The following is a 144,179-nucleotide window of genomic DNA, read 5'->3' as shown; positions in this document are numbered from 1 at the left end:
AGTTTCCATATAATGAGAAATAGATGATAGATATCAGCAGAGTACCACGACATCTTGATTCAGATTAATCCATTTTTAAGGTGCCACAAATGGTATCAGAGCATGATCCTCTGACCTGTCGGCTACCGAAATTTAGAGGAGGGAAAGAGCAGAAAGAAAGGGGAGAAGACGAAGGATGAGTAATGGACAAAGGAGAGTTTGATTTTTATCCTGGAACTGATCTGGGAGCAAACTTTTCAGAAATTATGGGTGTTCTTGCCGTACGAGGATTGAAAGCTTCTGGTGGCTTTGAATTGGAATGGGTTCAAACTGTATAATCACGAAAATACAGAGAAAACAATGTCGGTGCGATTAAGGGTGCAGCGTCAAAACTGAATTTTGATTGAAGCTAATCAAACCTGAGAAGGCTGAGCTGTTTTCCATGCGTTTTCTTTTGTTGCTTTTGACTGTGGCCTTTGATTCGTGTATGTGAGGTACGAAAATTCATATTTGTGTTTTCCTCTATAAGTGTATGTATGTACCATCTCAAATTAACCAAATTGATTTGGTTTCTGGGTTTTGCCCGAGTTCGAATGATGAGTGATGCTAGCGTTTTTGGGTTTGGTACTGACGATATTCGATCAGTTACAGGTAACTTCTGTTTTGATAGAGCCTTTTTGCATGCTACTAGCTATTTGCCTGTGGAGGTATTAATCGTATTAGAAATAAACCTTTGTTCATGATACTCCTGCGTTTGGACATACGGTTCTATGCTTATGTATAGAGATAGGAATGTACAACATCCATACAAAAAAATTCAGTCAATTTGTGATGGTGAAAATTGGTTTATGATTCCTTCACTGTGGGGAGCAAGTTTTCTGGAAATTGTATGCCGTTAACTTCTTAGTGGAGGTCCAGCCCTTGGACTTATTGATGCAGCACAGTAGCTGCTTAGGAACCTAGATCACAAGTTCTAAGAACTGTAGAGTTAACACACTGATTTTAGGATTCACTCACAGGCTTCACACCCTAGTCTAGGCTTCACATCCAAAACACTATAACTTGGGAATCTCTCACAGGTTTCTCACCTTAATCCTATCACAGAAAAATTCAATAAACACCGATATTCTTATTCAACATAGCATATCTCAGCCCATTGGTTTTTAAAGTTATTTATACTAGGTTCTATAACTGACACTAACTAGCTTTTAAGACTTTTTAGGACTCTTGAAATTTAGAAACTGAAACATAAAAGACCTAATAAATAAAAACTTAATACTCCTAAACTGAACAGAAACTAAAAGACACAAGTAAACTCTTGAAATAAAACTAAGCCTAAAAACTCTTTGGATCAGACTTCTTCTCAGCTGCTAATTAAAATCCTGAGATCAATTAATCAACCATAAAGAAAGGTAATGATCAGTTGCTCTATTTTTTCATCTCTTCCATTCATAAACCTTGAAAGGGTTGGCATGATGTCCTCATCATACTCCCCGTCTGAAAAGAGCTCGCCTCCGGCGAGATAAAGTTGCAATATCTCTTGAAGATATTGACCTCTTCCTTACCTACCCAGATATTGTTAGAGTCTGGTTTGTCCCTCCACTTCATTAGATATTTTGGGTAACAACCTTCTTTCATTGAATCCACAATGTTTTCAGCTATATCTTTTGTACTGTTGATGTTTAAGGATTTGGACTGATGCCCCCCATTACTGAGTGATTCAAGTACCGGTTTGGGCTCGATTGGGGTCAGCTTGATGTGCTTCCCTTCATAATAAAAAAAACATGTGTTGGCACGGCCTGAGGTGGTTACAGCAAGATCATACAACCATGGTTTGCCTAAAAGAATATGTCCCACATCCATTGGCACCACATCACACCAAACATTGTCCTTGTAGGATTAAAATTGAATAGGTACATGACACCGCTGCTTTACAGGAATGGAAGACTTATCAATCCATGCTACATGGCAGGGGTCAAACCCAATTTAGAGATGGTCTGAGGGGAAACCACATTGATGGAGCTCACATTGTCAATGATGACCTTATAACTTTTGTTTCTCCTTTTAACATAAGTGTGAAAAAGGGATGTTCTCCACCAATCTTCAGCCCCCTTAGGTTAGTCAAGGTGCATCTTATCACAGCCGTGTTCGGTTGAACATCTTCCTCTAAATCATCTTCAGCTGGGATTTCAGGGTCATAAACTTCTTCCTCCAATTCTTTCTGAACATTAGCCTCATCTTCTTTAGTGGCTGCAAACAGACTTCGAGCTCGCTCTTTGGTTGGGCATTGTCCAACATAGTGACCATAGCCTTGACACCTATAGCACCTTGTAGATATCCCTCCTTGATTACCGGATTGTACTCCCTTTTCTTTATCTGTTTTCACTAAAGAATTGGCAGTACTAGAGTTGGAAAATGGAGATAGTGTTGTTCTAGATGAGCTGGGAGACAAGTTAGGACTTGGTTGGTCCAATTGCCTATGCACAATGGTTGTGGGGGTCTTCAAGTAACGCTCCAACTCCAGAACAATTTGATAGGCTCGCTCCAACGAATTCACCTCATGAGGAATCAACTCCCTTTGAAGTTCTGGACGAAGGCCGGTATTGAAACGGGTAAGGGTTACATATGGATCTTCAGTTATGTTACATCTCACCATAAATTCTTCGAACTTATCGATATACTCCACAGTTGACATGCTCCCTTGACGAAGAGATTTCCACAGGTCCAGTGAGCGTTGTTGATAAACCAAAAGAACATATTTCTCCTTCAGCCTTTTTTTCATCTCATCCCATTCTGTAACAGGTTCTTCCCCTGCCTTTGCAAGCCTTCTTTCCATACCAGCCCACCATTCTCTCGCTCTGCCTACCAACTTCATCTTTGCAAAGCGCACCTTTCAAGCTTCTGACAATTCATACCAGTCAAAATAATGATCCATGTCTGAAATACAATCCAAACACATCTTTGCATTCAGTTGGCCATCAAAGTTTGGAGCTTCAACTTTAATAGACCTCAAAACTTTTTATTCAGGATCATGTCCATCTTGCCTATTAATATTCCGGAGGGGCTGCTGCCTGCGAGCAGTCCTTCTAGGCTGCATCCTCTGTCCTCCACCTACACTCTCTTCTTCATTGAGAATGGAGGCTTCAAGTTCTGCCAAACGTCGGTCAGAGGCTGCTGCATGGTCTTGCATTCTATTTTCAATCTGTCTAAGTTGAGCAAGTACGGCTTCCAAGGTTTTAGCCACAGTTTCAGCATCCATGGCTGAATGGGATTCTATGGGCTGGAGCTAGCAACACTAGAGCTTGTCCAGCTCTGATACCAAAGCTGATGCAGCACAGTAGCTGCTTAGGAACCTAGATCACAAGCTCTAAGAACTCTAGAGTTAACACACTGATTTTAGGATTCACTCCCAGGCTTCACACCCAAAACACTATAACTTGGGAATCTCTCCCAGGTTTCTCACCTTAATCCTATCACATGAGATAAACACTGATATTCTTATTCAACATAGCATATCTCAGCCCATTGGCTTTTAAGTTATTTATACTAGGTTCTATAACTGACATTAACTAGCTCTTAAGACTCTGTAGGACTCTTGAAATTCAGAAACTGAAACATAAAAGACCTAATAAATAAAAACTTAATACTCCTAAACTGAACAGAAACAAAAAAAAACACAAGTCAACTCTTGAAATAAAACTAAGACTAAAAACTATTTGGATCAGACTTCTTCTCAGCTGCTAATTAAAATCATGAGATCAATTAATCAACCATAAAGAAAGGTAATGATCAGTTGCTATATTTTTTCATCTCTTCCATTCATAAACCTTGAAAGGGTTGGCATGATGCCTCATCACCTTGTATCTTGATGATTTTGTAATTTTGAGTATTAGTGGAAATCTGGTGCAAACTTCTTATTTGGTTAGGTAGTGTACTACATTGGCGTGGAATGGATAATCTGTTCTTAATCTACTTTATTTTTTTATGCACTCGTTATATGTATAGTTGTTCTTAATTTGATCGCTTCTATGAAATGGTTACTATCTCTACCCTATTTGGGAACTATACTGATATACTGGGGTTCTCTATGAGAATACCCTTATCTAAAGAAGCACCGTTGTTTTAAATCTTGGGAGCATCAAGATTGTTTGATATAAAGTTTACAACCACTTTCAGTGATACATCTAAGATAATATGTGGTATAGTAAGACATATTTCTACCATAGCAGACCTTGGTGAAGTTGACATGCATATTGTACAAGAGAGGTTTTACTACTTATTTGTACTATTATGCACCTGATTTGAAAGTAGTGAAGAAGGGAAACTATATCAGAAATTCATCGTACATTTCAACCTGTGGCATCTCTTTACAACTTACAATATCATAATAGTAACTATTCAACTAGATTATGTGTGTTGTTGCTGTCTCTGTTCATGCAGATTATGGTGTGAAGAACCTAGTTTCTTTTTATAAGTCAAATTGCAGCATTTCCGTTATACATTGCTAATCATATTTTTTTGCTAATCCATACCAGGGATCGTACTTCACCACTTCCTGAAATTCGACTATATTAAGCCATCTTAAGTATTGAAATGAGTAACATGGATACCTAAGCTTCTTGTTCTAGAATTCAACCAAGTAGTGTAACTAAGTTGGTTTCTTTGCGTATACTGTGTGTGGTGTAGCATATAAAACATCAGGATTCTTATTTGCTAGTTACTGTAGTGGTGCGAAACTTTCCAAGTTGTAAAATAGATTAATAGTTCAGACCAACGAGAAGGGACTAAAGGTTAAGTACCATATAAGGCACTGATTGATATGAGCTCAAAAGTGAATATAGATATCATGCTTGGTTTATCTTACATGTAGTTGTTGAATGTAGACCACTGATCCTTGGTTTGAGTTGTTTGCAGACCCTCTTGCAGGTTCAAAGAACAATGGATGATAAACTGAAACTATATAATCTTGTATGCTATAATGTTCTTTTGTGGATCAGCTGTAAAGGAACTACTCATTCAAAAGGGTGAATTGGTTTCAATATTCCTAAAGGGGAGATCTAGTTTAATTGATCTCTGGAAAGTTTATTATTCATATTTCCAAATTTAGATATGTAATGACAGTGTATGTATCTATAATTTGTCAGCTTGTCTTTAATTATTTTGGACATGTAATTATATGTATATGCCTCCGGTCAACAAAGTGAGGGAATGATCCATTAGCCTCTGCTATGAAGTGACCACCAGGTGATACTTCCTTTACCTCCCTGATATATTGAAGTTTGGTTTCCTTGAATTGTTACTATTGAGATTACATTAATTTTACGCATGTCATATATTCTCTAATTTGTTGTAGAGATTGAATCTTTCATGCTATGATCTTGTTGGAAAGGTAGACATATATGGTCTATGGTTATCATGTTGTGATTTGTATTAATTTCTGTTAGTATTTAAAGGATCTTTATGACCTCAGATTTGTTACTTTGGATTATTACTGCTTATTGCGGGGACTTTGATTACGGCCAGAGTGCCGGGTATTACCGCTTATCGCAGGGAGTTTGATTACGGCCAGAGTGCCGGGTTATTACTGCTTTATGCCGGGGATTGCGGCTAGAGTGCTGGGTTATTACCGCTTTATGCGGGGGATTTTAATTACGGCCAGAGTGCCGGGTTATTACCGCTTTATGTGGGGGATTTTAATTACCGCCAAGTGTTGGGTACTACCACGCTTGTGCGGGTTCTCGGAAACTATTCGAGAGTGGTTTTGGATCTAACAAGTGATATAAAGGAAAGGAATGGTTTTTAATAAACAAATAACCAGATATGGTCTCTGGTTTGCATGAAAAGATTAAAATTTGATAATGCAAAAGTTTGTATTATTGTAAGTTGAATCATATACTCAATTGATGGCAAAATAATTTTTTGTCATGTTTCATTAACCCGTACAAATGTCGGACTGACCATTAACTTATCTTAAAGTTTGAGGACAAAATTTTTAAAGGAGGTGAGTTTGTAATATCTCGTATATTTAAAGGGTAAAGTGAAATATATTGTTTGTATTTGAATAAAATGTTATTAATCAGACGACTCGTCAATAAAATGAGTATAAAGCTAAATAAAGTTTGTTTAGAAATATATTTGGTAATAAATAGGTTCACAAGTTAGAAATGATTTTCTGAAGTTTTGGATTATAAAGAAATAACTTGGGAAAAAATCTGAATTTGGTCTTCGAGTAATATAGATCGTTTCACCATTTATTCACATCTCTTGGATTCAAGAGGTGGAAAGGATATATACGAAGAGGATCAGATTGAAAAGAGGATGCCAAATTGGGGGGGGGTCCTCTAAGGGAACACCAACGTCCTCACCCTCAACTTTAATTCTTGATCACCAACTCCTCCAACGAGGGGTTTCTCTTCGAACAGAGAAAAGGGGAGGAGTGGCGGGAGTAGGAGAGTTTCATAGAATGAGAAATAGATGATAGATATCAACAGAGTACCGGGACATCTTGATTCCGATTAATCCCTTCTTAATCCGGGTCAGGGTGTCACAGAGTTGCAGGGAGTTGGAGAGGAATTTCTTTAGGAGAGAAAAGAGGAAAGCGGTACAAGGAATGGAAGAAGAAGAGATAGGGTTAGATTTTTTATTTTTTTTAGAAGGATCAAAATCATTATAATAGTATAGATATTTGACATATGGACACTGGAGGAAAATTTGAAGGAAAATGTTAAATGCCATGTCAAGGGTCAAAATTCAAATTTGATAAAAACATTTACAACCCTTACAGGAGTTGTTTTAATGAAGAATGATGATTTTAGAGAACCCATTATTTTATGACTCTTTCTCTTTCCCACCCCACCAACACCATGAATTTTGCCGACTCTAAAAATACAAAAATCCAATTTAGTAATGACAAATTTTAGACCAATAATCAAAACATTGAATTAGGGCTCAATTCACCTCTCAAAGAAATCTTAATTTTTACAATATAAATTCAATTTAGACTGCATCCACACTGGTATTTCTGTTCAGGATCCAAACTCGATGGGGCAGAAGATGAGAATGATATTGGTGGTGAAATTGGGGAATGCAGATAAAGGAGAAGCGGCCGATGGAGATAATCGATAACACGGTTCGGTCTAGAGGGGAGAAATGATGTGGCACCAAACTGTATAAGGATCCTTTAGATTTCTATCTCTTCTACTTCTCTTCTTCCTCCTCACTGCGCCAAATTGTGTTTTTGTATTTTTTTTAATCACGAATTGGTGACCCGGTCATCTCTTTGAATATATTTATGACCGTTATATATAATACCGATCCAATGGTCAAATAAAAAAACCTCAATATATAATCCCATAATAGTGTAGAATTTTCCTGACATAGTTTGCATTTGTTGCGGTTAGCTTAGTGAGCTGTGTTGTTCCAAGAGATGGGTCAAGCGAGGATATTTTCACATCCTGCCAAACTTAGCCATTTTTACGTTGAACATTTTTGAAGCAAGCATGGTTCAAAGAAGGTTATGGAAAACACTTCAGCATTCTAGGCGGATACGAAAAATGGCGGAACTCTTTAGAACTCTTTGGAAGTTCATAGAAGGTTCTAGAAGACGTTGGAAGTCTCCGGAAGAATGGGGAAGCCTTGTGACATCTCAGGATTTCTCTAGAACCATGGTGAGGTTAAGGGACCAAGACCACTGCGGAAGTCTCTAGAATACTCAAGGTAACTCTTAGACTTGTATAGACTTGTGTAGCAATTTCTAGAACCAACTACACTTGTACATAGTCCTAGAATTTGATCGGTTCGATTACTCGACATTAATATTAACCATGTAACCATCGTAAGTAGTATAAAGCAAGAGGGTATCGTTCACAAACCGGGGATTCATCCAGGGCAAAGAATCACAAACATTTAATAACGAATTCATAGGAGATAAAAGGATTTGATAGTTATGGATTCTAAGTATAGAAACAGAAAATAAAACTAAACTAATATATACATGTGATCAACCAAATCACACAAACATCACCAAACAAAACGTCACAATTATATTCGAAATCATAATCTCATCCTATGCAAACACCGAGCCTTAGCGGATAAGTATTGAGTGAACAAACAACAACCTAATACCGAACTAGGTTACTTAGCGCATCCCTAACTCGAAACATGGCCTCGTAATCGTATCTTAGCGCTTAGAAATTACAAGGTAACATGTCATTCTCAATCTTACCACTTCATTGATTCATCTCTTATCTAATTACTTAGCGCATCTTAGATAACAAACGGATCATGGTTAATTCCTAGTGATTACTAACAAGTCAAGCATGTCACTTACTTTAACAAGTTAACAAAAACACTTAAGAATCCTATATGCAAAACTAACTTAGCGCCTTGAATCACATATAGTTAACGCACAAGAAAGATAATCATTAAATCATTGAATTATAAACTCACGACATCTACATAGAAATCATAGAAAACAAAATCAGAACCACTTTATAACATCTTGCAAAATCGTAAACTACATAAGAGTATTCCACAAATTCGGAACTAGCCAAAAACATAAACACAACATCACACAAAGAATCCAAACCAAAAACATAATTGAAAAAGTAACGAGTTACACTTTGTAAATCTCCTTAGTGGTATAAAATCAAGACAGCACGGCTTCAACTTGAGTAGTGTTTAACGCAGAGCTTTGGCTAGTCTTGTGAGAAAGATTGATCCTTATTTTCTGTGGAAATGAGGTGCTATATATAGGGGAGAAAGCCAAGAGAAGCTGGCCACGAAGTCCACAAAGTTGAAATAAAATTGGTTTAGGTTTCCTAGATTTTCTCAATTCGGCAGAGCTGACCTTTGTGCCTTGTTGTCGCCATAACTTTCGCTAGATACTAGCTATTAAGGTGATTTCAATTGCATTTGAAAATAGACTTCCGCAGATTTTCATCCATATATTGTACATTGTCTGAGTCATTATGAGCTATCCAGGGGAGCCCGTCAAAGTTAGATGACATGCGATGGCACAATTCTGATTCTGATAAGGATTGGAAATTAATTGCATATCTTCTTCCTCCTTTATTGCTGATTTTTTTTTGCACGAATTTCCTCCATTGAATTAGGGAGGCAGCAAAAATCTTAATTGTTGCAGCCTTATTTGATTTTTCTTACCTCTTCTCATTTATTTGATGCATGACTTCTTTGACTTCCTTACATCTTCTCATTTATTTCTACATGACTTCTTTGACATTCTTTGGTGCAAGAATTTATAGTGATTCTGATATAGATTCGTGTTTCTATATATATAGGAGAAACAAGGTACCAACTTTCCGTCACAGCCCTTGGATCAAAAGCAAATCAATGACTGAGATAATTCTGCTGAGCCCACTGGACATCCGAGTAATGATTTGGTCATATCTCCATGTAGGAATAAGATATTGATTCGATTCCAGCTCCTACAGAAACTAGACTCACACAGCTTTCTATCCATATATGGTACGTCTTCTAATTCGATCTAAGTTGTCCAGGGAAGCCCGTCAAAGTTGGACTACGATTCTTGACAGCTTTCTGATTCTTGCATGGATTGGGCTTCAAAGTGCATATTTTCTTCTCTTTAATGATTTTGATTTATATGCACGAAAATATCTTATATACACCTTGGAAATCCATCTCCAACTTGGTTTTAGAATCCAACTCCCAATAGGAAACCATCAATGCCGCACAGCCTTTCTTTATTCCTTGCGCAACTAGGATTGTTTTCCTTCTCCAACATGGATTTGTCTTTCCTAATAAGAATGAGTATGTTAGAAACAAAGAAATAGGAAAGGATGAATCCAACTTGAACAAAAAATCATATCTCAACAAGGATTCTTAACGCTTAGCACGATTTCATCATCAATTCACTCGTATTCAAGTTAAGCTCTACCTAGACACTTATTCTAACAAAATGACTCTAAAACATACTAAATGAGAAGTAACAAAGAGTAAGAATATGGCATAATCACATTAAGAACGTCACACTTTGTGCTCCTATCAGAATTCTCTAGAACTATTGATGTAGGAGGAGGAGGCCTATAAATAGGAAGACATCCCTCACATTTGAGGAATCAAGTAAGTTGTCTTCAAGCATACTCGTAAACACTCTTGTAAGCTTTCTTTGTTCAATACAAGTTCTCTTTAGAGATATTCTCTTTGCCTTTCAATTGTTCTAGCCAGGTGTTGTAGGAGTAAGGCTGACTTAGCATAAGGGAGTTGCTAAGGCCACACGAGTAGCATAGCAAAAGAGTAAGCTGGTGACATGTGGTATCAAAGCCGAAGTTTGATCAAGAGGCTGACTCGACACAATGGAAAAGAACGGCAATCATGCTGGTAATGTTTCCGACGACACGCAAGAGAAGGGTTGCGAAGAACTTGTCAATCCGACAGTTCCAAAGAAGGAACCGCTCAAGGACATGTTAGCTAGAATCAACTCACGACTAACTCAAGTAGAAGAGAGCGTGAGTGGCATGGGGGCCCAGTGGAAGACTTGGAGGCGGAGGACGCCGCAATCCACATTGCGATCAAGGGCATGATGCTCAAGCTAGAGGAGTCCTTGCGAGGCGAGATAGACAAGGTTCGCGAGGAGTTCGTGGGAGAACTCGCCCGGATGCGTGAAGTACAAGAAATGCAGCATAATTGCATGCTTGCAGGCATGAAGGAGATGCAGGTAGATTCTGCACACATTGAGGCAATGCATGCAAAGCTTGCCCTATGCAAGCGCGCACTAGCCGCGGGGGCTAGCACTAGCAACACCATTGAGACCAAGCGAATCGAGGTGTCAAAGCCAAAGAGCTTCGGAGGGATGCACAACGCTCGAGAAGTTGACATCTTCTTATTGGGGCTAGATCAATACTTCGGGGCCATAGGCATCATGGAGGAGGATGCCAAGATAAAGACCGCGGTTCTATATCTCACCGACACCGCCATGCTATGGTGGAAGAGAAGGCGAGGAGATAACGAAAGAGGTACGTGCACCATCTCTACCTTCGATGACTTTGTTAAAGAGCTTAAAAAGCAATTTTATCCCGAGAATGCCGAGGCAAGAGCTCACTTGCGAAGGCTCAAATACATGGTGCCTATTCTTGATTATATTAGAGATTTCACTAACTTGGTGCTTGAGATCCCCGACTTATCCGACAATGATGCTCTCTTTAACTTCATAGATGGTCTCCAATCATGGGCCAAGAAAGACCTAAGGCGACGAGGAGTGCAAGACCTTGCCACCGCCATAGTCGTTGCCGAGAGCTTAGTCGATTTCTCAAGTTCAAGGGAGTTCACCAAGCCAAAGGAGAAGAAGAGCAGCTATACCAAAGGTGGGGGAGACAAAATCCAACGCAAGGAGGAGCCCCGTCGAGAGAGCTGCTCGCTAAGATTCAAGGATAAAGGCAAGCAAATGGACATGCGGAGCTCGGACAAGCCTAATGACTACAAGTGCCTCCTTTGCGATGGTCCGCATTGGGCCAGGAATTGCCCACAAAGGAGAGCTCTAAGCGCACTTTTGGGAAGTCATCAAGGAGGGAGTGAAGCTGAGGGTGGCGATGAAAGTGCACACTTGGGGTCTATACAGGTGCTCAATGCAATCCGCTCTACACCCAAGGTCCAAGCCAAAAGTTTACTCTCTACGGACATCACCATAGGTGGGAAGCCAACAACGGCAATGCTCGATACAGGGGCAACCCATAACTTCATTTCCAATGAGGAGGTCCGCAGGCTAGGACTCAAGGCAACTAATGGAGGAGGCTCCATCAAGGCGGTTAACTCACATGCCCGCCCTATACAAGGAATAGCTTGAGGAGTCAAGACAAGCGTGGGAGCCTCGACTTCTCGATAGTACCAATGGATGACTACAAGGTAGTCTTGGGGTTCGAATTTCATGACCAAGCCAAGGCATTTACGGTGCCGTTTGCCAGCAGCTTATGCATCATGGATGGTGATAGATCGTGCATGGTGCCAACAACTCGAGGAGCAACGCAAAACATCAAGGTGTTGTCAGCATTGCAATTCAAGAAAGGCATCAAGAGGGAAAAAGGAGTGCTACTTGGCCATCCTTAGTGAGTTTGATGATGAGGAGCCAAGGCCGCAAGATGCCATGCCCAAGGAGGTAGTAGCAATTCTTGAGGAGTTCAAGGATGTTTCACCTGTAGAGCCACCAAAGAGACCACCCCCAAGGAGAGAGATCGACCATGAGATCGAGTTGGAACCAAAGACAAAACCACCCGACATGGGTGCATACCACATGGTGCCTCCGGAGTTAGCGGAGCTAAGGAATCAATTGAAGGAGCTTTTGGACCCGGGGTTCATTAGACCTTCAAAAGCCCCATACGGTGCCCCGGTCTTATTCCAAAAGAATAAGGACGGATCTCTACGCATGTGCATCGACTATAGGGCGCTCAACAAGATTACGGTAAAGAACAAATATCATATTCCTCTTATTGCCGATTTATTTGATCAATTGGGCCATGCACGCTACTTCTCACAGTTAGACCTTCGATCGGGATACTACCAAGTGCGCATAGCGGAGAGAGATGAGCCGAAGACCGCATGCATCACAAGGTATGGATCTTATGAATTTTTGGTCATGCCATTTGGTCTAACTAGTGCACCAGTAACCTTTTGCACCTTGATAAACAAGTTATTCCACCCCTACCTTGATCAGTTTGTGGTCGTCTACTTGGACGACATAGTGGTGTTTAGCAAGACCTTCCAGGAGCATGTAGAGCATTTGCGGGAAATGCTTAAGGTATTGAGGGAAAACTAGTTATACATCAAGATGGAGAAATGTTCTTTTGCCAAGCCGAAGGTGTCGTTCTTGGGGCACAAAATGTTCTACGCTAGCAAAAGCGATATACAGATCTTCAGTTTCAGATCGATCGCACCACTACATGACGAGCGCAGAATTCTCAGGAGATTATTCTGCATATACTTAACTATAGTAGGAACTTGCTTTCTATAGAAGCAGGAGGTGGAAAAGATCAACATAAAGCGTAAGTCGGATAAGTAAGCCTATGTGAAGATTGAACATCACAAGTCTCAGTTCAACCATGTTGAATATTGAGCTAGGCTACTTATTGAAATTCGAAAACGACAATTAAGGAAGAGTACTGGAACTTCAATTTCAAGTCCGTTACAAACTTTGAATCGTAAATTCGATTTCAACCTTCGAATCTGATCTCGATTTGCTTGAAGGTCTTAGTTGTGCTATTTTTACTAGTAGGAGCTTATAACTCCGAAAAGTATGTACTTTTCAAATCCTCCTTGATGTTTTGACATAAATCTCGTTCAGATTCAATCTGTAAACTATTGTTTACAACTTCCATGTTTTTGCATCAATCATGCGAATTGCTTGAATGACTGAACCTTTTCTGTTTTCAATTATCATTGATGTCTTTATTTCAGTGATAATGTACATATTTATCTGTTGACCCATCTACATTCATTTTTAATTCTTAATCGGGTCATGATTTGCAATTTTCTGCGAATGCATTGGTTCTCTAATTACTCAAAGAACTTATTGGTGAATCTAGTAACCAATAAAATTTTAGAAATTTTCATTTGACTTATTATCAGCTCAACGTACTTTGATTCCTTCTTTCTGAGTTTTGATGTTGAGATTTCATTTATATTTTTGTTATCAATTCTCTCATTGGTTCAAGTTACTTGTTTTAATTGCTTCAAGGATCACGACTTTATTTTACAATAAAGTTCGTTCAATTCAATCAGCCGAAGTAAAAGGAGAAAAGTACAAATATAATCTCGAATAAATTCGAGAAATGGTACCACAGGAACCTCATAGATTAAAGAGTTTATCGTGCATGGATGCTGACGACAGTACACATGACTTTGTATCCTCTGACGCGACTTTTGCAGTAACATTTGAGCTTGACAAGTGTGCCTCTCAACAAACCTGTTTGCTGACAAGACAGAAGAACCACAGGAGTTCGTGAACCAAGCTACATTCTACGATTTTTCCATCATCAGCAATGCAAGGGGATGAAATTTCAACTTCTTAAACCGCAATAAAAGTAGAAAAAACTGTGATCGTGAATCGGAAAAGAAGTGGAAAGTACGACGAGAAATTTGAGCTATGACTTTATTAGCTTTAAATTCTGAGATAGTTAGTTGAAGCACGGAAGCCAAAGTCGACACATCGACAAAAAAACGTAGCAAAAGTAGCCAGTCATGAAAAAATAAAGTGATTCCACTTACAGTTTCTGGACTTCCCGGTTGTGTAAAGCTTGAAGGCACGACCACCAGTGAACCATCTAAGGAAGACTATGGAGATACAACCGCAGGCAGTTACTCATTTCTAGTAGCGCCAGTGTATCATTTGCGTCAATCAGACAAGCATGAAACATTTTATGCTCAGGAATGTGCAGCGTGCACTCGAGTTTGACCTGACCATAATTTGTTGACCAATTGACCTCATGCCTAACCCTTGGAATTTCGTGGGCGAAACTCTTTTTAAGGGGAGTAGAATGTAAAACCCGAGATTTCTAATCTCGATTACCGACAAATTAGGATTAATTAATCGACATTTAGCTTCAATGTCAAGTTTGTAGTTCAATACGTCGTTATTAGACTACATGTCGCCACGAGTTCGGAAATGTCTTCAGAGTATTTTTTCGATGCTCGGTTTTATTTTTAAGAATTTTCAAAGTTTGTATTGGGTTTTAAAATCTTTCGACCTTTTATTTTTTAGCCCATTTTCTTTTTGACCCGAGCCCAACTTCTTCTTTCTCTTCTCCTCCTTGCGTCTTCTTCTCCCTCATTTCTCTTCTTTCTCGTCTCTGTGGCTCCACCGAGACCACATCGCCACCGTCTCTCTCTCTCTCTCTCTGTTGCCGCCTTGGCAGCCCACCCACATGCATCACCACCATCTTACTCGCCTCTCCTTTCTCTTCATTTCTATGTCTTTAGATCGCCTCTCCTCTTTGTTTCTTCCCCAAATCAGAATTGAAACAGTGAGATGAGATAGAGGAATCCGACAGTTCCGGAGAGCTTCTCCAGCCATGATCGGTAAGGGTAGCTTCTGTTTCTTCTCCTCAATTCGATTTCATCTTCAATTTCATTAATTGAAGCTTACCAGATTTCTCCTTTTCTGGGTTTCTTCACTGCCACCACACCTCCACCTTAAATTCTCGACTTTCCGGCGACTTCCTTTGGCTTTTGGGATAACTTGAGGTGAGCTTGGCTAGGCCTAGGGTGATTTCTGGGCAGCAGCGAAACGAGGTGATCAGAGGAGCAATCTATCACCACTTCTGCATTTCTGGAAAAATCGATGAGGTAGAAAGCCTTCTTTCTTTTCAATTTCTAGATTGCAATTTTGTGTGTTTCGGTACTTGTTGAGTATTTGTGAAGTTGTGAAATTGTTGTTGTTGTTGTGGAATTGATCGAAGAAGGAGATTGCTGTCGGAAGTATGATCGGAGTGATAAGGGTGAAAAATGGGTTTTTACTGTTACAGTTTAACCTTTTCACTGTTTTACCATAATGTGAAATGACTAAAATACCCCTTGTAGTTTTACTGTTACTATTTACTATTTGCCTTTGACTTTTACAGTTTTATCTTAAGTTACCTCTTTACTATTTACTGAATGATTTTAACGGTTTTACTTTTTTCTACGGTAACTTAGTAAAAACCCGATTTTAACTAAAAAGGCAATGAGTAAACGTAATTTTTAGTTGCGACTAATATTAGTTTCGATTCTCGCCTGGTTCGAGAATCGAGAACTATTTAACTTAGAAATGTGTCGGTAAAATAAACATGTCGTCGATATGATTCTGAGTAACTTTGATATCCATAAAGTATGCTTAGTATCAATCGACTATTGAAATTGGATTATTTTCGGATTTTCCGAGAATTGGTCAACATAGTCAATTCCTGGTCAAACTAGGAATACTTGGTCAACGAAAAGACAAAGCTTGATTTTACTGGTTAAACTAGGAAAAGGATTGAGTCAACTTATCTTCGATATTCGAATTGAAATTGACTCTTTATATGATTGATAAATTCAGAGTTGATGCTACGAGATCGAGTAGTGGAGCAGCAGGAGTAGCTACTTCTATTGATTTAGATAACAGCTGGGATTCTACACCTCATTCCAGGTAGGGGAGCTAACCCTCCTTTGTTGATTTTGGGGCAAATATAATTGCATAGTCTAGTTATCGGTTGAATGATTTCTGATGCATTAAATGTTGTGAAAACGCGAAACTAGGCACGATTTCGAAATTGGGTAAGTAGTGAATCCTCGCGTGTGTTGACCTGAGAGTGACGGGAGCTCAGCATACTAGGTAATCATACGTGGTCGATGACCGTGAACCTCCAGAGGGGCAATGTCCTATTTATTATTGGATCCTGATAGATCATTTTATTAGAACGTCTATAAAATACCCTAAAAACATCATCGTTAGTATAGAATAAGCATGGATCGTTCAGTCCGGGGTATCAAAAGGGCCTCAAAACTTATTATGTTATTGGGGTATTTGATTTGGATTCTAAAACTATTACTTAAAATAAAATCCTAAATTACTTATATACAATTGATCTACCACTCATCACATAACCAATACACGAATTCTACTCAAGAAACATGTATGACATGCATAGAACAACATATAGGCAGCAAGTATTTTCGATTATTTCTAAGTCCATTTCAATTCCAATTCTAATGAGAGTCCGAAGCGGTTCATCTAATCGTTGAGACTTCTTAAATATTTAGATTCAACGAAGCGTTTAATCCTAAACATATGCTAAAAAGAGTTCAACATAACGAAACGTAGTAGTTAAACACAAAGTAGCACATAAGCACATTAAGTCGAATTGGAAACATGTAAGCAAGCATGGCGTCACTCATCTTGATTAAGCATGCAAATTGCTAGAAATATCACAACCCTAAACAAGTATCAATAATTGAAACACGAAACGCATATTCAATCAATGAACACTTTGGTGAATTAAATCGCAACCCTAGGAGAACCATGGCCTTGGCTTCCTCAAGCATTGATTTAGATGTACGAATTCAAGGAATAAATTAAAATAAAACCTAAATAAATTTCGAAAACCTACTGCCCTTAGCTATTATACACGGCATAAACATATATCCAAGAGTTCATACGATCAAAACATAAAACCAAAGAAGTCTGAATTTATATTCTTCATATATAAAACCGAAAATAACATCCAAGTAATCATACAATGAATTCGAAAATTTCAGAAAATAAAAAGAAATATTACAAGCCATGGATGAATCACACATTAGAAACCTTTTAGGATGAAGTAAGGATGAATTCGAATTGGTAGAGGAGGAAGATGAGCACGGTTTGGTGATGATGGATGAAGGTTTTTGGCTTGAATTTTCTGGATATTTTTGGGCAGAATTTCGGCTTTGTTTGTGAGAGAATGGAGATGCCAAATATGAAGGGAGGCCGTGCCTTTTATAGAGGAAGAAGGAGAGGAGGGGCTGCTAGGGTTTTGATGGGCTGATCCATGTATGCACGGCCAGGATCTTTTGTCTTTAATTGAATCGAATGGCTGTCCTTCTTTTCCTTGTAGAACAAGCTCTTATCTCCTTGTTTCTCTAGGGTTACACGGTTGGACTCCTTTTTCTTCTTGGATATGAGCTGAAAACGTGAGTAGCTTCACCTTCAAGCTCCTTGCCGTCCTCTATTCTTTTCCTCATTGGATATGGACTTCAGCCGTGCTATCTCTTCTTATCCCATACGGCAAAGAACTCCTTCAATTTCTCAATTTACTGATGTGTATTATCCTTTGATTTATCTCTTCAATCCTGAAAATAAAAACCGAAATTAATAAGAAGAGATAATGATTTCGAAACTTATGTCTTAATCTAGACATTTGTTGTCTTAAAAAGACACATGTAATAGATGAGCTCAACTAGATTAGGAAAGTTTCTAATTTGCAAAAAGGAAACTTACTAGAATAAGTAAGTTACTAGAACAGGAAAGTTCATTTAGGAAAGTTTCGTAGAGTTTGAGTTCAAGTAGGACTTTCCAAAATGGTACGTTTCCTAGTCTAACAAAGATTCCTAATGCAAACAAGACTCAACATATCACCAATGCGACCAAAACGTAGAAAGATGAAGACTCCTAATCCAACTAGGTTTCCTAGTCCTATAAGGATTCATACTCAAACTAGGACTCTGGACCAATTCTTCGTTTTTAGCTCGTTTAAGCACAAATACACATCCATTACCGTCCTAGACTCTTATTGTGACTCAATGACTCGATCTTACAACAATAAGGGCTAAGCAAAGTACAAATGGAGGTAAAAACATATTAAGAACGTAGCACAAAGTGCTCCTATCAGATCCATTCTATTCTATACTATTGAGGGTATTTCGTTTAAATGGACAGTCTCGCTACTTTGTGCTACAATAGACATATAGTTGTCCTCGACTATTTAGTCGCTAAGATCGGTCGAGCATTGCTTGAAGTTGAATTTGCCTTACCCTACCTTTTGAGCTCCACAAACTATTTTAGCATGATTGTATCTTAAACTTGCATTTGTTTTTAATTAAATGGTTTTATCTGCGCTAAACTCCCCTCAACGTTTTATAAAACTTATCCTTACCAGATTTTGGTTTTCAAACCTCATGGGCAGGCTAGTCCCTACTGGGCAAGCGAGGACGACGCTCACTCCTGCAATAGTTGTCTTGCTGGTCCAATTGTTATTTCCGGAGCTAGGAGCGTCATTTGAGAGTTAGTGTTTCATGTTCACCCTTATGCATCTCATTCTCATGTCTTGTACCAATGTATTCGAGTAAAGTTTCCCGGGGTTGATTCCTTGTGTTGTAGCCACCTTCATTTTGTATTAAAAATTGGGTTGTCTACTTGTTTAATTTGGGCCGGTGGCATTAACACTACCTTCTGTATTCTTGTTATATAAATTTACTTATATTCGCGGAAATGTAAAGTAGTATCATTTATTTATTTGTGAACGTGTTTGTCTTGTCGAAAACCTTTTATTCACTTGTTCACGTTAGTGAGTATCTGAGCGAAACCTAATCGCTTTGTTTGCTTGCTAATCTCCTTTTAAATCCTAAAATACTGTTCAAGTTCCAATCCGGGATGTGACAGAGGCGTGCCAAGTTATAAAGAATACCTCATCAAGTCGAGAGGTCTGCCCGATACGGATGTAAGCTAGGAGTCTGAAGATACGCTCTGGCAGTTCAAGGACAAAATCCAGCAATATAACGAAATACGATGAGGGCATCGCGGGCTTTGGTGGGGGAGAATGTCACATCCCGCCAAACTTAGCCATTTTTACCTTGAGCATTTTTGAAACAAGCAGGGCTCAAGGAAGGTTACGGAAGACACTTGAGCATTCTAGGCGGATCCGGAAAATGGCGGAACTCTTTAGAACTCTTTAAAAGTTCATAGAATTTTTCTAAAAGGCGTTGGAAGTCTCCGGAAGAATTGGGAAGCCTTGGGACATATCCAGATTTCTCAAGAACCTGGTGAGGCTAAGGGACCAAGACCACTCCGGAAGTCAATAGAATTAAGGATGGCATTTGTGTCTTTTGGGTAAAACCCACAGGTAATTACCCACACAAAATTAATCGTGGGTAATATCCATTGGGTAATACCCACATGATAATTTGATGGGTATGGGTAAATACTCACCCATTCCTAAATGTGTAATTATACTACCCACCAATTTACTCATTTTCTATGTGGGTACCTTATTATTATTATTATTATTATTATTATTATTATTGTTATTATTATTTTCAATTTCAATGGGTAGCTTATATTTTTTTTCATTTATAACTGGTACCTTTTTTTTCACATGATAATTCGATATGTATGGATACTCACTAATTTCTAAATAGGTAATTATACTACTAACTCATTTACCCATTTTCTATATGGGTACCTTATTATTATAATAATAATAATTATTATTATTATTTCAATAGGTAGCTTATATTTGTTTTCATTTTAATTGGTACCTTTTTTATAACAAAATATTGTGTTTCGAACACTTTTTTTTTAGAGTCAAACAATGATTCATCTTCCATGATAGTACTGCAAGCCAAAGAAAGAAAATTTTATGACTACATACTTGAACAAATTACTAAGACAATATTCAGTAAAATTGAAATTACTCTTAATAAATGACTTTTTAATATAACATCAAATAAGATTACAATTCGAGAGTTAAATTGACTACGTACTACTAGAATAAAGGGGAAGAGTGTGCTCTACTAATATCAGCCGATTGCCTCTGAAGTGGGCTAGAATCAGTATCACTACCTTTAATCATTCGCACTTCAAAGTTATCCCATATTGCTGCTTTCCTCTTTCTTGTGCTTTGGACAGTTTGTTCCACATCCTCATTATCTGTACAGCTATACTCTTCCTCCATACTGCAAGATTAAAATAATTTCATACTTCATTATCATGACACATTCAAATTTACAGGGATACAAAGAAGAGAGAAAAGGAAATTATAAGGGAAAAACTAGTTTCAATTCATTCATTGATAGCAACAATGAGTTCAGTACATATAATTATCCCATTATAGACAATAGATACACTTAATAGTTGCTACCAAAAAAACTGAATCAGAGATTACTACCATTTAAAATCATGTCTCTCAAATAACCCAAATATAATGAATCAAAGAAGATATTATTGATTAGAACGATATGTGGAACTGAAACACACTAACAAGGAATGTGATCATAATGACCCTGTAGGATATGACATGAACAAGTTAGGTGCCAACTTTCAAGCTATATGGTTGTTAATGACTCAATGTCAATGAGTAGGATTTCAGCTTAATGATATTCAATAACAGATATTCAAGGATATGTATAAGTATAACTGAGAAAGGCCTTGATGGTACCTCTGTCTTATCTCAGTTTAAGCTATGAACTTAGAAACTAAGAAGCATTGGTGTAATGTCATGATTATGAAGTTCAATATATACTCGTATTTTCAATTATGCAGATCAAATTCATCAAATCCATATCACATTTCACAAAAATACATATAATTCTCTTGTATAAATCCCAACAATGGATGTGTTGCGGCGGAATTCCACATTTCATTAGCTCTATCTCTTATACATCACATTAGCTATAACCAAAACATCATATAACTAACCAAGTGTCTATATGTTACCATAGACAGAACACAACACGCTAGAAAAGGCCACTAACTGTAACACTGATAAATCTCCACGCATCATAATCACAAACTAGTAAACCAATTAACTAAAAGCTTGATTTGGACCGAAAGAAACTCAATCAGCCCACATAATCAAAAACAAAAAAACAAAGCTTCTTATCTTAATCTAACAACTCGTTTATTTGAAACCAAAAAACTGAGCCAAATTTCATGAACTATCCCCTACCCAGAAGTCCAGAACCCTTTACACGTTGGTTTTAAAAATTTTAATATTTAGTTCGCAAAATCAAATTGAATATGAAGAAGCACAATTGGAATCAGATGTAAACATGAACGTAATCAGGAAAAGAAGTTGGGGGTAAAGTGGGTACCTCTAATAGTGAAAGAGGTCTGCGAAGAGAGCCGAGATGGGAAATCCAAGTTGCCGCACGAGTTCAAAGCTTGATAACCGACATGAGAAATCCAAGTTGATGCCAAAAATGGATAGTTGTCGAGGAAGACTGTACATATTTGAGGCGTCGGAGAATCGAAGATGAATTTGGGTGAAGTAGAAGATGGGAGCTAAGTCGAGTTAGTCAGTCAATTGCGTTTTTGGGTAATATGAGTGAGATTTTTTTACCCGTGGTATAACGCATACCCATCATTTTCACCCGTGTGTATTTTAAAAATACTCATTACCCACCTATGGGTATTTTGACTATTTTCAAATTACCCATTACCCAAAACTAATACCTAATACATATTTTACCCATGGGTATGGGTACCCATAGGAATAGATGTCAACTTGATCTAGAATACTTAAGGTAACTCTTAGACTTGTATAGACTTATGTAGATATCTCTAGAACCAACTACACTTGTATATAGTCCTAGAATTCTCTAGAACTATTGATGTAGGAATATGAGGTCTATAAATATGAAGGCACCCCTCACATTTGAGGCATCAAGTAAGTTGCCTTCAAGCAAACTTGTAAATACTCTTGTAAGCTTTCTTTGTTCAATACTAGTTCTCTTTAGAGATACTCTTTGTCTTTCAATTGTTCTAGCCAGGTGTTGTAGGAGTAAGACTGACTTAGCATAAGAGAGTTACTAAGGCCGCACGAGTAGCATAGTAAAAGAATAAGCTCGTAACAATATGCTACCCTCAAGGTTTGTGTAGAGTGTCATCAAAGCGGTCACCGAGCTTGGGAATGTTCCTATAGCACCGGGATTTCGGGGCTAGCTCGTGGAGGAGGCCCGTCCTCTGAACCGTACTGTGCAAGGTTGGTCGGTTTGAAAAGGACGAAGTGTTGGAGCAACTCTGCAAGGACCTCATGGAAGAGAATGATGACGATGTGTCGAAGGACGACATGCACAGTGATGTTATGCAGAAAGTCAAGGAAGAGGAAGGAGGGGATAGGCTGAATATATCATAAGTAAGTCTTGACAAGGCTGCTTGGAAGAGTCGGTAGAGTTGGTGAAGAACCTCAGAAGTTAATCTATAAGTTCGCATTTAAAATCAATGCTTCAAATGAGAAAAAGGCATGCAGTTGAATGACTTTCTGAATTGATGAAGGTTGATATATTGAACTATATTGGCATCACCAAAGACCGAAGCCCTTTTTTTTTTCGATTACAAATAAGGAGGAAGTTGATATATACAACACAAATTCAATTGATTAATATGATTAATGATCTGGGGTTCAATTCAAGTACAAACCAATGCGAAGTAAAGGATTATGATTCATATGAAGTGTACGTTGTTTATGGCTACTACAATTGTTTTCTGAAACCGAATATTGAGAAGCACTTGCTGAGCTAGGACGTGCTACAAAATTGATGTGCTCTCTTCATAATCAAGTAATCAACATTTTGTTTTGCAAGTGGTAGTTGTTTGTCAGTGCAAATGTACTTCTAAGTTCTAATTAGTGAAGAGTAAATAAGAGCATATTAATCCAACAAATATACTATATCTTAGATTAGACAATATATTGTGACTTTATTGCCTAATCTTGGCCTGATAGAGAGTGGCAAACACTAAAGTGGACGTACAAGTGGTAACTGAAAACAACAGCGCCGCCATAATTGATTCATAAAAGTAGAATATAATTGATGGCAGAAAAACAAGCAATTCTATGTTTTATTTCTAATAAGAATCTCCGACATAAGGAAGGGAAGGAATCTGGATATGTGATCAAGGGCATTTGGGTTTTCCTTCTTGGGTCTTCCAGTTGTTGTAGCAAGAGCATTCTTGCTTGTTGCGGTAAACGCCTCGAGGAACGCAAAGACATTTAGCACAGCACTTTTGGCAGAAGAACATGCATGGCTTCTTGTGCGATGTCGCGGAGCACCGATACGTACATTTCTTTTTGCAATCTTGAGGACGAAGCTTGGTGTAAGCCTGCGTATGAATGATCAAGTACAAAATTAAACACAAAAAGGATTACTAAAGAGATCATCATGCACGCACGTACTAGCTAGCTCACTCATATACAAGTAATGCAACATGTGAGAAAAGATGCAAGCGTAGTCGCAAGAAAGACTGTCTAGATGTGAGTCGAGATCTGATCATATCTGTCTGTCTTGAATCTTAACCAACATCACGACTTGATCTTGTTTACACAGTACTAGTTCAAAACCCAGTATTAATTAGTTTACATTTTTGTACGTTCGTTCCTATAGATCGAGAAATAGGATAGGAAAAGAGTAAATGTTACCTCAGCTAATGGAGAAAGTGTGACTAGAAGAAGCAGAGAAACGAGCAGCACGACGATGTACGGACGTCCTGCCATTGTTGCTACTTGAGAAGGACTGGAAGTACACGTACAGAGAGGACTAGTGAGAGTACTGGTTGAGTAGTTGTGATTTCGATATAATGATGAGTAGGTTATTTATAGGGAATTAAGATGAATGAAGGATGATGATTGAGGCCAGCCCCAATTGTGTTAATTAAAGGAATGAATGAATGAATATAAGAGTTTGCCCGGGCGGGGTTTAAGGCGTGGAATGAGGTCGAGTAGATCGAGTTTCATGAGCGTAGAAGGCGCCGTGTCTCTTGTTCGAATTCGTTTCATTTTGTTGTTGATGTGCCTTCTTTGTCAACTTTCACCGCAACTTTCACATGCATGTTGAATTTGTTGCTCTCCTCGATCCCGATCCTTACCATTTTCTTCCCAACAGATCCAATCTTCTGTCTTGTCCTCCATTTCATATCTTTTTTGTTCTTTATAGGGCACACCGTTCTGCTTCAGTGCTTCGCAAGTTGGGGGTTCTCAAGTTGGTCTCAAGTTGCAGTGCATTCACATAGTGGCGTTTAGTTTCACTTTGGTTTATAAAATGAGTTCTATATACAATACACTGTAGAGATTTTCCAATAAAGATTATCTTATTGAAGATTTTCTAATTAATTGTTTATTAGATATACTTTTTTCAACCTATTAAATTTTATGTCTATATAAGAGAATTACTACTACAATTTTCAGTCAATTTAGTAATCGGAAAGATGTCAAACTACTGGGTCGGGGTTGAGACCAAAGGTCTTGAGCGACCGATTCCCTTTAAAAAAAGTCAAACTAGATCAAATTTATGAACTAACTAAAACTATTTAACATGAATCGTTAAGTGTTTATAATAATTAAGTAAATTACATTTATTCATGCTCTAACGATTTTTTAATTTGGATGAAAATTTATAGAGATAATCTATTCATATACTCTAAAAGCTAAACAATCGAGAATTCAAGATATGTATATAAGATCCAAAAGTTGGTGAATCAAAAAGGTGCTCAATTCATTCTTAACAAAATAATCCTCATTAAAAAGGCTCCCAACAACACTATAACTATTACGTATTACGTATTACTGATGATTGAGTCGAGTAGGGGTGGAATTCGATTCAAACGGTTCGGTTTTGGACTCAAACCGAAAACCGAACTGAAATTGAACTTCGGTTCGGTTCGGTTCGGTTCAGTTTGCGGTTCTCCGATAAGCCAAACTGAAAACTGAACCGTTCGGTTCTGTTCGGTTTTTTTTTCAAAAAAAAAATTTTAACCGGACTGAATCTAAGACTCGTCAACGGGCCTTGCGGGCTTGTATAAGAAAAAAAATATAATCCTCTAATGTAAGGGTTTTAAACAATAAAAAAATTATTATAAAACATTCTTAAAAAGTCACAAATAAATTCTAGTTTCAAAATATTGTCGATCGACAACAAATAGATGTGATAGATATATATATTTAGGGACCATGTAAAAATTTCATCCATTTTGAACATAGTTTGACCGTCCGTACCAACGGTCAACCAAAAAAGAGATGTTTTCACATAATAAAATCTCATTGACCGGGGCTTTGCCAAATAAGTTTTCTTGTTGCGACCACGCACGATCGATGACAAAAATTATGTGATTTCAAATATGTAAACAACTTTCCTCATTCGCATCTTGGTAATGGATCCCCCCTTAGGGCATATTAGTGTTGTTTTTGGTTTACCAGAAATTCTGACGGTAAAACGAGGTCCGAATTGGATGAAATTTTAAAATGATCACTAACTATATATATACTGATTACATCGGATGGTATCGATCAATTCCGAGAAGTTTCCTTCATATAGTCGCTTCATAATGTGATGGTTTTATTATAAACCTAATATAAAAGGTTATGATACATTAGTGGACACTTCGGCGATCGACAACTCCAGTTCGAAATATGGTCGATCGACACCAATAGATGTGACCAATATATATATTTAGGGACCATGTAAAAATTTCATCGATTTTGAACGTGGTTTGACCTTCCGTACCAACGGTCAACCAAAAAAGAGGCGTTTCACATAATAAAACCTCATTGACCGAGGTTTTGCCAAATGAGTTTCCTTGTTGCGACCACGCACGATCGATGACAAAAATTATGTGATTTCAAATATGTAAACAACTTTCCTCATTCGCATCTTGGTAATGGATCCCCACTTAGGGCATATTAGTGTTGTTTTTGGTTTACCGTAAATTCTGACGGTCAAATGAGGTCCGAATTTGATGAAATTTTAAAATGATCACTAAATATATATATTGATCACATCGGATGGTATCGATCAATTCCGAGAAGTTTTCTTCATGTAGTCGTTTCATAATGTGATAGTTTTATTATTAACCTAAAATAAAGGTTATGACACATTAGTGGACACTTCGGCGATCGACAACTCCAGTTCGAAATATGGCCGATCGACATCAATAAATGTGATCGATATATATATTTAGGGACTATGTAAAAATTTAATCGATTTTGAACGTGGTTTGACCGTCCATACCAACGGTCAACCAAAAAAGAGGCGTTTTCACATAATAAAACCTCGGTCAATGAGGTTTTGCCAAATGAGTTTCCTTGTTGCGACCACGCACGATCGATGAAAAACAATTATGTGATTTTCAAATATGTAAACAACTTTCCTCATTCGCATATTGGTAATGGATTCCCCCTTAGGGCATATTAGTGTTGTTTTTGGTTTACCGGAAATTCTGACAGTCAAGCGAGGTCCGAATTGGATGAAATTTTAAAATGATCACTAAATATATATACTGATCACATCGGATGGTGTCGATCAATTCCAAGAACTTTCCTTCATAAAGTCGCTTCATAATGTGATAGTTTATAAACCTAATATAAAGGTTATGATACATTAGTGGACACTTCGGCGATCGACAACGCCAATTCGAAATATGGTCGATTGACAAAAATAGATGTGATCGATATATATATTTAGGGACCATGTAAAAATTGCATCCATTTTGAACGTGGTTTGACCGTCCGTACCAACGGTCACCAAAAAAGATGTGTTTTCACATAATAAAACCTCATTGACCGGGGCTTTGCCAAATGAGTTTCCTTGTTGCGACCACGCACAATCGATGACAAAAATTAGGTGGTTTCAGATATGCAAATGGCTTTCGGCGTTCGCATATTTGTAATAGGTCCTTCCTTAGAGCATATTAGTGGTATTTTTGATTTACTGAAAATTCCGACGGCAAACCAGATCCGAATTGGATGAAATTTTTATAGGGTCACTAAATATAAAAATCAATCATATCGACTGGTGTCAATGAGTTTCCTTGTTGCGACCACGCACAATCGATGACAAAAATTAGGTGGTTTCAGATATGCAAATGGCTTTCGGCGTTCGCATATTTGTAATAGGTCATTCCTTAGAGCATATTAGTGGTATTTTTGATTTACTGAAAATTCCGACGGCAAACCAGATCCGAATTGGATGAAATTTTTATAGGGTCACTAAATATAAAAATCAATCATATCGACTGGTGTCGATCGATTCCGAGAAGTTTCCTTCATATAGTTGCTTCATATTGAGGCGGATTTAGTAATTACACATCCGCATATATATATGTGTTTGTTTTAGCAAACTTATTTGAAACATACATATATGGGCATACATATATATACATAGATGATTATATATACATATATAACACTACAAAAAAGAAACATATAATTATATATGATATAAACCTAAAATCACATTAATCAAATCAAATATTCGGTAAGATGAACATAAAACGACATTATTTTATGAATAGTTCAGTTTTTCAGTTCGGTTCGGTTTCTTATATGCCCAAACCGGAAATTAAACCGATTAATTCGGTTCTGTTCGGTTTTTCAAATTTCAGTTCGGTTTTTTTTCAATTTCGGTCCGATTTTCGGTTTTTCGGTCTTAAGTGCCACTCCTAGATGCGAGCCTATGAGCGTGAGAAGCAAAGCTTCTTATCAGATCGATTGCCCATACTGTTTGATCTAAAGCAGTTACGAGGGGAAGATCACATGCGATAGAACATGGCCTTTTGTACTTGTACTAATTTTTCGCACAAGTCACCGACTAATATAATTATTAGATTTAGACATAACTTAAAATTATATTTACCCGAATCCGTAAGCATCATTAATTATTATATTAGGGAATTAATTTGAAAGAACTTTCACGATTCTTTCACGTTACTAGATTACGTCACCCACTAGGAAGTTCCCTACTGGATCCCGACACTTACAATGGTTGTCCCTTTCACCTCCTAATAATTCAATTTTAGGGCCTTCCCCTCACTCACCACTTTGCTACTGTAGTGTAAACCAACTCCTTTTCATGTCACCAAGTTATCCTCGAGGTCGACCACAATTACGAAGTTGGTTTTCCTAGGTGTCCATAGAGGCATGGAAACACAAAGATAGAAGACCTTCATCTCAGGTTGCTTAGCACTTAGGTGGTATTTGTTTCAAGGAATCGAAGGGAAATGAAACTGATTCTTTAGATTTTCCATGAACACGGGAAATTGCAATTCCCATCATGTTTCATTTCCTCTGTTTGGTGAAAGTTTGGAATTGGACTAGAGATACATGTAGATTTGACACAAAAATCTACAAGGTTGTGGATAAATATGGCAATTAATGATTTCCAATAGGGATAATAAAGTCCTAAATTTTAGGAATATATGTGGAGTTTGCTTGGAAAGTGAATCCTTTGGGTGGGTGAAGGGAAGCATTTCCGGCCATAATTTCATTCTAATTGGGAATTACTTTCTTTTCCCACTTTTTTACTTGGGATTCCACACACAGGAAAGTAATGAGTTTTATTTCCTATGGGTCCTATTATGTGAAACAAACACCGCCTCAGTTTATTTTCAAGAAAAAGAAAAGAAAAAAAACACCACCTTAGCTCCATCCAGGCTAAAGCTCGGTAATGGGCCCGGACCGGTCCAATACCAATGGCTCGAGCCAGATCTCGCCAAATTTTTCAAATTTTAGGGGTGGACTAGGTTTTCCAATAAAATCAAGACCCACGAGTTACCCATAGACTCCGTCCTTATGGGCTTTTCCGGGCCACGCCAGGCCGAGCTTTTTAGATGGGTCGGGCTGAGCCTTTTATATTTGTGTATTGTATATTTATTAAGAAAAAAATGTGGATGTGGTAATTATTGAACTAAATATATAATAAAATATATAAAAATATATTTAATTGATTTATATATTTAAAAAATAGTTACATTTAAAACTATTAGCTTTAAAAATAAATAGGCTTTGGCCGTACTTTTTTGGGCCAGACTTAGGCTTTAAACTTTCGGCCTCTACACAGCCTTATGCCCATAAGGTCGGGCTTGACTGGACTTTTGACCGGGCTGGGCCGGGACTTGGCCTATCGGGTTAAATGATGACCCTTAAATTCCAGTCCATCATGCATATACCTAATAAAGGACTTTGTGCTCAAGAGGCCAAGAGTAAACTAATGATTTATTTTATTCGGCACACTGATGACGTGTAAATACAACAATGTGGATGTTAAGATCCATAGCTTTAGATACATGAAACATTAGCTTTTATACATATGCACTATACGTGGACCCAACAAATGAACAACTAAGATTACATCCCTTGCTATATATATATATATATATATTTTTTTTTTCTCAGATGCGGACGTCCGTACTAATGTTTTTTATGCAGATTTCTATTTTTGCACTACTTTTCTATCGAATTTTCTCATCTCTGGCTGTGTTTGGTGCAATTGGGCTTATAAAAAAATTGGCTTATGCTGATTTCTGAGAATAAGTGGCTGATAAGTGAAGTAGCTAAGCGTTTGGTAAATTGACTTTTATAAGTAGCTGTTAGTGGCAGAAACAATGACAAAACGTTTGATAAACTTAAACTCGCTTATGCTTTTAAATTGTCAAATGACCAATTTAGACTTGTAAGATAATTTTAGATCAATTTTACTTTAAAACAATACTTGAAAATATATGACATTAAAATTGGATAGTTTTAAATTTATCTTACATAAACATATTCTTTATATTGATAACTTGATTTTGATTAAGTTTATGTAAATACATAAATATTCAAACACGCGCATTTAGTACATTCAAAAAGCTATTTTGGCAATTAAACATGCTTTTCTGGAAAATTAATTATTAAATTTTAATCCAGTAAATAAAATCAATTTGAGTCTTTGAGAAAATAATGACTTTTTATTATAAATAAGAGTAACAATTACATATGGAAAATTCCACCTAGACAAACAACAAGAACATTCACAAAAGTCTAGCTCAAGACATCTAATCTATGTCAAAGTCTTGAGATAATCACAAAGGTTCTGCAAAACCATGTTAGTCTTTCAACTCAATGATTTTCACCACAAATGTATCACCAATTTTCAGCCAAACTACAACACGATTGTAATACAACATTGGAGGCTATGCCATAATCCAAAGCCACCTTTGGAATTGACTCATTTGTTGCACCAGTTTTCTAGACCTGCAATGGTAGAGAATTGTCATCATCAGTTTCACATGAGGAAAAATAATTCAGGTTGTTTAGTATACATGCGTTGATCCTAGATATAGTTCTGGATGATAGACTACCTAAAATAACTTCCTTTGATTTTATCTCAGCAATTTCAAAGAGAACACTGTTTGTTCTATTAATATCTATACAGGGCAACAATTTGTCAAAAGCTGGACAAACTTTTTAGATTCAACTAATCAGTAAGGAAACTTTAACTTGCGTTAGAGTTCTAGAAATGCAGAGCCTATCTTCATATGCACACCGCTATCAATTTTTAAATATTAAATTATTGTATGCTTCCATACCCTTGTATTAATGCATCGAGCTGCACAATTGATAGGAGCACAAAGTGTGACGTTCTTAATGTATATATGCCCTATTCTTATGCTTTGTTACTTCTTATTTAGTTGTTTTAGGATCATAATTGTCATTTGTATGTTCTAAGGAGAGCTATGCCGAATTTAGATGTTTTGATGATGAAATTGTGCTAAGTGTTAGAACTCCTTATTGAGCTAGGATTCCTTACTCGACTAGGATTCTACTTTCCTATTTTCATTCTTTCCTATTTCTTAATCGTCGATTTCTTTTCAGGAAAGACAAATCATATTTGGAAAGGAAGAAGAGTTGCCGAGATGCATTCCTAGTTGAACAAGGAAATCATATCCGAGTTGAAGAAGGAGAAGAGGAGGCCGGCCTAGCTACTCCTAGTTGGACCAAGATTGTTGCCGTGCAGCCTATTTGTGATCTCCCTATTGGATTTGGTTTCCTACATCAAGTTGGATATGGAGTACATAAATCAAATCCATAACAAAGAGGATTTCAGCTTCCCAATTGGATTCTACTTCCTTATGGGACGACAAGAAGGCTTTCTAGACTCCTATATATAGAGGCTCGGCCTCCCCATTTAATCATCATTAGCCCTACACACAAACACAAGCCATAGCTCTGCCGAATTCATTCTTCACCCTTCCAAGAAATCCTAAAACCGATTCCACCATTCCCCACCAATCAATAGCCTTCAAGAACGCTTGTGAAGAAGGTTTCATCCATAGAAGTCTCGGCTACACTTGTGGATTGCTTGATTTATAAAGTGTAACCATGATTCACTCTTGTTTAAATTCGGTTTTGGTTTTGTTCTTGTTCTTGGATGAAGCATGCGATTTGTGTAGAGTAAACTTGTTTCAATTTTGTCTATGAAATAGTTACTTGTTTCAAATTATATAAAGTTGCGATTTTAGGTTTTTAGTTCTATGATTTTGGTTTCTGCCGTGCCTTGTTATTGAATGATTTCGATATCTTTATGTTATGTATACGCTTGTAGCATGATATTTAGGTTGTTGGATTTATGACTTATGCTATGAACATGTTTATCTTTTCTATGTGATTTTCGAAATTGCATGATTGGGGGTTAAGTAGGTGACATGCTTAATGAATTCAATATGCGTGGCTTTGGAATTGCATGGTAGGATAAGTATGTTAGATTTCGATTAAGACCGCTTGGAATGAATCGAATGTGTTAAGTGTCTATGTGTTTAGGTTACTGCTTAGGACCCTAATTGCATGATCCAACCTTAATTGTTTATGAACTAATCTCGGCATGATTCTTAAGATGGACATAAAACTTGTTTTCGTTAGCTTTATATGATTTGTTTTGGTGATTGTTTATGTATTGGTTGGTTGATCACTTGTATATATTAGTTTATGTTTTATTTTCTGTTTTTATCTTTGATACTGATCCTATACATCAAACATTTTATATCTTTATGAATTCGTGTTAATTGATGTGATCCTAAGCCCTGGATGGATCCCCGGTTTGTGAACGATACCCTCTTGCTTTATACTACTTACGATGCTTACATGGTTAAATATTGATGTCGAGTAATCGAGCATTCATCAACAATTATTTTAGGATTATAACCCAATAATAAGATAAAACTATCAGTGGTACATTCTTGTCCAAAGCAAAACCAAACAGATAAAGTTTCCTAGAACATAAACTAACTATAAGCACACGCGCCAACAACATACCTCATAAGCATCTGAAAATATTCATTGAAGATTTGTCTCAACTTAAGGATTGACAACAGAAAGCATATGCATTGTTTAGGCTGAAATAAAAGGCCAGTGAAAAAAAAACAAAACCAGCTAAATAACAGAATTGGTAAAAAGGATTCATTATTAATAACAGTGTCTGCATTATGCAATAGGTTCCGTAGACTACATTTAATTAATCTAGTTCCAGTAATGGAATCTAGTCAAATTATGTCAATGAACAACTAAAATGGAGTTCTCCAATTAGAAATCTTACTTTACAGAGGTACATGCCAGCAGTGAGAAGCATAACAATGCCAATGTTTGTTTCAAACCTCACTCCCTGAAGACTCTTTGAAGCTTCCATGAAAACCAAACATTAAACATTAAGAAATAAATCAGCCACCTACGTTGAAATATAGAATAATGTACAATCATAGTAAGAAGATTGTTGCAAGTAAAGAAGTTCATTTATAGAAACAAAAAGGCAAAACAATCAAATCTGGGCTCCATTCGATTTCCCAAAATCGGCTCCATTCACTTCGCTCCAACATAAAACATTATAAGACTGAATGCAAAATTATGCATTTCTAGATCTCCAAAATAAACTAGTGCCTAGCCTCGGGTTCTCATGTACTTTCAATATTAGCATTTAATGCAATAAAACATAACCCGAGGCTTTTTAGGCTATGGCACTTGAATATACGAAAACCAAAAAGCCATCAAAAAGCCACTCAAGTCTTCATAATATAATTTCATTCAAGTCATTCCCAAATAAACCAAATCCAAAGTAAACGACATGAATCAATTTCTCATTCAGTCATCTTCTCACATACTTCAAGTATTACAACTTGTATTCACGTTTTAGTTTTATACTTTCATAATCATTGTTCAAAACTACAATGATTAAGATCATTCACTAAACCAAGACCAAAATAAGCACAATATATCCAAGTCTCTTAACACACACTGAAAATAAATTCAATTAAATTTGTTTCTTCTTCTCAACCAATACAACATGCTTCTTATTCCAACAATTCAGACACAAGTTCAGTTCAAACGCAAAAATGCCAGAACTGAATGGGGTCCTTTCCAAGTCTTATTTTTTTAAACTCATTGCCAATCTTTTCCTACTTCCATTACCCAAACAGCACCTATACAACAATATTTTATCAATGCTCAACATGATAAAATGATCTCAAATTAGTAGCCTCCTCTTCTCCAAAACGTCCACAGGACTTCACGGCTTTCTCAGATCGTCCAAATCATAGAATTAATCCCTCACATTTAATAAAAAATCAAAGGTTTGTGTTAAGATTCATTCTCATAAGAATCAGATGCTACAAAATGAAGGAGTCAAAGCAAATGAATAATCAAGAACAACCAACTATCAAAGACACCATATCAATACATGATCAACTACGCGAAGCCTAGAATCAAAAACGCACCGGTGGTTGTTTGGATGCAAACGCTGGAAATCGACGAGTGCTCCGGTCCAAGGCTGCGCAATTGCGTAACAGAAACAACAACAATCCGATGAGTGATCGGAGAAGAGAGAGGAGAGAAATCTAGAAATGTGAGAGGGAGGTGTATACCAAGCAGGATCTGATCGGGTTGGCCGGACTGTCAGTTCCTGGTACGGATCTAATCTTGGTGGGATTTTGGATCCTCGATTCCGGCAAATGCGTCGTCAGAGCGGCGGATCACAGAGGAGAGCGAGAGAGAAATATAGAGAGAGATGCTTGGTTAATACTTCGGTCATCACATACGACTCTGGTGGAGGAAGAGAGAGAGTTTTGAGGTTGGGTACATCAAGTAATTCTATCACGTTGTTGAGGGTATCCAATGGGATTTTGAAAATTTCATTTAAGTTTCGCTACAGTGTACCACGTGTAAGTTTGGCTTCTGCTTCTAAAAGGAGGTGGGGAGCAGCTTGTGCTTATATGAAGAAAAAGCCACAGCTTTTGAAAGCTGGAAGGGAGAAGCTGAGTTACCAAACATGATGGGGAGCTTAACTTATAATCACCAGGGGTGATAAGTCCTACCAAACGCAGCCTCTACCGTCTAGTATCTAGATAATATTGTGTAGATCATCTCTGTAAAAATTCAGCCAATTTAGTGATCGTTAAGGCCCTCAAAATAGAAAAACAAATGGACGTACTAAATTTTATCAAACACGAACTGCTCATATTTTTAACAGAAAAAACACAATTTTAAATCCCTCAACGATCACCAAATTGGCTGAATTTTGCATTGATGATGAAATTCGTTCGAAGAGTGGTGCAAAAATGGAAATCCGCACCAAAACCATTTGTGCGGATCTCTACAGCCAAGAGTGAAACTTCACTCTGAAATTACAGAGTGAAGTTTCAATTTTGACACACTTTTTGGGGTCAAATTTTTTCATCACAAATAATTCAATATTTAGGTATGCTATAAAAAATCATCTCTACCAAATTTCATCTAATTTAATAATAGTTTGAGTTTTCAGAATAGAGATTTACACGAACAATTCGCGTTAAATAGTTTTAATTCGATCATGGATTTCATCTAATTTCAATACCTTGGCGATAACCGAATTGGATGAAACTTTGTAAAGATGATAACATACCTAATATTGAATCATTTGTGATGAAAAAAATTTTGACCGAAAAGTGTGACAAAATTGGAACTTTAATATGTAATTTCATAGTGAATGTTCACTTTGGATAGAGACTTATATATATATATATATATCAACAATTGTCTAGCTAATAATAATAAAAGATAATGAAGCAAAATCTGAAGAAACCGGAGCACTTATTCCGTCATTTATTTCTTTCCTTATTTTATATAAGCATTTTACATCTTTGACCCAGAAGGTCAAGCTAACACGAGCATTTTTCCTATCCGATCTATATTTGACTGAAATAGATCGAGATCGCCAATGAACTTACCATAACCCAAATTACACTGACAGAAACTCATCAACATTGACGAGAAACAGAAGCCAATCTAATTAAGATAGCCTATGCAAAGGGAAAGTTACTCACTGAACAACATATTGATACTGAAAATAAGGGACACAACACCTTGTAAAGTAGCAGCCATGTCGGGGTGCTGCTGTTGCTTCTTCTGATTCTAGTTACACTGCGACCAACGAGGAACTCATTTTGTGCCAATACTGTTATGGATCATTCTTTCTTAACCGAGTATATGTTGTCAGTATTGCTGAGTTCCTCCATTTAGAGTTAGGGGGAAGTTGAACATAGCGGCAAATTTCTTGAGGTCTTCAGGTTGAAAGTTTTGGGACATGACAGCAACACCTAAAGCAAGGGAAACAGACACCAAAACCACGCTTTTCATGCATCCATGGCCTTGAGATGACAGTCCTAAAATCAACTTGCAATATTTATCTGCATCCTTTAACAACGAATGGCGCACCAAATCATCTCCCTTTGCTGATGCTTTCTCATTCTACACCAAGAAAGTAATTTTCTTGTAAGTTTCTCTAATAAGGTTTATAGTATTAGAGTCCATAGTTATAAGAGACTACTCTAGAGTCTACACTAATTCAGTTTCATGATTGCAGTTGAAATTTCCAATACCTATAAGACGCAGTTGAAAAACAAACAAAAATATATATACCCAAGGTAATGAAGGTAGCATAAGGTTACCTTCTCCCTGAAACTCATCAAGGTTTCCCTCAAGGGTTCAAGAGAAGCATGCCTAACAGAATGCTCCTTCCACTCGTTAGATAGATTCTTCAGCACAACGACACTTGCAGAGAGATTGTCCAGGTAAAGCATGTCCTGTTTTAATAGTATCATATTGAGAAGATAAGACCTAAATAAAGTGGTATACTAACAATGACATGTGAACACAGACAATGGAAAGAAGATTGAAAAAAAAAAAAAAAAGGAATACAAAACAAAATCAAACGAGTAAATGAAAACGCATACCCATTGCTTGTAACATTCGGGACTTTGTGTCAAACACCAGATAAACACAGAGCTTGCTTCTTTAGATAGCTCAGAAATGCCTGCAAAGTGCTCCATATATCAAGTTCCAATAACAGAACTATTTCACTAGCAAAGAATTTATTCTACAAAATGAAAAAAAAAACAAATTTCTCGTATGTCGGCAATACCTTCATTCATAGCTCTAATTGAATAGTCCAGAGTGCTCTTTGCAACCTGCCTCACTGTTTTGCTACCCGGGGATCCAGCCAGAGCGATATCTTTCAAGATTGGATAGACAGCCTCAAATCTCTCAGTTGCCTTAACAAAAGAAATTGTTTGCACAGAAGATATTAGGTTGGGAAGGAGAGAAGAGGTTTTGTGTTTGATTCGCATACATGAAGGAAAACTTTGCAATTACTCTAGAAAGATGGCGCACCTTAATTCGCGCTGAAGTTGAAGGAAAAGAAACTCTCATCAAGATATCAAGAGCTGATGGCGACACAATGTGCTCCCCTTTCCGGACGGCACCGTTTAATAGAATAGGGCAAGCTTTTGGAGAAGATAAAATTCTGGTAGGGAAAGAAACTCGATTATTGTAGAACGAAAACATAAAATAAAGGAAACATAGGTCTCCATGGTAACGAAACCAAACATACGCATTTAAGATGGAGTAGAAGCTGTTCCAATTTAAATGGATGTTATTCTCCTACCTTTCAACTGACTGCAAAATCAAGTCTCTCGACTGTGGATTACAACCCAACTTGCTACTCAATACAGGCAGCAGAAGATGTACCCACGCGTACAGCCCAACAACCAAATCTCCTTGAGAGGCCTAAATATATCTTAATTGTTAAAATTTCTATAAACAAATGGGGGAATTTAGGAACATTAATTCTGTTCAGAAAAGCATTATACCTGCGTAATCGACCAAATTGTGAGCGAAAGCTTTTCTTGGCCTTGATATTTTGAACTTTCCCTCATCACAGGAAAGAGACTAATCAATACATCAGGTTTTCTTCGCAAAATCATTGCTAAAACCATGAAAATGGCAACCTGCAGTTCCAAATTTCAATCTCAGCTGCTATGACATAGAAGTTGATCAGGTTGAACAGAAAATATAAAGGTATGGACAATATTGCATATGTGACTTAGTATAATTTCCCATTAAATCCTATTGGAAGGTCCTCTCTGTCTACAATTGGTGTTTGAACAAGAACTACAAACTTTAGACCTCATTATTTCCATAGTTAAAGGTGAATTGAAGAAGGAAAATATTAATTAACGGCAGCAAGAGGAGGAGGATGGGTTTGAAGGGAGAAATTTTTCGATCTTCCCGGAGAACCACGTGGCAATGTCCAGTGGTCCTCACTTCTAATTACAATTTGACACGTGGATTTATTATACCAAAATTATAATTTTACATATTTTTATTATTTGTGAAATGACCATCATGGATATTGATGATTTTGAACTAGGATTTCAGATTTAGAGTTTAGGGTAATAAAGGATAGGGTGTAGGATTTTAGAAAGAAACACAAAAGTCTTTCATAAAATAAATTAAATATGATTTTTATTTTTAAAACTTACATGTCAAATTGTAATTCGAATGGAGGACCACTGGACATTGCCACGTGGTTCTCCGGAAGAACTGAAAAATTCCTCGTTTGAAGGGAAGCACGACAAAGTGTAGTCTATACAAGTGAGGAAGGCTAACTTGAAAAAAAAAATAACACCAGAAACTATTAACGACTATGGATCCATGTTATGATCAATCAGTACCCTTGAAACGAATACACTTTGAAATGTGACCCTGGTATTGCATGCCATGAATATTTCAAAAGGGCTTAATAGCCCATTTTCTACCTGAATTTCACCGTAGTGTCAATGTACTCGAGTAATCACTCTCAGCTTAACATCTGTTTTACTTGGCTGATGAGAATGAATCAACTAGGCCTTAATAAATTATTCTGAGATCTCAATGGATAATCAACTCCGATGGCTCAAACAGTTCCTTAATATGTAGTGCTTATCTACCTTTTATAATTTCCCAGAGACTATACATGCATTAGATATTTCATACTGGGCACAGAAATTTGAAGAGCGATCCTGGATGAAAAAGACAACGACAAGTTTGAGTTGATTCATTTCCACCCTAGGATCTGGATTTCAAGGATGACAAATCAAGTCTATTCTGATCAATTACTGACCAGGAACACTACTGGAGACTTCTAGATTAAAATAAACATACAAGTAATACCATCTGAAACCTTGAAATGATATGATACATAATTCTACCAAAAGCTACCTGACATCTTGAAGGTTGCTGGACCACCTTTTTGGATCCCTTAGCTGCTCCCTGATGACTTGCAAGGTCAGCAAGAGTGCAATCTAGCGACCACAACACAAATGACCCAAGGGCTTCAGTAGAGCGCTGGCCGATCCAGTCAACTGATGTCTTATACACATTTTCTGATATATGAGAAAGAGGGATCTGCTTTTTCGAAAAAAAATCGTCGTTAGAAATTAGCAGTACCGCTGTGTAACATAATCACAGAATTACAAGTTGCTGATTATTATACAGTAGTTGATATCGTGCCAGTAGAAAGACTACTGATTTGTTGACATGATCTACCCCCAATGCAGTTTATCATATTCTTATAGATTCACAATAAAGTAAATGATCTAACAAATATGATTAGAGGCTCCTTTAAATTGTTCATTTCTCCGAAATTGTGATCCACTTCTATGTTTTCCTTCTTCTCCTGACGAAAATTCCAGATTGTAATTGCACAAAAATATGGGCAAGGATTAAGGAAAGACACACTCACGTCAACCATCTTAGAGACTGTGGATTCCTTTAGCATCTTCAACCATGGAAACTGAGCCGCACCGACAGACGCAAATGCTCGGCCGAAATAATCAGCCAGACGCATAAGCAGAATGTCTTGCTGTGATTGATACACCTCCTATTGATTCAATCAATCAGAACCACATCAGAAACAGTCATCTTCATTTTCCAGCAAAGCAATTCAGAAACGAAATAACAGCAAAGCATATATCAACTCACGGTTATCTCGGCGAGAAAAGCGGCGAGATGATCTGCGTCGATCTTGGCAGCGGCCACGGCCACAGTCATCTTCGGTTTTTTCGGCTTCTTCACCTTAACCTTCTTCGCCTCGCCGTTTTCCACGGCACCGGCGACCTCGCCGTCGCTACAACCGTCGGAATGCGGCGGGGATCCGACTGCGGCAACAGTGGAATCCGTTTGACGAGCGTCTCGAATTCTCCTCCGGCGGTCCTCGGAAGGCAGCTCGACGGAGCGGAAGACGTCGGCGGAATCCGGCGGAATTGACCGCCGGTTTCTCTTGTGGTATGAAACGGTCTGCCAGGCGTATGCGTCGCCGTTCTGGACAGGCGCGGTCATCTTCTTGACATACTTGTCCGCCACGGCTGCGTCCTCCTCTCTGAGAATCGATTCGATCAGAGCTGAATTCTCATCCATGCTTCCTCTTCTTCTTGTGATGAAGACTACTGAAGAAGGAGAGAGAGAGAGGAGCAGAGGCGGGTTTGGGTTTTGAAGATGAGGGGACTCTGCGTCAAAAGGGACACGTGTTTTATTTGTACTAATTCTGATGACATTTCGGCCTCATTCCATTGGGCGTTGAAACGTAAACGCGCATTTCTGCGTTCAGCGTTTCTAATTTGACACCGAGGGCAAAGTGGTAACTTCATTCACTCTCCCGGATCTCTCTATTTGTGTAAAAAGCAGCAGTCACATCACTCATATAGGTGGGGCCCACCTAAGAATTTGTCTCTGTATAATAGCGGAAGGTGTGGAAGAAGAGGGAGAGCACACGAAGGTTTTGTAATAAAGTGTGTTTGGCTGAAATTGTACCACACTACAACACCTAGAAGGCTAGAATGGTCTCTCTCTCTCTATCACTTTACAAGTTTGGTTGGTTTGTAACGCGAGCTGTAAGAAACTATAATAAGACACTTGTTTTCGACCTTCGTGCATGTGAAACATGTAGCAAAGACTTCTCTGCTCTAGATCAATTTCATTTGCCTACTTCTGTTTTATTTTCTTTATATTAGTTATATATATATATAATTTTTTTTTACCTTAGAAGAGATCGAATTTGACTTGTATTAAATGAAAATATTAACATTACGTATCTAATTCCATCAAATTTTACCAAGCTAAATTTAGATGGTTCTCAAAATATGTTGTTGCGGCAAGCTTTATTATCAAAAAATAAGAGAGATTTAGAAGTTGTAACAACCTTAAATTCTAAATAGTAAATTTCAAAATTTAAGACCATGTTTAAGGAGGAACGAAACGAGAATAATAACAATGTAATAGAACATAATGTCTATTTTTATATGATAATGGGGCATATATATAGGCATTACATAACCTGAGTCTCGTAGGATTCAGAGTCCTAATCTATTACAGAGATGCGAATCTATCTCTAACAGGAAACCTAATAAAACTAAGACACACACGAGGGTAGAATAGTAATTCTCCTGGAACATGTCGCTAATAAATCTAAAATAACTTCAATAAATGAAATTATATTACAGCAGTTGTATAACCATTATGAGTTTAAACTAACTTTGTTACACAAACTGTATTACAATATAATTACATAATGTAAATATGTACAGTTTCCATCTCTCACAAAAAGCTCACCAAAAATAAAAGAGAACAACTGGATCAACAAATCTCAGTTGTCTCGCAGCGCACCCCTCACGGCTCAGCTACTAAGAAGTACATGCAGCACTATCCCCTGCACCATAATTGGTACACTAGGATTGTAAACACAATATGGTCAGCTTCACAGCTAGTATGAGTAAACGAAAAAGAATACTCAACAATCGTGCATTTACAACAACTTCTTAGATAACAACATTAACTCCACATTCTCAAAACAATAAGTACAACATTAACAACAACACACTCCATCATTGTCATCACAACAACATTAACTCCACATTCTCACAACAATAACTACAACATTAACAACAACACACTCCAGCATTGTCATCACAACAATATTATCACACCACTCACGCTCACACCACAACAACACTAACTTCATCATAGATGACACACACAATAATTGAGTCATTCATGAGTCAGTCAGCACTTTGCTCTCATGAATAACATGCACAAACTAGAGCTCTAGATTAATCTTCCCCAAACTCGGCCAATTGTATGGTTCTGAAACTGTCTATCGCCACTTTGCGTAACAATCAAAATAACACATTTTCGCCACTTTGGCAACAATGGTTTGACAACTCACCCACTCCACTCCATAATACCACAACAATAACAATAATAATACCTGAATGTACCTTTTGATCCATTCCGGTCAAAACAACACCATAATCTCAATAATGCCGGATAGGTACATTTTTTCCCCTCCGGCCACAAAACATAGAAACAACATAATAATGTCGGAATGTACATTTTCTTCCCTCTCGACCAAACAACATATATATATATATACACACTTCAACAATGCATTTAATCCATCCACAATCCTCCAATTTACCGAGAGGTACATTTTCTTCCCTCTCGGTCTCATCCTCCACAGTTTATAAACCAACAAAATTATACACAATATCTCAAAGCGAAAAATAAAATATAATAACATATATACAATGAAAATATATGCATGTTTCTATTACCACTTAGAAGTACATATATATATATAAATATATACCAATCTCACATCAAAATAAATAATGACATTATAAAGAAATATGTCTAGTTACCGCCAAGGCTAACTAGCATATACGTGAGGTTTACTCACCTCATCACTTGCTTCAACTTCTAATTCACCAAGTACGAAAACTTGTTTCCACCACAAACACCTAAGTGACAAAACTTCACTTAGTAAAAGAAAGTCCAAAATAAATTATAACAACTCAAGAGGCTTTGACAAGCCAAACTCGCTCACTTAAACCCACCCAAAATAATAATCAAAATAGTGGCTTAACCACTTAAAACTCTCTTAATCACAATCTCACTCTCAACCTTCACCTCACCAAAATCCAACCTATCGGCAACCCTCACCAAACTAACCAAACTTAGCAACTCCCTACCCATAAACTTGGAACAAAACTAACTAACAATCTATGCTCATCACCACCTCCACTTCGGTGGCCTCTACTGCCGGCCACCCTCCTTCCCCACACCACCCTTGAACTCAAAATCTAAACTTCCACGACCCAAACTCAACCTAGCTAACCAAAAAAAGTAATTAACTTCAACTTCCCTAACAACCCAACCTTCTTGACCCCAAGCCTTTAAACTTCCAATAACAAAAAGTTACCAAAGTCAAGTAAACTTCCCACTCGCTTAGCCAAAAAGAATACAACAACAAGTATCAAAATCTCACAACTTGACTCCAACTCCTTCAAAATCAGCAACAAAGTTTGTTGATTAACTACTAACACAACTCACCCCCTAAACCTCAAACAATATAACCTCACTACTCCTCACTAACTAACAAGTTAAGGGGATGATCTCCTTACCCAAAATAACTCGTCAAAAAGGTTGAAGGACTGCTGGGTTTGCAGCTGAAATTCCCCTCTTGAAGCATCAGCTGCAAGTTTGATTTGCAGCCCAAGATCGACCACCCAACTCGTGTAGACACTATCCAAGGACTGCAAGGGCCAAAATAAAGGTGATCCCAAGCCCTAGACTCGCCGGAGACCGGAGATGTGATGGTGGCCAAACTGCAGCAACTTTCCTGGGAGCTGCAACGTTTGTTCGGCATCGGAGAGTGAGGTTCTACTGTCCCTAGCTTAAAACGGTAGGTAGCACGGTTCCAAGGAATCCGAAGGCTGCTGAAACGGTGGCCGGAGGGAATAGATTGGTAGTGGAAGGATTTTTCTGGAGAGAAAGAAGAAAATGGCGGTGGGAAGAATAAGAAAAAGAAACTAAAGAAGAAGAGATGCGTTCGGTGGAGAAGAAGAAGAGAAAGATATATCTAAATGTGTGGATTTTCCATTCTATCCCGCCTCTTTCTAGTTCTCCAAATTCGGAAACCCATCTTCCAATTATGATAACTTCTCCTGACTTCCGAAAAAAAAATGTGAGACACATATCAACGAACTCGTTTTGACGAGCTCAACAACTTTTTTGAATGAAGTTTTTTTAAATGAGTGACGGATTAAAAGTCAACTCTTGAATCGAAAGAATTTAATCAAATAACGACCTATTGGTTCTCGAACTAATTTCTACTTTGAATGAAGGCTATTTAAAAGACGTAGAATTTGGATATAACTAAAATATCATTTCATTAATCTCCAGGAAATTACAAGAAATTGAAATTGAAATTTGGGCTATAACAGAAGTGGGCTGGCCTAATGACATAGGATGCGCAATGACTGAAGAATAAAGTGGCAGCTCGATTAAGAATTGGTTTGACCACCTTGGTCAGATTTGGATATGGATCCAAATTCGGGTGGGCTTTCGGTCTGGGATTCGAGTTGTTGGATAAGCGGGATTCAGTCATTAATTTGGATTTTATTTTATTGTTCTTCTACCTTGCCACTTTGGTAGAAGATTTCTCTTTACTAGTATATAATACTTTCATATGTCAAATAGGCAAGACCATTTATATGACCAAACACTTTGAATGGATGGTGACCCTCTATTTGGTACAAAATTTTGCTCGGAGTTCTCGGTTCTATCTCTCTATTTTCAATTGCTGGAGGATTGAAGGATGGATTGATGACTTTTAACTTGGGCCTAGCTTCGCCCGTCACTGGGTCTATTGTGTCACCATTTGGAGTTTCTACGGCAATGTAGTTTGCTACATTGGGCCTTGGCCCCTGTGTGTCTTTGTTTGTGTTGTTTCTTGGGCCTTCCTTGGTTGGGCTAGCCTCTTTAGTTTGCATTGTCAAAGATTCAGGCGCAAAAAGATCCTTGGTTTTATCATCTCCTTATTTCGTCAACCTGCTCGGATTCAAGTTGCATTGACGCTAATTTTAGTCTTATAGATTGTGTTGTAGTGTGTGTGAGGCTTGTGTGTTTCTTTATATTTTCCAGCCGGAGTCTTGATTCAGATTTCTTGTCTGAAACCTAATTTGGTCTCTCTCCCTATTTTCCTACTGGGTTATGTGTCTGAGATCACTCTCATATGTAATCCTTCATCATCAATGAAGTTTCTTTGAACAAAAAAAAATCTTTTGGCACACCATTAGTAATTTGTCATAAGACCCGGATTGTGTTCGGTGCTCTATTAAATGCTTTTTAGCATCATTTAATAACCTTATTAGGTTCATTATTTATCATCTTCATGTAGTCTCTACATTCACATGTTCCAGCCTTTCATATTATCATTTATAAAATGGCCTAACTATTAGTCACAAAAAGAAGTACAATAAAAATTTCTATAAATTAATAGCCTCAGTACCGACAAAAATTATTAATTTAAAGAGATATTAATATATTGATAATTAATAATCTATTAATTTATTAATTTATCAAGGTATAATAAATATTTTTGTTTCATTTTTTCAAAGAAAAAATGTTTTTACTTTGTTTATACACTACATTGTTTAATGTATCATGTATACCTTATTAAAGATACTATTTTTTTTCGATGTATTACATTGTTTAAAATATTATATTGTTTAATGATGATTATACTTAAAAAATATTCAATGATAAAATCTTATAAATTTAAATTTTATTATATAAATTATGTCACTATTAATTTATATATTTGATGGAACCTATATGAATTCTTAAATTTCTATTATCTTATAAATTTAACGAATTATTAATTTAGTACGTTGGTCCTGAGTTGGCACCTGTAAAAATTATTATTTTAGCGAAGTTATTAATTAATCGGGTATTAATTTAACGAGATTTTACTGTAATGAATAAACTCGCTTCTCCTGTTCTCCATATCAACACAAAAGTATTTTTGGCAAAAACCAAAAAACAAAGACACTAACAGTGTGTTTGGATACTGTAATTTAAGTTTCCATAGAAATTATAAAATCATGGAAATTAGAATTCAATCAATTTAAATTTTATTAAGTGAGAATTTCATTATTTGGATTACATAATGTAGAACTTTTAAAATAACAAAACTTGAGGCAATTTGGAAGGAATTGAGAAAAAACGCCTATTTCCGATGGAATTCAAGTAGGAAATCTCCATCTTAAATTCATTGATTTTTTTCCCACAATTGCAATTTTCCCAAATTTTTAATCCAAACATAAAATTTTGAGGCAATGAATCATGAAATACCAACTTTTATTTAAATTCAATGGAATTTGAGGCTATCTAAATGTCAGTGTGAGTCATAAAATGTAATTTAGGGATGTACATCATGTAATTAGTACTTACTTATTATGTATATGATAGTATGTAGTACATAGAGTTGTAGTACAATGTATTCTCTATATGTAGCTTCCAGTGTGAGATGAATAGATATCAGAAAATTCATCCTCCAAATTGTGTCATATTTGACATTGTATCAGAGCAAAGATCCGGAATGACTTTGTCTCTTTATTTTTCGCTACAATTTATTTGTGGAATTGAACCCCATTGTTAGAGTTTTATTTCCTCAATTTCGTCGAAGTTGTCATCTTCAGTTCTCATCTGTGGAGAGAAGTTTGCTTTGGGCACCCCCAGCATTTGCTTTGGGCACCCAATCAGTCCGCCTCCATCTCTTCGTCCGTCTTCTACTTAGGATCCGACCGACGACGTCATTATCTCACCAGTCTCGGCTTGTCAAATCCCAGTTCGACACATCGGACTTCTACTCCAGATCGATCGGAGTCTTGTCTTCAGATCTGTCTGACCCGTTCCAGATCAATCTGATTGCCATTCTGTCTAATCACCAGATCCAACGATGTTGGACCCAGAACCAGTCCGATCCAGTTTCCGGTATCTCTGACCCGACCCAGTTCATCAGGCCCAATTCCTCTTGGCCCAGTCCAGTTTTTCCTTATGCCAGTCCAAGTACATCTGCTTCAGGTTCTACTATGTACACCTACAGATTTGATTAGTACACCCGACGTATTTTAAAAAACATTTCTTGTGTGTACGTTGGCAATTTAGATTCTCGGGTTTCCGAAAGAGAGCTTGACATTGAGTTCCGTAAATTCGGAATGGTCAGCAAATTATGGGTTGCAAGGAGACCACCGGGTTATGTTTTCATTGATTTTGTTCACATGAGAGATGTTGTGAATGCTATTCGAGAGTTGGATGACAAAAATGGTTGGAGAGTTGAGTTCTCGCATGACTTTAGACTTGCTTTAGGCCAATATTGCACAAATGGTAACATTTTCGCGACTATAAAGTCTCGATCGAACATGTGGTAAGATTGGTATGGCTTTAAAAGTTTCTAACTTTGTGGGTTCTGATACTTGGATTATTGATTAAGGTGACTCCAATCATATGATTTATGATAAATCTTACTTTATTATGGAGTTGTCTGCTCCACCAGTGTCCTATGCAGGGCCGGCCCTGTGGGAAAATAGGCTCAAGGCGGGAAAAACTTTCAAGGCCCTAAACATAAACTTAAATAGAAAATGTCAAAATATTATAGAAAATATTTCATTGTATTACTTAAATATGACTCGTTTTACATGTTTAGATGAAAAAATACTAATTAAATCTGAATAATGAAGTTATTTAACAATATCCATTTTGATGGATATCATAGCTAAACCATGAACAAGTTCAAAGTCAATCACCAATCCAACAATTTCAATAGATAAATTCTAGATAGTATCATACACAAAGTCTAAGACAAGTAACTTAGCAAAACAATAAATAAAATTGAAACATGGAGAATCTTAAACAATTAAAGCCTAAAACCAAACGTGGAAACAAATTCAGAAAAAATAAGCTTGAGTAATAAATAAAGATTAAAAGATCATATGATTCATACCTCTTATGATTACGTTGAGAATAATTGCATGTCTTGAACTCCAGATTTTTTTCGTTTAAGTGAAAAACTGAGAGAGAGAGAGAGAGAGAGAGAGAGGAAAACGGGAGTTCATTAGGAAGAATAACAACAAACGTGCTAATCTCCCTTTTGATAGGTTTTATTTTTTTAGTAAGCAGCGTATTTTTTTTAGCTAAGCCAGGAACACAGCCACGCACTTCCTTGACTGCAAGTTCTAATTAGATAAGTGAAATTTGGTTGTGGTATCGCCGATTGGGACATTCATCTTTCCATGTTATGAAAAAAGCATGTCTTCCCTGTTTATTGGTGTGGATGAGTCTTCTTTGCGTTGTGAAACATGTGTCCTAGCTAAGAGTCATCGTTCTACCTTTTTCTCTGTGTTTTTCTAAGAGTCATACTCCTTTTGAGTTAATTCATTCTAATATTTGAGGACCTTCCAAAGAGCCTACAGTCATAGGTATGCAATATTATGTGTCTTTTATCGATGATTACACTAGGTCGTCATGGGTTGTTCTTCTTCAAACTAGAGATGAGGTTTTCCCTTCTTTTCAAGTTTTTCACACTCATGTCTAAACACAGTATAATAGTACCATTATGATTTTTCGTTCTGATAACGGGGGGAGTATGTCAGTCATGTTTTTCAACCGTTTTTGAAAGATCATGGGATTATTCACCAAACCACTTATACACGAACACCAAAGCAAAATGGGGTGTCCGAAAGGAAAAACTGTCATCTCTTTGATATGGCTCGTTCCATTCTTTTTAGTGCTCATATGCCTAAGCATATGTGGGGTGATGTTGTAGCAGCTTCAACTCATCTTATAAATCGTCTTACATCTAGTGTCCTTCAGGGAAAAGTTTCACTTCAGGTTCTTGCATCTTATGTCTCAATTCCCTCTTTTCACAATGTACATGCCCGTGTTTTTGGTTGTGTGGCTTTTATTCATGTCCCTAAAAGCTAGAGAAAGTCGAAGTTTGATCCCCGGGCGATCAAGTATGTGTTTGTTTGATATAGAATCAATCAGAAAGGATACAAGTGTTACCATCCACCCACCAGAAAGTACTATGTCACTATGTATATTATTTCTTTGAAGACATGAGTTATTTTACCTCTTATGATCCAGCCCTTCAAGGGGAGCAATGAAGGAGCAAGGAAGGACGGAGCAACACATTGTTCTATCACGAGTAGATCACATCTTTTAGTTGAGATTTAACTACTCCATTTTTCTCTTTTTCTCACAAAATCATGGTTCCCCATTATCCAAAAATCCACACCTATATTATGCAAAAATCTGATTTTATTTTGGGTGTAATCATCATCTCTAGGTCCATCACTTTCTTCTTCATCACCCACTTCCTCCATGATCATTCACTTCCTCCATGATCATTTACTCCCTTCTTTATCACCCACTTCCTCCATGATTATTCACTTCCTCCATGATCACCCACTTCCTTCCATGATCACTCACTTCCTTCTTTATCACCCACTTCCTCCATGATCACCTACTTCTTCCATGATCATTCATTTCCTCCATGATCACCCACTTCCTCCATGATCATTCACTTCCTCCATGATCGCCCACTTCTTTCCATGATCACTCACTTCCTCGTTTATCACCCACTTATTCCATAACCAACCACCTCACTCACTACACCATTATCTCTCATTTTTCTCTACTTTTTACACCACCACTCTCCTCTATAAAAACCTCCATCACCACTATCTATATAGACACCATTTTTCCACAACCAATCAAGAGAAAGAGAGGGAGAGGGGAAGAAAAAATAGAGAGACGAAAGAGAGAGAGAGAGTGGAAGAAAAAATAGAGAGAAGAAGAGAAGAAAAATGGGAGAAAATGGACAAGGAGAGCCGAAGCGAAGTCACCTTTAATCTCCTCAAGCTACAACCCACATCTGCTCAAGCTACAAACCACATCTCCTCAAGGTGCTAAAATCTCATCAAGCCTCCACAAGAAAAAGGAAGTTCGGTCTCTTCTCCTTTAATTCATCTCTCATGTATTCTTTGGATGCTTTTATTCAAGATTATTTGTAACTAAATTCCTTGATAGTTAGGGGCTGATCAAGCTCTAGATATGTCTTCGATTTCAAACTCCAATTGATTTATATAATTTTAGATGAGAATTTCTTCATTGATTGTTCATTGATAACTCTATTGCATGTCTCATTGGGTCGATATTTTGATGCATGTTTTAGGGTTTTATTATTTTAAATATGTATATGAACGACATATCGTTGCATATTTTGTGAGAGATAACAAGTTATTTATATGTACTTGTGTAAAGTGATTCCTTAGTAATCTAAGGCTACCGACCTTGACCTTAGATTCTTTGTTGTTACTCAAACGTTATTAGAACTTCATGATTTTAATTATTTTTGTCTAGATACCGACATTTCATAGATCAATTAATTGAGAATATAGTTAAGTCGATACCGACATTTCGCTTAACATGACAAGTAAGAGAACGTAATACGGTTAATGACCTAACGACATTGGCTTAACTGTGAGTGCATTCATCTATAATTATTGACATTATTTTGGGGTGATTGAAGCATATCTAGTGGTGGAGAGAAGTTCCTAGCTATTGTTTTTCTCATATTTACTTTTTAATATTCGGTTTTTAGTAGTACTTCTGTCTTATTTATTTTTGTTCATCAATCAAACCAATTCTGAATACCCTCACAATTTTGTGGTAGTCCGCCACTGTGTCTAGTTAGTATCTATTTAATTTCATAATTTTTGGGTGAGTCTAGATTAGCTAATTAATTAGGTTTTTGCTCCTAGGTCGTGTCTACCAGATTTCTGATTTAAGTCTGTTTGTGTTTTTAAATCTTAGTTTCACCAATCATCTGCGAGTAATGACCCCTATTTGCCATTTACTACATTGATATAATTGATTTGATAATATGGTATCTTTGTAGTTGCTTTTGTAGTAGCAGAATCTCATTTTAAGGTGGAAACTTCAGATAATCAGGTACCAGCAGTGGCAGAAGCTCCACCACAGGTAGAAGCATCAGACACCCAGGTTCCAGAAGGAGAACCAATAACTGCCCCTCCCGTCATCACTCATACTCCCGACCAACAACTTACTGGTGCAGAAGATCACTTTTCTGAAGTATGTCCATCCACTGATACTAGTAGTAAGTCTGATAGTGGGCAATATGTGTTACCAAACAAGTCCACTAGAGGTCAACCCCCCAAAAGATATGAACCTAGTTTACATGCCAAATCAAAATATCAAGTAGCCAACTATATGTCCACTAGGAGATTATCAAAGTCATATGAATCTTTTGTGCCTCCACCACATGGCAAGAATGTTGTAGGGTGTCGTTGGGTGTTCACTGTGAAACATTTTGTGGATGAATTAATAAGTAGGTATAAAACACGCCTTATTGCGAAGGGTTTACTCAGACATATGGTATTGATATGATGAGACTTTTTTCCCGTTGCAAAGATGAACACTACCCGAGTTCTCCTTTCATTAACTGGTAGTTTGAATTGGCAACTCCGATAGTTTGATGTCAAGAATGCATTTCTTCATGGAGACTTAGCTGAAGAGGAGTATATGAGTCTTGTAAATCCCACATTGGCCAACGAAGAGGGGGTGATGTGCCTTATATGTACATACCCACCTCCATCTAACATGAGGCCTTATGGGGGCTCAATGGCTTCGGAGAGGATGAGAACTCCAAAGTTAAGCTTGTTCGGGCTAGAGCAATCACATGATAGGTGACGTACTGGGAAGTTGCTCGTGAGCTCCCAGAAACAAAACTGTGAGGGCTAGGCCCAAAGCGGACAATATCGTGTTACGACGGAGCTACTATGTCGTGTGGTACGAGTGTGCCGACGAGGGCGTCAGACTCCTAAGGGGGTGGATTGTAATATCGCACATCAGTCAACGAAGAGGGGGTGATGTGCCTTATATGTACATGTTCACCTCCATCTAACACGAGACCTTTTGGGGGCTCAATGGCTTCAGAGGGGATGTGAACTCCGAATGTAAGCTTGCCCGGGTTAGAGAAATCGCAAGATGTGTGACCTACTGGGAAGTTGCTCATGAACTCCCAGAAACAAAATCGTGAGATCTAGGCCTAAAGCGGACAATATCGTGTTACGGCAGAGCGGTCCCGGGATGTGACAAGTCTCCCTCCAGGGTACATAACTATTTCTTCTGGTGACTTTGTGTGCAAATTGAGAAAGTCTTGATATGGTCTCAAACAGTCACCTCGTGCCTGGTTTGGGAGGTTCTCACATTTGCTGAAGATTGGTTACAAACAGAGTAATTCAGATCATACCATGTTTCTTAAGCATCAACAAGGGAATGTAGTAGCTTTGATTATATATGTTGATGATATGGTGATTACTGGCAATGATACTGTAGAGATTGATCTGCTGCAGGAACAATTGTCTTATGAGTTTGAGATGAAGGAATTGGGTGATCTCAAGTATTTCTTAGGGATTGAGGTAGCAAGAGGGAGAGACGAGATCTAATTGTGCCAAAGGAAGTACATACTTTATTTGTTGACAGATACATATATGTTAGATTGCACACCTATCGACACCCCCATTGAGCAAAACCATCGTCTAACAGAGTATCCAGACCAGACACCAACTGATCGAGCTCGTTATCAGATGTTAGTTGGACGCTTGATTTATTTGACACATACTAGACTAGATATTACTTATGCAGTGAGTGTAGTGAGCCAGTTCATGCATAATCCAAGTGAGAGTCACATAGATGTTGTTATGAGAATTTTGAGGTACTTGAAGTCAGCTCTAGGGAGAGGAGTAATGTTCTCTCAACACAACAACATTCTTGAGGTTAGTGGTTTTACAGATGTCGACTGGGCTGGAATATTACAGACAAGAGGTTGACATCAAGTTACTTTACCTTTATGGGAGATAATTTGGTCACATGGAAGAGTAATAAGCAAAAAGTTATGGCCAGATCGAGTGCTGAGACTGAGTATAGAGGTATGACTCATGGAGTGTGTGAATTGTTGTGGCTAAGAAATCTATTACGTGATTTGGGTGTTAAGTTAAAAAGTGCTATGCAATTGTATTGTAACAACAAAGCAACGATTGATATATCACAAAATCTAGTACAACATAATCGTACTAAATAGTGAAGGTGGATCGTCATTTCGTAAAAGAGAAGATAGATGCAAAGATTATTAGCTTCTATTTTGTCCTTACTGAAGAGCAGCTTGCAGATATATTCACTAAATGAATTTCTAAGAAAGCCTTTTATGACTTATTTAGCAAGTTGGGCATGGTATATGTGTATGCACCAACTTGAGGGAAAATATCAGTATCAGTCATATAATATAATTTAGGGATGTACATGATGTAGTTAGTACTTACCTATTCTGTATATGGTAGTACGTAACACATAGAATTGTAGTACGATGTATTCTATATATATAGCCTACAGTGTGAAATGAATAGAATCAGAATCTCATTCTCCAAATAGTGTCATATTTGACTCTAAACACACTGTTAGAGAGTTTTGCTTTTTCTCATTCATTTTGCTTCCATGTCTTCTGATGATCTCTCTGCGCACATCCTCTCTCTTGCCGACTTTGCCTGAAATATACATATATAAGTTATCAGTATTATGTTCGATCTCTACCAAAGATGTATGTAAAAAGAATAATAGTCATTTAGCACAATATTTAGTCCTGTTTTTTGTAAGGACAATATTTAGTCCATTAAACTATACAAGAGTTAACTGTACAAAATCTCCTTCAATCTGCACAGCAAGGGAAGGGATTCACAACACTAAAGTGCACTACACCTATAGGAATATATGTTGAGAATATACATCCCTGATATTTGCTGAGAAATGAGACCTAACCATAACACTGATATTTGCTGAGACCACAATGATCGATGTCTCGAATAATTGTGAATAGACTCTGCCAGCGTGTTTATATTTCAATCTTTTTAGGTAGAAGAACTTATATCATCTAATAGACTCTCTTTTAATGTAATACATATACTTCGTGTGTGTGTGAGTCTATGTAAAAGGAATTAGATGGATCCGATCAGAAATAAATAAACATAAATTGAGTTATAAACCTGTTTAGTCCAATTTGTGAAACAGGTAATGCAAGCCAGAAGAGTTGATTGCACAGCAGAGCCAACCACTATTCCAATCCAAAGGCCTTTCCCCCGTAAGTGCATGGGAAAGCCAAGTACTATGCCCACAGGAAGTCCAACTAAATAAAATGCTCCAAGATTGGCATAGGCCCCCATATGCTGCCATCCTGTTCCTCTAGCTACACCTTCATATATTTGTGTGGTGAGATCACTGAGATGATATTCCGCTACATTAGTAAATATGCATTCTCTTATGTAGCTCAGCACATACCTGAAAGTACTCCTTGTAAGCTGTCCATAAAAACTGAGAGGCAAATCAGGGGTGCCATCACTGCTACATAGTCCACTACCTGCTTCTCGTTGCTAAAAGCGCGTCCCAAAACAGAACGACAGCAAAAGAGAGTTGTGCTTACAATGAGCGCCTCCGTGACTGAGAGAAACATTGCGGCCTGAACAGCTACTCGAGCTGCTTGTGGATTACCAGCTCCTAATTCATTTGATACTCGAGTACTATAAAAGAACCGTTGTTTTAGTTTCTATTCATTTCAGTTGCAGACTCCTATGTTAGAGGTTTGATTAGACACAACTAACATAGTTACGTACATATTGCAGTAAAACAAAGACCGAAAACAAAATATAACAAGGAAACGTTGTTAAAAACATACCTTGCAGCTGCTCCAAAACCATATGATAAGGTGAAGTGCAATGTAGAGATTGTAAGGCTGTACGATCACAAAGAGGAGTTTAGTAAACCGATATCTAAGTAATTTATTTCATAAGAGACAGATATATAATGAAGCATACCATATGGAAAGAACTGAAGTCTCTAGCTTAGGATTTGGTAGAAGGCCAGAAAGCAAAATAATTAGCTCGCACGACCACCATTTCAGGCTACAGTTTTATCAACAAAAAGAAATTAAGATGAGTATGTAATTGGATGAGGGGAAAACAAAAATGAACATGTAGAATGGAGAAAATGAGGAAAACTAACCAAACCATTACAGCAGATGGTATAGCCAAGCGATAGAACTCTCCGACATGAAGGATAGAATCTTTTGACATTGTGATACGAGTTTTCTCGAAGGCTGAGGAATACATGGCGTAGGAACCCAACATTACCACATATAACCAAGTGGACAAGCTAAAGGCTATTGCTGAACCATTACTTCCAAATCCCAGCTTATATACAAGACCCCATGATGCACATATATGGAAGAGTAGAATGACAAAAGAGGATAGGAGCATGGGGAAAATGAGACTCTGAGACTGGAAGTAGCGAGTTAGTGGTTTAAGAATTGAAGCACCAAATAGTGCAGGAATAAGCCACATTGAATATTTTTGTGCCTCAAGGGATATCGATGGATCTTGTCCTACTAAAGGTAACAATTTATCCATGAATATCCACAGAACACATACTGGAGGGCACACCAACAGAAGGGCTATCATAGCAGTACAAGTATAGGTTCCAAGTTTTTGGTATTGCTCTGCTCCAAATGCTTGCCCACATAAGGTTTCCAATCCACCTGCCATTCCTGACTGCTCTCCAATTGAATACAAATTAGAACTCACTGGCACAACTGAGATAGCTACTAATAAAGGTATCAACTTGGACACTTAGTTTAATGACTAAAACGAAATGTATTTAGTTGCACTACTTTACCATCCATAATTTATCTTGTTTACCAAAAATTCGAAACAGCATACACATGAAAACTGAAAAGGAGAACTGAATTAATGCAAGAAAAAATGCAAATATAGTCCCATTAATTCCGACCCGTTTACCGTATGAGATGATTGAGTTCATTAGTATTGATGACATATGTGTATCTGCAAGTGTTAAATATATAACAGATTACATATATCACCAAGTTGATAAATGCAGCCAAAACTTGACCCCTAAATCAAGGTAATGAGTCTGACATATTCACCAAATGAAAACAAAAACAAATGTGTACTTGAAGCAAAAAAAAGAAACCAGCTTCTCGCCGGTAATGCAACACACACACACACACACACACTGTATATGTAAGCACTATGCAGAATGGTTGGATGAAAACTAAGAAAAAAACGCAGAAACTCACAAGAAGGCTGAAACCAGTGACATTGGTGAGAGAAATGGCAATTGCAACGCTGGAAAGTGCGAGCTGATCAAGATGTCCAACCATAATCATCGACACTAGTTGCAGAAGATATTGCAGTACTGTCACTGCCACCATTGGTGCAGCTATAGAACCCTCCTTCTTCAGCTCTCTCACAAATATAATCGTCCATTTCTGCTCTTCATCGACAATCTGTCCCATTTCTATTTCTGCTGCATTTGTTTGAACACCTCCTCCAGTTATCCAGTTGCTAATCTTATGGTTCTTATCAATACGTATATCAAATAAGAAGAATGGTTATGAGAGTGCTCGGATTATACCCATACTGACACAGAAATATATATATGGGATGTTGTTCTGTGTCCATATCGATAGTGACATAGTTGAGCTCTCCATTGATTTAAGGGATAAAACATAAATCTAGTGATATTTATTTTGTTTTTTTTTCTGTATGACAAACAACCAGTCAATAGAAATTTATTTCATAAGTTTTATGAGGTTATAATAGATTCTATGTCAAAGAGCTGAAAACTGTCAGTTCTTGATGTCTTAATTTTCCTCAGAAATGTCCATGCATCTATATATTTCAAACAATTGGTCAAAATAGCAACACCATATATTGTAACCAAAAACAAAAAAGCAGCACCATATAAACAATGATATAGTTCTGGAATATAAGGTCATGTGGTTGACGGCAAGCCTGACTCAGTTACTAATCATCGATACATATTTGAGACATTTTTCTACCACGCCAAAAAAAAATTCTTATTTTTCCATCAGTCATTTCATTTAGAGAAAATTAGGAATAAACCAATATTGGAGGCACCCTTTTAAATTAAACCCACACCCATTTGTTTTTACAATCTACACCCTAATTGAATATTCTAACCTTATAGGTTTTATTTCTATAATTAACATTTTTATTTTTCTTGATTTCACTTTTTTACCCTTTTGGTTGAAAAGAAAAAACATCTCCATAAAAGTAGCTATGACTAATAATCAATTTCATTTCCTTAAATTTATCCTCATTTTATGTTACTAATATGAATCTCCTTAATATATGCTCATTACATAACTATTTCATTTCCAATACAAAATTATAGTTCTTAATTCTCTTATATATATTTAGTTTCTTTTGAAGAATCTCTTGAAGAATTTATTTTATGAAAATTTTTCAATGAGGCTAATTGTTACCACAAAATATTGAGGGATGCAAGACGAGGGGCAATCTGCATAGTACTTCTCGCCCATATCTCCTAGTGATAGTTGAAGAAAGGTACATAGAGAAAAGAAAAGAAAAGCCTTGGATTCGAAGATATGCTAAAGTGTTCCTCATCATAAGGTATTCATTTTTTTTCTTAAATTATTTTTGCCTTCCTTGTAGGTATATGTGATAGGAGCACTTTGTGCGACGTTCTTAACATGTTTTTACCTCCATTTATAGTTTGCTTAGCCCTTATTGTTGTACTATTGAGTCATTGAGTCGTAGTAAGAGTCTTGGGCGGTATTGGATGCATTTTTTACTTACATGAATTCAAAACGCAGAATTGGTCTAGAGTCCTAGTTTGAGTATGAATCCTTGTTGGACTAGGAAACCTAGTTGGATTAGGAGTCTTCATCTTTCTACGGTTTGGTCGCATTGGCGATATTTTGAGAGTGCTTCTTGCACTAGAAATCCTTGTTAGACTAGAAAACATATCATGTGGGAGAGTCCTACTTGGACTGAAACTCTTTTTGCGAAACTTTCCTTAATGAACTTTCATGTTCTAGTAACTTACTTGTTCTAGTAAGTTTCTTTTTTGCAAATTAGAAACTTTCCTAATCTAGCTGAGCTCATATATTACATGTGTCTTTTTAAGACAATAATTGTCTAGATTAGGACATAATTTTTGAAACGAATTATCTCTTACTTATGATTTTATTTTCTTATTTTCAGATTGGATTTAAGAGATAATAATAGAGTGAAACAAGGAGAAGCCATGCACATGGAGTCCTATCATCAACAAGTCATGTAACAATTAAATAGAAGAGATAAAAACGTGGAGAGAATTGAGAAATGAAGTCTTTGCCGTGGGAAGAAGAAAAGAAAAAGAAATAAATAAATATGAAGATTAATTAAGTGAAAAGAAGAGAGATGTAGCCATGCATATGCAACCTAAAAGCTAGAAGATGATCATTAAAGGAATAAAACATGGCATGATTTAGGGAATAAAGCATGACATTATAATAGGAAGAAAGAGGCAACATCAAAATTCAAACCATGCAAGCCTACCCTCCCTCTTTCATCTATATATACAAGGCTTCACCTCTCAAATAAGAACACTTCTTATTTGCATTCAAGAGCTAAAATTCTACCAAAATACTGCCTCAAACATTCTTCACCAAATCAGTAAGCCGGTTTCCCCCATATACCAATTCCATCTCCACCGAAATCACCTTTGAAAACACACCTCTAAGGTTCCTACAATGTGTGATTCTCGCAACTCCTCTCCATGAGTTTGTTCGTTTTTGATTTTCTACAATACTTTGTCTATGCAGATTGTAGTATGATGTTTGTATGGTATTATTGTTTTGTATTAAGAATCGAAATTTTAAGATTGTTTTATTGGATTTTTGGATCTTTGCCGAATTGATGGTTTCCTATAATTAATGAGTTTGTATTTCTATTGTTGTGTTCTAATCATCTTTCTCATACTTTTTGATAATTTTCAGATATGTGCATATGAATTTAGTGCTTGGATGCAGTCCCTAAGATTGTGTTTGAGTGCTAGATTCATCAATCATATTGACACAAATCGAATCATGCCCTTAGTAGGTTCGGTTTGTGTTGATTAAAAATGGTAAAAATTCTGGAAATTTGCATGTGAAACCATGGTGAGTGACGCCATACATGAAATATGTCTCTAACAAAGATTTGGTGCTTAAATGTAATCTTGTTTGATTTCTACTTTAAGTGTTATTGAATTTGATTGCATACAAATTTAGATTAGGCCCTAAGTCAATCTAAATGTTAATTGAAATTTTACATGATTAGATGATCCCGTAACGCTCTAAATGTATTAGTGTCAAAAAAATATGTAATTGGTTGAATTATAATGCATAATAGGCTCGAACTTGTAATTATGTGGTGTAATGGTAAATTTGGTTTAAATTTGTTAAAGAGAAGTCGATCATGTAAATAGTAATTTAGGTTTTATTTTAATAGTTAATAATCAATCTCAAACCCATTATTTGTTAACACTAAAAGTTTAGAGTTCCTTTTAATTCCCCGGATTGAACGATCATTGTTTATTCTATACTAACGATGACATTTTACAGGGTTAATTATGTGACGCTCACGCGCTCCATCAATATGTTTTTCATCTAAATGTCTCTATATATCAAGAAATCAATATTCTAAAACGTAACCTCTTGACAAGGTATTTAAAAACATATACAATTAAAGTATTCTACTTATACTCACAAGTTATGTAATTTACCCAACTCCTAAAGATCATATATTTCATCAAACATCTTCTATCATGTAGGTAATTCAGAAAAGTATGGTGGAGTCATACAATCCTCTATGTTAGGTAGGTAATTAGTATAAATTTTACAAACTAATAACTTACCTACAAGGTAGAATAATTTTGAAATCAAGAGATAAAGATTTAAAAAATTTCACTAGAGTTGATGATTGCTCGATTACTCGACATCAATATTTGACCCTGAACACATCATTAGTAGTATAAAGCAAGAGGGTATCGTTCACAAACCGGGGATCCAGCCAGGGCTTAGGATCACAACACTTAACACATTCGATCAATACCAAGCAGCCATAATCGAAATCTAACATGTTCATCTTCATCATGTAATTCCAAAGCCATGCACATTGAACTCATCAAGTATGTCACTTACTTAACCAACAACCATGCAATTGGAAAATCACATAGAAAAGATAAACATGTTCTTAGCATAAGTCTTTAATCCAACAACCTAAATATCATGCTACAAGCATAGTCATAACACTTAGAAATCGAAATTAATCAAGAACAATACTCGGTAGAAACCAAAACAGAAACTGCATAAAACCAAAATATAATTTCGAATCCTTTATATAAATTGAATCAAGTAGCTATTTCATAGACAAAATTGACACAAGATTACACTACACAAATCGCAAGCTCATCCAAGAACAAGAATAAAACCAAAACCGAATTGAAACAAAGAGTGAATCATGGTTACCCTTTATAAATCAAACAATCCACAAGTGTATAGCCGTGACTTCTATGGGATGAAACCTTCTTCACAAGCGTGTTTGAAGGCTATTGATTGGTGGGGAATGATGGAATCCGTTTTAGGATTTCTTGGAAGGGTGAGGGATGAATTCGGCAGCTCTAGGTTTGTGCTTGTGTGCAAGGTTGATGATCCTAATATGGGGAGGCCGAGCCTCTATATATAGGAGTCTAGGAAGCCATCTTGCCGTCCCATAAGGATATAGAAACCAATTGGGAAACTGAAATCCTCTTTGTTATGGATTTTGATTCATGTACTCCATATCCAACTTGATGTAGGAAACCAAGTCCAATAGGGAGATCACTTAAGGGCTGCACGGCAACATTCTCGGTCCAACTAGGAGTAGCTAGGTCGGCCTCCTCTTTTCCTTCTTTAACTCGGACATGATTTCCTTGTCTCACTAGGAATGCATCTCGGCAACTCTACTTCCTTTCCAAATATGATTTGTCTTTCCTGAAAAGAAATCGTCGATTAAGGAATAGGAAAGAATGAAAATAGGAAAGTAGAATCATAGTCGAGTAAGGAATCCTAGCACAATAAGGAATTCTAACACTTAGCACAATTTCATCATCAATTTATTCAAAATTCGAAATAGCTCTCCTTAGAACATAGAAATGACAAATATGAACCTAAAACAACTAAATAAGAAGTAACAAAGCATAAGAATAGGGCATATAAACATTAAGAACGTCACACTTTGTGCTCCTATCAACAACCCCACACTTAGACTTTGCTAGTCCCTTAGTAGACACTAAAAATAGAAATCAAAACAGAAAACAAAATCAAAGCAACTATAACTAACGACACAATATTATAATGTCTTCAACATTTTGTCTCATAGATCTTCAAACTCATAGCATCAAGAATGACACTCAATAGAAATAGATAAGATGAATTCAATGGTTAATAAACATGAGATTTCGTTTAACAAGTAAGACATGGCAGAAACAAAGGTGAAATTAACAAAGGTGAAATTAAGCTCGACATGTTCAAAACAAGTTCAAATTCAACTCACAAAGGATATGCACTCCAAATCTTTTTCTCTCAAGAACATGGCATATGCTTAAAAGCTTTTCACACACAAGAGTTATAAACATAGTGAAATCGAAAACCTCATGAAAGATACCAATCATATGCACAAATGAACCCAAACCATATCCTTACTCATGAAACAAACTCCACAGATCAAGAGTTACTCATTTTAAGAATCATGCGGATCTTTAGAAAATGGTAGGCTTAGGCTCGGCATTGATATATTTTTCAAGGCAAAGGAATCACAAAGGTCATCCTTAAGACTTAGCAGAGCAAAACATCCACCTTATGTCGTCATACTCCATAAAACAAGGGCCAAATATCATCATGTTGGACCCATTCTTCACTTTAAACATTGTGAAAACGAACAAAGGCTAGAATAGAACATTATTGAGCCTTCAACAAATACATCACAACTCCAAATTCACCAAAAACAACATGTATGCCGAGATCTTTTCATTCTTCATTCATTTTTTCCTTTTCTTGCCGTGTATATATACTTTTTCCTTCTTTCTTTCTCTTCACACGGCATCAATACATTTTTCTTTCTTTTCATACTCTTTTCACGGCATAACATACATACAATAGCATAACCCCACACTTGAATCAAATCATCACTTCATATTAACACCAAGAATCGGCTCTGCCAAGCCTCAAAGACGAGGTAGAGATATTACTATACTAAGCAAGGATATAACATGTTGGTAATGAAAGAAAAGGCTTAACGTAGGCTCAAAGGGGTTAACACTAAGGTGTCCCAAGCATGGCTCAAATAGGGAATACTGATTTTTGGCTTAAAGTGGTGGAAATCCTAAAAAGATCCAACAATCATTTTCAAAATCAGAGTATATTATGACATAAAGTTTCGAAAGTTTCACAAAGTAAGTTCTAGCATTCTCTAGCTCATTACAATTCTATGGCATATGAATTGATCAAAATAAATATAATGAGGTTATAAAGCCAAGAAACGATAGAATAAACTCTCCTACGAAAGGCACAAGTATATGGCTCGAATCTCACATAGGTTCCATGAATTCAAACAAGTAAGGAACATGCTCATTCTGTACCTAAGTTTCAAAATCCTCATCTACTACATGTTCGTACAAAATCTACACATCGATTAACCATCAAATAACAATGAAGTTCATTCCAATATCATGATCATCTCTCAACCATAAATTCAAAGATCAACACATCCTAGACAGTTAAAGGCATATCTAAGACTCAAAACAAAAACAAAACAACTTAAAATCGAAAAACAAACCCAAAATGACACTAAAATTCGAAAATCACAACAACAAAATTGAAACACATAAGCATCTAACAATAGAATACAACAAATGATGTATGCCCCACCCCACACTTAAAACTTACATTGCCCTCAATGTACAATATGATAAGCAACGAAAATTTAAAAAGAGATAAGGGATAGAAGATGCAAACACTCGTTGATGGCTTCTTCATTGGCTTAAGTTTAGAGTCTATAGCCTAGATTATCTCCAAAGCATCACTTGCTTGCCGTAGGATCAAGGAGACACGTCTCCTCCACATTATGCTCCACAAAATTCTCATAGTACGGCTTCAAGCGATGTCTATTGACCGTGAATTCCTTTCCATGCACCATACTTTTGATCTGAATAGCACCAGAAGGAAAAACATTAGTAACAACAAACGGTCCAAGCCACCTAGAACGGAGCTTGCCCGGAAACAATCTAAGTCGAGAATTAAACAAAAGAACTTTCTGTCCAACGACAAAGTGTTTCTTCCTAATCATGCGGTCATGGAATGTCTTATTCTTCTCCTTGTAAACCATTGCCGAATCATAGGCCTCATTTCGAATCTCTTCAAGCTCATGCAATTGCAACTTCCTATGTAATCCGGCCTCATCAATGTCCATGTTAAAATTCTTCACAGCCCACCATGCACGATGTTCAAGCTCCACAGGAAGATGGCACGCCTTGCCATAGACTAATCGAAATGGTGACATGCCAAGAGGAGTCTTGTATGCAGTCCTATAGGCCCAAAGAGCATCATCCAATCGTTGAGACCAATCCTTGCGTGATGGTCCAACAAACTTCTCCAAAATTCTCTTGATCTCACGATTAGATAGCTCCACTTGTCCACTTGTTTGAGGGTGATATGGTGTAGCATCCTTATGCTTGATTCCATACTTCTTCAACAACGCCTCAATGGTCCGTGGCAAAGGTGAGATCCTCCATCACTAATGAGAACTCTCAGCATACCAAACCTAGAGAAAATGTTAGAACGAAGGAAATCTGCAATAACTCGAGAATCATTAGTCCGGGTGGCTTTTGCTTCCACCCATTTTAAAACATAATCCACACAAACGAGTATGTACAAGAAACCATTAGAGCTAGGAAAAGGTCCCATGAAATCAATACCCCAACAATCAAAGATTTCAACATATATAATCGGTGTCATAGGCATTTGATCTCTAGATCCTAAGTTTCCCATGCGTTGGCACCTATCACAAGTCATGCAAAAATGATATGCATCTTTAAAAATCGTAGGCCAAAAGAACCCACATTCTAACACCTGAAGAGCAGTCCTACGTGAACCAAAATGTCCTCCACAAGATTCAGAATGACAAAAAGTAAATATAGAATGATGTTCAGATTCAGGGACACACCTCCTAATGATTTGATCAACACAATGTTTCCACAAGTATGGTTCATCCCAAACATAATACTTAGCTAATGCCTTGAGCCTATTCTTTTGAGCATGCGATAAAGTATCCGGAAATTGCTTAGAAACAAGATAATTGACAATATCTGCATACCATGGCTCACTTACCTCAACTCGAAAGAGTTGCTCATCCGGAAAACTCTCTTGGATAGCCAAGGGCTCGGCATCTCTCACCAAGCGACTCAAGTGATCCGCCACAACATTGTCACTTCCCTTCTTGTCCTTGATCTCAAGATCAAACTCTTGAAGTAGAAGAATCCATCGAATCAATCTTGGTTTGGCATCCTTCTTCGTCATTAAATACTTCAAAGCTGCATGGTCAGTGTAAATAATAACTTTGGATTGAAGTAAGTAAGATCGAAACTTATCTAGAGCAAAGATCACGGCAAGAAGTTCTTTTTCAGTTGTGGTGTAGTTTTGTTGAGCATCATTGAGTGTTCATGAGGCATAGTAGATGGCGTAGGGCTGCTTGTCCTTCCTCTGCCCTAGCACAACTCCAACTGCATAGTCGGAGGCATCACACATCAACTCAAATGGCAGGGACCAATCCGGCGGTGCCATGATCGGTGCTGAAGTTAGGAGCTTCTTCAAAGTCTCGAATGCATGCTTGCAATCATCATTAAAGTGAAAGGGAACGTCCTTTTGAAGCAATGAACTCATTGGTCTCGCAATCTTGGAAAAGTCCTTGATAAACCTACGATAGAAACCTGCATGTCCAAGAAACGATCGAACATCCCTCACACTTGTGGGGAGGGGTAAGTGACGCACAAGATCTATTTTAGACTTATCAACCTCAATTCCTCTAGATGAAACAATATGGCCTAAGACAATGCCTTGCGAGACCATGAAGTGACATTTTTCCCAATTCAAAACCAAGTTAGTTTCTTCACAACGTTTGAGCACAAGTTCAACATTTTCTAAACAAGTTTCGAAATCTTCACCATAGACAGAAAAATCATCCATGAAAACTTCAATTTTAGAACCAATATACTCAGAGAAAATGTGATACATGCAACGTTGAAACGTACCTGGGGCGTTGCATAAACCAAAAGGCATGCGACGATAAGCAAACGTACCAAAAGGGCATGTGAACGTAGTCTTCTCTTGATCTTCTTCCGCAACACTTATTTGGTTGTATCCACTATATCCATCAAGGAAACAATAGAAAGAGTGACCAGCTAACCTCTCAAGCATTTAATCAATGAATGGCAATGGCATGTGGTCCTTCCTTGTTGTAGCATTGAGCTTCCTATAGTCAATACACACTCTATAACCGGTCACTGTTCTTTGAGGCACCAACTCGTTCTCTTTGTTCTTCACCACCGTGATGCCTGACTTCTTTGGCACAACTTGAATGGGAGAGATCCACCTACTATCCGAGATGGTGTATATCACGCCACAATCGTGCAACTTAGTGATTTCATCCTTTACAACTTGCATCATTGGTGGGTGAAGGCGTCTCTGACCTTCCTTGGTTGGTTTGGCACCATCTTCTAGCAATATTCGATGCACACACATGGTAGGGCTGATTCTTTTGATGTCGGCTAGGGTCCATCCTATTGCCGTCTTGTGTCTCTTCAACACTTCAATCAATCTCTCCTCTTGTTCCTCATTGAGTGCAGATGAAATGATCACGGGAAATGTATCCTCTTCTCCTAAAAATGCATACTTCAAGTGGTCCAGAAGAACCTTAAGATCAAGCTTCGGAGCTTGCACCACAGAAGGAAGATTCTTGTTAGTAGTTAAGAGAATTGGACTAGGAGAGACAAAGCTTACGTCACGTGCAACCTCAAGAGAGGTCACGTTCTCATAAATGAAGGAGGGCACGGCATCATTTGCTTCTAACTCCGAAATGTTAGAACCATCACTTGTAAATCCGGCCCCTTGGGCAATGGTGAGTGCCAACTCGTCATTTGTCAAGGTATCTAGATAGTTATCTGCAAGGGAATCAAGAATGTTAACTGAAAAACAATTACTTAACTCCGAAAGAGGATACCTCATAGCTTCAAAGATGTTGAAGCTAATCACTTCACCATCGAACTCAAAGGTGAGTGATCCACTACACACATAGATTTTTATTCTTGCAGTCCTCATGAAGGGACGGCCCAACAAGATAGGGACCTCCTTGTCATCTGCCTCAGTTGGTTCCATATCTATGACATAGAATCGGCAGGAAAGATCAAGCTTGAAACCTGCACAAGAACATCTTCAACATAGCCCAAAGGGACTTTGTTGGAACAATCAGCCAATCGAATCACAACATTGTCACGTTTCAAATCACCTAGACCTAGGTCCTCATAGATATAATACGGCATTACATTAATAGATGCACCTAAGTCTAGCATTATCTTTTCAAATGTCATGTTACCGATTGTACAAGGGATAGAAAAACTCCCTGGATCCTTAAGCTTTGGTGGTAGCTTCCTTTGGAGCATGGCAGAAACCGTCTCACTCATTGTGACAACCTCCTTCTCTCGAGTCATCCTCTTATTGATGCACAATTCTTTCAAAAACTTCGCATACCTAGGATTTTGTTGTATGCATTCAATAAGAGGCATGTTCACTTCCACCTTCTTGAAGATGTCGAGCATGGCTTGATCAGAGTCATCCTTCTTTTGCTTTGCAAATCTACTAGGGAAGGGAACACGAGGAAGATCATTAGTTGAAACCAAACCACTAGAGTTAGGATCCTTACCTTTGTCATGCACGGCATGATCTCCTTGTGGTAGAGGCACGACATCATTGGCCTTAGAGGAGGCAGGGTCCTTCTCTAAGTCTTTGACATTGAAACTCTCGGCCTCCTTTCCTTTAGAAGGCACGGCCTTCTTGTGTTGCTGCAATGGAGCATCCAAGATCCTCCCACGTCTTGTCATCATAGCCTTCACGTTAGGATTAGGCTCAGTTTGGCTCGGCAATTTTCCTCCTTCATGGATCTTGCCCATGAAATCGATCACTTGTCACATCTGCTTCTTAAGCTCGGTTATGTCCTTAGAATGAGCTTGTTGACTTGTAACTAAAGCTTGAGTAGCAGAGTTTAGATTTTGTTGCCCTTGAGCAAGAGACTTCAAAAGTTCATCATAATTAGGTGAAGATGCATTATTCGAACCATGAACATTAGAGTTAAAGGGAGCAGAACCTTGAGGTACCTGAGGCCTCACAAACAAACCTGAAGAACGAGGTCCTTGACCTTGAGCATTGGATGGTTGAGCATTGTTGCTCCAACGAAAATTTGGATGATCTCTAAGTCCAAGGTTATATGTGTTCGAGTATGGATCGTACCTAGGCCTTTGTTGCCCCATATAGTTCAACTCTTCTTCAGTCATTGCACCATTTGGACAATTGTCAGTCGTGTGATCTTTGAAAGAACAAATACCACATGCTTGATTGTTGACGCTCGAACCATTGAATGCCTTGACTAGAACGTCAAGCTTCCTTTCTAAAGTAGCCATTTGATTCCTTGCATCAACATCATACACCCCACGGCTCTTGCTTCCTCTCTTCTCATTGGAACTAAATTGGCGATTGTTGTCAGCCAAGTCATCAATCAGAGTGTAAGCTTCTTGACCGGTCTTGTTCATGAATGTGCAGCCACATGCCGAGTCCACCATGCTTTTATTGGTGGTGTCGAGTCCTTCATAGAAGAATTGCACCAAGTCATCCAACGAAATACCATGGTCAGGGCACTTCTTTTGTAGTTCCTGAAATTCCTCTCAAGCCTCATAGAGTGAATCACCATCCTTTTGAGTGAAGTTCTGAATTTCCCTCCTAAGTCTTTTCGTGAGTTGAGCAGGGAAGAATTGCTTCAAGAACCTCCTAGTCATTTCATCCCATGTAGTGATGATTCCTGCAGGCAAAGAGTACAACCAACGTTTAGCATTATCCTTAAGGGTAAATGGAAACAAAAGCAACCTCAAGCCTTCTTGAGAAAGATGATGAATCGATTGGAGCTTGCAAATGTCCAAGAACTCCCTAAGGTGAACATTAGGGTCTTCCATTGAAGAACCAGAGTACTTAAGCAGCTGCCAAGCAATTGAACCGGAATGGAGAAGTTAGCTTCATCAGGTGGAGTGAAAGCAATGCATGAAGGTGATTCAGGGGTGGTGGGAATGAATGCATTCTTGAGTGCCATTGGAGTACGAACAGGAATTATATCACGGTCCGTAATTCTGTCTAAGTCTGAATTGAAGATGAAGGGGAAGGAAAGATCGTCCTCTTCTTCTGATCTAGGTGAAGAGTTTAAGATTGAATTGCTTGGCGATGTTTCGAAATTTAAAGGTCCACTTATGAAAGAGTTGTTTAAATCTCTAAGTGCTTGAATTCGATCCTTGAGCTCTTGTGTTCTCTTAGAAAATTCGGACATGCATAGTACCTGTTGTACGAAAGTTAAAGAGTTAGCATTGAAGAATACACAATGAACACATATAATTCGTGCCTTCCCTTAGTCACACACACGCACACTTATGGGGAAGGGCACGGCAACTATGTCAAGTTTACAAAGAGTTAGTTCTTTACGTTTACAAAAGTTCATACAGTTCACAAGTTCTTTTTGCCATTTCAATGCGTGAACGATCGATTGATTCTAAGTTTTAAACCAAGGTGGATGTGCGGCCTAAGTATGGATGCCTAGACACAAGATCAAGTCTTTGTTTCAGAAGGCCTTGTAGCTTAGTTAGAGATAGTGAACATGGTAGGACTCATTTATTGAACTACGGAGAGCGAACTCTCTATCGACTCCATCACCGAGATGTATGTCAGTCAGTAGTTCTCTGAGATCCAATTTTGGTCCCATGCACCAGAGTAATAAGAGAGCGTGCCCCTTACTCAGCTGGACTTAACCTTGTGTGTTAGACAAATCTCCAAGTGTTAATAAAACCGCCCTCGACCTCATGCAAACTCGAGAGCTAGCATGAAGGGTTAAGGCTAATATTAACAAAAGGGACTTTACCTATTCCGTTCGATTTACAACCTACAACAATCATTCACTCAAGCACCAAAACAACAACCTAAGATACATTACTATATGTACAACGAAACAAGAAAGAATATACAAATGTACAATATAAACAATGAATTCGCATTAAAAGTTAGGGATCCATCTCTTATGGATCCCCGACAACGGTGTCATTTGATGATTGCTCGATTTCTCGACATCAATATTTAACCCTGAACACATCATTAGTAGTATAAAGCAAGAGGGTATCGTTCACAAACCAGGGATCTAGCCAGGGCTTAGGATCACAACACTTAACACATTCGATCAATACCAAGCAGCCATAATCAAAATCTAACATGTTCATCTTCATCATGTATTCCAAAGCCATGCACATTCAATTCATCAAGTATGTCACTTACTTAACCAACAACCATGCAATTGGAAAATCACATAGAAAAGATAAACATGTTCTTAGCATAAGTCTTTAATCCAACAACCTAAATATCATGCTACAAGCATAGTCATAACACTTAGAAATCGAAATTAATCAAGAACAATACTCGGTAGAAACCAAAACAGAAACTGCATAAAACCAAAATATAATTTCGAATCCTTTATATAAATTGAATCAAGTAGCTATTTCATAGACAAAATTGACACAAGATTACACTACACAAATCGCAAGCTCATCCAAGAACAAGAATAAAACCAAAACCGAATTGAAACAAAGAGTAAATCATGGTTACACTTTATAAATCAAGCAATCCACAAGTGTATAGCCGTGACTTCTATGGGATGAAACCTTCTTCACAAGCGTGTTTGAAGGCTATTGATTGGTGGGGAATGATGGAATCGGTTTTAGGATTTCTTGGAAGGGTGAGGGATGAATTCGGCAGCTCTAGGTTTGTGCTTGTGTGCAAGGTTGATGATCCTAATATGGGGAGGCCGAGCCTCTATATATAGGAGTCTAGGAAGCCATCTTGCCGTCCCATAAGGATATAGAAACCAATTGGGAAACTGAAATCCTCTTTGTTATGGATTTTGATTCATGTACTCCATATCCAACTTGATGTAGGAAACCAAGTCCAATAGGGAGATCACTTAAGGGCTGCACGGCAACATTCTCGGTCCAACTAGGAGTAGCTAGGTCGGCCTCCTCTTTTCCTTCTTTAACTCGGACATGATTTCCTTGTCTCACTAGGAATGCATCTCGGCAACTCTACTTCCTTTCCAAATATGATTTGTCTTTCCTGAAAAGAAATCGTCGATTAAGGAATAGGAAAGAATGAAAATAGGAAAGTAGAATCATAGTCGAGTAAGGAATCCTAGCACAATAAGGAATTCTAACACTTAGCACAATTTCATCATCAATTTATTCAAAATTCGAAATAGCTCTCCTTAGAACATAGAAATGACAAATATGAACCTAAAACAACTAAATAAGAAGTAACAAAGCATAAGAATAGGGCATATAAACATTAAGAACGTCACACTTTGTGCTCCTATCAACAACCCCACACTTAGACTTTGCTAGTCCCTTAGTAGACACTAAAAATAGAAATCAAAACAGAAAACAAAATCAAAGCAACTATAACTAACGACACAATATTATAATGTCTTCAACATTTTGTCTCATAGATCTTCAAACTCATAGCATCAAGAATGACACTCAATAGAAATAGATAAGATGAATTCAATGGTTAATAAACATGAGATTTCGTTTAACAAGTAAGACATGGCAGAAACAAAGGTGAAATTAACAAAGGTGAAATTAAGCTCGACATGTTCAAAACAAGTTCAAATTCAACTCACAAAGGATATGCACTCCAAATCTTTTTCTCTCAAGAACATGGCATATGCTTAAAAGCTTTTCACACACAAGAGTTATAAACATAGTGAAATCGAAAACCTCATGAAAGATACCAATCATATGCACAAATGAACCCAAACCATATCCTTACTCATGAAACAAACTCCACAGATCAAGAGTTACTCATTTTAAGAATCATGCGGATCTTTAGAAAATGGTAGGCTTAGGCTCGGCATTGATATATTTTTCAAGGCAAAGGAATCACAAAGGTCATCCTTAAGACTTAGCAGAGCAAAACATCCACCTTATGTCGTCATACTCCATAAAACAAGGGCCAAATATCATCATGTTGGACCCATTCTTCACTTTAAACATTGTGAAAACGAACAAAGGCTAGAATAGAACATTATTGAGCCTTCAACAAATACATCACAACTCCAAATTCACCAAAAACAACATGTATGCCGAGATCTTTTCATTCTTCATTCATTTTTTCCTTTTCTTGCCGTGTATATATACTTTTTCCTTCTTTCTTTCTCTTCACACGGCATCAATACATTTTTCTTTCTTTTCATACTCTTTTCACGGCATAACATACATACAATAGCATAACCCCACACTTGAATCAAATCATCACTTCATATTAACACCAAGAATCGGCTCTGCCAAGCCTCAAAGACGAGGTAGAGATATTACTATACTAAGCAAGGATATAACATGTTGGTAATGAAAGAAAAGGCTTAACGTAGGCTCAAAGGGGTTAACACTAAGGTGTCCCAAGCATGGCTCAAATAGGGAATACTGATTTTTGGCTTAAAGTGGTGGAAATCCTAAAAAGATCCAACAATCATTTTCAAAATCAGAGTATATTATGACATAAAGTTTCGAAAGTTTCACAAAGTAAGTTCTAGCATTCTCTAGCTCATTACAATTCTATGGCATATGAATTGATCAAAATAAATATAATGAGGTTATAAAGCCAAGAAACGATAGAATAAACTCTCCTACGAAAGGCACAAGTATATGGCTCGAATCTCACATAGGTTCCATGAATTCAAACAAGTAAGGAACATGCTCATTCTGTACCTAAGTTTCAAAATCCTCATCTACTACATGTTCGTACAAAATCTACACATCGATTAACCATCAAATAACAATGAAGTTCATTCCAATATCATGATCATCTCTCAACCATAAATTCAAAGATCAACACATCCTAGACAGTTAAAGGCATATCTAAGACTCAAAACAAAAACAAAACAACTTAAAATCGAAAAACAAACCCAAAATGACACTAAAATTCGAAAATCACAACAACAAAATTGAAACACATAAGCATCTAACAATAGAATACAACAAATGATGTATGCCCCACCCCACACTTAAAACTTACATTGCCCTCAATGTACAATATGATAAGCAACGAAAATTTAAAAAGAGATAAGGGATAGAAGATGCAAACACTCGTTGATGGCTTCTTCATTGGCTTAAGTTTAGAGTCTATAGCCTAGATTATCTCCAAAGCATCACTTGCTTGCCGTAGGATCAAGGAGACACGTCTCCTCCACATTATGCTCCACAAAATTCTCATAGTACGGCTTCAAGCGATGTCTATTGACCGTGAATTCCTTTCCATGCACCATACTTTTGATCTGAATAGCACCAGAAGGAAAAACATTAGTAACAACAAACGGTCCAAGCCACCTAGAACGGAGCTTGCCCGGAAACAATCTAAGTCGAGAATTAAACAAAAGAACTTTCTGTCCAACGACAAAGTGTTTCTTCCTAATCATGCGGTCATGGAATGTCTTATTCTTCTCCTTGTAAACCATTGCCGAATCATAGGCCTCATTTCGAATCTCTTCAAGCTCATGCAATTGCAACTTCCTATGTAATCCGGCCTCATCAATGTCCATGTTAAAATTCTTCACAGCCCACCATGCACGATGTTCAAGCTCCACAGGAAGATGGCACGCCTTGCCATAGACTAATCGAAATGGTGACATGCCAAGAGGAGTCTTGTATGCAGTCCTATAGGCCCAAAGAGCATCATCCAATCGTTGAGACCAATCCTTGCGTGATGGTCCAACAAACTTCTCCAAAATTCTCTTGATCTCACGATTAGATAGCTCCACTTGTCCACTTGTTTGAGGGTGATATGGTGTAGCATCCTTATGCTTGATTCCATACTTCTTCAACAACGCCTCAATGGTCCGTGGCAAAGGTGAGATCCTCCATCACTAATGAGAACTCTCAGCATACCAAACCTAGAGAAAATGTTAGAACGAAGGAAATCTGCAATAACTCGAGAATCATTAGTCCGGGTGGCTTTTGCTTCCACCCATTTTAAAACATAATCCACACAAACGAGTATGTACAAGAAACCATTAGAGCTAGGAAAAGGTCCCATGAAATCAATACCCCAACAATCAAAGATTTCAACATATATAATCGGTGTCATAGGCATTTGATCTCTAGATCCTAAGTTTCCCATGCGTTGGCACCTATCACAAGTCATGCAAAAATGATATGCATCTTTAAAAATCGTAGGCCAAAAGAACCCACATTCTAACACCTGAAGAGCAGTCCTACGTGAACCAAAATGTCCTCCACAAGATTCAGAATGACAAAAAGTAAATATAGAATGATGTTCAGATTCAGGGACACACCTCCTAATGATTTGATCAACACAATGTTTCCACAAGTATGGTTCATCCCAAACATAATACTTAGCTAATGCCTTGAGCCTATTCTTTTGAGCATGCGATAAAGTATCCGGAAATTGCTTAGAAACAAGATAATTGACAATATCTGCATACCATGGCTCACTTACCTCAACTCGAAAGAGTTGCTCATCCGGAAAACTCTCTTGGATAGCCAAGGGCTCGGCATCTCTCACCAAGCGACTCAAGTGATCCGCCACAACATTGTCACTTCCCTTCTTGTCCTTGATCTCAAGATCAAACTCTTGAAGTAGAAGAATCCATCGAATCAATCTTGGTTTGGCATCCTTCTTCGTCATTAAATACTTCAAAGCTGCATGGTCAGTGTAAATAATAACTTTGGATTGAAGTAAGTAAGATCGAAACTTATCTAGAGCAAAGATCACGGCAAGAAGTTCTTTTTCAGTTGTGGTGTAGTTTTGTTGAGCATCATTGAGTGTTCATGAGGCATAGTAGATGGCGTAGGGCTGCTTGTCCTTCCTCTGCCCTAGCACAACTCCAACTGCATAGTCGGAGGCATCACACATCAACTCAAATGGCAGGGACCAATCCGGCGGTGCCATGATCGGTGCTGAAGTTAGGAGCTTCTTCAAAGTCTCGAATGCATGCTTGCAATCATCATTAAAGTGAAAGGGAACGTCCTTTTGAAGCAATGAACTCATTGGTCTCGCAATCTTGGAAAAGTCCTTGATAAACCTACGATAGAAACCTGCATGTCCAAGAAACGATCGAACATCCCTCACACTTGTGGGGAGGGGTAAGTGACGCACAAGATCTATTTTAGACTTATCAACCTCAATTCCTCTAGATGAAACAATATGGCCTAAGACAATGCCTTGCGAGACCATGAAGTGACATTTTTCCCAATTCAAAACCAAGTTAGTTTCTTCACAACGTTTGAGCACAAGTTCAACATTTTCTAAACAAGTTTCGAAATCTTCACCATAGACAGAAAAATCATCCATGAAAACTTCAATTTTAGAACCAATATACTCAGAGAAAATGTGATACATGCAACGTTGAAACGTACCTGGGGCGTTGCATAAACCAAAAGGCATGCGACGATAAGCAAACGTACCAAAAGGGCATGTGAACGTAGTCTTCTCTTGATCTTCTTCCGCAACACTTATTTGGTTGTATCCACTATATCCATCAAGGAAACAATAGAAAGAGTGACCAGCTAACCTCTCAAGCATTTAATCAATGAATGGCAATGGCATGTGGTCCTTCCTTGTTGTAGCATTGAGCTTCCTATAGTCAATACACACTCTATAACCGGTCACTGTTCTTTGAGGCACCAACTCGTTCTCTTTGTTCTTCACCACCGTGATGCCTGACTTCTTTGGCACAACTTGAATGGGAGAGATCCACCTACTATCCGAGATGGTGTATATCACGCCACAATCGTGCAACTTAGTGATTTCATCCTTTACAACTTGCATCATTGGTGGGTGAAGGCGTCTCTGACCTTCCTTGGTTGGTTTGGCACCATCTTCTAGCAATATTCGATGCACACACATGGTAGGGCTGATTCTTTTGATGTCGGCTAGGGTCCATCCTATTGCCGTCTTGTGTCTCTTCAACACTTCAATCAATCTCTCCTCTTGTTCCTCATTGAGTGCAGATGAAATGATCACGGGAAATGTATCCTCTTCTCCTAAAAATGCATACTTCAAGTGGTCCAGAAGAACCTTAAGATCAAGCTTCGGAGCTTGCACCACAGAAGGAAGATTCTTGTTAGTAGTTAAGAGAATTGGACTAGGAGAGACAAAGCTTACGTCACGTGCAACCTCAAGAGAGGTCACGTTCTCATAAATGAAGGAGGGCACGGCATCATTTGCTTCTAACTCCGAAATGTTAGAACCATCACTTGTAAATCCGGCCCCTTGGGCAATGGTGAGTGCCAACTCGTCATTTGTCAAGGTATCTAGATAGTTATCTGCAAGGGAATCAAGAATGTTAACTGAAAAACAATTACTTAACTCCGAAAGAGGATACCTCATAGCTTCAAAGATGTTGAAGCTAATCACTTCACCATCGAACTCAAAGGTGAGTGATCCACTACACACATAGATTTTTATTCTTGCAGTCCTCATGAAGGGACGGCCCAACAAGATAGGGACCTCCTTGTCATCTGCCTCAGTTGGTTCCATATCTATGACATAGAATCGGCAGGAAAGATCAAGCTTGAAACCTGCACAAGAACATCTTCAACATAGCCCAAAGGGACTTTGTTGGAACAATCAGCCAATCGAATCACAACATTGTCACGTTTCAAATCACCTAGACCTAGGTCCTCATAGATATAATACGGCATTACATTAATAGATGCACCTAAGTCTAGCATTATCTTTTCAAATGTCATGTTACCGATTGTACAAGGGATAGAAAAACTCCCTGGATCCTTAAGCTTTGGTGGTAGCTTCCTTTGGAGCATGGCAGAAACCGTCTCACTCATTGTGACAACCTCCTTCTCTCGAGTCATCCTCTTATTGATGCACAATTCTTTCAAAAACTTCGCATACCTAGGATTTTGTTGTATGCATTCAATAAGAGGCATGTTCACTTCCACCTTCTTGAAGATGTCGAGCATGGCTTGATCAGAGTCATCCTTCTTTTGCTTTGCAAATCTACTAGGGAAGGGAACACGAGGAAGATCATTAGTTGAAACCAAACCACTAGAGTTAGGATCCTTACCTTTGTCATGCACGGCATGATCTCCTTGTGGTAGAGGCACGACATCATTGGCCTTAGAGGAGGCAGGGTCCTTCTCTAAGTCTTTGACATTGAAACTCTCGGCCTCCTTTCCTTTAGAAGGCACGGCCTTCTTGTGTTGCTGCAATGGAGCATCCAAGATCCTCCCACGTCTTGTCATCATAGCCTTCACGTTAGGATTAGGCTCAGTTTGGCTCGGCAATTTTCCTCCTTCATGGATCTTGCCCATGAAATCGATCACTTGTCACATCTGCTTCTTAAGCTCGGTTATGTCCTTAGAATGAGCTTGTTGACTTGTAACTAAAGCTTGAGTAGCAGAGTTTAGATTTTGTTGCCCTTGAGCAAGAGACTTCAAAAGTTCATCATAATTAGGTGAAGATGCATTATTCGAACCATGAACATTAGAGTTAAAGGGAGCAGAACCTTGAGGTACCTGAGGCCTCACAAACAAACCTGAAGAACGAGGTCCTTGACCTTGAGCATTGGATGGTTGAGCATTGTTGCTCCAACGAAAATTTGGATGATCTCTAAGTCCAGGGTTATATGTGTTCGAGTATGGATCGTACCTAGGCCTTTGTTGCCCCATATAGTTCAACTCTTCTTCAGTCATTGCACCATTTGGACAATTGTCAGTCGTGTGATCTTTGAAAGAACAAATACCACATGCTTGATTGTTGACGCTCGAACCATTGAATGCCTTGACTAGAACGTCAAGCTTCCTTTCTAAAGTAGCCATTTGATTCCTTGCATCAACATCATACACCCCACGGCTCTTGCTTCCTCTCTTCTCATTGGAACTAAATTGGCGATTGTTGTCAGCCAAGTCATCAATCAGAGTGTAAGCTTCTTGACCGGTCTTGTTCATGAATGTGCAGCCACATGCCGAGTCCACCATGCTTTTATTGGTGGTGTCGAGTCCTTCATAGAAGAATTGCACCAAGTCATCCAACGAAATACCATGGTCAGGGCACTTCTTTTGTAGTTCCTGAAATTCCTCTCAAGCCTCATAGAGTGAATCACCATCCTTTTGAGTGAAGTTCTGAATTTCCCTCCTAAGTCTTTTCGTGAGTTGAGCAGGGAAGAATTGCTTCAAGAACCTCCTAGTCATTTCATCCCATGTAGTGATGATTCCTGCAGGCAAAGAGTACAACCAACGTTTAGCATTATCCTTAAGGGTAAATGGAAACAAAAGCAACCTCAAGCCTTCTTGAGAAAGATGATGAATCGATTGGAGCTTGCAAATGTCCAAGAACTCCCTAAGGTGAACATTAGGGTCTTCCATTGAAGAACCAGAGTACTTAAGCAGCTGCCAAGCAATTGAACCGGAATGGAGAAGTTAGCTTCATCAGGTGGAGTGAAAGCAATGCATGAAGGTGATTCAGGGGTGGTGGGAATGAATGCATTCTTGAGTGCCATTGGAGTACGAACAGGAATTATATCACGGTCCGTAATTCTGTCTAAGTCTGAATTGAAGATGAAGGGGAAGGAAAGATCGTCCTCTTCTTCTGATCTAGGTGAAGAGTTTAAGATTGAATTGCTTGGCGATGTTTCGAAATTTAAAGGTCCACTTATGAAAGAGTTGTTTAAATCTCTAAGTGCTTGAATTCGATCCTTGAGCTCTTGTGTTCTCTTAGAAAATTCGGACATGCATAGTACCTGTTGTACGAAAGTTAAAGAGTTAGCATTGAAGAATACACAATGAACACATATAATTCGTGCCTTCCCTTAGTCACACACACGCACACTTATGGGGAAGGGCACGGCAACTATGTCAAGTTTACAAAGAGTTAGTTCTTTACGTTTACAAAAGTTCATACAGTTCACAAGTTCTTTTTGCCATTTCAATGCGTGAACGATCGATTGATTCTAAGTTTTAAACCAAGGTGGATGTGCGGCCTAAGTATGGATGCCTAGACACAAGATCAAGTCTTTGTTTCAGAAGGCCTTGTAGCTTAGTTAGAGATAGTGAACATGGTAGGACTCATTTATTGAACTACGGAGAGCGAACTCTCTATCGACTCCATCACCGAGATGTATGTCAGTCAGTAGTTCTCTGAGATCCAATTTTGGTCCCATGCACCAGAGTAATAAGAGAGCGTGCCCCTTACTCAGCTGGACTTAACCTTGTGTGTTAGACAAATCTCCAAGTGTTAATAAAACCGCCCTCGACCTCATGCAAACTCGAGAGCTAGCATGAAGGGTTAAGGCTAATATTAACAAAAGGGACTTTACCTATTCCGTTCGATTTACAACCTACAACAATCATTCACTCAAGCACCAAAACAACAACCTAAGATACATTACTATATGTACAACAAAACAAGAAAGAATATACAAATGTACAATATAAACAATGAATTCGCATTAAAAGTTAGGGATCCATCTCTTATGGATCCCCGACAACGGTGTCATTTGATGATTGCTCGATTTCTCGACATCAATATTTAACTCTGAACACATCATTAGTAGTATAAAGCAAGAGGGTATCGTTCACAAACCAGGGATCTAGCCAGGGCTTAGGATCACAACACTTAACACATTCGATCAATACCAAGCAGCCATAATCAAAATCTAACATGTTCATCTTCATCATGTATTCCAAAGCCATGCACATTCAATTCATCAAGTATGTCACTTACTTAACCAACAACCATGCAATTGGAAAATCACATAGAAAAGATAAACATGTTCTTAGCATAAGTCTTTAATCCAACAACCTAAATATCATGCTACAAGCATAGTCATAACACTTAGAAATCGAAATTAATCAAGAACAATACTCGGTAGAAACCAAAACAGAAACTGCATAAAACCAAAATATAATTTCGAATCCTTTATATAAATTGAATCAAGTAGCTATTTCATAGACAAAATTGACACAAGATTACACTACACAAATCGCAAGCTCATCCAAGAACAAGAATAAAACCAAAACCGAATTGAAACAAAGAGTAAATCATGGTTACACTTTATAAATCAAGCAATCCACAAGTGTATAGCCGTGACTTCTATGGGATGAAACCTTCTTCACAAGCGTGTTTGAAGGCTATTGATTGGTGGGGAATGATGGAATCGGTTTTAGGATTTCTTGGAAGGGTGAGGGATGAATTCGGCAGCTCTAGGTTTGTGCTTGTGTGCAAGGTTGATGATCCTAATATGGGGAGGCCGAGCCTCTATATATAGGAGTCTAGGAAGCCATCTTGCCGTCCCATAAGGATATAGAAACCAATTGGGAAACTGAAATCCTCTTTGTTATGGATTTTGATTCATGTACTCCATATCCAACTTGATGTAGGAAACCAAGTCCAATAGGGAGATCACTTAAGGGCTGCACGGCAACATTCTCGGTCCAACTAGGAGTAGCTAGGTCGGCCTCCTCTTTTCCTTCTTTAACTCGGACATGATTTCCTTGTCTCACTAGGAATGCATCTCGGCAACTCTACTTCCTTTCCAAATATGATTTGTCTTTCCTGAAAAGAAATCGTCGATTAAGGAATAGGAAAGAATGAAAATAGGAAAGTAGAATCATAGTCGAGTAAGGAATCCTAGCACAATAAGGAATTCTAACACTTAGCACAATTTCATCATCAATTTATTCAAAATTCGAAATAGCTCTCCTTAGAACATAGAAATGACAAATATGAACCTAAAACAACTAAATAAGAAGTAACAAAGCATAAGAATAGGGCATATAAACATTAAGAACGTCACACTTTGTGCTCCTATCAACAACCCCACACTTAGACTTTGCTAGTCCCTTAGTAGACACTAAAAATAGAAATCAAAACAGAAAACAAAATCAAAGCAACTATAACTAACGACACAATATTATAATGCCTTCAACATTTTGTCTCATAGATCTTCAAACTCATAGCATCAAGAATGACACTCAATAGAAATAGATAAGATGAATTCAATGGTTAATAAACATGAGATTTCGTTTAACAAGTAAGACATGGCAGAAACAAAGGTGAAATTAACAAAGGTGAAATTAAGCTCGACATGTTCAAAACAAGTTCAAATTCAACTCACAAAGGATATGCACTCCAAATCTTTTTCTCTCAAGAACATGGCATATGCTTAAAAGCTTTTCACACACAAGAGTTATAAACATAGTGAAATCGAAAACCTCATGAAAGATACCAATCATATGCACAAATGAACCCAAACCATATGCTTACTCATGAAACAAACTCCACAGATCAAGAGTTACTCATTTTAAGAATCATGCGGATCTTTAGAAAAGGGTAGGCTTAGGCTCGGCATTGATATATTTTTCAAGGTAAAGGAATCACAAAGGTCATCCTTAAGACTTAGCAGAGCAAAACATCCACCTTATGTCGCCATACTCCATAAAACAAGGGCCAAATATCATCATGTTGGACCCATTCTTCACTTTAAACATTGTGAAAACGAACAAAGGCTAGAATAGAACATTATTGAGCCTTCAACAAATACATCACAACTCCAAATTCACCAAAAACAACATGTATGCCGAGATCTTTTCATTCTTCATTCATTTTTTCTTTTTCTTGCCGTGTATATATACTTTTTCCTTCTTTCTTTCTCTTCACACGGCATCAATACATTTTTCTTTCTTTTCATACTCTTTTCACGGCATAACATACATACAATAGCATAACACCACACTTGAATCAAATCATCACTCCATATTAACACCAAGAAGGGGGTCAATGTGAAACCCTCATATCCTCCTTGTATAAAAAGATAAATAAAAAAACATATAAATTTCTAATAAGTACAGCTATTACACTCTACGAACTAGTTTTTTTTTCAACATCAACTAAATCTCAGGAGTTTCTATTCATACCTTTATAAATGATATTTGGACCTCCTTAATTAGTAACAAGACCTCTATTTTACTTTGACAAACAACTAAAATGCTATTTAGATTGTCCCATTGATGTGGAAGCTTAAACCGCGGTAGAAACAATTATTGACAAACGTTGATGCCTTATGAATAAGCTAGACTTAATTAATTAGCAAATAATCATAATTTAATTATTGAAAACGATAATATCATAACATGATTGTATTCATTGATTTTCTTTGAATGAAAGTACGTACCTTTGCATAAAAAAAAGGAGGAGCCCGTTTCAAATTATTATTGTATGAAAAAATTTGAGAAATTAGATATATGGTATAGAATTTGATATTCAGCTTGCTAACATATGAAAATTGAGAAATTAAATGTATGGTGTTGAAGTTTTTGTATTTTTATTTATTCTTATATTTATCTATATTGGTAAATTTTGCATCAGTTGACGTAGTTAACATGTGACAAGCATGGTTTTAGTTAGGACATTTTACTGAATTGCTTCTATTCTTTTGTGTGTTTCATTGCTTGATTAGGAATTGGTATTTTTGGATTACTTTTATAGTTTTAGCCTTGCTGGTTGTTTATTAATGCTACTTTAGTTATACATATCTTATGCTCCACCACTTTGTTCACTACACGTACTATTCTCTTGTGCCCTTTTGTGCATCTCTATCACTTAACAAAAAAGGGTAGTCTCCCTTTCCTTCTCAGTTAAATTGTTTTCCTTTCTTCTTCTTCTTCTTCTTCCACCGACCTTGTATCCCGGCAAGAATTTCAAAACACCACTTCTATCTATACACTCAACTCTACATCTCTGCAATAATCATAAAGGAACGACGACTAGCTGCCCAAATCCTAGTTTCCATCGCAGCTTAGTAAGAATAAATCTTCTCAAACTTGCTTATTTTGGTCTGAGTCTTTCCAAAGATTTTGGGGATGATTTGTCTTTGAATTTTGTTTAGGTGGCTGAGTTGCTTGAATATATTTGGGTGCTTGAGGAGATTGAGAGCTTTGAGAAGATTGAGTGCTTGAGTGGTTTGGTACTTGCTTGTTTTTCGTTGGAGAATTTGGCTTTGGAGGTAGGGAAAATAATTTCTCCTCATAACTATGATTCTATTTTAGTATGTGTAATGAGTGTTTGGTTGTGATGCTTTCTCCTCCTTTCTCTTGTACGATTGGACCCTATTGAATTGTCTGGTTTAAGATGCTACCTTTGGGTATTGATTTTGGTTTAGCAAATTTGAAACTCAGCCCCTTGAGTCCTTGACATTTCCCTCTGTCATGATTCTCCTTTTTGTCTTCTCTTGTATAGGTCTACAGTAAAGCACCTTAATTATTATTGGTTGTGTTATACAAACTTTGGAGGACCTCAAGGAAACTACTTTGATCTATATGTAAATATATCAATTTCGTCCACACGGTCAATAGCTTATCGTGGAATTCATGCTCAATCACCATTGGATGTAAATCTAAGGATGAGGAGAATCTTTTTAAAATTGAGTTATTTTGTTTTCAACCCTTGGATTTACATCCAATGGTGATTGACATGAATTTAACGGTCAGCTACTGATCGTGTGAACAGAACTGGAAAATATATATATACTTTTTTAACTAAAATTTTAGCTACTGTAATGATATGCTTTTACTGCAGTAAGTTTTGAGTTACATTGATAAATCTAATCAGCTATTATCCTTTGCCATGTCCCTGAGACTAAAGCTTCAGTCTTTGGACTCCACTGGATTTATCTTTTCCCTATTTAATCGCATATGTCTCTTGCCAAAGAGTCGGCTTATATTTTCTTATAAAATGCAACTTTGAGTTCCCAAGTTTATGTGTTCAGCATTAATTTCAAGCTTCGTATAGCTTGAGTTTATATAGTCATGAATTACTTATTTAAGTATAAATTCATTTCTATACAGGTTCTCATTCTATGCTTGAACCGAGTTTCAAGTTATAAACTATTTTGCTTTAAGTAAATAACTCTTGTGAAAGCATGTTTAGGATGTAAATTTTGTTTTTATTTGGTTAGGCCCGGGGAATTGTAAAGGAATGAATGCGAATTCCTAGGGTATTTACCCAAAACCTGATCAAAATCCACTTACGGAGGTTGCTGAGTCGTTTAGCTGGGCAGTGGGCTCTGAACAGCTTGTTAAGAATTTGGTTTACAAATTTGAGGCTCTTGATATTTCACTTAGAATTTACGATGAAATTTACTTTATGTATCCCAATTTGTATTATGTTTGGATGATCACTGATGATCACTTTCTTACTTATTAATATCTTGTTAAACTGAGCTTTGCTTTGCACTAATTGAGCTTGTGATTGTATTTAATACCTTCGTGCAGCATTTTTGAAAGAGTATTATTTCAATCTGATTTTTACATAACTAATCACATTTATAAAATTATCCTCTTCGCTCCTATCCACAATTTATATTTACTTCTTTCATTCTTAATATGTGATAATTTAGAATCATTGTTATGGTGATTATTTTATTGTACGTTCTGAGCATGTAAAATTCATTCCTTGTATTCTTATTGTGATTTCAGGTAAGAGGTCTATAAGTGGGAGTAGTTCCACTATACCTGAGTTATATTGAGTTGTTTATGCATAGAGCTTGCTTGCCTTTGAGTTGCATACATAACTTGTTGGTTGTAGATTTTTGTACTGTAGTATAATGTCCACCATTCTAGGATTGTACTTCCATTTTTATGTGTACATGTTATTTATATAGTTGAAGTATGAACCTAGAGAACTTGGTATTGAATGTGGTGGAATTGTTTTGAAGACAAGTTGTATTTTTTTTAGTGAAAGTTTGCTATTTCAGTTTGATCTTCTATGTCACTTCTTTATAGCTTTATTTCTTCTCAAGTTGATTTAGAACTATTTCACAATCAAACCACCACATTAGTCATAACCCGGGTTCGGGTTGTGACGTACACGACACTAACTTGTTTTAAAAGTGAAGATACATATATTGGCCTTCATATAGTTGATGAAGATCCAAAGGTGTGGAGGACAAGTCATGAAGATTTGATATGCAAAAGGAGAATTGAGGTTGTTTCCTAATTGGACTAGGAAAATATTATGGTTTGTTTTTCCTACCAAAGAAGTCTCCACCGATTTGATTATGGGTAGATTGATATATATTTGTGTATATAGAAATTGTTATAGAAAATAGATTTATTTTAAAAGGTGTATTTCATATTTATATGGATTTTTTCCTTTTCTATATAAAGTTATATTAGGAAGGGATTTGGGCTTAATACCTATTTATGCTAGGGTTTAGAGGATCATGGCCAGCTGGTATATATAGGATGTATACATGCAGTAGGTTTTTAAGCCTCAAGGATATACACGGACAAGAGAAAAAGAGAGGAGAAAGAAGGTGAAGCCAAAGAGAAGAAAATTCACAAAAAAAAGAGCTTAGTGCTAGGAGATCTGTGTGACTTCATTGAAGACCTTAGTGGCAACATCAACGTTCTTAGTGAGGTTGATTATTCGTGTGACTACAACGATCTTAATGAGGTTGTATCAACACTTGAAGCAACGATCTTAGTGAGGTTGTTTCATACTTGATTGTGACTATCAAGTAAGAAGTATTTTACTTTTGAGAATAACATTATTATTGATTAAGGTGTAATCATTGTAATATCATTTATTCAATAGAAAAGTAAAATTCTTCTACATATTCCGCTGCTATTACTCGTTATTGTTCTATCTTGTATTTTCAAAAAGGTATGAATAGAGTAGGCTAAGTAGCCAGTATACTTGCATTATACCTTAAATCTCATACAACTTTCAAAATATCAAGGTTAAAAGTACAAGGTAAGGCCAGAGTAGGCTGAGTAGCCATTACATACTTAACTCACAAGCATAAATTGAAGACCAGAGACACAACCCAAGCCCAAAGGCATAATGCAATGGCTCACACCTAAAGGCAAGTCGAAGTTTGATTTGAGCACCCATCTCCCTGCATGTTCAAGCTATATATGTCAGCTGTAATCATTGGCAATTGTTGCCCACATCAGTTGTCCTTTCTGGTAGAAGAAGTAGCCAATTCAAGAAGCAGCATCCACAAGCAATTCCTCGCAAGTCTTCTAATTAATGGGGCAGCCTTTTCCAAGAAATCTTCCTCTCGCTAGATGCAAGGGCTTCATCCTTTGTGAATAAAACCAAAATCAATGATTAAGAACATAATTTATTGATGAATCAAGCCACAACCAACTAAAAGGGAATTAGTTGCCTTCACAGCAAACAATGATAGTAGTAGTCCATGCTACGGAGAGGTGTTGTCATTTGTATGTTGGAATGGTAGAAGCCTCCAACATTGCCACCATATGCAGGTGAGGGCGCCGCAAGGATGAGAGTAAGAGCAAGAGCCGATAGAGTTGTTAATTTACACCCCTAACTTGTAATTGAGTTGTCGTGCCTCCTAAACTTGGCTAAATTACCGTTGCACCCTCTTGGTTAAGTATAACGTTTTTAGTCCATTTTGGAGTCACATAGATGACACGTGAGGGGCAATATTGTCATTTTTCATGTGGCTAAATAAAATAATAAACATATAACTGTTCTAGGAGAATTACTATTCTACCCTTGTGTATGTCTTAGCCTAATAGGTTTCCTGTTAAGAATAGATTAGCATCTCCGTAATAAATTAGGACTTCGAATCCTACTAGATTGTGGTTTGGTAAATGCCTATATATAGAACCCCATATCATTCAATAATACACATTTATTTCATCATGCATCACGTTATCACGCACTTTATCCTAAAACCCTGAACTTTTAGAGCCCTAGATTTTTTTTTCTTCTCCACCACCGGCCGCCTTCGTCTCCAGCCTCCGGCATCTTCATGTCGGCGCTCCTCGTCAGCGCAGCCCCTGCACGCAGCCTCCACAGCCCCGCAGGGTCTCCTCCGTATTCGCTCTGCAAAAATATTTTTTTGCCCCGCAAGACCCAGCATCAAAGGATTCAAAATTGCCCCTCCCGCATATTCACGCAAGAAACGCGAACTTCACAAGCAAAGTCTTCGCTCAAACGAAGCTACTCCCGTCTTCTCCAAACCTTCAAAGGTAAATTTTTCATAAACGTTCCCGCTTTTGAACGTATAGATATATTATATCGGGCGCTATTAGCCTTCTTCTTGTCTTCATTCTGGCCTTTCTTATAATGTCGATGAGACTATAGAGGGGTGAGTTTCCCTTCTTGGTCGATGTTTTCAGTGTGACGGTCCTGGGGGAGTCACGATTGTTTTGAAAGGGAAGTTAATCGATTTTCGTGTGGTTGCCTGAGTGCACCGCTATTTTGGGTGCGATCGTGAGTATCACCATGTGCATCAATTTTTCTTGTGACCATATACGTCACCCATTCTAATTCCTATTATACTTGAATCTAATCGATCCCGTATTCGTTTATGTAGATGTCATCGCCATCTCGACCGGAATTTGGCCTTCTTGATCTAGAAGGAAAGGAATACCACCGCTGGGTTTCTGACATGGAGCTCGGTTTCGAGAGCCGAGGGATCGAAGGCATGTTTGCCGACCCTCCTGCTGATTTCCCACCCATTGCCAAGACTCAAACTCTCATCTTCATGAGACGTCACATCCATGCAACTCTCAAGAGGCAATACTTGAATGTAAAAGATCCTAAAGAATTAGGGATAAACTACGCTTGCGGTACAACGACGTTCATGATAAGCTTCTCCCTCAATTGACCGTTAAATGGGATAACATCCGTCTATTGGACTATAAGAGAGTGGATGACTTTAATCAGGATATGCTATGCCTGCAATCCAAACATGGTACCGTTGGTGTCATCAAGACCGACCTAGATCTTCTCAATAAGACATTGGACACGGTTCTTTTGTCAACTATGAGATTCAAGCTCATACGTACCACACTCATGTAGAGGAAGGGAAGATCCGGTCTTTTGCCGACTTATTGGCCCTCTTGGGTAAGAAGGAAAGACATTCTGAGATCCTCCTCAACACCAACAATAGACCTGTTGGCACTAAAAAGATTTCTACGCCACAGTTTAACTATGGGAAAACTCCTAAGCAAAAGAATCAATTAAGGAACGCTCCATACCAGCACCAAAACAACAACTCTCGTGGTGGGAGGCAACAAGGCCGGTCTCAACCTAAGTCCAATACTTGTACTCGTGATGGTGGCGGCGCCTACAAGAAATTTCTACAACCCGAATCGAATCATGTGGATGAGGACCCAGAGATCGAGACTCACCACATCTCCATGAAGCCCGAGCCCCTTGCTTCTAAGGCTAAGCCTCCGGCCGCTACCATGGATACTCCCAACTTTGATTAGTCGTTTTAGATTCTTTAGTTTTATGAATTCAAGTATTGTTATGGCCAACCGCCATTGTTATTTTCATTGACTTTGTAATAGTCTTTTGATTTTGGAATTAGAAGTTCATGTGTAATGTCTTAAAAATTGGCATTCAATAACATTTCTCATTTTTTTGCTTACAAGACAATGTCTTTGAGAATTTTATTTACCATACACTTAGCATGATGATCAACGTATGCAACTCACCTGGTTTTTCAATTGGACGCTTTTGGGTTACATGGGACCCCAATAACACTACATTGTGAATTTGGAACTTCAAATTTGGAAAACGGACCTCGGAACGTAAAAAAACGACGTCATTTGGCCCCGGGCCGTACCCGGTTACTATTCCGGCGTTTCCGGAACATTTTCCGGCGTTTTGGTGGCATTTTGGCCGCCTTCCATCCACTTTTCGGCGTTCCAGCACCGTCATCCGGTTCCTGCCGGTGTTCCCTGTCTGACCTGAAGCTCCGGCCTCCATATCTGCCAGCTCCGGCTACCGCCGGCCGGTTTTCCGCAATCGGTGCTGCCGGTTTCCAGCGAGTTTTTCCGATGATTTGTTTCATCATTTCTCGTCATTTTTCGGCATATTTCCAGCAATCCTTGCTGCCACATTTTTCTAGTCCAAATTTCACCTGGTTTTGAGTTATTTTCACATGGTTTTCCGGTTTTCTCCAAGTCCGTTATATGCACTCACCGGTACTCTTTGTGTGTGTTTCCACACCATTTTTGGATGGTTTCTACCACCCTCATTTACTGTTTGGTATTTCACTGCTTCAATACCATGTTTTCCAACTCTTTAGTTGAAGAATGTAGTACTATTGCCATGTGATACATTCGATGGGATCGCATTTTGTTCCGATTCCATTTCTTACAATATCATACGGCGTATTGTATAGAATTATTCCCGTGTCGCTGACTCTCTTAATTTCCATTTTGTAGATGTTCCGCGGTGAGATCGAATGTCTAGCTGATTGTGGAACCACCCACACTGTCCTACGACACAAGCAGTTGTTCACGGATCTAATGTTTTCGACTTCTTCGATGACTACAATGATTGGCTCGAAATCCATCATTGAAGGAAGATGCACTGCTTCTTTCATGTTGTCTAATGGTACGACTCTCAACATCGTAGACACTCTTTATGCGCCGAAGTCTCCCCGCACCTTGTTAAGTTTTAAGGACATACGTGCCAATGGTTTTCACCTCAATACTTATGTTGAGAATGGAGAGGAATATCTTTGTGTTACCTCTGAGAAAGCAGGTCAAAGCCGCATCTTAGAGAAGATGAAGAGTCTCGGGAATGGTTTGTATCTTACTTTCATTCGAATCTTTGAATCATATGCGGTTGAACACAACTTTTGTGATTCGGACTCTTATATGCTTTGGCATGCCCGTCTCGGACACTCTAGACGTGATATGATGATTAGAATTCTTAAGAATTCACATGGTCTTCCATTTTTCAAGTCCCGGAAGCGACTAGAGGATCACCTCACCCGTGCTCCGCACGGTGCGGCCGAGCCTGCCTCTCTCGGCAGCTCCACGGCTTTCATGTCGTCGGTGGCGGCATCCCCTCCTTCATAGGAGCTTGTGATGCCTCTTGTGCTTTCTAATGCCTCCATGGCAATTTCTGATGTCCATCGCTCATTTTGCAAAGCTTGTTCTCTTGCTAAATTTCAAGAAATTTCAAGGAAGTCATTCTTTTGCTAAGGCTTCGACCGAGAACATTACATTCTTACAACGTATCCAAGGTGACATTTGTGGACCTATTCAACTAGAATGCGGACCTTTTCGATATTTTATGGTATTGGTTGATGCATCGATGCGTTGGTCACACGTCGCTTTCCTATCCACAAGGAATGCTGCATTTGCTAAGTTATTAACTGAGATCATCAAACTTCGGGCTCACCACCCCGACTATCCTATCAAATCCATTCGTTTGGATAATGCTGGAGAATTCACCTCCAAAACTTTTGATGATTACTGCATGTCTATTGGGATCGAAGTTGAACATCATGTTCCTCATGTTCATTCACATAACGGTCTAGCAGAGGCTACCATGAAGCGTATTTAGCTTGTTGCTCGGGCAATGGTTATGGGTACTATTATGCCGGTCTCTGCGTGGGGATATGCAGTGTTGCATGTAGCGACACTTATTCGTTTCAGACCCGCGTCTAACCAAGCGTTTAGTGCGTACCAGATGATAACTGGTTACGAACCCAATATTTCACACTTACGCATTTTTAGTTGCGCCGTCTATGTGCCTATTACGCCTTCACTGCGTACTAAGATGGGTCCTCAGAGACGATTAGGTATCTATGTTGGCTATAATTCTCTAACGATTGTCCGCTACTTAGAACCAACCACCGGAGATCTCTTTACTGCAAGATTTGCAGATTGTCACTTTGATGAGACATGCTTCCCGTCGTTAGGGGGAGATGAGAATGTTATCATTCCAAATGAACGTCAGGAATTGACGTGGTGTGTCCCCTTGTCATACATATTAAATTAAGAATTAATTTCATTTTACCCCCTTAAATTTTAGACACAAAATCCGTCCACCCCTTAACATTTTTCTTTAATCAGTTTCCCCCTTATACTTATAAATGACATTAGAGAAAGATAAAATTTAGATTTTCCCGATTAAAATTCGGTAATAACTATCTAAATATGGTTTCAAATCATATATGCAAGACCAAAATAAAATTCCCCACAATTGTACAAGAACATTGAAGCTTTAGAATAAGATTTCGTGACATAATTATCCACATAATCCATTAAAAAATTTGAGTTTTGTTACCCTTTGATATCTTATAAAAGCACAAAAATGAATTGTGGCACACTATCACACTAACCCGAAATGAAATACGCCACAATAGCCCATGGGTGGCCTAAAATAGTCATCATGAAGAAAGCCCTTTGAGCCAAATTTGAGACAAAGAAGTCACGGATGAGAGAATTTGAGCAAAGATCAGTTTACTATTTGCTTAATTTTATAACAACGTCTCGAGATCAGTTCACTCGTTTACAAAACGAACAAGGTCACATATCATCTCATATTTTATTTACAGAACCTCCAACGAATTCACAAAATTCTCCATGACAAATTATATTTTTATCACAAAGCTCATTCTTGATGGGACTAAAAATCTCGAAATGACAAAGAGAAACGTTGTATCTAAACCCTAAAACCCCATTGAGTGAAAAGCTTGTAAAAAGAACTAGCATAAAGTGTTGTTCTTGTTGTTTGAGAAAGTCAAACTCCTTAAACCGACCACGTGCACATTCAACTAAGCGCCCCCCACCTCCATCACCAATCTCCATCACCAATCACCATCATCTCTTCTATTATTTATTTCTGTTCACAAATAATGGACACTCATCAAATAAATAAATATATCATCCGAAAAAAGTTTTAAAAAATGAATTACAATAAAAAACAAATAACGTGGGTCAATACAAAGAGATAATCCTTATCTCTCTCTCTCTCTCTCTCTCTCTGTTTCTCTCTTCTTCTTTCTTTTCTGAAAGCTCTTTTGGGCGCCCTCGTTTATTGACCATGGAAGACAAGCGTTAAAGAGTTTTCATCTCCTTCCTTCCTTCCCTTCCTCCTTCTTCTTCAGGTGACCACCAACTCCCTTTCCATTTCTCTATCTGTTTCTTTTCATATCTCGATCTCTGTTGCTACTACTAGCTCTCTTGTTTTGATGGGTGTCTTTATAGAATTTGATACATACTTTGACGATTACATAATGATAATAATACCCTGTTGTCTCTGCTCTGTATTGTTTGATGTTAAAGTTCCATTTTTGTATTCAGTTCTTGATCTGTCTTTTTTTTTTTGTATCAACACTACAAGATTCGTTAAAAGTTTTGTTGTTTGTTAAACTTGATCTGTCTGCATCTGTGTTCTGTTTATTGTTGTTGCTTTGTATTAAACTGGGTTTCTTCTTCTGTTTGGTTATTTGCTGTTGTGTGACAGATTTATATACAGGAGACAAGAAACGTGTTGCGATTCCGGGGTTATTGTCTGGTTTTGTGTTTGTGTCGGATTTTACGATTCTTGTGAGTTTGGTTTCTGGGAAATGATGATGATGTTTGATGAGATGGGGTTTTGTGGTGATCTGGATTTTATATCTGCAACTCCTGGGGGAGATGTGGCTATCCCGCAGGCTGAAACCGAGGCGACTATGGAGGATGATTACACTGATGATGAGATCGATGTCGACGAGCTCGAGAGAAGGATGTGGAGGGATAAGATGAGACTCAAGAGACTCAAGGAGCAGACCACTAAGGGTGGTAAGGAGGTGATGATCACCGTGAAGCAGAGGCAGTCGCAAGAGCAGGCGAGGAGGAAGAAGATGTCGAGGGCCCAAGATGGGATTTTGAAGTACATGTTGAAGATGATGGAGGTTTGTAAAGCGCAAGGCTTTGTGTATGGTATTATTCCAGAGAAAGGGAAACCGGTCACTGGGGCGTCGGACAATCTTCGTGAGTGGTGGAAGGATAAAGTCAGGTTTGATCGTAATGGACCGGCAGCTATTTCCAAGTACCAAGCTGATAACGCCATTCCTGGCAGAAATGATGGGTGCAACCCAATTGGTCCGACACCTCACACCTTGCAAGAGCTTCAAGACACCACTCTGGGATCCCTCTTGTCAGCACTTATGCAGCACTGTGATCCTCCACAGAGGCGGTTTCCTCTAGAGAAAGGTGTTCCGCCACCGTGGTGGCCCTCTGGAGATGAGGAATGGTGGCCTGAACTGGGATTGCCCAAGGATCAGGGCCCTCCCCCATACAAGAAGCCACATGACTTGAAAAAGGCATGGAAGGTGGGTGTTCTGACTGCAGTTATTAAGCATATGTCTCCTGATATCGCCAAGATTCGTAAGCTTGTGAGGCAATCTAAATGCTTGCAAGACAAGATGACAGCTAAGGAGAGTTCTACCTGGCTGGCCATCATCAACCAAGAAGAGTGCCTGGCCCGAGAGCTTTACCCCAATTCCTGCCTCCCTTTGTCTTCAGCTGGAGCTAGTGGATCTTTGGTGATTAACGACTGTAGTGAGTATGATGTTGAAGGGGCTGAAGATGAGCCAAACTTTGATGTGCAGGAGTGTAAGCCTGATAATCTTCAGTCACTGAATTTTGGGATGGAAACAATGAGGGAAAGGCTTCAAGTCCATCAATCGGCTTCCTTTCCGATCAAAGGGGAAGTCATCACAAACTTAGATTTCATGAGGAAAAGGAAGCCTTCCAGCGATCTGAACATGGTGGTGGATCAGAAGGTCTACACCTGTGAGTTCAGTCAGTGTCCTTACAGTGAAGTTCGTCATGGTTTTCATGACAGAACTTCCAGGGACAATCATCAATTGAGTTGCCAATTCGGTAACAGGTCTTCCGAGTGTGGGGCATCAAATCTCCTTGTCAATGAGATTAAACCAGTCATCTTTCCCCATTCCTTTGTCCAAAACAAGGCAGCAACTACTTCAGCCAAGCCAATGCTACCATCCTTTGATCTATCAGGAGGAGTTCCCGAGGATGGGCAGAAAATGATCAGCGATCTTATGTCTTTCTATGATAGTAATGTTCAAGGTGACAAGAATGCAAATCCAAACAACCTGGCGACCAATGGTACGAGTTTTTCTCAACCTAAAGTGGCACATCAACAGGATGAATTCTTCTGTGGTCAAGGGGCTAGGTTGGAAGGGAATTTCTTTGAAGAGTCTAACATCTCCAGTAATCCACATGTATTTACTCGAGAGGAAGGTCAATTCGACCAGTTCAAGGTTATGAGTTCTCCATTTGAGACCAACCATAATAATAACTTTCCCATGATGTTTGGGTCCTCATTTGACTTGGCCTCGTTTGATTACAAAGAAGATCTACAAGCGTTGGCAATGCCAATGGAGAAGCCGCTGGAAACTTCAATCTGGTTCTAGTGAAAAGGAGAACTCTGCAGAGTATCTAGCCCCACAACTGCACACAAGAGGTTCATTGGTAATATAATTCATGTGCTGAAACCTTACTTGAGTTAAGAGGGTTGCTACTCATTTGTTATAATGTCATATGTATCCTAGTAGAATGAATCAAGATTAACAGCCTTACAGATGGAAATCAACAGGCCAATAATAGAAGAAGTGGGAAGGGTTGTACAAGCTACCCTTTTGTTAATCATTAAAGTATTAACTGTGATATAAATAAGTAGGTTGGTTTGTTTAACTTTATATTTATTTTTCTTTTCTGCTCAGATCAACCATGGTGATGGTTAGGAATCTGAGTTTGTTGCTGCTGTTGTTGTCCTCGTGTAGGGCTGTCCATGTAATAGGTTCTTTGAATTGATCAAACTGTTGGTAATGTAATGTGGTTCCCAACTATGATCATGGATTCTTTTGGCTGTCTTTTATAGTGCTTATCTCTTGCATATTATTCTTTAGCATTTTATAGACCAACGATTACGTTGCTTACCTCATTTTCAAGTTATAGACCCACAATTACAACTGGTGTTTCCTTTTCCTTTCTCTTCAAGTTTTGGTATATTCAGGCGGCTATAAATATAGCCGTCAAGTTGCTTTGCTCTCACAGGTGATCGATCTATTGCCAATATCCAGAACAGAAATTATGTCAAATGACTACCAAGAGCTTTGCTGTCGAAGCAGCGGCTCAAGCAATTGAATAGCTTGCTTGCTTTATAAATTGACTAATCTTTACCCGGAAGTTTATTCTGATCACTACCACTGCTCATGTTTCTTTTCCACAATTATTTCTTAATTTTTTTTTACCTTAGTCCCTATGTTTGTGAGAAACTACTGTCATGGAAGCTCCTAGCTAATTGGAGCTCTTTCATTCCTTCAAAAAAAAAAGATAGAAAGGTCAATTTGTCAAACTCTATTGCAAATAGGCAAACGACATGGAGAAGAATGACTATTCCTCATCTTTTGTTCTTGTTTTTTCCCATGAATGTTCAAGTTTTACCAGAACGAAAGGAACAAAATAAAGATCTGTCCTCGTACATGGCAAACAAACATAACAAGTGCAAAAACGCCTAAAACTAGCCGAAAACTAAATTACAGAAATCAAACGCACGACGACCCCAAAGGGAAGAACACACACACCCAGCATTTACAAGAGGTGCTGGACTCCATTCCATGACAGCCTGCTTCATTGAAGAATGCTCGAGACTTGTCTGCAAGCATTCATCTCTGAAGATTCTATTGCATTTTTCTGTCTAAAAATCATAAACCTGCTCTTCTTCATTTGGCCACACTTCACATTATGGTATAAACACCGAGATATTTCTTTCAGGATTTTATGGTATCAAAACTCTTCGAGTTGTAGGCAAAACTCTTATGTAGTAGACAAACTAATATTAAGTACTAGACAATTCAGTGCCCATACCATTTCGATATTTGAATAGATCATTTCATTATATTAGAATAAATCGCAGCTCAGTTGTTATAACCGGAATATGCTGAATAGTAAATGTTACACATGAAGACTTATACCTACGAACTCAATTTACGCTCTTGTCCATTGTTAAGACATAATATTAAGGTATAAAGGTCAATTAAAGATAAAACATTCAATGAATTAAGGTACGATACATGTATAGGTAAAACATGCACCTCGGAGAAAGAGAAGACCAACAGAATAACCTTAACCCAAGACTTTGGGCCGCCAACCGGCAATGATATCTTCTTTCAGGGCACTAGTTTTAGTAAATGAATCCCGTGAGAAGATACTCTGCAACTCAAAAAAGGCAGTATCAGGATCACTAAACATAACCTAAGTAAGGGGTAGTAGTTCCTACAAATACCAAAACTGGTTTCGGCATTTAACAGCTAAATTGAATTTTTATCAGATTTTTTTTTTAACCAGCAATACCATAAATTGTGCACCTAGATTCTAAACTGGAACATTATTCCTACAAATAAAATTCAAAAAGGGCGATTCCAAGCTACATGCATATCGTTAGTTGCTTCATCTGTCAATCATACTTGATACGCATAATTTAAGGGTTCTATTCCTCTACAGTTCCTTATAAGACATTATCACGAGATAAATCCAGATCAAACTAAAATTCTGAGCAAGTCCAACTTCTAAACTTCATAATTAAAGTGCTTGGTACTTCTGGGAGCTATTGTAATGTCAAACATGTAGAGTTTAGATATACATCTTGTTTGTCAGCAGACAACTTATTAGGCACACATGAATATGGAATATGTAATGCATTGCTCCAACAAACCTTTATGTAAGACTTCACATATGGAAGGGAATCTGCAACCGACCAACTTTTGAAATGACCCAAAGCAATCTCCATATGATGCATCTTGGGCGCAAGTGACAGGTCTACGGAACAAACCTGGTCCCCATTGACAAAAGGCCCCTGAAAAGAATTCAACAACTAAATAACCCATTGCATAGAAGTATCAAAGAACCCACTACATTTGATTTGTGTATACGTGCTGGTACAAGAAGAGACCCAATTTCACAAAACATGCATAAAAAGACCTTATATGACATCCAATTATGTGTTTTTTATTTTAATGATTTGTCTTTTTGGTAAATAAATAATCTGATATCTTTACTGAGGCCCCTTACAACAATGCTTCTGATTCTATCTACAGAAAGCGAGGAGTTATTCATCTCAGTAATTTCAGAAAATACAAATCGCATTAAAACACTGTTAGAAGAAATCCAGACTGCTGCTGTTCTTTTTTTTTCATTTTTCATTTTTTTAGCAACTCACCTAATCTTTACCGAAGCCCCTTGAGAAGTATCTTTCTGATTCTATCTATAAAATGCTGGGAATTGTTCATATCCAAGAAGTCACTGATACCATAACAATTCACACAAATGTAATTTTAAACCCCTAAGAATCTGTCACCAGCTATTTTATATATTTCAGTAACACTAACAGAGTGGACAGCTACAACACCATCATGGTGTCTCGGATGCACAGAATAATTTCTTGTTAACATCTACTACGCAATATCAAAGGAGTATCAATTAAGGTTTTCTTACACCCTATTAGCCTATTGCAGTATTTCTCCATTCATGTACTTGCCTTTGACTATTTAGCAACCCATGCAGCATACACGCCCATCCACCCTTTATATGTGAGACATAAATCCACATACACCATATGATGTGCTAAATTACGTAATCTTCTCATCTTCATATTTTGATCACATCAAGAGCTTGTGATAAATTGATGTGATTGAGAATTCCAGATTTCGAAAAAAAAAAACAGCTAATAAAGTCCAACACATTTGCAGACCAACTGTAACCGATCTCATCAAGTTTTTATGAACTCAACACAAGATGTGAATGATAAATTCTGCAAATAAGAATGTATGCCACATAAACTGGAAAGTACAGAAAGGGCTTACATTTATTTTGAGGTAATCATTGAAAGTGCTCAGTTGATTGATCAATGCTTGCTCTGTTCCATCATTGAGGTCTTTGCTCTTAAGGAAACCAATAAATGTAGAGAAGATCTTTGCCCACTGTGAACAAGGACCAAATTTACAACACATAGTGCTTTGTAAATGATTTTGAACAATCAAAATTATGAGTTTAGTGCAACATCTCTGTTGTCCTTTTTGTGATATGAACGTACGGTAACAGATGAATCCACCCAAATTCCCTGATAAATTAACGTGCCTAGGGAATAACCACCTTTTGTTTGAATAAAAGGAAATAACCACCATTTCATGAGCCAACTGGTCATACATTTTCTCATTTAACAGTTGAAACGAAATTACATTACATAACTGACAGGTGAAGAACCTTTTGGCTGAAAACTAAGTATGATCAATTTCCCATCAACCACAGGTGACATGCTTGGCTTGTGCATTCGTAGCTATTTTCATATGGTTATCGTATAATTGACCACCAAAAAGAGTCTTGGGTAATTGGCAAGAGCCCGATAGTTCAGGGAGATACATTGCACTGAGCTCTAAAAAACTATAACAGGAAAACAAAGTCAAAACCAAACTCAAAACACTATGGCAAAGAATAACAAAAACAATGAAAGGTCTTCTCTCATAACACTATTAATTGCAGCAACATATCATCTTAAAAAATTAATTATAGAACTGGTGCCTGCAACATGTTTTAGCACCATAATGATGATTTACCATGGACTACAATACCTATTTAGCACTAGGGGAAATGCATTCCGAAAAGTAGTACCATGGATACTAACTCTGTACTTCAGTTTTCCATTGCTATTACCAGCACTATTCATCTTCTTTCATTTATCATGTCACTGCCCTTTGCAATTTCATTCCTACATCTGTTGTAGAATTCTATTGTAACAAAAAGAGATAGGGCGTCTACATAAATAATGTTTTTCATATTGACAGGTTCATAGGCATGTTCCTCAAAAATTTTAGAATACAAGAATTCACTTCATCCTTTTCATTGCCATAGAGAATGTAGGAAATTTGTCACATTAAACGCTGTAATCTGAAGAATGTGTTTTGCCCATTAGAGGAAACTAATGTAGCCAAAAATAGCTTAACTAATAGCAAAACTCAAGTCCTCTATTAAAATTCCGATCATTATTTCATTTTCCTAGGAGACTTTATTGTTGGACTGCATAAACAACATTATGAAAAGGCTTTATAACTACAAGTTCATGGGGGAGCAGAAAGCAGGACTTCAACACATGCGTGTTTCTTACATTGAAGAATGAAAAAAACATGTTTCTGACTTGTCATGGTTTAAAGAAAGTAGAAATTTTGTTACTTAATTGCTCATAACTCGAGGATCAGTTTTTTTCCCAATTTAACTGAAGCTGATGCAGAGTGCAGACCATATGAATTTGAAGAATTTATATCAAGGGAAAGCAAACGAAGGACACGTTATAATCTCAAACTATCACTTAAAACTCAGTTATTTCAGTCCTCATCTAGAATTAAAAATACATAACAGTTAAAAGCCTAAATCCTAAACTTCAAGGAACAATAAGCCAGACAGCTCAATGGTATCAAACAGACAATTGATGGTATATGTAGATGCAGAAATATTCATTAGTTCATAACACCAATGCTGAGCTTGAAAGTATATGGTAAAATGACAAGCATTCAATCACAGTAACGAATTGAAATCCAATTCTAATTTTAAAGCAATCAATAGATATATCAAGAGTTCTGGTATAACTCCAAAACTGAAAGTGGAGTTGAAGTAAAACATACACTGAAGCCTTGTCGGGAGGGGTTGTCAAAGGTGGCTCTGGGTACTTGTCTTCCAGAATTTGCGTGATGACATCCGAGTCTGCAATCCACTTGTCATCAAGCTTCACCACTGGAACTTTCCCTTCTGGGTTTATCTTCAACAACCTAAATCAGCAAAACACCAAACACAATGAGATCATAAACAAGAAGAGAGACAGGGGTTGTCGGATTGATTCAAGAGATGGGAGAATAATACCAGTCGGGCTTGTGGGCCAAGTCCGCCAACTTGAGTTCGTAAGGAACATGCTTCTCCTCGAGAGTGAGCAACACCCTCTGGCAAAAGGGACAGTCGCCGAGCTTGTTGGGGACAGTGACGGAGGACTTGACGCAGACTTGGAGAGCCGCCGCGGCCATTGTCTGCATCCGGCGACGGGGGAAGACGACGTGACGGTGGGGTGGTCGGAGGAGGTGGTGGTGCTTGACGGTGGAAGAGAGAGCGGTGGTTGTTGGGTGAATGCGTGTTGTGGTCGTCGACATTTTTCAGTTGTGTTTGCCTTGGAGAGTGAGCAGAGTGATAATGATTCTGATGATGTCTGAGTCACATATATGCCTTCTCACCTCATCCCCCATTTCAGCCCTTTGGCCCTTTACTTTTTTTTTTTCCTTTTTTTTTGCTATTGATTTAATAAATCGTTTATTTCCACATTTTCGTTTTCTAACTAAATTGAGAAAATATTTCCTTCTAATTGCCGGTTATCAAAAAAATCAAAAAATGTTTCACGTGCTTGCATAGAAAAAGTGATCACTCGTCGTACTATGGTGATGACATTCATGCCGAGATGGACGATACCTTTGTCATATACATACGATTTCGATAGTATCCTCAAAAAGATTTTTATGTCATCGGACGAAGATCGAAAAGAAATTCATCAAGCAGCTTTTCTACATGAAGATATTTGAAGATTATCTCATTTTAATGCGGTTTATTTGGCAGACCAACAAATATGTTTTTCTTAAACTTGCTGCTTTTAAACATATATATATATATAAATTATCGGGCGTTATTAGTCTTTTTCATGTCTCATTTCCGGCCTTTCTTATAATGCCGATGAGACCAAAGAGGGATATGATTCCCCTCTTGGTCGATGTTTTTTCGTGTGACGGTCCTAGGGGGAGTCATGTTATTATTTAAAGGGAAGAAATCGATTTCGTGTGGTCGCCTGAGTGCACCGCTAATTTAGGTGCGATCATGAGCATCGATTATTTTGTGACCATATACATCACAACCCTTCTAATTCCGGTACATACTTGAATAGGTCGAGTATTCGAATCTTATACAACCCTCGTTTCTTATGGATGCATCGTCATCGCGACTGTTATTTGCATGTTTGAGTTTTCTTAAACTCATGTCTATAAACAATTATTCCAAGGTCTACGTACTCATTTATTTGAGTTGAAATCCATTACTCTGAATGAGCACTATTTGCTGACAAAAGATCTAAACAATAGCAAATTCTATGGGACACACTTAAAGTGATTCAATAAACGTCTATGACATTGTATTACCCGAGTTGACCTTGATGCATGCTCCACATCCGAGAAACACATGCCATTTTTGGCACCTGATCTATTTATTGAGGGAACTTTGGAGATGGAAACGTAACATTCTTCCATTCTCCAATAAGCAAATTTTTTTAGCCTCGGCCTAAGGTTCTGCCCGATCCGATATGCAAGATTTTTGTTGCTACAGACTTTTGATTAGTCAATCTCTTTTGACTATGTTTTCTGCTTACTATTTTTCAAGTATGACATTGGCATTGTCATGTTTCCTGCTCGAGTTTAGCTTAAGTCGTCTATTGGAATTAGAAGCTTATTTGTGTTGTATTAAAGATCGACATATTCAATAAAATTTCTCGTATTTTTGTTTATAAGATGAACTCATGAGAATTTTATTTGCCTTGACTTAGCATGAATGGTCAATATTTGCAGCTCACGTGGTTTTTAAATTGACCGCTTTTGGATTACATGAGACCTCAATAGTACTACATTGTGAATTTGGACCTTTAAATTTGGAAAACGGACCTTTAAATTTTCGTGTGACGGTCTTCCGGCCGCTTACCGACATTTCTGGTGCCACCATCCAGTTCCTGCCGACATCCCATGTCGGAAATGCAGCTCCGACCTCCTTACCGGCCAGCTCTAGCTGCCGCCGGCCGGTTTTTCAGCGATTTTTTCGTCGTTCCTAGTCATTTTTCTGGCATATTTCCATCAGTTTTTACTGCTACGTTTTCCCAGTCCAAATTTCACCCGGTTTTGAGTTCTTTTGACATGATTTTCCGGTTAATTTCCCGGTTTTCTCCAAGTTGTCTCATAGCTCAAACGATTTTATTATTATTGGTGACCACCCGCACTAATTGGATGGTTTTTACCACCCTAATAGTTTGGTATTCAACTGCTACAATACCATGTTTTTCCAACTTTTAAGTTGAAGAATGTAGTTATATTGCCATGTGATATATTCGATAGGATTGTACTATTTGTTTTCAATCCTCTTTCTGACAATGTCCTACAGGGTATTGCTTGGAATTGTTCATCATGTCGTCGACTCTCTTAATTTATTTTGATGATGTCATGCGGTGAAGTCGAGTATCTTGCTGATTGCGTAACCACCTACACTGTTCTACGGCGCATGTAGTTGTTTTACGGATCTCGCGTGGAGATTGTGTTTTATATCTTCGTGCCTTGCTAAGTTTTTAAAGGCGATACATGTCAATGATACATTTTTTAGTGCGTACCAGATGGTTATTAGATAAAATCCCAACATTTTTTCACTAACGCCTATTTGGTTAAGTTGTTTATGTGCCTCTATTGTAGTAATCTCAATGGGACTACTTGAAACGCTTAAGTATTTTGGTTGGTTATGCTTTATGAATCACCAATACTTGTCTGCTATTTCCAATCTACAACCGTGGATCTTTATCTTGTGATATCCGCAGTCGGTCACTTTGATGAGACATACTTCCCGTCGTTAGGGGGAGATATGGAATGCCCTAATTCCGATTTTAACACCAGGAATTGATGTGGTGTGACACTATGTCCCATTAAGATCCCGCACTACTTAAAGTGAGCAAATGTGCAACGCATTATCGACCTCCACCTCCAGAAAGTCAAAATATTCGATGTTCAATGACTTTACTGATATTGCGAAAGTGACGAGATCGCACATAAATGATATGACGTGCCGGTAAGGTTGAACTCTCAGAACATGGGAGAATTTCATATGACCTAGTCCTAGCACCGTTGGCACCATCCCTGATAGTGGGAAGGAAGCCGGCGATGACACCATCGTACGTTGTGGTGTTGTCAGCGCTCGTGGTATTGCACCACAAAACAAGGGCGGCAAACACAAAGATGGACTAGTAAGGGTTATAGCTTCGGTCTTAGCTCTTACCTAGATGAGGGGGAGACCATTATTCTCTGGAATCAAAACCAGAAAGAAGCGAGGTGCGTAGGCACAAGTATTCCGCCCATCATCAAGAGATATTCTCTAAACATGTGTATCAACTAAGTTTCTGTGGGATGCTACAGACTCTTTTTGTTGATGTTAGAGAAGAATAGAAATCTCTCAGATTGATCGTATAAGCGCGCACGTATGTTAATGGATTGATCTCCATGACTGATGATGTATTCACTTATGCTCTTATTCCGTTGTAAAATGTCAACGATGAGCAAGTTGACCGAAGTGGAAAGAATCAATACATGTTGAACTAGACTTGTTATATTAGTCATTATTCGTAAGTGTAATGAGAATGATGAACTCATGCGATATTTGCAAGACTTATGGCGTAAATATTGTCTCATTATCCTAGTATTGACTACGATGAGTTATATTCTTTCGTTATGGACATAATTGATTTCCGCTACTTGATCAGTAGTAGTGTCCATGAAAACTGATTTGCAGCATTATAGAGTGATCATAGCATATCTGTAAAGGGATCTTGACGCAGATATGAGAGTGCTCAAGGGACTTTAAATGCCTCCAACCCCCGGAGAGCTTATGTAATCAGATTGCAACATTCAAAAGAACATAGTACAATCGGTTGCAAGAACTTATACCCATACGTGTTCATATGAAAGCCAATTCTGGATTATCTATTCCATCTAAGTTAAGATGATAAAGAGATTCAATGAGTTATAGATTCATATATGTAAGTATTGTTGAGACACTGTTGCTTTCATTATAATGTGATTAAACTATGCGCCTATGCTTCGTCATTTGACTTGTATTGCTTTTTTGACATGGGTTTAGTTATACACTTAGTGAACCAACACGAATCCTATCCACACCAACGCCGCCAGCAACTCCAGCAACATCAACCAGCAACTCCAGCAACATCAACCAGTAACTCCAGCAACATCAACGTACGCCTTGGTGTAGCAGTCAACACTGCAGTGTAGAGGATGTGTACGGTTCTGTCTCAGACCAAAATTAGTCATTCATTGGTCCATTCTCCCATTCATTTGTGAAAGACACATTGAATGTGACAAATCAGAATCTGTCCAGTTTCATAAGTCAACATCAACGAGACCTACGGAACAACTCACTCATTCAAATATGGTGAATTTGGTACTGTTGGAAATGTCTATGAGTCTATTTTTCAAGAGCACCAACTATTTATTCATAGCTATCACATTGAGGGAGTTATGGCCGTTTTAGCAAAGTATGACAGTTTTGTCCGGGAATTTACAATTCAGTCAACTTCAACAAAGCACTGTGAACTGCTCTGATCGAATTAGGTTGTGAGCTCTATGTCATTGGAAAGCCACGGGTGTCTAGTTTCCAGAACATTTTACAGTTCACTGATACCTATTGTGACAAAGAAGTTATGGCCGTTTAAGTGAGTGAATGTCACTCTACCCAAGAATCTGATTTTCATTGTAAACTCTTGTTTTGAGTTGTTATGCAATCTTGTTTCCTAAGATCTAAGTTTGGCTAAGTATATCATGTATGATCTAAGGATGCGTGACAAGATTAATCATTAATCATTTGTCCAAGACTATTTTTGATAAGCATGTAATGAACGTTGGATACGTTGTTTTTTGTACTCCATGATTATGACACTAATAAGGGGGAGTTATTTCGTAAACTTCAGGGGAAGTCTACCTCACATGATGCTATCAAATGTAGATGGTGCGTTGTGCTCTTTTTCCTTTCGATCAAGCTTTTGTTTTTCACCCAAGAGGTTTTTATTTTGCTTGACAAGGTTTTTACCGAGACATCGATGTGTGCACCATGCAATCTAGGTATGCGACACAAGGGAGAGTGTTCCGAGAAAATTACTATTTTACCCTTGTGTGTGTCTAAGCCTTATTAGGTTTCCTGTTAGAGATAGATTCACATCTCTGTAATAGATTAGGACTCCAAATCCTACTGGATTGTGGTTATGTAATGTCTATATATAAACCCCATTATCAATTAATAAATGGTTACGTTTTGTTCTATTACGTTGTTATTTTTCTCGTTTCGTTCCTCCTCAAACACACATATTATTATTATTTTTCTTTTATCTTTAGAACTTAATTGAAAAACGAAGAGTACAAACGGATTGAGGACCAAAGTTTTTTTTCATCAATCCCGTCAAGACATAGAAGGGAAAACAAACTAAGATCAGTTTGATCTAACGGTCGAAGTCATTTTTGACACTAGCAAGAAGCCAACTAGGCCCTAACTTGAAACAAATTAAAGAAGAAGAAAGACTCAATGCAACTCTAATAAGGTTACGCGCGACTAGATTGCCCACACGCTTAATAACAAACCGAAAATGAGACAAGTAGAGATCTGATTCATCTAATAGATGTCCTTCACTACAGACAGAATTTGGGTGACCAGCCCTGGTCACCTCTAAATGACCAGCTCCAGTAATAAGATGGCATGTGGCTTTTATCAATTAAGATGTTTAAATCCTTCAAAGAGCTAACAGGGGACTAACAGAGCTTTTAAATAACTAACAGTCTGGCATAAGTTAACCATCGTTGTTGTTATATCAAAGGGTTTCCTTTGTTTTCTTTCACACACCTATACAACATTTGTCCAGCACTTAACAAAACTTAGAACTAATGCCAACAAATAATAGTGGTGAAACAGCCTGAGAGGTTGTAAATAATTCAATATAAGTCTAAAATTTGTGTCATGGATTTTTCTTCTTCCATGGATTAATGAGTTACAGAATTCCATCTCTATGTCAGAAGATAGAAAATCTCATCTCCTGCAAAATTAAAATAACAAATAGCATTGCAAATTCAATCTTTGAATGTTAAAAAAATAGCAAATAGCACAACTAATAGCTTAAACATGCTCAATCAACAAAATGATATCATCCACAATCTGCAAAACTGATCTTGATGAGCTCAAATGTTCAATCTTCCCATTATATGTTATGTTCTTCCTCTCTTGATAATGAATTAAATTGTGTTAACGGTTCCTACAAAATAACTATTTGATTACTCATGAGATAAGGTAATGTTTTTGCCAAAAAGAAAATATTAAGGTAGAGAATTGGTTACTATAAGCCTATAACAAGAAGTACCTTTTATCAGGATTATGTAAGCAATCAACAAACTCTCCATGTGGAAACTCATACATAAATTAAAGTAATTTCTTTCAAAGAGATAAGGCAACAAATGGTTAGGGAATTGCATCCTAGTATAGAAGTACATGGCTTCATATTGTGTTCAAATTTTTAGAACATAACTGAATGAAAATATATCAATTATATTCAACTAATTCAGTGATGTACTCACTACAAACCTGAAGCAATTGAGTAAATGAAATATGGTCTTGCCAAGTAGAGAATTCATCAGTATCACCATGTTCAGGCATGCATAGTATCACCGCATTAGCAAATCAAATAATTGTTCAAACTCCAATAACCATTTATCTGCTCACTAAACAAATAAAAGCCACAACTTCTTACTTGAGTCAAAATATCATAGGGTTGAATGTCATGCACACTGTTTTGATGTGTTTGAAATTCCTGTAAATGATTTGAAATTAGAAGAAGAATTCATCACCATTATAAATTATCCGTATTAAAATGAGAAGGATAAGAGATGTACCTCCATAGGTATTTTCCTTTAAGGAGCTCTGGTGCATTTTTTCAGTACTTTGCTCTTCTTTTTCTCAGCCGAGTCTTTGAATCTGGTACGTGGCCGACCAACTGTTTCTTTTCTTTTAACTCCCCGCACAATAGATGTTTCACAAGCATTAGATTAAACTATACCCTTAACCGCTTCACTTTCGCCATTTATTTTCTCCAAAAGGGTATGACTAGATTTTTCCCCTTCTTTCTCATTGCGTTTTTTCTTTAGGAACTCTAAAGCTTTCAACATCTCAACTAAATAGTCATGTGCATGTCTTGTTAACTCTTCATCATCAGCTGCAACTGTCAAAATATCACGAGAAGTGCGGCACAAATAGCTATACTGTTTTCCAATTGACACCTTAGGATTACCATGAACCTCATTATTGTGATAACTACTAATACTCATAGCTTTTGCTTCTTGTGTCTACCGTTTCAAAATGTATTGCTCAGGAATTTTCTTCACATTCTTCTTGTCAAACACTTTTAGTGCATGAACACATAGAATCCCAACAAAAGTAAACTTTTTACAACTGCAACTCACAATATGTGTTGCAGCTTCATATTTGACCAAGTGCTCATTATGTTCAAAGCTATATATTACTCTATATTTTGATATCATCCCACACTTACCATCCTTGTAAGTACTATAATTATGAATTCTCACAAATTCTTTCTAAAAGAGTAAGAACACCTCTGGAGTATATGAATTCTCACAACTTTTTACACTTATGCTCCATGTTACAGTATATGTGCACTCACTACTAACACATGACTAGTATCTATCATCTTGTATTCAGCATTTAACTCTTCATATCTTCGATCAGCCAAAACTCTTTTATAATGTTCTAAAAACCGCAAAAGATTAAGTTCTGGCTTCAATATTTCTTAAGCAGATTATTCATGCATTCACTACGTTGTGTGCTCTTCATATCAGCGGTGAAAGTGTCTCTCCATACACCAATGCCCATTTTTCTCGCAATTCAAATAAAGCATTCAACCACGTATTTTCCTTGAGGCCATATTTCTCAAGCATAGCGTTCCATGCTAATAGCCATTCATTCTCAAACTCATAGTCATACATACAATAGCCAAAATCATCAACAAATTCTAAAGATCGATGAAAGACATGACTCAATTTTTTAGCAGCATTTTGATAAAGATGCCAAACACATAAGCGATGTGTAGCTTGTGGAAAATCATCATGAATTGCACTAGCTGATCGAAACGATTACTCGAGATCAATATTAACCCTGTAAGCATCGTTAGTAGTATAAAGCAAGAGAGTATCGTTCACAAACCGGAGATCCAACCAGGGTAAAGAATCACAAACATTTAACAACGAATTCATAAGAGTTTAAAAGGTTTGATATAGGTTCGGATTGAGATATAAAAACAGAAAATAAAATCTAAACTAATATATACATGTTATCAACCAACCAACTCATAAACAATCACCAAAACAATTCACATAGAGAAATCGAAACAAGTCCTATGTCTCCCTTTTAGAGTCATGCCGAGATTAGCTCATAAACAACTAAGGTTAGATCATGCAATTTAAGTTCCACATCAGTAACCTATATGCATAGACACTTAACACATTCAATTCTTGCCACTCGACTTCATTGAAATCTAACATGTTCATCTTACCATACAATCCCAAAGCCATGCATATCAAATTCATCAAGTATGTCACCTACTTAACCCCCAATCATGCAATTTCGAAAATCATATAGAAAAGAATAAATATGTTCATAGCATAAGTCTTTAATCCAACAACCTAAATATCATGCTACAATCGCATACATAACACTAAGGAATTGAAATTGTTCATACATAGTACACGGCAGAAACCAAAAACAGAAAATCCATAAAACCAAAACATAAATTCGAATCTTTATATAAATTGAATCAAGTAGCTATTTCATAGACAAAATTGAAACAAGATTACACTACACAAATCGCATACTCATCCAAGAACAAGAAAACCAAAAACCGAATTGAAACATAGAGAGAATCATAGTTACACTTTATCAATCAATCGATTCTATAAGGTGTAGCCAAGACTTCTAGGGGAATGGAACCTCTTCTCAATCGTGCTTGAAGGCTATAGATGAAGGTGAAGAATGGTGGAATCGGGTTTAGGATTTCTTGGAAGGGTGAGGGATTGATTCGGCAGAGCTATGGCTTGTGCTTGTGTGCAAGGTTGATGATCATTTTATGTGGAAATGAGGTGCTATATATAGAGGAAGAAACCCAAGGGAGGATGGCCACAAAGTTGAAACCAAATTGGTTGAGGTTTCCTAGATTCGGCAGATCTGACCTTTGTCCCTTGTTGTGGTCATAACTTTCCCTAGAAAATAGATATTGAGATGATTCCAACTGGCAATTTCAACTAGACTTCCGTGGCTTTTCATCCATATATCATGCAGTTTCTCAATCATTTTTAGCTGTCCAGGGGATCCCGTCAAAGTTGGATGATCTGCACTGTCAGAATTCTCATATCTTTTGCATTAATTGCATATCTTCTTCCTCCTTTAATGATGATTTCTTTTGCACAAATTTCTTCATTTGAATTAGAGAAGCAACAAAAGTCTTAATTATTGCAGCCATGTTTGATTTTTCTTACCTCTCCTCATTAAATTTGCTGCATGCCTTCTTTGACTTTCTTGCCTCTTCTCATTTATTTTTCTGCCATGCCTTCTTTGACATTGTTTGGTGCAGGGATTTATGGATATTCTGATACATATCTGTACTCTACATGTAGGAGAAACAAGGTCCCAAGTTTCCCTCATAGCCCTTGGATCAAAAGCAAATCAATGGCTGAGATAATTCCGCCGAACTCACTGGACCTCCGAGCAATGATTCAGTCATATCTCCATGTAGAAATAAGATATTAATTTGATTCCAAATCCTACAGAAACTAGACTCACATAGTTTTCTATCCATATAAGGCACATCTTCTAACTCGATCGGAGCTATCCAGAGGACCCCGTCGAAGTTGGACTACGAATCTTGACAGCATTTTCATTCTTGCATTGATTGGGCTTTTAAGTGCAAATCTTCTTCTCCTTTTTCCTTGTGAAACTAGGATTGCTTTCCTTCTCCATAATGGATTGGTATTTCCTAATAAGAATAAGTACATTAGAAAAAAAGAAATACAAAAAGATGAATCCTACTCGAACAAGGAATCATATCTCAACAAGGATTCTTAACACTTTGCACGATTTCATCATCAATTCATTCATAATTGCTATAAGCTATGCCTAGACACTTATTCATACAAAAAAAAACTAAAATATACTATATAAGAGGTAACAAAGAGTAAGAATATGACATAATCACATTAAGAACGTCACACTTTGTGCTCCTATCAACAACCCCACACTTAAACTTTGCTAGTCCCTTAGCAAATACTAGAAAAGGGAAACAAAAACTTAAAACCAAAATTAATATATCTAAACTAACGACTCAACTATAATGTCTTCAACAATTTGTCTCAGAGATCTTCAAATTCATAATATTAAGAATAACACTCAATCAAAATAGATAGAATGAATTCAATGGTTAATAAACATGAGATCTCGCATAACAAGTAAGACATTGCAGAAACATAGGTGATATTAAGCTCAACATGTTCAAAACAAGTTCAAATTCAACTCACAAGGGATATGCACTCCGAATCTTTTCTCTCAAGAACATGGCATATGCTTAAAAGCTTTTCACACATAAGAGTTATGAATACATAGTGAATTTGAAAACCTCATGAAAGATACCAATCATATGCACAAATGAACCCAAACCATATGCTTACTTATGAAACAAACTCCACAAATCAAGAGCTACTCATTTTAAGAATCATGTGGATCTTTATAAAAGGTAGGCTTAGGCTTGGTAAGGATATCACTTTTCAGGTAAAAGGAATCACAAAGGTCATCCTTAAGACTTAGCAGAGCAATAATCATCCACTTTATGTCGCCATGCTTCATAAAACAAGGGCCAATTATCATCATGTTGGACCCATTCTTCACTTTAAACATTGTAAAAACGAACAAAGGCTAAAGTACAACATTATTGAGCCTTCAACAAATACATCACAACTCCAAATTCACATATACAAGTGCCAAGCCGAGATTTCCTCATTTTTTCTTTCATGACGTGCATATATACTTTTTCTTCTTCTTTTTCACACGGCATCATACATTTTCTTTTTCACACTCTTGTCACAGCATTCTTACATACAATAGCATTACCCCACACTTGAATCAAATCATCACTCCATATTAACATCCACAAATCGGCTCTGCCAAGCCTCAAAGACAAGGTAGAGATATAACTATACTAAGCAAGGATATAACATGTTGGTAATGAAAGAAAATGCTTAACGTAGGCTCAAAAGGGTTAACACTAAGGTGTCCCAAGCAGGGCTCAAATATGGACATATGGCTTTTTGGCTTTAGTGGTGGAAATCCTAAAAGAATCTAACAATCCTTTTCAAAATCAAAGTATATTATGACATAAAGCTTCGAAAGTTTCTCAAAGTAAGTTCTAGCATTCTCTAGTTCATTGCAATTCTATGGCATATGAATTGATCAAAATAAATGTAATGAGGTTATAAAGCCAAGAAACGATAGAATAAAACTCTCCAAAGAAAGGCTCATATATGGCTCGAAACTCACAAAGGTTACATGAATTCAACACAAATAGGGAACATGCTCATTTTGTACCTAAGTTTCAAAATCCTTATCTACTACATGTTCGTACAAAATCTACACATCGATTAACCATTAAATAACAATAAAGTTCATTCAATATCATGATCATCTCTCAACCATAAATTCAAAGATAAACTCATCCTAGACAGTTAAAGGCATACCTAGGAGTCAAAACAAAAACAACTTAACAAAACAACTTAAAAATCGAAAAACAAAACAAAAAAAATAACACTAAAAATCGAAAAACAAAACAACAAATCGAAACACATAAGCATCAAACAATAGAATTCAACGAATGATGTATACCCCACACTTAAACCTTACATTGCCCTCAATGTACAATATCATAAGCAACGAAAATTAAAAAGAGATAAGGGATAAGAAAATGCAAACACTCGTTGATGGCTCCTTCATTGGCTTAAGTTTAGAGTCTATAGCCTAGACTATTTCAAAAATATCACTTGCTTGCCGTAGGATCAAGGAGTGAGATCTCCTCCACGTTATGCTCCACAAAATTCTCATAGTACGGCTTCAAGCGATGTCCATTGACCGTGAATTCCTTATCAATCACAACACATTTAATCCTGATAGCACCAGAAGGAAAAATGTGAGTAACAACAAACGGTCCAAGCCACCTAGAACGGAGCTTGCCCGGAAACAATCTAAGTCGAGAATTAAATAAAAAAACTTTCTGCCCAACGACAAAGTGTTTCTTCCTAATCATGCGGTCATGGAATGTCTTAGTCTTCTCCTTGTAAACCATTGCCGAATCATAGGCCTCATTTCTAATCTCTTCAAGCTCATGCAATTGCAACTTCCTATGCAATCCAGCCTCATCAATGTCCATGTTAAAATTCTTCACAGCCCACCATGCACGATGTTCAAGCTCCACAGGAAGATGGCATGCCTTGCCATAGACTAATCGAAATGGTGACATGCCAAGAGGAGTCTTATATGCCGTCTTATAGGCCCAAAGAGCATCATCCAATCGTTGAGACCAATCCTTGCGTGATGGTCCAACAGACTTCTCCAAATTTCTCTTGATCTCACGATTAGATAGCTCCACTTGTCCACTTGTTTGGGGGTGATAAGGCGTAGCAACCTTATGCTTGATTCCATACTTCTTCAACAATGCCTCAATGGTCCGGTTGCAAAAGTGAGATCCTCCATCACTAATGATAACTCTCGGCATACCAAACCTAGAGAAAATATTAGAACGAAGGAAATCTGCAACAACTCGAGAATCATTAGTCCGGGTGGCTTTTGCTTCCACCCATTTCGAAACATAATCAACACAAACGAGTATGTACAAGAAACCATTAGACCTAGGAAAAGGTCCCATGAAATCAATACCCAAACAATCAAATATTTTAACATATATAATCGGTATCATAGGCATTTGATCTCTAGATCCTAAGTTTCCCATGCGTTGGCATCTATCGCAAGTCATGCAAAAATGATATGCATCGTTAAAAATCGTAGGCCAAATGAAACCACATTCTAACACCTTTAGAGCAGTCCTACGTGAACCAAAATGTCCTCCACAAGATTCAGAATGGCAAAAAGTAAGTATAGAATAATGTTCAGATTCAGGGACGCACCTCCTAATGATTTGATCAACACAATGTTTCCACAAATATGGTTCATCCCAAACATAATACTTAGCTAAAGCCTTGAGTCTATTCTTTTGAGCATGCGATAAAGTATCCGGAAATTGCTTAGAAACAAGATAATTGACAATATCTGCATACCATGGCTCACTTACCTCAACTCGAAAGGGTTGCTCATCCGGAAAGCTCTCTTGGATAGCCAAGGGCTCGGCATCTCTCACCAAACGACTCAAGTGATCCGCCATAACATTGTCACTGCCCTTCTTGTCCTTGATCTCGAGATCGAACGCTTGGAGTAAGAGAATCCATCGAATCAATCTTGGTTTGGCATCCTTCTTCATCATTAAATACTTCAAAGCTGCATGGTCAGTGTAAACAATAACTTTGGATTGAAGTAAGTAAGAACGAAACTTATCTAGAGCAAAGATCACAGCAAGAAGTTCTTTTTTCAGTTGTGGTGTAGTTTTGTTGAGCATCATTGAGTGTTCGTGAGGCATAATAGATGGCGTAGGGCTGCTTGTCCCTCCTCTGCCCTAGCACAGCTCCAACTGCATAGTCGGAGGCGTCACACATCAACTCAAATGGCAAGGACCAATCCGGTGGTGCCATGATAGGTGCCGAAGTTAAGAGCTTCTTCAAAGTCTCAAATGCATGCATGCAATCATCATCAAAGTGAAAGGAAACGTCCTTTTGAAGCAATGAACTCATTGGTCTCGCAATCTTGGAAAAGTCCTTGATAAACCTACGATAGAAACCTTCATGTCCAAGAAAAGATCGAACATCCCTCACACTTGTGGGGAGGGGTAAGTGACGCACAAGATCTATTTTAGATTTATCAACCTCAATTCCTCTAGATGAAACAATATGGCCTAAGACAATGCCTTGTGTGACCATGAAATGACATTTCTCCCAATTCAAAACCAAGTTAGTTTCTTCACAATGTTTAAGCACAAGTTCAACATTCTCTAGGCATGTTTCGAAATTTTCACCATAAACAGAAAAATCATCCATGAAAACTTCAATTTTAGAACCAATATACTCAGAGAAAATGTGATACATGCAGCGTTGAAACGTACTTGGAGCGTTGCATAAACCAAAAGGCATGCGACGATAAGCAAACGTACCAAAAGGGCATGTGAACGTAGTCTTTTCTTGATCTTCTTCCGCAACACTAATTTGATTGTATCCACTATATCCATCAAGGAAACAATAGAAAGAATGACCAGCTAACCTCTCAAGCATTTGATCAATGAATGGCAATGGCATATGGTCCTTCCTTGTTGTAGCATTGAGCTTCCTATAGTCGATACACACTCTATAACCGGTCACTGTCCTTTGAGGCACCAACTCGTTCTCTTTGTTCTTTACCACCGTGATTCCTGACTTCTTTGGCACAACTTGAATGGGAGAGATCCACCTACTATCCGAGATGGGGTAGATCACGCCACAATCGTGCAACTTAGTGATTTCATCCTTTACAACTTGCATCATTGGTGGGTGAAGGCGTCTTTGACATTCCTTGGTTGGTTTGGCACCATCTTCAAGCAAAATTCGGTGCACACACATGGTATGGCTGATTCCTTTGATGTCGGCTAGGGTCCATCCTATTGCCGTCTTGTGTTTCTTTAACACTTCAATCAATCTCTCCTCTTGTTCCTCGTTGAGTGCAGATGAAAATGATCACGGGCAATGTATCCTCATCTCCCAAAAATGCATACTTCAAGTGGTCCGGAAGAACCTTAAGATCAAGCTTTGGGGCTTGCACCACAGAAGGAAGATTCTTGTTAGTAGTTAAGAGAATTGGACTAGGAGAGACATAACTTACCTCACGTGGCGAAACCTCAAGAGAGGCCACATTCTCTAGTACAAATGATGGCACGGCATCATTGGCTTCCAACTCAGAAACGTTGGAGCCGTCACTTGCAAATCCGGCCCCTTGGGCAATGGTGAGTGCCAACTCGTCATGTGCCAAGGTATCTAGATAGTTATCTGTAAGGGAATCAAGAATGTCAACTGAAAAACAATCACTTAATTCCGAAAGGGGATACCTCATAGCTTCAAAGATGTTGAAGCTAATCACTTCACCGTCGAACTCAAAGGTGAGTGATCCACTAAACACATCAATCTTCGTTCTTATAGTCCTCATAAAGGGACGCCCCAACAGAATAGGGACCTCCTTGTCATCTCCTTCAGTTGGCTCCATGTCAAGGACATAGAAGTCCGCAGGGAATATCAAGCTCGAAACCTGCACAAGAACATCTTCAACATAGCCCAAAGGGACTTTGTTGGAACAATCTGCCAATCGAATCACAACATTATCTCGTTTCAAATCACCTAGACCTAGATCCTCATAAATATAGTAAGGCATTACATTGATCGATGCACCTAAGTCTATCATTATCTTTTCAAATGTCATGTTTCCGATTGTACAAGGGATAGAAAAACTCCCTGGATCCTTAAGCTTTGGTGGTAGCTTCCGTTGGAGCACGGCAGAAACTGTCTCACTCATTGTGATAACCTCCTTCTCTCGAGTCATCCTCTTCTTAGTGCACAATTCTTTCAAAAACTTAGCATACCTAGGATTCTGTTGTATGCATTCAATAAGAGGCATATTCACTTCCACCTTTTTGAAAATGTCGAGCATGACTTGATCAGCGTCATTCTTCTTTTGCTTTGCAAATCTATTAGGGAATGGAACACGAGGAAGAGCATTAGTTGAAACTAAACCACTAGAGTTAGGATCCTTACCTTTGTCATGCGGGTCATGATCACTTGTGGGAAGAGGCACGACATCATTAGCTTTAGAGGAGGCAGGGTCTTTCTCTATGTCATTAGCATTGAAACTCTCGGCCTCTTTTCCTTTAGAAGACACGGCCTTCTTGTTTTGCTGCAATTGAGCATCCAAGATCCTCCCACTTCTTGTCATCATGGCCTTCACGTTAGGATTTGGCTCAGTTTGGCTCGGCAACTTACCTCCTTCATGAATCTTTTCCATGAAGTCGATCACTTGTCCCATCTGCTTCTTAAGCTCGGTTATGTCTTTAGAATGAGCTTGTTGACCTGTAACTAAAGCTTGAGTAGCAGAGTTTAAATTTTGTTGCCCTTGAGCAAGGGACTTCAAAAGTTTATCATAGTTAGGTGCAGATGCATTATTTGAACCATGAACGTTAGAGTTAAAGAGAACAGAACCTTGAGGTACCTGAGGCCTCACAAACAAACCTGAAGGACGAGGTCCTTGACCTTGAGCATTGGACGGTTGAGCATTGTTGTTCCAACGAAAATTTGGATGATCTCTAAGTCCAGGTTTGTATGTGTTCGAGTATGGATCGTACCTAGGCCTCTGTTGCCCCATGAAGTTCAACTCTTCTTTAGTCATTGCACCATTTGGACAATTTTCAGTCGTGTGATCTTTGAAAGAACAAATACCACATGCTTGATTGTTGATGCTCGAACCATTGAATGCCTTGACTAGAACGTCAAGCTTCCTTTTTAAAGTAGCCATCTGATTTCTTGCATCAACATCATACACCCCACGGCTCTTGCTTCCTCTCTTCTCCTTGGAACTAAATTGGCGATTGTTGTCAGCCAAGTCATCAATCAGAGTGTAAGCTTCTTGACCGGTCTTGTTCATAAATGTGCAGCCACATGCCGAGTCCACCATGCTCTTATTGGTTGTGTCGAGTCCTTCATAGAAGAATTGCACCAAGTCATCAAATGAAATATCATGGTGAGGGCACTTCCTTTGTAGTTCCTGAAATTCCTCCCATGCCTCATAGAGTGAATCACCATCCTTTTGAATGAAGTTTTGAATTTCCCTCCTAAGTCTTTTCGTGAGTTGAGCAGGGAAGAATTGTTTCAAGAACCTCCTAGTCATTTCGTCCCATGTGGTGATTATTCCTGCAGGCAAAGAGTACAACAAACGCTTAGCATCATCCTTAAGGGTAAATGGAAACAAAAGCAACCTCAAGCCTTCTTGAGTAAGATGATGAATTGATTGGAGCTTGCAAATGTCCAAGAACTCCCTAAGGTGAACATTAGGGTCTTCCATTGAAGAACCAGAGTACTTAGGCAGCTGCCCAAGCAATTGAACCGGGATGGAGAAGTTAGCTTCATCAGGTGAAGTGAAAGCAATGCATGAAGGTGATTTAGGGGTGGTGAGAATGAATGCATTCTTGAGTGCCATTGAAGCACTAACAGGAATTATGTCACGGTCCGCAATTGTGTCGAGCTTGGAATTGAAGATGAAGGGGAAGGTAAGATCCTCCTCTTCTTCTGATCTAGGTGAAGAGTTTAAGATTGAATTGCTTGGAGATGTTTCGAAATCTAAAGGTCAACTTGTGGAAGAGTTGTTTAAATCTCTAAGTGCTTGAATTCGATCCTTGAGCTCTTGTGTTCTCTTAGATATTTCGGACATGCATAGTACCTGTGACATGAAAGTTAAAGAGTTAGCATTGAAGAATACACAATGAACACATATAAATCGTGCCTTCCTTTAGTCATTCACATGCACACTTATGGGGAAGGGCACGACACTATATTGTCAAGTTTACAAAGAGTTAGTTCTTTACGTTTACAAAAGTTCATACAATTCACAAGTTTTTTTTTTCCATTTCAATGATTGAACGATCGATTGATTTTAAGTTGTAAACCAAGGTGGACGTGCGGCCTAAGTATGGATGCCTAGACACAAGATCAAGTCTTTGTTTTCAGAAGGCCTTGTAGCTCAATCAGAGATAGTGAATATGGTAGGACTCATTTTTTGAACTACGGAGAGCGAACTCCCTATCGACTCCATCACCGAGATGTATGTCAGTCAGTAGTTCTCTGAGATCCAATTTTGGTCCCATGCACCAGAATAATAAGAGAGCGGGCCCCTTACTCAGCTGGACTTAAACTTGGGTATTAGACAATTCTCCAAGTGTTAATAAAAGCCGCCCTCAACCTCATGCAAAAACTTTGGAAGAAAACATGAGGGGTTGAGGCTAATATTAACTTTACCTATTCCATTCGATTTACAACCTACAACAATCATTCATTCAATCATAAAAAATAACAACCTAAGATAAAATTACTATATGTTAGAACAAAGTAAGAAAATAATATACAAATTTACAATATGAACAGTGAATTCGAAATTAAATGATTAGAGATCCATAGAGATGGATCCCTGGCAACGGCGCCATTTGATCGGAATGATTACTCGAGATCAATATTAGCCCTGTAAGCATCGTTAGTAGTATAAAGCAAGAGGGCATCGTTCACAAACCGGAGATCCAACCAGGGTAAAGAATCACAAACATTTAACAACGAATTCATAAGAGTTTAAAAGGTTTGATATAGGTTCGGATTGAGATATAAAAACAGAAAATAAAACCTAAACTAATATATACATGTTATCAACCAACCAACACATAAACAATCACCAAAACAATTCACATAGAGAAATCGAAACAAGTCCTATGTCTCCCTTTTAGAGTCATGCCGAGATTAGCTCATGAACAACTAAGGTTGGATCATGCAATTTAAGTTCCAAATCAGTAACCTATATGCATAGACACTTAACACATTCAATTCTTGCCACTCGGCTTCATTGAAATCTAACATGTTCATCTTACCATACAATCCCAAAGCCATGCATATCGAATTCATCAAGTATGTCACCTACTTAACCCCCAATCATGCAATTTCGAAAATCATATAGAAAAGAATAAACATGTTCATAGCATAAGTCTTTAATCCAACAACCTAAATATCATGCTACAATCGCATACATAACACTTAGGAATTGAAATTGTTCATACATAGTACACAGCAGAAACCAAAAACAGAAAATCCATAAAACCAATACATAAATTCGAATCTTTATATAAATTGAATCAAGTAGCTATTTCATAGACAAAATTGAAACAAGATTACACTACACAAATCGTATACTCATCCAAGAACAAGAAAACCAAAAACCGAATTGAAAAAAAGAGAGAATCATGGTTACACTTTATCAATCAATCGATTCTACAAGGTGTAGCCAAGACTTCTAGGAGAATGAAACCTCTTCTCAATCGTGCTTGAAGTTGAAGAATGGTGGAATCAGATTTAGGATTTCTTGGAAGGGTGAGGGATTGATTCGGCAGAGCTATGGCTTGTGCTTGTGTGCAAGGTTGATGATCATTTTATGTGGAAATGAGGTGCTATATATAGAGGAAGAAACCCAAGGGAGGATGGCCACAAAGTCCACAAAGTTGAATCCAAATTGGTTGAGGTTTCCTAGATTCGGCAGATCTGACCTTTGTCCCTTGCTGTGGCCATAACTTTCTCTAGAAAATAGATATTAAGATGATTCCAACTGGCAATTTCAACTAGACTTCCGTGGCTTTTCATCCATATATCATACATTTTCTCAATCATTTTGAGTTGTCCAGGGTAGCCCGTCAAAGTTGGATGATCTGCACTGCCAGAATTCTGATTTCTATAAGGTTTGCATATCTTTTGCATTAATTGCATATCTTCTTCCTCCTTTAATGCTGATTTCTTTTGCACAAATTTCTTCATTTGAATTAGGGAAGCATCAAAAGTCTTAATTGTTGCAGCCATGTTTGATTTTTCTTACCTCTCCTCATTAAATTTGTTGCATGCCTTCTTTGACTTTCTTGCCTCTTCTCATTTAATTTTCTGCATGCCTTCTTTGACATTTTTTGGTGCAGGGATTTATGAATATTCTGATACATATCTGTACTCTATATGTAGGAGAAACAAGGTCCCAAGTTTCCCTTATAGCCCTTGGATCAAAAACAAATCAATGGCTGAGATAATTCCGCCGAACTCACTGGACCTCCGAGCAATGATTCAGTCATATCTCCCTGTAGCAATAAGATATTAATTTGATTCCAAATCCTACAGAAACTAGACTCACATAGTTTTCTATCCATATAAGGCACATCTTCTAACTCGATCGGAGCTATCCAGAGGACCCCGTCGAAGTTGGACTACGAATCTTGATAGCATTTTCATTCTTGCATTGATTGGGCTTTTAAGTGCAAATCTTCTTCTCCTTTTTCCTTGTGAAACTAGGATTGCTTTCCTTCTCCAACATGGATTGGTATTTCCTAATAAGAATAAGTACATTAGAAACAAAGAAATACAAAAGGATGAATCCTACTCGAACAAGGAATCATATCTCAACAAGGATTCTTAACACTTAGCACGATTTCATTATCAATTCACTCATAATTGCTATAAGCTATGCCTAGACACTTATTCATACAAAAGACACTAAAATATACTATATAAGAGGTAACAAAGAGTAAGAATAGGACATAATCACATTAAGAACGTCACACTTTGTGCTCCTATACTAACCATAGCAGCAGACTGGTCTGTAAGAATTGTCAATGGTTGCTTACTAGACATAGCATAGAGAAAAGTCTCAAACAACCATCTAAATGATTCTATTGTTTCAGCATATAACAAAACAGCCCTGAATAATGTTGTTTGTGATGATTGACTCCAACAAATGGTGAAAAGGGTCGACCATATTCATTTGTTTTGTACGTCGTATCAAAACAAAGAACATCACCAAAAATACCATAATCACTTATCGACCGAGCAACAGCCCAAAATATGTTTGTGATCATATCATCCTCATCAAGTTGGATTGAATAGAAATATGACGAATTCTCAGACTGCATCTTTTGAAAGTATTGCAATATAGCACTTGCATCTCCCTTTTCCATTTTAGACATTCGCTTCCTTTGTATGTAATTCATGTAATCGTTCTTTGTAAATCCAAGATTCTCTGGTCCCCCTACTTCTCTACTCATCAGATCTACCGTCGATTTCATGGAGAGCCCCGAATATTTAGCATCATCTGCATGTGCCTCTTGTGCCTTGGATATACTTCTATTGACCTTCATCATATGCTTCATATGAGTACTAACCAAAATATGATTATGATCTTTATGAAATGAGACAACCTTCAAATTTCCATTAGTCTGTAGTGAGATGGTCATATGCGCTTCACAACCATATCTCGTAACTGGTCTAGAATATGATGGATTTGAACCCTTGTTCTCACTGCGGTAACCTTCTTTTGAACAAGTATAATGTATCTATGTCACAAAGCCCTCTTTGTTTTTCCTATTGTTTCTTATCTTCACATTGAACCCATATTTGCCACCATAAGTAGTATAAAACTTATGTGCACTCTTACAATCCATAAACTGTTTTCCAAAAATTACTTCTTCTGTCACCTTCTCATTGTTTGCATGATCTGAATGATCACCATCTACGTCTTTGAAATCACATGTTGGTTGATTGCCCAAGTTTGTACAACCTCCATTATTCATTAAACTGTAAGAAAATAAGTTATAAATTAGAACCATGTTATTATAGATCGTAACATAATTTTGGCGATTTTGTATGAGTTAAAAACTAAACCTAAATAACATAAATTTTCAGCAAAATTTCCAAAGTTTAAACATTCAATAAAAACAGCTTGACCCTGCATAAACCCTAACCTAAAATCCATCGCAAAACCTGACGTTCAATCTAATCCCAAAAACCCATAATTGAACCCAATACATTGATCGAAAATACCACCTCTATTCTGTAAACAATTGATCTTTACCCATATATAAACATAATATGTATATATGATTAGTACTACTCTCCATAAGTGAGAGAGAGAGAGAGAGAGAGAGAGAGAGAGAGAGAGCTAATCAGTATAAGCGCACGAGGGTTAATGGTTGGGTTCCGAGAGAGACTCAATTTTGGAAAGCATCGAGTCTGCCTCCGTTTAGTTTCCCTAGCTCCCCGTTAGCTCTTTGAAAGGATTAAACATCTTAATTGATAGAAGCCACGTGTCATCTTATTACTCGAGCTGCTCATTTAGACATATTAATTGATAGAAGCATATTAACTGATAGAAGCCATGCAACTATAACCCAACACCGACACAAATATTCAACATCATATCCACCATTAATTGATACAAACACATAGCAGCTAACATTAAATTAACACAATGCATACGACAATAACACATTATTCCTACCAACGATAATCTAGGTCAATAACCTCAGATGATAATCAAATTCAACAATTAAGATGTCGATAAGTTCGTATTTACGAATATTACTCGATTGAGCAACTCACTGCTCCAAAAAGCACAGCACGTGCTACCACAGTGGCTGCACATGGGCCCCACGTGCCACCACCTCTAACCACTCCGAATCAACTCGACTCCAACATGAAAGTTATAGATCACATCAAAATGAACAAGTTTTATACCTACAGCGAAGCCCAATTCGGCCGGCAAGTGGCCTGAAAATGTAGAGGAAGTTCAGAACAGTAACCCGAGGATCTAAGCCATGACGTAGCCCAAAATGCAGTCCAATGTTAGTAGAATCATTTTTTGGTAGTACGAAGGGGGAATTCATTGGCAAATGGCATCAAGTATTATAGATCGATGATGCCACGAAATACCTTTTCCCAAAGCCCAGTGGAGTGAGAGAGGTCGATTGATGAAACCCTGAACTCTGGTTTGCACCGGCACGGTAGCGGCGACGATGTAGCAACCTTGCGGCTTTTGTTGCTCCTTGCACGGCGGCTGGACGGCTATGGGGTTAGACTCAAGGAAAGATGATGTCGAGCCTGTCACATTAGTAGGTGGCCCGAGCCGGGGCGTTGCTGGACGGCGGAGATCGACGCCGGAGAAGATTTCCGGATTGGGGGAACAGTGGTCCGAGGAGGGTTTTTCAAGTTTTCGGATTTTTCTCCCATTTTTCTGCTTCAAACCACCTATTTATGCTATTTTCCAAAAATACCCCAAAGCTATTTTGATTTGCAACTTCCTCATACGAACTCTGATTTATGCGTGTCCACAAATTTGTATCGACGAGCCCTACAACTTTCATAAAGGGAGTTTTCTCGAAAAACATACACATCGAAAAATCAATTTTAGAGTTGACGCACTTAATACGACTCTCCATAAAAAATAAAAGTAGAATCGTAAGGGTAAAAGGTTCGAGTGTATCAAATTAACCACCAAAGAGAGGTGTGTATGCAAGCTACGATGCAAGCATCCAAAAAGGTGCTCTTCAACGCCACAAAGATCAACGGTTTTCCACGTTCCCATCTCTTGTGAATTTGGATGACCCCTTATAAAATACATTAAAGCCTGGCTTCCAACATTAAAGATATAAATTTCAAGCCTATTATCATAAAAAAAATTATGCGCACGGCGTGTATGGTACACGACTCAATGTTAACCATTAAAAATAATTAATATTGATGGTACACCGTATATTTACATTTTTCTTTGATCTAAACCGTTCAAACTGTATGTGAAAATTGCATATCGTGCACCAAAAACATTATGTATTATCACTCAATAAAACTAATTTTGTTGCAAATTTGATTTGGAATGTGGGGATTATAACGTCCCTAATTTATCCGAAGTTTTAGTTGTCACGTAGATTTTTACTTCAACTTTTGAGCTAATATTTACCTTAAAAGAAAAAAAGAAAGTAGAAGAAAAAAGGACGATGATACGAACGAAATGCACAGAAATGCAAAGGGGAAGGGGAGCAAGTGGTATGGTGTGGGGACTTGAGACAGGTTGAACTCCAAAGCATGTCCATGAAATGAATGAATGAGAAGAGAATCTTGCCCTCTTTAGCTTAACGTGGCATCGGAATCACATGCTCATCACTGCCATCTGTCACCCCCTTCCTTTTTTTTTTCTCTTTCCTTTTCACCACAAAGTCACAAAACGGGCACGTCACCTTCGGTTGTGACTTGTGAGGCCCCGCCGTCTTTTCTTACGCACGACGCATAAACGCCACTTCATCTGAACTCCTCGTGGTGCACTTGCTTAGCTTGCGACGCGTTTACTCCCTCGTTCACGAGTGTTGTTTTTCCCTTTCTTTCAATTTATACTCGGCTTGGTTTTTTCGTTTTTTTTTTCCAAATTCAGGAGAGGGTGAGAAACTACTCAGAAACAATAAGGTGAACATTTTCATACGTATAGTTTTATTTTTTGAAAATAAAAAAAGGATAAAAACGCGTTTGTTAAGATATTTTTCAAAATAAAACAAAATTAAAAATTGAAAATATGCAAAGATAAAGTGAAAATTTTAATTTGACGTTTTTGAATATGTTTAAAAAAAGGTTACCGAACGGGGCCTAATTTGTTATGAACTCAAAAATTTTGAATCAAATTTTAATGGTATGATGTTTTATTTCAACTCTTATTATCAAAGATTCATGTTGGCAAATTTGAGACGACAATAATGTTAGTGACACAATACTATTATGTTTGGTAACATAATTATTTTTCATTGATTTTGAAAATTGGAGTTTATTAGTTCTAACAAACGAATTTAGAGATAATTAAAAGTTCTCTAATCCAACAAAGACTAACAAATTTATCACTCAATACCATTTAATGCCCATAATTACCACTAACAAATACTTTTTTGGAATTTATAACTAGCAAATTTTCATCTATTATTTTATCGAACAAAGAACTTGAATACTACATAACAGTATGTATGTTGTGAGTCGAACTCTCGACTTCCCACGTACAAACTTGAGACCGGTGTCATTAGACCAAATGATACAGGGTAATTTCCATCCATATGAACTAACATAAAATGTTAATGTCGAAATTATAAATTGTCCATCTAATTTTTCATGACATTAGTGTGTTGGTATCATTACACACTTGAAAGGTTCAGTAGCGCGTTACACCTTATAGATTCTAGCTAAAATTCAGGTAAAGAGAACTCTAGCTTAATTATAACTCTTTATAGAAGCAGATGAGAAATAAACAAGTTTAGTACATTACTTCTGATTTTTGTTGTAATACCATGGCTGTGTTTATTTAAATTTAACAAGTTAATTGCCGGAAGCAAAAATAACTCGTACATTTTTAGATTTATGTTTCCTAAAAATATCCCCCAATAATTGCGACCTCCAATATAATTCTCTTATCTCTTCCTCACCAACAAGCCATTCCTGTTCCTTCATTCGACCTCCCACCCAACTCCCCCTCTCTTCTCTTCTCTATTCTCGTCAGAAAAACAAGAATAAACAAACAATAAAACCAAACCCACTTCATGTTTTACACTTCACTCCCTACTGTTTGATTCTCTCTCACAGTCGGAGAAGTAAAACATGAAGCGAAAGCACCAGCTCAGTTGCGGCGGAGCTCAAACTTCCGTCTCGATTAGCAGCAGCAGCAAGGCCAAGATTTGGGAGGAGGAGGAGCGGGAGTCTGGAACCATGGACGATGAGTTGCTCGCCGTTTTGGGTTACAAAGTCAGGTCCGACGACATGGCCGATGTGGCCGACAAGCTTGAACAGCTTGAGATGTCCATGGGTTCTGCTCAACAAGATGGGATTTCTCAGCTCTCCGACAGTGTTCATTACAACCCGTCTGATCTATCCGGCTGGGTCCAGACCATGCTCTCCGAACTCAACCCGGTTGACAACCACCACCGCCGCCGGACCCAATCTCGGGTCATTTACGACGACAACTCCGAGTACGATCTCAGAGCCATTCCCGGTATAGCAGCCTACCCTCCACAGACCGAACCCAACTCCTCAAAAAGACTGAAACCCTCAGCGGCTTCTCCGATCGAGCCTCGGCCGCTGGTTGTGGTCGAGTCGCCGGACACGGGGGTGAGACTGGTACACACACTCATGGCGTGCGCCGAGGCTGTTCAGCAGGACAACTTGAAAGTCGCCGACGCGCTCGTCAAGCAAGTGGGCGCACTCGCCGTCGCCCAGACCGGCGCCATGAGAAAGGTCGCCACCTACTTCGCCGAAGCACTCGCCCGCCGCATTTACAAAATCTACCCACGCGAGAATTCCTCACTCGATTCTTCTTACTCCGATGTTCTCGAGATGCACTTCTACGAGACTTGCCCGTATCTCAAGTTCGCCCACTTCACCGCCAACCAGGCCATTCTCGAAGCCTTGGCCACCGCGAGTAGGGTCCACGTCATCGACTTCGGCCTGAAGCAAGGGATGCAGTGGCCGCCGCTGATGCAGGCCCTGGCATTGAGGCCTGGTGGGCCGCCGCTGTTTCGGCTCACCGGTATTGGGCCGCCGCAGCCGGACAACACCGACGCCCTGCAGCAGGTGGGCTGGAAGCTGGCCCAGTTCGCCGACACCCTCGGCGTCAAGTTCGAGTTCCGCGGCTTCGTCGCCAGCAGCCTGGCTGATCTGGAGCCGGCAATGCTTGACGTCGGCGCGCCGGAGGTGGAGACGGTGGCGGTGAACTCCATATTCGAGCTCCACCGCCTGCTGGCGCGGCCGGGGGCGGTGGAGAAGGTGATGGGTTCAATCAAGGCAATGAAACCCAAGCTTCTGACGATGGTGGAGCAGGAGGCGAACCATAACGGGCCGGTCTTCCTGGACCGGTTCAATGAGTCGCTGCATTATTACTCGAATCTGTTCGACTCGCTGGAGGGGTCGGCGTCTGGGCCGACGAGTGAGGACCTGGTCATGTCGGAGGTGTACCTGGGACGGCAGATATGCAACGTGGTGGCATGTGACGGTGGGGACAGGGTGGAGCGCCATGAGAAGCTGGCGCAGTGGCGGGACCGGTTGGGCCGGGCCGGGTTCGAACCGGTTCCTCTGGGGTCCAATGCGTTTAAGCAGGCGAGTACTCTGCTGGCGCTCTACGCCGGCGGGGTTGGGTATCGGGTGGAGGAGAACAATGGGTCGCTCATGCTCGGGTGGCACACTCGCCCTCTCATAGCCACCTCGGCTTGGCAACTCAGTGAGTCGACTCAGTTGAGTTGATATCCCTCACCTTTGGGGACAAGTCAGTTTGGTCCAGAGGTGGAAAACCAAATCCAATGAAATCCAAAGAGAGACTAGTACTGTAGTAAAATCCCTATTGTGTGTGATTTTGAGACTCGGCTGTAATTTTCTAGTGGACTAGATTTTATTTTAGCTTCGTGCACAGTGCAGTATCAAGTAGAAGAGACTCGATTCATGATCAGTGAGGATGAATGTGTAGCTATCTATCTGAGTTTCTCTAATAATAAATGAAGATTGAGCATTGATTCTCCCTCAGTTTCTGAATTGAAGATTTGACACAGTTCAGTGTTGAATTGGTTAGTCATGAATAGTAGAGAGAGAACCCTTTGAATTAGAATATCCTTCGGCTTATGCTATTAACGGGACTTCTCGCCTTGAAGATTTTACTTGTTAGGTGCCCATGGTGTAATCGATCAGAAGAAATAGAATTTGAAGATTTTACTTGTTAGTCATGTCTTGTTTTAATGGGTGTATTGTATATGAAATTAGTGTGAGTTTTAAAGAAATCTATTGAATTCAAAAATCTAGGTGTATTCAATATAAACTTTTAATTATCAATACAAGTTTAGGTGTATTTAATTAGGATTTTTAAAAGTTATTATAAAATCTATGAAAATCTAGAGTTATTCAATGTGGACTTTAAAAATGAATAAAATTATGTAGGTATTCAAAATATCATTCATACTCATGAAATTATAAACTCATGGATTTTGTAGTGTTAATTATCACACCACAATCTAAAAATTGTCTACCTCTAGACCAAAGATTTTCATGAACTTTCTCATAGATTTTATCATTGTATTTAAAAATGTTCATTTTCAACTATTTTTATTTATTTTCTTTTTGTCTTTTTTTTACATATTTATGCCCATGTTTATTAATATGATCACATGATTGTTTTTCTTCTTCTTTATGTTATGTTCTTACCTTATATCTTTATACTTATTAAAATCTCATTCTCAAATGTGAACACATTTCAATGCTAACAATAAAAATAATGACGATAAAAGAAATACGTAAGAAGAAAATAATAATAATAATAATAATAATAATAATAATAATCATATCAATGTGTCATGAACACCGACTTTTTTAGTTTAAAACTTTATGAATAATTTATTTACTTCCATTTATTTAGTACCTATTTTTCGATAGATTAATTTTGAAGGGTTTCTTTTAAATTTCTTAAATAATTGAGATTTTCTAATGACTTTGTATTTTTATAATAGACACAGCCAATAAAATTACTTAGAAAAAAAATTACTTTGTATAAATTTTTTTAGGATACATTAATATCCGTCCAATAGCACTCACAAGGCGTCAGAGAACCCATAGGGCCAACTTAGATACTTAGGACGCACCTGGGAATGAAGCAAATTATCACGAAACCGTGGACTTGTAGTTTAGAGACATGGTCTGCATATTATTCAATTACCATTCGTTATTTTCATAACTAAAAAAAAAAGTAGTTTCAATTTTTGTATGAGTACTGAGAAATCTACGAAAATCGATCAATAACAATTATTTGAATTTCACGAATCAATAAAAGTCGGTAGATATCAGCCTAAAGTCTATAGTTGAAATCAGTGATTTTGATAATTTTATGAAAGTCTGTGTACTTTTTAAAAATTCCGTGGAATTTCTAAAAAATCTGTGAATTAAAATAAATATACACAAATTTATATACAATACACTCCCCCTTTAGTTTAGGGTTTATGGTTTGGAAAAACGGTTACTTTACATTAAAAATCTAGTTGCGAACATTTGGAGATACTTTTCAACGGGAACATTTCGAGTCATCTCTCCGGCCGCCTCCGATCCAGATCCAGGTAAGCTTCAACATAGCTACATCGTTGGCCTAGGGGCCGGGATGTTTCTGTCAACCTAACCCGCAATTTAATTATCCTAAATGTTAATCCTGACCGGAAATTATTGGAACAAGGGTCTATTTTTGTGAGATAACAGTAGAGCAGACAATTTTTATGGTGTGTGAGGCTATGAAAAAGACTGGTGGCTCCATTTGATTTTGACAAGTTCCATTATGCAAGCACTATGTCGACTTCTTCCGGAAAAACACAGGGCCCTTGAAGCATCAAAGCTTTCTTTCCAGCTCCTTCTTTTCAAGTGCAAAGTCTTTTCGACACAACCAGTAGTCTTTATCTTTCACGTGCGTGACCAAAATGGTTTCTCCACTACTGATGAGTGATTGAGTGATGAAGGTCACGATTCACTACCCGAGCTATGGGAGAGATTTCAGTCCATTACAAGAACTAAACTTGGCTAGACAATGTTCACTAATGTCAATCAGCCTCAGTCCCATTACTAAGCTTGATTCCACGATCAGTCGATTTAATCAAATCAACAAAGCACCTAAACTAGTCACGGATTGTGTCAATGGACTCGATGGAGTGGTATTAGGGACGGATGGTGGGCTTGAGCCCAGTCCAGAATCTAAAACGTACATAAATTTGGCCATTATTGATCAAACAAAGCAGCTAGTTCATATGGCTATTTGGTCTATTTTACATCCCATATTATGGATCCGCCATTGGTGGTATGTCCTTATAGACGCTTTCTTTGACGGTATAATTTTTTTTATTATTTTCATTTAAATACATTCCTACTAGGCGCGTTTAATATTGAAAATATTCTTTAAATTGAACCACCAAGAGTGTTTTCTAGCATAATTTAACTTGCATTTTTTGTTTAATAACAGATTTTGATAAATGATTTAACTCTATTTTTGATGTTAATGTAAAAAAAGAGACTTGTTTATGGCATATATGCTGGCAGTTTTGGTATATAGTGCTTATTGAATTGAGTTTTCTTCTTAAGATTGGCTCAAATGTTTCTAGATCGTATTTGGTTATGGTTGAATCCCTTTGGTTCTTGTCCACCGTAATAGTTTATATTTAGTGGGGAGAGGTGTGTCAGTGTATGGGAGTTATGTCCACCATTGTGATATTTCTCGGATTGTAATGTTGGATTTCATTAATATATAGATTTATTTGTTTCTTCAAAATAAAAATTATTTTGGAAAACGCCTTAAAGTACTGTTTCTGTTGAATCATGTAGATTGTAGAGTCCACAGATGCTTGGTTCCACCGCCCGACAGTGGCGAAACTAGGATTTCTATTTAGGGGGGTCCAAGTTTGACAATGGAAGACTAAGTTCAATTTTATTTTAGTTAGTTGTATGATAAACTCTAAACCCTAGTTCATATGTATTGCCAATTTTCATTCACAATCTTATTAAACTCTATGTATGCAATAGAGATCAGAGAAGCTGATGCATAAAATTGGCATAAAGTATTCTACAGGCTAAAAATCAAAATCATTAATCCTTTTTTTGTCATCTATTTAATCATTTTAATAATTTTAATAAATTATTGTTACTTTCCTTTTCCATTTCTAATCTTGTGCAAGGGAACTTTTATTCATACCTCTAAAAATGATATTTAGACCTCTTCACTTAGTAGACATCTCTTTTACTTTTATAAATACTTAAAATTCTATTTAGATCTCCTTACTTTTTCGAAAATTCCCATAATTAATATATCATTATTAGATACCAAATCAATCTACTATCCATTAATCCTAATATCAATTAAAATTATTAATAATTACATAATCCATCTTCTAAAATTAAATTTCTATTTCCTTCCTAAATTCATAATTAATAATATTGTTCTTTTTTTTTTCATTCATTGATTTGAAACTCACCAAATAGTAAAAGCAACACAAAAAATTATAACATCTTTTGAACAATTTTTCTCTCAGATCCTAATCAAAGTTTATCAAAAATTATATGTAGTTTTTCAATTGATACATGAAGATTAATAATGTTATTTATGTATTTTTTAACAATAAAGAATGAAAATAATTAAATCATCTTATTCAATTTATTATTCTAAATTGGAGTTTTCCTAAAATACATAAATAAATAAAAGATTGATGACCAAGGAAAAAAATAATTATATTCGCTATTTGAAAATAGGCAAGTAGAGAATTTTCTTGTTTTTTTCACTCTTATATGTCTTTTTGGTAATTTCACATGCGTTGAAAAAGTCAAAACGAAATTGGGAAAAAAGAGAGGTGTAAGTGCTGTTTTAGAAGGTATGAATAGAAGCTCCCCTTGTGCAATAATAATAGTTTCTTTTTATTATAAAATAGTATATTATCATTCAACCGTGTGTTTACTTTCTCCCTCTCTCTTATTCTTACCTATCAAGTAATAATGAGGTGGTGGAATAGGATTGGCTAAGGGAGGTTCATATGTAGAATAAAATGATAGTATATAAATTATACCAATGAAAACACATGAAATAACATAGTTTGTCAAATTGCAGAGGGGGTTCGTACCCCGTCAGACTTGCACATAGTTCCGTTCCGCACCTGACGGCCGATATTGTCACATCTCGAAAGGGAAAATGAAAGTATTAGAGTTAGAAATTTGGGATTAACAAGCGAACAAACGAACAGAGTCCGTTTGAACACTTGCTAGCTTGAAAACTTGTAATAAATTTTTCGCGAACAACATAACAATTGAAGTTTACAAAACACAACTTGATTTCAAAATGGAAAAAAAAAATTACGAATACATTGTGGAAATAAAGATAATCCTCTCCATTCTCAACATAAGTATCGAGGTCAAAACCATTGGCACGTATGTCCTTAAAACTTATCAAGGTGCGGGGAGACTTTGGCGCATAAAGAGTGTCAATGACGTTGAGAGTCGTACCATTAGGCAACATAAAAAAAGCGGTGTCTCTTCCTTGAATGATGGATTTTCGAGCCAATCATTGTAGTCTTCGAAGAAGTTGAAAATACTAGATCCATGAACAACTACCTGTGCCGTAGGATAGTGTGGGTGGTTCCGCAATTAGCTAGATATTCGATGACAATATTAGAGTTAGAAATTTTGGATTAACAAGTGAACAAACGAACATAGTCTGTTTGAACACTCACTAGCTTGGAAACTTGTAACAAATTTTTCGCGAACAACATAACAATTGAAGTTTACAAAACACAACTTGATTTCAAAATGGAAAAACAAATTACGAATACACTTTGGAAATAATTATGCGAGCTTTACAATATTTTGAAATAACGGAAGGTGATCAAAGAGTCACCGGCCCAAAACAAATACAACTATAGCAACTCAAAATATATAACAAAGGTGACATGATTTATAATACAACCTCAAAACTTATATCTGAATTAGAACAAGATACAAGAGAGAGCTAATAAACTAAAAGTGACTCCAAACGGCTCAAGGGATGTGTATTCCTAAACTTCACATTTTCTAAACTCTTGCTGGCTCCTAGCCTGCACATAAACTATAGTAGGGGTGAGCTTCGTCCTCGCTCACCCAGTAGGGGCCTGTCCACCTATGTGGTTTGAAAGTGAGGTAGGCTAAGTTTTATGAAAACTTAAATAGTTTACATGTGAGCTCGAGCTATAAATCCTTCTTTTTTTCACAAAACGGTAAGTTCTCTTTTAGGGAAAACATGCAAACAATGCATCGATGACCATCAATAAATATCCAGTCAGTGGTGACCGATTCTAACGACTTGTAGCAGAACTATCAAGTCGAGGCCAACTGCCTTTGTTGTAACAACAAAGGAGTGAGAGTGTTCATTTTCTGGAATGCCCTCAATAATACTGAATAGTTTGGATCCAAATCTTAAAACAAGGCATTGCCCCTAAAGAGGTTTACAATTTTCCACACCAAGGGATTACCGGGTTACCGGATTACCGGGCACCATACACTCTCAGGTCTACTCACGAGTTGTTCGTCTATCCTCGGGTTTTAGCATTTCTAAATCAATAATGCATCTCAATCAAATAAATAATCACCAAGGCATCGAAAATGAATTTAAGGGCACAAAATACACAACAGGAGTTAGCTCACCCTACCCTAAACCCTACCGAGATTAAAGTGCAGAATCTCGCTGCTATTCCAGTTCCGAAATAACAATGTTGTTGCTGCTCCAGCTTTGTATGATTTCGTTACATCAACTCTGAATCCATTTATCAAAGATTCAGTACTAATTTAGAGTATCGTAAATTGACTCGATTCAGTATTTCTAGTTTGACCAGGTGATAGATCATTACTTGGAACGTCTATAATAAACCCTGTAAAACATCATCGTTAGTATAGAATAAGCAGGGATCGTTCAATTCGGGGAATCAAAAGGGCCTCAAAACTTATCATGTTATTGGGGGATTTGATTTGGATTCTAAAACTACAACTTAAAATAAATCCTAAATTACTTATATACAATTGATCAACCACTCATCACATAACCAAAACACGAATTCTACTGAAGAAAAATGTATGACACGCATAGAACAACATATATGCAATGAATTATTTCGATTCTTTCTAAGTCCATTTCAATTCCAATTCTAATTAGAGCCTGAAACGGTTCATTTAATCGTTAAGACTTCTTAATTATTTAGAATCAACGAAGCGTTCAATCCTAAACATATGCTAAAAAGAGTTCAACATAACGAAGCGTTCTAGTTAAACAACAAAGTAGCACATAAGCACATTAAGTCGAATTGGAGACATGTAAGCAAGCATGGCGTCACTCATCTTGATTAAACATGCAAATTCCTAGAACTATCACAACCCTAAACAAGTATCAATAATTGAAACACGAAGCGCATATTCAATCAATGAACACTTTGGTGAATTAAATCACAACCTTAGGATGACCATGGCCTTGGCTTCCTCAAGCATTGATTTAGATGTACAAGTTCATGGAATAAATCAAAATAAAACCTAAATTAATTTCGAAAATCCTACTGCCCATAGATATTACACACGACATAAACACATATTCAAGAGTTCATACAATCAAAACATAAAACCAAAGAAGTCTGAATTTATGTTCTTCATATATAAAACCGAAAATAACATTCAAGAATTCATACAATAAATTCGAAAATTTCAGAAAGCCAAAAGATAAATTACAAGCCATGGATGAATCATACATTAGAAACCTTTTAGGATGAAGCAATGATGAATTCGAATTGGAAGAGGAGGAAGATGAGCACGGTTTTGTGGTGATGGATGAAAGTTTTTGACTTGAATTTCCTGGATGTATTAGGGCAGCAATTCGGCTGTGTTTGTGAGAGAATGGTGATTATGAATTGTGAGGGAGACTGTGCCTTTTATAGAGGAAGGAGGAGAGGAGAGGCTGTTAGGGTTTTTTATGGGCTGGATCAAGGAGATTACACGGCTGTGATCTTTTCTCTTTAATTGGATCGAATGGCTCTCCTTGTCTTCCTTGTAGAACAAGCTCTTATCTCCTATTTCATCTAGGGTTACACGGCATGGGCTGAACTCCTTTTTCTTCTCTAATTCGTGCATTATCTCATCCATTCTCCTCTTGCACGGCATGGATTCCTTTTCCCTTCCAATTATCTATTAAATCTGAAAATAAGAAAAGAAAACATAAGTAAGAGATAATCCATTCGAAAATCATGTCTTAATCTAGACAATAGTTGTCTTAAAAAGACACATGTAATAGATGAGCTCAACTAGATTAGGAAAGTTTCTAATTTGCAAAAAGGAAACTTACTAGAACAAGAAAGTTCATTTAGGAAAGTTTCGTAATAAGAGTTTGAGTTTGAGTTCAAGTAGGACTTTCCAAAATGGTACGTTTCCTAGTCTAACAAGGATTCCTAATGCAAACATGACTCTCAAGATATCGCCAATGCGACCAAAACGTAGAAAGATGAAGACTCCTAATCCAACTAGGTTTCCGAGTACTATAAGGATTCCTACTCAAACTAGGACTCTAGACTAATTCTTCGTTTTTAACTCGTTTAAGCACAAATACACATCCATAACTGTCCAAGACTCCTATTGTGACTCAATGACTCGATATTACAACAATAAGGGTTAAGGAAAGTACAAATGGAGGTAAAAACATATTAAGAACTTAGCACAAAGTGCTCCTATCACCAGGAAAGTCAAACGTTGACTTAATATTGACCAATTATTCCTGGATTGACCAAGAATTGACCATATTGACCAATTCTTGGAAAATCCGAAAATAATCAAACTTCAACTGTCGAGCGATACTAAGTATACTTTAAGGGTATTAAAGCTACTTTGAAACATATCGACACATTTCTAAGTTATTCGGTTCTCGAGTTCCGAACCGACGGAAATCAGAACTAACATTATTTGTAACTAAGCGTTACGTTAATCGTCGCCATTTTAAGTAAATCAGGATTTCACTAAGTTACCATAGGTAAAAGTAAAACCGTAAAAATCACTTGGTAAATAGTAAAAAGGTAACTTATGATAAAACTGTAAATAATAAAAGTCAAACGATCAAAGTAACTTCCTCTCAAGGGCAATTTAGTAATTTCACCTCACAGTAAAACAGTGAAAACCCATCTTTTCACCTTATCACTCCGATCCTATTTCCGGCCTCCAAACTCAACTCCGATCAAGCCTAAACTAGCATGCAAAATATACCCAATCTTCCCACTAACACCAAAGACACAGAAACACAAGAATTCAAGAAATTGGGGTAGAATTACTACCTCCACAAATTGAAAACGTAGAGCCGAGGCTACTGCTCCACTTCCGATCCCAAACCAAGTTGCTGCTCTTTCCCATGTTACTACAGTTCCAGAATTCGTCCAAACTTCTCAATCATCATCAAGAACCATGAAGAAATCGACGATAGCATAGGGAAGCAGAAAAGAGGGATGGATGATTAGGTCCCAATTTCAGATTCTCAAAAATAGAAATCGAATAGAGGTGGTGACAAGAGGCTAGACTTACAAAGATAAGGTTGGCATGCCCATCAGAGAGCCTTGATTACGCCGAGAAGGTGGAGGATTTACGGTGGTAGTGCGGCAGTGAGGAACCCAGAAAAAAAAATGTGAAATTGTGTCAAGCTTCAAATCATGAAACCAAAGGAACAAATGGACTGGGAATAAATATTAGGGGCTAAACTTACCAATAGACGATATAAGAGCTCACCGGAGCTCAAGAACTTGTCAGAATCCCAAGATTGCTCCACTGCTTCGGTTTTTATTTGGGGGAAACACGACACCAATCCCACATGCAAGGTATGGGTCTTGTAGAGGGAGAGAGGGGGAAGAATTTGGTCGTGGTGCGCCCGTCCGTTTTGGCCAGACGGTGGCGATGTGAGGAAATGGAAGACGAAAGAGGTGTTCGGTGTTGAGGGAAGGGGGAGAGAGACCGAAGGGTCTCTGTGTTGTCGAATTGAGGAAAAGAGAGAGTGAAATGGGTTTTTTTTTTTAAAAGAGAGGGTTTGGACCCGGGTTTTGGGTCGGGTCAAGAGTTAGAGAACTGGGCTTCTACATGCCCTATAAATAAAACCCAATAAGTAAAAAATTTAATTTTCACAAAATCATTTAAAAGCAAAAATAACTAGAAAATCGTAAAACCAAAACTGAGCTACGGAAAAATAATCCGAAGAAAATTTCCGAGCTCGTGGCGTCATGTAGTTTAATAACGACGTATTAAACTACGTTTTTGACATTTATCTTAAATGTCGATTAGTTAGTCATATGTGTCGGTTGAACGAGATTAAAAATCTCGGGTATTACAGATATCTTTTTTCCCTATCACACTAGCAATTGTCATTAGGAAGGAACAATCTCGGTTCATGCTCAGTTTATTAAATTCTGTGCTTTTGTGGAAACCCAATTTAATTTCACAATTAAGATTTTTCAAATAGATGGTGGGGGAGAATTCAATAGTAAAGCCTTCAGAAAATTTTTAGAGACAAAAGAGATACTTCATTACATCACTTGTCCCCATACCCCTCAACAAAATAGAGTTGCAGAGAAAAATAATAGACATTTAGTAAAAACAACTATTTCTTTGATGTCTACTGCTTTTGTTCCAAAACCATTCTGGTTCCATAGTATTGCTCATTCCAACTATCTTACTAATAGAATGCCATGCAAGTTTTTAAATATGGTTTCTCCATATGAAGCTCTCTTTCATAAAGTCCCTGATATCTCCCAACTTAAGATTTTTGGTTTTGGTTACTACCCTTACCTTAGACCTTATTCTCATGACAAATTGGATCCAAGAACAACACAGTGTGTCTTCTTAGGATATTCTCTAGGGTACAAAGGAGTCTTTTGCTATAGTATACCACATAACAAGCTCTGGTTTCTAGACATGTCATTTTTGATGAGAATCTCTTCCCATTTCAACATACACAATTTTCAGAATCATCAAGAGTGGATTCGGCTACATTATTTCCCTCTTCCTCACATTCTACTCTTTCCCAGAGGATTCTTGTTCCAGGTTCTTATGTCAACCATGGTCAGGTTGAATCAGCAGGGGGTACTGGCATCAGTTCAGATAGTTCGAATTCTTCTAATTGCTCAGGTAATATAATTGATAGTATTCCGTCTAGTGGTGCTTCTAGTGATGACAGTCCTACTGGTGGCAGTGTTCAGTCTTTTGATAATGTTAACCTTAGTAATAATTCTGATGGTGTTAGACATAATTTTGATAGTGACGGTGGAGGCAATGAGACTCATAACAGTGATACAGTTCTGGATGGTGATAATTCAGTAAACGATGCAACTGTTGTGCATGACAATCTTGGTCACAATGGTGATCAGGTTGATGCTAATGCTCAGGTTATTGATCATGGTCAGGGTGATAATAATGCTCAGGTTAATGGTCTTGATGTTCATCAAAGAAATGCTCTTCAGCCTCAGTTGGGTAATATTCATAATTTTCCTCCAGGGTTGAATTTTATTGTAGAGTAGAACTATAATGACCACTTTATGATGACTATAGCCAAGAATGGAATTGTTAAACCAAAATCTTTTGAAGATTACTATTGTTTTTCTGCTATTGTTCAACAAAAGAAATTTGATGAATATTCTTATTTTGGTGGGTTTACTGCTGTATCTGATATCAGTAATTTTGTAGAATCTAAGACCTTCATAGCAGCTACAGGGAAACCTGAGTGGGATAAAGCCATGTTGGAAGAGATTGAGGCTCTTCAAAATCAAGGTACTTGGTCTCTTGTTCCATGTCCTCATAATAGAAATATTGTTGGTAGCAAGTGGATTTATAAAATAAAGAAAAATCATGATGGTTCTGTTGCAAGATACAAGGCTAGATTAGTTGCTCAAGGTTTTAGTGAATCTAAGGGTCTTGACTATGATGAGACATTCAGTCCAGTAGTGAGACACATTACTGTTAGAGTCATTTAGCTCTTGCTGCTATGAACAATTGGGAATGAAGACAATTGGATGTCAAGAATGCCTTTTTACATGGAGATTTGAAAGAGGAGGTTTATATGGCTCAACCACAGGGATTTGTCAATTCCAAACATCCAGATTATGTGTGTTTGTTAAGAAAATCGTTATATGGCTTGAAGCAATTACCAGTTTTCTTCCAAGTTTAGGATTTTCTTTTTCTCATTCTGATCCAAGTTTATTTATCAAGCACAGTGATTCTGGTATGGTTGCACTGCTACTTTATGTAGATGATATTGTTATTACAGGATCAGATACTGAGGGAATTAATCATGTCATTTCAGAATTAAGTATGGTTTTTGATATGAAAGATTTAGGTCATTTGTCATATTTTCTTGGTCTGGAAGTTTCAAAGGTTCAGAATGGTATTTTTCTTAGTCAAGCTAAGTATGCCAAAGACCTTTTGGTTAGAGCAGGAATGGACTCTACTAATCCTTGCAGTTCTCCATGTCTTCCACAATGTCAAATGACAAAGGACCAAGGTACTTCTCTCTCAGATCCCACTTTATACAGAAGTATAGTTGGTGCTCTACAATATCTGACATTTACTCGTCCAGACATAGCATATGCATGTCAATTTCTTACAAATCCTACATATGTTCATTTTACTGCTGTTAAGATATCTGAAAGGTACATTGCATAAAGGCATCTTCTACAGTTCTACTGGTGCCTTGCCTAATGTTGTTAATATCAAAGCATATTGTGATGCTGATTGGGCAGGTGAAGTGATTCAGAAAAAAAAGGTCAATTACTGGTTTTGTTATCTATCTTGGAATGTGTCCTATTTCTTGGCAGTCCAAAAAACAAGGTACTGTTGCAAGAAGCTCTACTGAATCAGAATATCGAAGTCTTGCAAATACAGGTGCAGAAGTAAGTTGGGTTAGACATTTGCTCTGTGACTTAAAAATTCAAGTTCCACATGCTCCATTGTTGAAATGTGACAATCTGTCTGCCTTGACTTTAGCTTCTAATCATGTTTTTCACTCTAAGATTAAACATTTGGACAATGATTTTTACTTCGTTCATGAACGTGTTCAGAGAAATGACCTTCTTGAGTATGTACCGACAACAGAGCAGACAACAGATATTCTTACCAAAGGCCTTGCATCTCCAATTTTTCGTGTTCACTGCACCAATCTCAGACTGGTGACCCTGGTTGAGATTGAGGAAGGGTGTTAGCAGTAAAAATTATATAGTAAATTCTGCTTTTGCTTGTAACAACTTCATGTTATTGTTGTCCAGCTGTCATAGTAGTTAGCTAGCCTTGCTCTGTATATATATCTTTCCTCTTTTCTGTTGTAATTACGCTTTCTATTCTGAGCAATACAAGTGGTCATTCTCTCTTTCAATTCTCTATCTCTTTCTCTCTGAAAACTTAATTGCATCTTTGAAACCCTAGATTACTGATGCCATGACTATCATCCCTCTCTGATGCCTAAGTAAGTTATCAGATGTGTTTTAGTACAAGTTGAGTGAAGGAAAAGTGTCATTACCTTGTAATATGGATGATTGCTGCCATTGTGTAGCTTTGCTTCTGGCAAACTCTTCTTGGGTTGTTATCGACGACTGGGTCCTTCTTTGAACATGTGTTGCCATTACGTATCTGGGTTCGATGGATCTAGCCCCGGGCTCTCACTTGCTAGTCTTGGGCTCATTGGGCGGGTCCGTGAGGCCTCGTAGCAGTCGTTACTACCACCAACAAGTACCGAATTTGCCATAAAAATTCGAATCAATATCTGAAAAATGTATCCGTGATTGCATACAAGGAGTCAACAGCTACCGGTGGTATAAAGCGTTATAAAGAAATCTAGCAAGCATGGAGGATGCAGAGAGCGCGTGAGACTTATAGAGTTGATATCATATCATATTTGTAACGTAAATCACGTGAGATTGTGGTTCACTAACATAGAAGCTTCTAGCTACTGACGCACACCGTCCGCGGATTACTCGGTTTATAAAAACACAACGACATCATCAGAGGGTTTGGTATCCCAACTCCACTCCCACCGATATATTTCAGACGGGAATCTCTCTCTCGCCTTCGTTGCTCCTTATTCTTCGTAATTTGATTCATTCCCGGTTTACCAGTGATGGATAATATGTTGGGTCTTTTGAGGATTCACATTCAAAGAGGAGTCGGTCTGGCTGTGAGAGACATGACCAGTAGCGACCCTTACGTCGTCCTCACAATGGGCAAGCAGGTAAACACTTTGCTCCTACTTTTCTCTTCTTGCATGTTACTCCATTTCGGAATTCAGATCTGGGTTTCTGTTATTTTTTCTTCAAAATTTCCTATTTGGTTTTGTCCTATGGATCGATACTTGATATGGGTTTATAACTAATCTTGATCATATTGTGGTTTAGCTCCTAGAGCTTAGCGCAAGAGACTCATGTAATATTCTAATGTAATCCCTCCGGCTGTGGAGGTGATCATAACTTCTGAGTGTAATGATCATCGATCAATGAAGTAAATTCATTTCCCTAAAAATAAAAAAAGATGCATGTAATACAAAGCTGATTGAGAGATTGCAAACTGTACTATAATGGCTTTATATTTTATATGTAATATGAATTTTGGGTAGCCTGTTGGAACATGAGCATAAATCTTTAGACAAGTTTGATGATTGTACATTTCCATTAATGGATCATAGCAGCTTAGTTACACTATCTTTGTCGTGCAGAAGTTGAAAACTCGCGTTGTGAAGCGGAGTTTGAACCCTGAGTGGGACGAAAAATTGACTCTAACCGTTTCAGACCCCAATGTTCCAGTCAAGCTCTTTGTGTATGACAAGGATACTTTCACTTTTGATGACAAAATGGGAGATGCAGAGTTTGAGATTGCTACATTCGTTAAAGGAGTGCAGATGCGATTGGAAGGTCTCCCAGAGGGAACGATAATTGCCAGAGTTCAACCGACTAGGCAGAATTGCCTTGCTGAAGAAAGCTGTATTATTTGGTCCAATGGCAAAGTTGTGCAAAACATGGTTCTCAGACTCAGAAATGTGGAGTGCGGTGAAGTAGAACTCCAATTGCAGTGGATTCATATTCCTAAAGGTATCTAGATTAGCTCTATCTACCTTCACTTTGTATAGGCTCTCCCTCACATTTTAATTCTTTTAGTTTATAGATCAATAGATTATAGATGTCATTTCAAAGTTAGGTTTAAACTTTGGAGTGCAACTGTAAACACAAAAAAAATTCAATTAGCTGCTGGTTTATGATTCCAGCAGTGGGTGCTCTGTTACATTCGTTATATATTTTCTTTTATTATTGCTCAAACTTTTGCCCTGCAATTTTAGCATTGTTGGATTAGAGTAGTACTGTAATGTAGTTATGCTTGATTTCAGCTATTGCTCAGCAAGCTCATCTTGTCATAAGAATAACGTTGTAATATGTCTGTTAAATCTTCCAAGTGAGATGCAGAAGATTATTTTCAAATCTGAAATGGTTGTGGCCAGAGCCAATGTGCATATATATGGTGTTTGTATTTCAACATGGTATACAAATTACAGTTTCTCCACAGAAGCCTTGTCATCTGAAGTGGATTTGACAAGTACAGTACAGCTGTATAGTCCTGGCTTTGCATTATTTTGCGTCAATTGTTCATACTCGCTGTATAGGCTTGTAAAAATGGATCGTCCTAGAACTTAACTGAGTGAAATTTGCTCAAACTTTCTTGTCTGAATTAGTTTGCTCAAATTGGCTAGTAGAACCTGCTCGAGTTTCCAGAAACCAGATGAGTAAACGATCGCATTTTGCTTGAGTAGCATACTTCTACAACGCATTCCAGGTATCTACTGCAAACACACGCCAAGGATAGCTATGTGGTTACATATTATTGGCAAATACTAGCCAGGGATAGTATTTTGGTATCTACTATTGTCTGAGAATTAGCAGTAGATATAAGCAGTGAAAGCTCTAAGGAGTCCCTCTTGCCTTTACTTCAAATTACCAATTAGTCTTTGAAGGTTGGCAGGTGGGCATGTACACATATTCAAATTTTGATCCCTGATACCCCATAGTCCCCATAGATAGTTGGAACTTGGCGAAGAAGCAAGAGTTCATATTCCATTTTGGCCAAGAAGCAAGAGTTCCGTTGAACAAATTAACAGTTACCTTCGTTCCTCAAGTTTGTATTACATTGATGATTCATGATGTATCCACATTCATTGACATAGGTTCTTGATAGGAGCACAAAGTGTGACGTTCTTAATGTATATATGCCCTATTCTTATGCTTTGTTACTTCTTATTTAGTTGTTTTAGGTTCATATTTGTCATATGTATGTTCTAAGTAGAGCTATTTCGAATTTAGATGATTTGATGATGAAATTGTGCTAAGTGTCATAAATCCTTATTGAGATAGGATTTCTTACTCGACTATGATTCTATTTTCCTATTTTCATTCTTTCCTATTCCTTAATCGACGATTTCTTTTCAGGAAAGACAAATCATATTTGGAAAGAAAGAAGAGATGCCGAGTTGCATTCCTAGTTGAACAAGGAAATCATATTCGAGTTGAAGAAGGAGAAGAGGAGGCCGGCCTAGCTATTCCTAGTTGGACATGGAGAGTTGCCGTGCAGCCCTTAAGTGATCTCCCTATTGGACTTGGTTTCCTACATCAAGTTGGATATGGAGTACATGAATCAAAATCCATAACAAAGAGGATTTCAGTTTCCCAATTGGTTTCTATCTCCTAAATGGGACGGCAAGAGGCTTCCTAAACTCCTATATATAGAGGCTCGGCCTCTCTATTCAGATCATCATCAACCTTACACACAAACACAAGTCATAGCTCTGCCGAATCAATCCCTCACCCTTCCAAGAAATCCTAAAACCGATTCCATCATTCCCCACCAATCAATAGCCTTCAAACACGCTTGTGAAGAAGGTTTCATCCATAGAAGTTACGGCTATACACTTGTGGATTGCTTGATTTATAAAGTGTAACCATGATTCACTCTTTAGTTCAATTCGGTTTTGGTTTTATTCTTGTTCTTGGATGAGTTGCGATTTGTGTAGTGTAATCTTGTTTCAATTTTGTCTATGAAATAGCTACTTGATTCAATTTATATAAAGGATTCGAAATTATGTTTTGGTTTTATGAAATTTCTGTTTTGGTTTCTGCCGAGTATTGTTCTTGATCAATTTCAATTTCTAAGTGTTATGACTATGCTTGTAGCATGATATTTAGGTTGTTGGATTAAAGATTTATGCTAAGAACATGTTTATCTTTTATATGTGATTTTCGAATTGCATGGTTGTTGGTTAAGTAAATGACATACTTGATGAATTCAATGTGCATGGCTTTAGAATTAATTGATGAAAATGAACATGTTAGATTTCGATTATGGCTGCTTGGTATTGATCGAATGTGTTAAGTGTCTATGTGTTTAGATTACTGCTTAGAACCCTAATTGCATGATCCATCCTTAGTTGTCAATATATGGTCTCGGCATGATTCTAAGGAAGTCATAGAGCTTGTTTCGACTCTCTATATGAATTGTTTTGGTGATTGTTTATGTGTTGGTTGGTTGATCACATGTATATATTAGCTTAGGTTTTATTTACTATTTTTATGATTCAATCCGAACTTATATCTCAATCCTTAAAATCTTTATGAACTCATGTTAATTGATGTGATCTAAGCCCTGGCTGGATCCCCGGTTTGTGAACGATACCCTCTTGCTTTATACTACTAATGATGTGTTCAGGGTTAAATATTGATGTCGAGTAATCGAGCAATCATCAGTTCTGGAAATCAACAAATTAAAAGCCCCATTGCAGCTATATATCTTTATCATCAAAAATATCTTTGCCATGCCATCAAATACCTAATGACAATCCCTTATTGTCTTAAGAATATGAATAAAAGAATTGTTGGGCACAGACCTTCAAGCTAGACAGCCATAGAAAGTGCTCGCTTGGTTCTCAGGGTTGCTGACATTGTGAGTGGAGTTAAGAAGAAGCCGTCTGCTGGAAGCAAAGCTCCTTCAGTACTTCAAACCTCAAGTTGAGACCAAAGGATATGCAGACGAGCAAATTAATAATTCCTTCTTGTATTGCTTTAGCATAGATGGAGTGAAGGGATTAGAGGAGTGAACAGCCTGTGTACGATGTCACTAGTTCAGTTTTGCAGTCCTAACTCTCACTTGCCCGAAATCGAAATAGATCTTACAGGTTCCTAATTCTGTGTAAGCTTGTTGAATGATCATGAGATTTCTTCTTTGTACTGATAAAGTGATCTGGGGTATTGACAGAAAGTCATAACAATACAAAGGGCCTTATGAATCACTGGCTCAACTTTTCACTGCTATATCTGAAGGGCTTATAGTAGTGAGGAAGAGGAGACATTATGAGCAAGTAATTGACCCCTTCAGTAAATCACTTGTTTAAAAAGGGTCTCTTGGCTAAAAAAATTATTAAGCATAGTAGCATACTACTACCACCCCTTTTCATACATAACAGCACTCGAAGCCTACAACCACCTTGCTTAATTTCCCCAAGCCTACTTGAATCAACCCCACTTATCTAACGCCCTACTCCATATGAGCGAAAATTGATGGTGAGCATTGACTAAAAACATCCAATATATAACAAGTGGACAAGTGAGCGAAAACCACCTAAAAACGTTTGACAAGAATGTGAGTAGTGTTGGAGAGGAGAGATCCCACATCTAAGAAGTGACAAAGAAAATAAAACTTATAAGTGGGTGGATAATAACCAATTGTACCGAGGCCTTTTGTGATTAAAACCCAACACTTGTGAGGTGGCTAAGTTGGGACAATATCGGTACAGTTGGTCTACGGGCCACGCTTATCGCTGTTTAACATGATATCAGAGCAGGTCCCTCTCCAGTCGCGCCTCAAATCTGTCGTGGGCCCGAGTTTGGTGCCACTTTGTCATGGGCCCAAAATAGGTGTCATTATCATCCCATCGGAGAGTTTCCGGTTCGATGGTCACCAAGTGTCATTGGTTACTGGACCTTGGTTTATTTCATCCCAGTATGTGGGATGTTAATCTGTCACGTGCAGACCTAAAAATTAGGTTGCACGTGAGTGGGCATGTTGGAGAGGAGAGATCTCACATCTAAGAAGTGACAAATAAAATAAAGCTTATAAGTGTGTGGATAATAACCAATTGTACCGAGGAATTTTGTGATTAAAACCCAACACCTGTGAGGTGGCTAAGTTGGGACAATATCGGTACAGTTGGTCTACGGGCCACGCTTGTCGCTGTTTAACAAGTAGGATTCTCCACAATATGAATACTTCTCTTGTTAAACGGACACGTATCATCTCATTATTGAATCGATCCGCTTTAATTACCCGAGTTTTTAACGTTCTAAAAGTACGTTAAAATGGCCGACTAATCCCATTAAGCGGGATTAGGCAATTGAGGGTGGTCACCCCCTGCACTAATTTAGGT

At 37.8% G+C, this 144,179-nt stretch overlaps 7 protein-coding genes, 1 long non-coding RNA gene, 3 other non-coding genes and 1 pseudogene across 12 annotated transcripts; 7 read left to right on the top strand and 5 right to left on the bottom strand.

Moving 5' to 3' along the window:
• The first annotated feature begins 15,043 nt into the window (after nucleotides 1-15,043).
• On the top strand, nucleotides 15,044-18,936 carry LOC126792076 (uncharacterized). Its single transcript, XR_007671916.1, has 3 exons — nucleotides 15,044-15,291; nucleotides 16,022-16,111; nucleotides 18,627-18,936. It is a non-coding gene; the product is annotated as an uncharacterized LOC126792076 (long non-coding RNA).
• Nucleotides 18,937-23,078: 4,142 nt separating this feature from the next.
• Nucleotides 23,079-24,062, bottom strand: LOC126792036 (protein RSI-1-like). Its single transcript, XM_050518543.1, has 2 exons — nucleotides 23,856-24,062; nucleotides 23,079-23,539 (listed from the first exon to the last, which is right to left on the bottom strand). Exons 1-2 carry the CDS (start codon nucleotides 23,928-23,930, stop codon nucleotides 23,333-23,335), a joined length of 282 nt encoding a protein of 93 aa, XP_050374500.1. The 5' UTR covers nucleotides 23,931-24,062; the 3' UTR covers nucleotides 23,079-23,332.
• An 11,221-nt stretch (nucleotides 24,063-35,283) lies between these two features.
• Nucleotides 35,284-39,984, bottom strand: LOC126791767 (uncharacterized). The gene is made up of 10 exons (XM_050518243.1): nucleotides 39,510-39,984; nucleotides 39,271-39,408; nucleotides 38,748-38,933; nucleotides 37,358-37,495; nucleotides 37,153-37,274; nucleotides 36,879-37,011; nucleotides 36,631-36,760; nucleotides 36,443-36,522; nucleotides 36,158-36,292; nucleotides 35,284-35,957 (listed from the first exon to the last, which is right to left on the bottom strand). The coding sequence occupies exons 1-10, from the start codon at nucleotides 39,942-39,944 to the stop codon at nucleotides 35,703-35,705; spliced, it is 1,752 nt and encodes a 583-aa protein (XP_050374200.1). The 5' UTR covers nucleotides 39,945-39,984; the 3' UTR covers nucleotides 35,284-35,702.
• A 12,889-nt stretch (nucleotides 39,985-52,873) lies between these two features.
• On the bottom strand, nucleotides 52,874-58,102 carry LOC126791813 (protein DETOXIFICATION 8-like). The gene is made up of 8 exons (XM_050518304.1): nucleotides 58,093-58,102; nucleotides 55,591-55,817; nucleotides 54,501-55,045; nucleotides 54,314-54,400; nucleotides 54,175-54,231; nucleotides 53,781-54,019; nucleotides 53,489-53,694; nucleotides 52,874-52,993 (listed from the first exon to the last, which is right to left on the bottom strand). Exons 1-8 carry the CDS (start codon nucleotides 58,100-58,102, stop codon nucleotides 52,931-52,933), a joined length of 1,434 nt encoding a protein of 477 aa, XP_050374261.1. The 3' UTR covers nucleotides 52,874-52,930.
• Nucleotides 58,103-63,894: 5,792 nt separating this feature from the next.
• LOC126791747 (uncharacterized) lies at nucleotides 63,895-111,963 on the bottom strand (annotated as a pseudogene).
• Nucleotides 67,288-67,394, top strand: LOC126805356 (small nucleolar RNA R71). Its single transcript, XR_007674027.1, has one exon. It is a non-coding gene; the product is annotated as a small nucleolar RNA R71 (small nucleolar RNA).
• On the top strand, nucleotides 76,756-76,862 carry LOC126805355 (small nucleolar RNA R71). Its single transcript, XR_007674026.1, has one exon. It is a non-coding gene; the product is annotated as a small nucleolar RNA R71 (small nucleolar RNA).
• LOC126791757 (protein ETHYLENE INSENSITIVE 3-like) lies at nucleotides 90,472-93,416 on the top strand. Its single transcript, XM_050518233.1, has 2 exons — nucleotides 90,472-90,613; nucleotides 90,973-93,416. Exon 2 carries the CDS (start codon nucleotides 91,076-91,078, stop codon nucleotides 92,927-92,929), a length of 1,854 nt encoding a protein of 617 aa, XP_050374190.1. The 5' UTR covers nucleotides 90,472-90,613; nucleotides 90,973-91,075; the 3' UTR covers nucleotides 92,930-93,416.
• On the bottom strand, nucleotides 94,555-98,707 carry LOC126792063 (glutathione S-transferase DHAR3, chloroplastic). Its single transcript, XM_050518565.1, has 5 exons — nucleotides 98,427-98,707; nucleotides 98,188-98,335; nucleotides 96,380-96,496; nucleotides 95,233-95,373; nucleotides 94,555-94,730 (listed from the first exon to the last, which is right to left on the bottom strand). The coding sequence occupies exons 1-5, from the start codon at nucleotides 98,705-98,707 to the stop codon at nucleotides 94,644-94,646; spliced, it is 774 nt and encodes a 257-aa protein (XP_050374522.1). The 3' UTR covers nucleotides 94,555-94,643.
• A 3,390-nt stretch (nucleotides 111,964-115,353) lies between the features above and the next one.
• LOC126805341 (small nucleolar RNA R71) lies at nucleotides 115,354-115,460 on the top strand. The gene has a single exon (XR_007674013.1). It is a non-coding gene; the product is annotated as a small nucleolar RNA R71 (small nucleolar RNA).
• An 8,188-nt stretch (nucleotides 115,461-123,648) lies between these two features.
• Nucleotides 123,649-125,719, top strand: LOC126791777 (DELLA protein GAI-like). Its single transcript, XM_050518256.1, has one exon. It carries the CDS (start codon nucleotides 123,809-123,811, stop codon nucleotides 125,441-125,443), a length of 1,635 nt encoding a protein of 544 aa, XP_050374213.1. The 5' UTR covers nucleotides 123,649-123,808; the 3' UTR covers nucleotides 125,444-125,719.
• Nucleotides 125,720-138,738: 13,019 nt separating this feature from the next.
• LOC126791939 (protein C2-DOMAIN ABA-RELATED 3-like) lies at nucleotides 138,739-141,757 on the top strand. Of its 2 annotated transcripts, none has more exons than XM_050518451.1 (3): nucleotides 138,739-138,953; nucleotides 139,434-139,806; nucleotides 141,193-141,757. In XM_050518451.1, exons 1-3 carry the CDS (start codon nucleotides 138,843-138,845, stop codon nucleotides 141,243-141,245), a joined length of 537 nt encoding a protein of 178 aa, XP_050374408.1. In that variant the 5' UTR covers nucleotides 138,739-138,842; the 3' UTR covers nucleotides 141,246-141,757. The 2 variants fall into 2 exon arrangements, with proteins under 2 accessions (XP_050374408.1, XP_050374399.1); XM_050518442.1 differs by lacking the exon at nucleotides 141,193-141,757 and adding an exon at nucleotides 140,442-140,971.
• The last annotated feature ends 2,422 nt before the right edge of the window (nucleotides 141,758-144,179 follow it).

The sequence above is a fragment of the Argentina anserina genome, chromosome 1 (assembly GCF_933775445.1).
Source record: "Argentina anserina chromosome 1, drPotAnse1.1, whole genome shotgun sequence".
Classification (NCBI taxonomy): Eukaryota; Viridiplantae; Streptophyta; class Magnoliopsida; order Rosales; family Rosaceae; genus Argentina; species Argentina anserina.
This window is presented reverse-complemented; position numbering and strand designations above follow the sequence as displayed.

Coding starts and splice junctions, on each gene's coding strand:
- LOC126791813 (XM_050518304.1), bottom strand. Junction 53,695..53,780: donor CTTACAAGGAGTACTTTCAG/GTATGTGCTGAG, acceptor AAATATATGAAG/GTGTAGCTAGAGGAACAGGA. Junction 52,994..53,488: donor TCACAAATTGGACTAAACAG/GTTTATAACTCA, acceptor TGTATATTTCAG/GCAAAGTCGGCAAGAGAGAG.
- LOC126792036 (XM_050518543.1), bottom strand. CDS start 23,930: ATGGCAGGACGTCCGTACATCGTCGTGCTGCTCGTTTCTCTGCTTCTT. Junction 23,540..23,855: donor CACTTTCTCCATTAGCTGAG/GTAACATTTACT, acceptor ATTCATACGCAG/GCTTACACCAAGCTTCGTCC.
- LOC126791777 (XM_050518256.1), top strand. CDS start 123,809: ATGAAGCGAAAGCACCAGCTCAGTTGCGGCGGAGCTCAAACTTCCGTC.
- LOC126791939 (XM_050518442.1), top strand. CDS start 138,843: ATGGATAATATGTTGGGTCTTTTGAGGATTCACATTCAAAGAGGAGTC. Junction 138,954..139,433: donor TCCTCACAATGGGCAAGCAG/GTAAACACTTTG, acceptor TTTGTCGTGCAG/AAGTTGAAAACTCGCGTTGT. Junction 139,807..140,441: donor GTGGATTCATATTCCTAAAG/GTATCTAGATTA, acceptor TGTCTGAATTAG/TTTGCTCAAATTGGCTAGTA.
- LOC126792063 (XM_050518565.1), bottom strand. CDS start 98,707: ATGTCGACGACCACAACACGCATTCACCCAACAACCACCGCTCTCTCT. Junction 98,336..98,426: donor TTGGCCCACAAGCCCGACTG/GTATTATTCTCC, acceptor TTGCTGATTTAG/GTTGTTGAAGATAAACCCAG. Junction 94,731..95,232: donor ATGTGAAGTCTTACATAAAG/GTTTGTTGGAGC, acceptor TTTGAGTTGCAG/AGTATCTTCTCACGGGATTC.
- LOC126791757 (XM_050518233.1), top strand. CDS start 91,076: ATGATGATGATGTTTGATGAGATGGGGTTTTGTGGTGATCTGGATTTT.
- LOC126791767 (XM_050518243.1), bottom strand. CDS start 39,944: ATGGATGAGAATTCAGCTCTGATCGAATCGATTCTCAGAGAGGAGGAC. Junction 37,496..38,747: donor AGCAACCTTCAAGATGTCAG/GTAGCTTTTGGT, acceptor TTGGAACTGCAG/GTTGCCATTTTCATGGTTTT. Junction 37,012..37,152: donor ATTTTGCAGTCAGTTGAAAG/GTAGGAGAATAA, acceptor TTTCCCTACCAG/AATTTTATCTTCTCCAAAAG.